The sequence below is a fragment of the Oryza brachyantha genome, chromosome 7, assembly GCF_000231095.2.
Source record: "Oryza brachyantha chromosome 7, ObraRS2, whole genome shotgun sequence".
Lineage (NCBI taxonomy): Eukaryota > Viridiplantae > Streptophyta > Magnoliopsida > Poales > Poaceae > Oryza > Oryza brachyantha.
Genome location: NC_023169.2, coordinates 19,066,582 through 19,180,639, shown reverse-complemented (window position 1 = coordinate 19,180,639; position 114,058 = coordinate 19,066,582). Strand labels below are relative to the sequence as shown.

Below are 114,058 nucleotides of genomic sequence, written 5' to 3'. Positions count from 1 at the left end.
ATTCATCTGCTGCCAGATTAACACTACTGATCAGTGATAACAGGGGGGATTGTAAAACTGTTTTTAACGCCATGACAGCACATGCATTAGCAGCTGACAACATGAGTGGCCATGGAGTGCTAATGAGGTGGAGCCAGCTGCGTGTTCGCTTGTTAATCAATGATGATTAATAAAAGGATGGATGCCTGATTGCCTGCCCCTGTCCTTCGCGTGCAGTCAAAATCATCAACCCATTCATGTTTTCAGACTAGACTTTCAGAAGTTTTCAGGTTGATGGACTGGATTGGACCATAAGGTCAACCATGTTGACATCCTCACCGTGTCTCCCCACTGCATGTGGAGTACTACTCTATAGTAGATACAAGTGTACTATATGTTCACGACTATACAATTGCACAATTGTTTGTCACAGCTTCTTTTGTTAGATAAAGAAAAGTTTTATTGAATTCAGACGATTACATTAATCTGAGTTTGTGACAGCTCTAAATTCTCGATTTACTCTGCATCTAGAATTTCTTAAAAAGGAATACTCAACTCCAAAAATTCTTAATTAATAAGATATGAACTTGTACTAAACTGGACCAAGTGTGTGCTTTATTCCATCCATGTCTATACGGTTATGTATTGCCCCTTTAATCATGGATAGATATCATTTTCTTAAAACTGTGCCATTTAATTTAGTTCAAATACAACTTTGACTACAATATATCTGTAAAACTTAATAAAACTCATGATAAGGAGTACTAGTCTTTTTTCGAGACAAATGACTCTATCAAATCAAATCTAGACACTGTTATTTACTACCTGCAACCTAAACCTAAATAGAACTTGGGCATCTTCTTTTCGCTTTTACTTAGATATATAAGCCAAAATTTAAATTTTTAATCTTAAATTTAGAAGCAATTTTGAGTTTAAATATTTTGGGGACAGCTGGGTACTTTTCAAATTATGGTTTAAACCACCACCCATCATCTGCCAATTTTCCATCATAACTAAACCAAAGCGCACATGGTTTCACAATATATCAAATCTAGACGTTTAAATATATATTGATATTTAAAATTTTCAAGCTTAAGACATATCCCAATCGACCTGTCGTTGTGAGCAGTTTAAATTACTGTCTGCTTCCATTTTCTTCAAACATTATTGGTTGCACCAGCTGATTGTCATATGATCATCCTCTTGCATATATGAGGCGATCATGACTTCACGAGTATCAGCATAAGCCATGAACGCCACCATTAGTTAGGGTGGTGGATTGGTACCACTGATTAATGATTGCCCCTCTTGCTAGCTCGCTCATCTTAATCTTAGTGGTTAATCCATTGGATGAGAGTTGGTGTTTATGGCTTTTGTGTGGTTGGTTTGCTTTCTGTTTTTGTGTATATATATAATATATTCAGTCGAAACGATAAGGAAATAATCTTCTCATGTTCGTAGGTAGGAGTATACATACGCTGAGCTGTGGAGAACTCGTTGATGGATAAACCGTTTTTTAGAGACGGCTGAAACCAATTCTAAATTAAATATGGTACTTTTTTTAAAAAAAATGTAGTATAGTACATGAGTATACGCGTACAGACAATGCAACTGTTATGTCAACATCACATATATAAACACTGATGATGCCTGAATATCTCTCATGCATGCTAACCACCAGCTACTAACTGTCTCCCAACTGCCACTGGGAATTAATGTACTACTATTAGCCAGCTGGGTGCCCTGTGTTTGCAGTGAATTTTAATTTGCACTAGTCATTAATGGTTAATCCATGGAATTAATTAAGATTTCCTGTAAAACTGAAGGCTGAATTGAACTTATTAAGCTGCTGTTTGGGAACAGAGACTGAAAATCTCATGTATATACAGGTCAAATTAACTCCAGAATTTAAACGTGGCAAACACAAGCTGGAAAAGAAGACATGAGTGGAGTACTTAGGCCTTGTTTAGTTTCCAAATTTTTTTTTCAAAAACATCACATCGAATTTTTGGACATCTAAATAAAGCATTAAACATAGATAAACCAAAAAACTAATTACACAGTTACGGAAGAAATCTTGAGACGAATCTTTTGAGCCTAATTAGTCCATGATTAGCCATAAGTGCTACAGTAACCAACATGTGCTAATGACGGATTAATTAGGCTCAAAAGATTCGTCTCGCGGTTTTCAGCTAGCCGTGAAATTCGTTTTTTCATTCGTGTCCGAAAACCCCTTCCGACATCTAGTCAAACATTTGACATAATACTTCTCTTAAAAATTTTCTTAATCTCAACCCCACCTTTAATCAGTTGATGGAAACCAAGCCACAAGGAACAGCAAGCATCTAGGCACATGGGGAATGGGGCAGTGAGGCAGGTCAGTCAGGTCAGAAGATATATAAGGTGATCAGTGATCCTCCAAAGCCATTGGAGCAGCCATATCTGCTCTACTCCAGCGGTAATTAATTACATACTCTTCCGTACCAAAATAAACCAATTTTTCACTTTTTATCTTCAATTTTTAACTCTTCATCTTATTCAATTTTTTTTTGCGATTGATATTTTTATTTTTATTAGATGATAAATTATAAATAGTACTTTACGTGTGACTAATTTTTTTAATTTTTTACAAAATTTTCAAATAAGATGAATGGTCAAACGTTGGATATAGAAACTAAAAAATTCGTTTTTTTAGGAGTACACCTCTGCCGTGCACTCAACTCAAGGACGACCCCTAGCCGGCAGTTGCTGCTACCTTCTTTGGATTCTCTCCACGTTGGTCTGCTCCATATTTCACTACTGTATCTGTACTCATTTTATTCTTATCTGCCCATCTGTTTAATCTTCTTATGAATATTTACCATACAGGAGTGTTCCTAGCTAGGCGCATTCTTCACAAGTTAAAAGTGATAGTTTACTTAAACTGAAAACTAGCTCAGAATTACTGCATATATATGCAACATTAGTCGCTGTCCATTTTCTTGTGGTGCCCCTGTATGTCTTGTCTGCATGTTCTGAATTTCCTCTCGTCCCCAGCAAACAAAGCACAGCTGCTGCTGCCAACACATGAAAGAGACTGATTAGTTCACTGTTCCAAGTACAGCATGCAAACATTGGGTGACATATATATGTCCATGAAAAACAAGTGAGTCGTTCCAATATGTAACTAATCGAATTAAGCTCGATCATGCAGGACAGGATCGAGTGCATAGGCAAACAACAAGCGCTACCAAACGACTCCCTCTGCTTTGCTATGCTATGCTAGCTGATCACTTGATTCCTGCCTGCCTGCCTGCCTCCCCTGCCCCGCCCTTAACGGAGGTCAGCACTGCATATATCCATGCATCGAGGAGGCGCAAGAACAATTGAGGCCAAAAAGATGAACAACTGGATGCATAGTGCTTGCTCCTCTTCTTCTTCTTCTTCTTCTTTGTGTCTGTGTGTGTGTCAGATAGATATGTATCTGTAGCCGAAACGATCCTATGTAGTGGCATCTTGGCTTGGCAGGATGGAAGAGATCGATCATCCTAGCTATACGTATATCTCAGTCAGTGTATACTACTACACATTACGCGTGTGCAGTAACAGTGTCGAAGAGACGTCGTTGATTTCATAATTTTGGATGGAATGGACCCTGGCCAGGTTAATTAATCATACAGGGTATATGTCAACGAGTCATAGCAACTGTTGCTGTTGCTCTTTGTCGTTGTTTGTGTTAGCTAGTAGCTCTAAAAATCCAGCTCATTCTCGCTGCTGTTGCTGCGTGGAGGACGACGTCGTCGCCGGCTAGCTGATCATATTATCGATCATGGCCGCAACTTTATTCGTCGTCTCTCTAGCTAACTTAACTATATATAAGTAACTAACTAAATTAATTATTGGTCTGCCACATGAAATGTCTGCATCTGATATATGCAGTGCTGATGCATCTTCTTCAGTCGATCCAGGCTAAAAGAATTAAAAGGAACAATCTTTATCTGGTGAGCACCTAGCGTACGTGAGCGGTGAGAGCCTACCAACGGGTAGGCTGAGGCTCTTCTCAACTTTTTTTTTTGGCAAAATTTGCTACGGAGGATCGAAAAAACGTGTAATTAGCCAGTGAATACCGTAAGATCACAAATTTACTGTAGGGCACCAAAAAATATGGTAATTAGCTGATAGACACTCTGCCCATTATTTTATTAATTTCGGAGTAAAAATGACGAGATTGCCTTTGGTGGCCAACCCGTTATGCCGACTGAGTCCAGCCGAACCAGACCCAGTCGGTCTCGGTACCGCACCACACCTGGACCCTAACCTACAGGGCGACTGAGCAGACGGCGGTAACAGCGACCTAGCTACGGCGAGGGTTACGGCGAACCGACCACCGAGGGTAATCTCGCCATTTTTAAAATCCGAAATTAATAAAATAATGGCCGGAGTGTCTATCAGCTAATTACCACATTTTTGTGGTGCTCTACAGCAAAATCGTGATTTTCCAGTGTTTACCGACTAATTACACGTTTTTTCGATGCCCTGTAGCAATTTTTGCCTTTTTTTTTACCCACACACGATTAAATTTTTGCAGTATTTTCATATGAATCTGTTCAACCCGCATGCATGTCCGGTCCACTGATATCGATGAAAATTCTAGCATATTGTGTAATTAAACCTTCGTGAGGAAAATGGAATATATGCAGATTCCGGTCTCCAGATCGATCATCGACAGAAACAATGTCACCATCAGATGAAATTAAAGAGGAAGGGCAAAACAACAACAATAAAGATATATATACCTATCCTTTTTTTTTTCTTTTTCCCTTTGCTTTTTCCTGCTTTTCAATCTCTTGTACTTAAGTGGATGTGGTATTGTGGTAAAAATGGACACAAACTTAGAATCATTTCTAAACTTTGAAACATACTATTCTCTCCGTCCCAAAATAAATTCATATTTTAAGTTCAAATTTAAACTGATATATGAACTTATTTTGGCTCGGAGGTAGTATTTTAGATAAGGGAAATGATCTTCATGATGCTTTATGTATTATATGCAAAAATGATGCCAAGGTCGGGTATGTAATTTTCTTTCCTTGTGACCTTGTCTAAAGATGTAAGAAAAACAATGAATTCATGATCTCTAATATGGACATTCTTATTTCAACTAGGTCAACAAAGGTGAAATGGATATGCAATTAAGGGGGTGACTGTTTGGTCTTTTATGAAAAAAAATAAAATCAAATGACATATTTTGGTTGGGACGACTGAAAGCAGCCATCCTGAATTCATTAAGATTTTGCCCAAGAGGTTTTACATGTGATTTACATCGACAAGAGTGCTGTCGAAACGGCGCAGGTTGACAAGCCGAACCGTGAGAGTAAAAAAGAAAACCGCAATGCGGATTACTCGCGGCACGTTTTGAACATTCCAAATCACCACTTCTTTGATCAATTCAGGGCATATATATATATATATATATATATATATATATATATATATATATATATATATATATATATATATATTCCCGCTTCCTTCCCCTTGCATTTATTTTAGAGCCATGCATGCATAGGTATGCAGTGATCGAATTGAATGAGCTATCTGTTAAATGTTGTGCAAGCAAAAATTAAGAGGGTCCATCGTTGGATCCTATACTAAAGCTAAAGCATGCAGCAGTGCATTGGAAGCAGAGAGTGAGAGTGAGAGCGAGAGTGAGAGCGAGGAGATGAAATTATATATTCATGCCCTGATCGACCGACCTGAGGAGCTAGAGATCAGCAAATTAAATAACCGGAGTGTAATTCCGGACACGCACTCTAGCTACATACATACATACATACATATATATATATATATATATATATATATATATATATATATATATATATATATATATATATATATATATATATATATATATATGCATGCATTGTGACCGGAGAGTGACTCTTTTCTTTTCTAGACAATGATAAAACGAAACGGTGGTAACTGGAGACTGGGTGTGAGCTATATATAGCGCTGATGGAGAGGCTACCATAGCTAGCTAGCTTTGTAGTGCTATCAATCAGAGAGTCTCTGCAGTTGCATCATGCACCAGATCGATTCCATGTAGTATTACCATGCAAATGTTGTCGATCCACAATGAGTAAAGGTTTTCATTCATTTTGATTTCGATGGATATATATAGATTGTTACTAAGTTGTTTGTTGAGAGGTCGATGGATGGAGGGCCCTGGGGGGAAAGAAGTGATGATGGGCAGCAAAAAGATGCATAGGATTCCCAAGGAGCATGTACTGTAGGAGTAGTGAGTGGAGGGAGTGATCAGGCTGCATTGCATATATACAGGCAGCACAGCAGCAGGTCTTTTTCTGCAAGATACTACTGCACAGGGCCCAGCCCTCTCCTCTCCTCTCCTGCTGCATCACTACTGATATTCAGATATCATACAGATCTCAGATCTGATATGTATGCAGGCAGGCTGCATATAATGTACGTACGTCTATATGATATATATGCACACGTACGCATGCGTTGCACTGCATTGCAGCCACACGTACGAGCTAGAGATGATCACGCTTCTGCATTAATATAGATATAGACACACACAGCTTGCATCAGGATATCTCTTCTCTACTAGTATGAATCTACTGTATAGATGATCGAGTATGTATATATATACTAAGTTGGATACTCCTAATTAATTGGTTTTAGCTTCAGCTGAAGCAAAGGGCGGGACAAGCCATTAATTATCTGAAAAAGAAGTAATTAAGTTGGATATCATAATATCCATCATGTAGGCATGGCCTGGGCGATTACTTTGGAGAGTCAAGTCAAGTCATCGTATCGGGATGAGCAGGACGAAGCTTTCAACGGCATAACCTACTATATAGTAATATACTTATGGGAAGCCCAAGCGAAGGCAGGTCAGGCCTTCCTTTTTATTTGCAGGCCCATACTCCGGTGTTTGGGCGGGCCGTCTGATGTGCGCATTGGCCCAACAACCTTAATACGTTCCCACGGCCCAAAATTAATGGAGTGAAGTGAACTACTCCGCCGTCTTAAAACAAAACTAACTTTATGACCTTAGCTAGTTACCTTTGTTCTCAAATATACTATTTGTTTCCCAACTTAAGTCCTCGTCTCAGTTAATCATTATCATTCTCAATTTAATTTCTACGTACGCTCTTCTTAGCCAATTGCAGCATTGCTTCAATTATTTCTGAACTATACTTCCTTAATATACACGTTCAATTCCACAATTAAGTACTCTGTTACTCTGGCAGTTACTGGCACACATTTCGAGCGATCAGAACAAATCATGATGGTTGCCCTACTTTTGATGCATGTTGCTCCTATTACTCTGGTGACTATCTGCCTGCTTAATTACAGAGTAAAGCTTTGCTAATTTACAACGTCTCCAAAAGTCGCTATAAATTTCATGTTCATTTCACAAACTCTCACAGTTTGAGAGTTGGATTTACTTTGCACTTCAAAGGGCCTTTATACCACACTCTCTGTATTCCAACAGCTAGACAAAGCCCTACCTGTCACTCTCTTCCCCATCATTCTCCATCCTTTGAGTGTGTTAGGGGGGGTGGGGTAGAGTGGCAACGGGGTGCCGATCTTCCGTAAGGTAACAATAACTATCGATTTAGTGGATAGTGAAAACTTGACACATGTGATCCGGCTTTCGACCACCATGATCTTGAACTCCTACGTCTTTTTTTTGTTATCAACTAAGCCAAAATCCAATTAATCTCATCGAGAAGTCTAGTCCCTACGTGGCTATGTAGGAATCGAAGAACACAAACAAGACCAAGAAGATCGTAACTCAATTGCAGATAAATAATTAATGAGGAACTCGAAGTTGGGGTTTCAAAAACTACAAAACTGTGATGGATATTGTTATTTCAACTAGGTCAACAAGGTGAAATGGATATGCAATTCAAAGTTAAATGAGAAGTGCTTGACATGATAAATAGTATTGCGAGCAGGTTAGAAATGATTACGTATAATTTCTAAATCGTTGATCGACATGTTTATATTATAAAACGGATGGTACATATTGTAGGAAATTAATCGCTCGTCATGAGAGAATCACGCATGCACCTTCCATATTTCGTGTATGCGCTTTCCATCCTTAGTCACGCGCTAAATCAGTGTGCTTTCCATCCTTAGTCGCGTGCTAAATCAGCGCGCTTTCCTTACGTGAACGCGCAATGATCGGCAGCGCTCATTTCTTTCCAACTATGGGCTGCTCCCGGTCTCCTCAGCGCCATATCAAAAGGGAGAGACCGTCTGTGAAGTCACCATCCCTGACTCTCACGTCTCCACCTTTCCCAAAACCCTAGAACACTACCGATCACTCAGGGCACTGGAGGAGCACCGAAGGGCTGTCCCAGGACAGTGTCGTTGGCGATCGGAAGGCCATCGCCATCTCCAACCTCAGTGCAAGAACACCTACGCCGACCGTACGACTACTTCGTCTACGGGAACATCTACGCCAATCGCTGTAGAGGAAATCGCCGTCATCGCTATGGCTTCAAACAACGGTCAGTAAACATTAACGCTTCTGCATTAGATGATCGATTAGGCTAAACATTTAGATTTAAGTAGATTAGAAATCTACACATATAATTTTTCCCATATAGCAATAACAAAGCCTCTATGCATATACTTATGTAAAAGAAACATCAACTTATTATGTGCTCCCTCCGATTATTAATTAATATTTGATACAATTGACATTTATATATTTATTTAACCACTTATTTTATTCCATTTCATGCAAATAGCAAGTTATGCTTAAAGTTTATTCAACAATAGAACAAATCATATCATATCAAAATAAATAAAAATTGCACATATTTTTAAATAAAAATGGAAGGTTAAACATAGAAAACAGGAGGTGTTATTACACTTGCAGAATAGTTAATTAATCGCTTCTTATAGTTAACTCCATTATTGTAATTGCTTGTCGATCAATCTCCATTGCTAAAGCTGGAGATCGATGGAGACACTGCGTACGTCAGATTATGCAGGCAATGCAATTACAGAAAAATATTAACCACTTACACTCGACATGATACGCAACAGAGACAATGATTGATTAAGGCAGTAACCACATATATATATATATGGCGGCGGCAGTTCGATGGCGACATATGGAGTATATTAATTTCTCTCCCTCATAATAAAAGAAAAGAAAAAAAAGATAGTGAAATATATGGCATGTATGGCTGGAAATTACTACCAAACATATTATTAATTACTACTAGTGGTAGATAATTATGGTAGGACTTGATTAATTAATTTGTTCTTAATGCATGGTAATTAATTAATTGATGGTAATAAGGTGAGCCTAGGAGGGCAGCTTCTCCATGGCGGCCATCTCCTCCATCTTCTGGTGCGCCCTCGCCTCCACCTCGCAGCACTGGCATGGGCGGCTCATTACCGCGCCATGCGAGTGCACGTGCGCGTCTCCTCCCTCCGGCGCCACGGCCGGCTTGCGCGCGATGATGACGGAGTTGATCACCTCGCCCTCCGGGTGGTGCACGGCGAGCACGTCGAAGCCGCCGCGCCGGATCTCCTCCGGGTCCACCACGGGGTACAGGAAGCCGCGGGCGCCGTGCGCGCTCCGCACCACCAGGGCGGCGCCGGGCGCCATGTGCCTCCCGAGGTGCTCCACCACGCGGGCCTTGTCCTCGGCGGCCATGCCCACCAGCGCCGCCAGGAAGACGACGTCGTAGGTGGCAAGGTCGCGCGTGACGTCGGCGACGTCGGACGTGTGGAAGGCCATGCGCGCGGCGAGGCGGTGGTCGGCGCGGACGAGGCGCCTGGCGCGGTCGTTGGCGTCGGCGCAGATGTCGTAGTTGTGGAAGGAGGCGGCGGGGAGGTGGCGCGCGGCGAGGACGAGGGAGGTGAGCGGGAGCGGGCCGGAGCCGAGGAAGGCGAGGCGGGAGGGCGGCGGGCCGGGGACGTGGCGGGCGAGGAGGCCGTACTCGAGCTGGCTGAGCTGGATGTAGTTGTTGAAGTAGGGGAAGAGGGCGAGATGGTCGAGCGGGTTGTCGTGGGCGGCGAGGAGGTCGGAGTAGTGCGCCTCCAGATGGCCCTCGGCGTCGGCGCAGAGGCGGATGAGGCCGGCGCGCATGTCCTGCGCCTCCGGGGAGAGCTGCTCGACGTCGACGCTGCTCGGCGGGATGCAGGTCACCACCAGCTCCGTGAAGAGCGCGTTCACCTCCGGCGACGGGCTCAGCGACGGCAGCTTGGCGATGGCCGTGGCCAGGCCGGTGATCTTCTTCACCAGCATCTCCACCTCCTCCTCCTCCTGCTGCTCACCCATCTCTCCTCTACTCTACTCTTCAACTGCTTAAATTAATTGTTTTGGATTTGCAGTGAAATGCTGTGGCGCGGGGGCTCGACTATTTATAGCCCAGTTTGAGTTTTGGTTTGGGGCCCACCTGTCAGTGGAAACCGAGCGCTGGAGATGCGGAGAACGGGTGACGCCTTAATTAATTAATTAACCCGGTCTATCTACTCCTATCGATAAGTACGTGTCGCCCTCCATCGTCTGTGCCTTGAACCCTTGATCGTTTCATTCCATTTCTTTTTCCTACAAAAAGTCAATATATTGAATATTTGTAAATTATATTATATATTACTGCCTCAGTCTCGTACTTTATTTTTCGAGTTATGTTTCCAAAGTTTGACCATTCATCTTATTTGAAAAAAATATACAAAAATTATATATTACTATCTCCGTCTCATAATAACTTTATTTTTCGAGTTCTGTTTGACCATTCGTCTTATTTGAAAAAATTTGTACAAAAGCTTAAAAAAAATTAGTCACACGTAAAGTAATATTCATGTTTTACCATCTAGTAACAATAAAAATATTAACCGCATTTTTTTAAATAAAACGAAAAGTTAAAATATTATATCTAAAAATTGAAAAATAAGCTTAATATGGAACAGATGTAGTAGAGTAGTACAAGAAAATAATATCACACATCGTACATATATGAGCAAGTAAGAGCTAGATTCGACAGCCAACAGATAGATAGAGCATTTTGATATACTCCCATATGATATGGTTTGGTTGACTTTTGTTGATGGACGAACGATTAAACTTGTGTCTAAAAAATCGATGATGTCATTAATTAGAAATTAAAAGGTGCATCTATAGTTAGTTAGATATATAGACTTGATATTGGTTTTTGGTGTGTAGCTTTGAGGTATTGATGTGAATGTTTCGAAAGTTTAATTGAATAAAATCAGCATAATCATGTATTTAAATATAGAGGGAGTATGCATTCGTTTGTTTTAATAACGTTTTTCAGTGTAACGTACATGTCGACTATCTTTTCTATTAATATACATTCAAAAAAATATAGAAAAAATGAAAATATATTTCATGATAAATCTACTAATTCCAATATGACATATCCAATCACATCTTTTTGTTTTGTTTATTGATGGATTAAGATAATGATATTTTAGTACACATATAACATGTATTTTTTTTTTACAGTGGAATTCCCTTAGCTAGATCGAACTAGGCACGCGTCACCTACATCCATCCACACATACGCCACACGCTCACGAATATTATCATTTAAAAATATAAGCATTTAACATTCATCAGATACTATGGTTATATCAATTTTTTTTCTTTTAATCACTCTAGTGATCAATTTTAAATTTTGAGAGCAGATTTTTTTTCCAAGCAACTGATTGACTAGGGATCATTGAAATGATGATAATCATAGAAATAATACCAGAAACATTTATATTGTGACACATAAGTTAAATGTTAGAAATAATTATATTTTAAAACAGATAAAGCACCTACCTAGCTTACAAGTACCTACCTTCCTTTTCTTGATATCCAATTTATTTTTCTCCCAAATGAGATCAGTCAATGACGATATGTCATATATAGCTAATTAACTTAAAGGGATTGATACATGAAGAAGACAAATTTATTTGTGAACAAGACAACGACGACAAAAAAAAAACCGCCAAATCCCAGCTGTGTGTTCGTCACTGAACCTATTCTTGCAATTAATTAATCTAAAATCATACCTAGCGCCCTATCCAAATTGATCTAACGATTGCGGCCGCCAAATTTAGTGATTTTAGTTTTTAGTATTACACCTTATCTGAATAGATAATGAAATATGTATATTGAAATTTTCTCCTAGCTATATTATATAATTTTGATTTGTCAAATAGAAAAGAACAACTTACATATATTATATGTATGGGGCAAATTAATTACCCGTTCTTACGATCGCGATGTTCAATTTATATATGCCAGCACGACAATTAATTCACAGATTATCTCTGAAAGGGACCGAAATTGTCAGCTACAGGTAATTAATATATATATCGGCCTATATATGGCCCCGTAGCATGACAACCATCCAACCTTAATTAGCATGCCTGCATTTATTTATAATGTAATGTACTTGCATGTTTGAGGCAAGAATTTATCCATTTAATATATATGTATTTTATAATTCGTTTCTTTCCGTCCACATGCCATTCTTTCCACGATGAAATTAAGAACTGACAATAATACTTGTTCAAAGTCTAAATTGCATGGCGCATGCCTTTGTTTTATATATTAAGTTTAATTAGGCATGACGAATATGACATGTTCACACACGCATCACTTAAAGTTTAATTTGTTAAGTAATTGTCCCAGGTTACAGGTCCCACATGAGATCCATATGAGTTAATACTTCAGTAATTTTGACCGTGAAACATTGACCATAAGTTTATATGGAAAAAAAGTAATTGTTATAGATAGCATAAAAATATGAAAATGCATCATTATGATTTATCTTTTACAGAACACTGCTGTAATATATAAAATATGTTTAGTTTCTCCCATCATTGGAGAAATATAATGTACCTCCTCATAATAATTAGCTAACATTAAAACTTCAAAGCTAATCTATTTGTCAGAACGTATGAATGAAATTGAAAATTTTGAACAAACACAATTATGTGGTTGAGCTAAGGGCTCTTTGGAACACAGTACTGCAAATAACACATGAACATGAAAACCATAGGAATAGAACGTTATGCCAATTGAATTTTCATAGAAACTAAAAACACACAAAAAAAAACGACTAAACTATAGTTTGGATGACAAACATAAAAGATGAAGAAACTAGGTCATACGAAGAAAAACTAAAGACCCACACTATGTATATATAAATTCATAATATCCATGATTTGTAATGTGGCAAACTGCCATGTTCATATGAGAATCCGAAGGAGCAACATAGTTTGTTGTGCGCCACCGCCACCACGATTGCAGGGAGCCGATGGGGCTAGCAGCTACCCTGGCCTTTTATGAATCCATAGTGCCGTCATCCATCGGGAACATATCCAGCTAGATATAGCTAGAGTTGGTGTCGCCATTGTTACAGTTATACACTTGCATCCTCGTATTTCCATTTCTGTTTATGTTTATAAACTAAAATTTAAATTTTTAACTTAAAAAAATATAGCAGATACTTGTATTGTTACTAGGTAATTTCATAGAAAATAAGCTATGTGTTGTTGCCACCAAAACATGTTAAGGCGCATTGCTCAACTAATGTCGAGTTGGGATTCAAATTTATTTGCACACGTATAAATGCCAACTTCGTAGGAGCGTAACAGAGGCTTGTCGCCGGAGGCTTGGGCCGGAGGATGGATCATTACCCCTTAGGGTTTCACTTTTATATATAGTTTCTGTAAGTTTTTGTTCGACGTTGTAACCTCATCCGATATAGTGAAGATATTTGTTGGCTAGCGTCCATGGTTTTTCTTATTAGTTTTAGGAGGATTTTTCACGTTAAGTCTCGTGTCTTCTGTGTTGATCTATCGTTTTTTATCATCTATTTGCCAATTTCCTAAAACTAAGAACAAATAAATAGAGAAAATTCTATTGAATATATTATGTAACACACATGTAATGTCATTATGTTGACATGAGAATCTCTTTTTGCCGACAAGACTAGTAAAGTGGTCCTAACCCTTTAGCATGCAAGTCTAACCAATAGAATGATCACCACAACCCTACACTCCAAAAGAGTGGCCAGCAACATATATATGATGCAGTGTCGCCTGTTTTTATTTAGTACTATGTAACTTATTTTGTCACCTATCATAGTGCAAATAATGAAAGAGAAGATTTGATGTTCCAGGTGAAAAGTTCAGTTGACTATGAATAATAATGCATGGGTTACTTGTCACAAGATATTTGTTTTCTCATGCACATCTGTTACGCTACCACTCTCAGCTAGATATCTGCAGAGATTGCATGAACAGCTGAATGGTGACACACTTGCCACCTGAAAGGATTGCATGGAGTGTGGTCATGCTACAAGGTTTGGGGTTGCTGGTCTACATCTATAGTGAGATGTTGGACTGTTGAAAATGTCATATACTGTATCCTGTAGTATCAGCTGGCTGGTGTTTGACATCACCTAATAATTCAGCATTGTGACATTCTTAATTTTCTTCTGATTCTTAAACATAAGCACCTAATTCAGCATTTTTACACTCTTTTATTCTTATTCTTAAACATAAATACTCTAGCGTCAAATATTTTTGATCGCAGAGAGTAGTCTCTAACACACGCCGACACGCTTGGCAAGAGATTTTCAGTGTATACAAATACTGATAAGGACTGATCATTTTTCAGTTCACCCCAAAAAAAAAACTGCGTTCAGAGTATCCAAATATCAGAAAATGCCGAAAGACTACGTACAGCAAAAAAAGAATAGTAGTCGAGAGATGAGGAGCGACAGCAACACGTCGAAGCGTTTCGGTTTCAGACAGTAAAAATACAGTGCAGTGAAGGCAACCGGGAACAGTACCCTGTGAGGCTACGATCGGTTAACCAAAAATGATCTCATATATACTGATCACAAAAGGAAACCAAATCGGACCAAATCAACTGCTTTTTTCAGGAAAACGCGACAGCTCGACTAAAATTTTGTGTGCCTTGGAGCTTTCTGAATTCCAACACCTATCGATTAGGAGCATCGATTTTATCATTGGGTTGCTTTCTCATTCCTGCTCGCTGCTGCGTTTCCTGTCTTCTCATCACCTCCTCTCCTTTTGCTTGCCACTGTGCATGCCAGACAATGAGATCCACTGAAACTTTCTTTTGAGCGTTTTCGAGCAATAGAAGAAAAAAAAGAGCCATTGAAACAGCAAGTGGATGGATGACCATCCTTGGTGGCCTTTGGAAGTCATCGGAGGGCACCAAAACAAGACAAAAGTGTTCTATACAGCACAGGGAACAAGATGAAGCGTGTGAACTGTCCACAAGAAAACTGAAAATCTAATCATTCTGGACTGCTTGACTTTGCACAGAAAGGAATTGCAAACATGGATGGTCCAACCATTCTCTTCTGAATTCCACTTGACTTCGTCTCAGCCGTTCGCTTGCACCCTGAGTCCCTGACTGACATGCACCTAGCTAGCCTTTCAATGAAAAGATTGAAACGGCGATAAATATTCTGTGCTGATCTGATCCGGTTGCTGCAACTTTCGGTGATCGATCAACAAGGAGCAGCACAGCGCATTGATCGGCAATTAAATCGATCTCGGAAATGGGTCTTAACCCATTAATCAATCACAAATGCACTTGTCTTTTTTCTTGCATATAATCTAAATGGCAAAGGGATATTATGCTAAAAGTAAATTAACAGAAAAAAAATTAAATACGGATAGAGTTTCTCATAATTATTTGGATGACACGAAAAAACCATTCTCTTGGTAGTATGATTTTTGGTGTGTGGAGTACTATGAAGGGCAACATGCATGGAGCCTGTGGTGGTTACTGCTCAGTTATTATCCTGATAGGTAGATAGAAAGAGATCTCCACTCATCAAGTTGCAAGAACGATTGGAGAAGAGACCTGAGCAAATTGAGATTCTGCGCGTGTGAAGTGCAGAGAGGCTTGTGCCATCCACACGTCTTGTAGTAAATATTAGAGCAGGTACAATAGCAGACTATAAGCCAGTTATAAATATATTTTTAAAAAATAAGAGAGCAGAGAAGGGAAGTGGGCTACAGATTTATAGCTAGCAACAGCACGTACTCGACGTAATGTGTGTATGACATGGTAGTATATGTTTTATAGGTTACTATTGTATAAATTAGTTATTAGCTTAACTATAAATAAATTAGAGCTAGCAGTTGGTTGCCTATTGAACTTGCTCTAACCAGCTGACACATCGTTGCAATGCTTCCAACTGACGCAACGAAATTCAGACCATTTTGGCTTCTCCTGCTAAAACCGATGAGGCAGTACAAAGGTCTAAAAATGTGTGCTTCAATTGATTCCTTGAAAACTACCTGCATTTGTACTGCACGCTCCTATTCTTGTTTTTCTTATGTTTATAAGTCAATTTAATTTTTTAATCTAAAAGTTAGAGTTGATTTGATGGGATTTTTCACCAGAATTTATTTCGTTCTTAATTTTAGATTGCTAAAAATACTTTATAAAAGTTTTATTTACGAAATATTTTTTTGGCATTCACCCCCTTAATCCTAGCACCGAATAATCTTTGCTTTTCTTTCCTTGACCTGAGTAGTGGTCTGGGTAGTAGCATGCACTGCTGCTGCAGACATAGTCTTCTTAGTCCGCTAGCACAATTATATTTTCGTTTATACTTATAAACAAAATTTAAATTTCTAGGGGATCAGAGAGGAAATTTCCATCTGGACGGCAGCTAACTTCTTCAGAGTGCCTGAGGGAATCGGTTAACCTTCTGGGTTAGCTTATCACCTCGGTCTAGTTGCTGTTCATAAACAGCTTTTGTTTCTTTTCTTTTTTCTGGTTTCGGGGTTCCCAAATCCATGTAAATTGTGAATTCTATCCTTAATGAAATTGGGCGGCCTCCTTCGGCCATCCTGGCAAAAAAAAATTAACCTTAAATTTAGAGTTTATTTTAGTATATTTTTATCGTAGTTTATTTTTCAGCATTGATTTTTAAATCGGTAAAAACATGTATAAAAACTTTATTCATAAATTATTATTTTTTATTTGTAAATATTTTGTTTCGCTTATTTGTGGAATAAGCGAAAACATAGGTACGTCCAAGTGGATACAGTTGACTACCCAAATCCTGTCAGATTTCTTCAGTTATAGGAACAAAAACACAAGGTTAGGATCTTGATACAACTCCATAAAAAAAAATTGGAAATTCTAGAAGAATCAACGCGCTTGTAACCATTTAAGCATGTAGCTTTTATCATTTTAAACATGGACATGCTGTAAGATTTGAAGCTAGCTTTGGTATATTTGACTTAACCATGCTGTCCTCTTCTGCTTACTGTTGTTGTCCAAATCATATCCATATCCTAGTGTGTGCATAGGATGGAGACAAATTAAAAGAGGGCGATGATGTTATCTAAGATGATCTTGTTTGGGCCTTGAGTACCTCGTAATTACAGAGGCAACCAATAACTAAAAGCAGGAGGCAGACATCATCCAAATAAACTCAAATGATAAAAAACAAGTTACGCTGTCGATATTATCTACAGGCGACAGAGACCAACCATATAACTAGCATTGCCTTGTCCTGCCATTTAACAGTACAGCAGATACAAATGTCAATGTAAATGGAGCGAAGAAAGCAGAATGGTAAATAAGAAAAAAAGATGCGATGCTTCAAGTTTCTCTGAGCCCAACAAATATGATACAAAATGAACTGGGATCAACTGAAAAGGTGCCAGATTGCTGTAAAATAGTGATTCATCCATCTATATGGAATCTGCAACAGAAAAACATATCATCAGTGGAAGCATAACGGAGAGATTCATGAGTGGAAGCATAAACGGAAACGGACAGCAGGCATCTGCCGAAAGCAAACAAGATGAACTGATGGTAAGGCCATTCTTTTTACACGTAACATCGGACAAAAATGAAATAAAAAAATTCTAAAGCTTTAGTTGCCTTTAACTGCTAGTAAAAGTTGTGCATGTATACCAATAAAATTCAGCTGGTGCCACATTTATTCATGTTAACATCGTGAGCACATTGCAGGATGAGATTCGGCACAAATGATAGGATGATGATATCCAGCATTGTAGAAGTGATATTACATTCAATATACTCATTTTTATATTACAATGGAATGATAATATTCTGACCACTGCATCCCGAGATGCGTAAATCCATAATTGTTTTTATTACAGGTTTTATACAACAAAATAAATCAGAAACATAACGCAGCACACTGCAGCAGTCGTGGAATACAGAATTTCAACACCAAGTAACACAACTTGATAGTACAACACTTTTTGTACATAAAAGGGTAGCAAGTTTGGCAGAGATGCTCCGAATAAGATATCCTATTGTGAGGTAGATGATACATACACAAATCATTTCTAGCACCTGTTTAAACAAGTATAACTACTGAATATGATTATCTTCATACAAATGAGAAAAATAATGGCTCGGCAAAAAAAAGAGAAAAAAAATGGATAAACACTTGAACCAAAGGATGTTTTGACGTTTGGATGGTAACCCATCAATACCACTTTACATTATCTCTGAATTTCTCAATGGAAAATTTTAGCAATGTCCACTTGAACCAGCTTGCGCTGCAAAAGAACATAACATCAAACTCATGAGTCATTAAATGGCACACCAAAAATTAGTAGTAAAGCACTCGATAAAATACACTCATTGTCTCATATAGATAAAAAAAGAAAAAAAAAGGTCTCTATTGCAACAGACAACATGCACTTCAAAAGGCATCGCAATCTTCTATCACATGAGTACTACAAGTCTACAGATCAATAAAAAAGAGAGAAATAAAAACAAAACTCCCCTGTCACACTCAAACAAGTAGTAGATTCAAAGTAAACACTAAAATGAAGGGAATTAGTAATTCAAACAAAAACAGGTTGAAATATAGCACAAAGAACCAACTGATGCTGTGCTTTTGAGGAGGCTAACTTCATGAGTCATAACACAAAAGGCCTTACCATAGTATATATCTCGGTGAAGTACAATGCTAAAGCTTGGCAAGCAGGTGGCTGTGCTGTATTAACAGTGGATTTTACAACTTGGATGTCCCTACTCCCTAGAGTTATTTGTACAATACATCTCCAGCCATCTATCAGTTTCCCGAATTACATGCATAATGCTCTCCCTTGAAGCATAGTGGTGCCTCTCAAATGGGAGAATCACCAGGCGGCATGGCACCCCATTACCTTTCAAGGCATCATAAAATTGACTTGACTACAAGCATATAAAGAAATATAGTTTTAGATAGTACCTGCATTTGTGAATAAACAAATTATTTAGAACTCATATATCTCTGAAGGTACTGCTGCTACCTGCATTGCAGTCGTTATTTTGCTGTCATCTTCTCCATGAATGAGTAAAATTGGTTTCTTGATTTTGTTAGCTGCCATAAAGGGACTCATCTTAATATAGGTATCAGTAGCCTCCCATAGCGTCCGTACCTCTTTCTTCAAACCAAAAACAGGGAAAACTCATATAGGCCATAAAGTGTATTAGCTATTAAGCAAAGAAGAAGGATATCTATTATACAGTATAGTGAACCTGAAACCCAAATGGAGTCAGTGTCCTGTTGTAAGCTCCAGAACGGGCAATTCCACAGCAGAAAAGATGAGCGGCGTGAGCTAAGAGATTAGCAGTCATAAATGCACCATATGAATGACTACCCACAGCTATTCTGTCAGGGTGAGCAACCTAAAGAAGAGGGAAAATTTTATATCATTAGGTACTGATTACAGAAACATAGTATCCACCGGGAGAGGAAACATGAAAAATCAACACAGACAGAAAAAACGTAAACATTTGGCAAAAAAACAAATTCAAGAGAAAATCTTACCCCTCTTCTTACAATCTCATTTACCGCTGCTTCTGCACTAGCAACTAGCTGCTCTATGTACCTAGAAAAATAGGAAATTACTCGTTTAAGAAGGAAGAAATAGCACCATATTTAGTTATTGCGTGCTTTTTAAGTAAAAGTAATAACAGAATTATGTTTCAACAGGGAAGTACAGGACTGACATATGAGAGCATGGAAACTGTGTACTTTGCATACTAGCAAGCCCAGAAGCTCAATATACAGGATGACATAATCATGTTTAGATGAATTAGTATAACACTACCTATCATTAGCCTCTTGATCTCCTTCACCAATAATAGGGATTGTAGGGTCAGCCAGAATAGCAAACCTGTAAGATGCAGCATAAGATAAAAAAAATTGCATTTTACATTGGTGGTTCATTAAATGGCAAATATTGCAAAAGCAATGTGTCAATGAAACGAAATATGGCGCAAAGTACCCTCTAGCTAACCAAAAAGAGGAAAGTTGCTGCTGATGCATGCAAATTTATTGGGTGAGCGACGAACTTGGCCAGCGGCCTCTCTGCTTTTAAATTCTCCAGGATATGACCAAATTAGACATGGAAGAGGCCCATCTTCTAATGGATTGTAGCTTGGAGGCAGATATAATGTAGCAGTGAGTTTAACACCATCCTCTCGCTGGTATCTGATAACTTCTTTTTGCAGCATTGCCAGTTGTGGACATGGATGGGGATACTTTGTGATCTGCACTTGACTCTTATCTGGCCAAATCTTGATATAATATTGGGTAGGTTCTCTTCTTGATTCTTTCGATGCAAGCAACTTTAGATGATTAAGCTGGATTTCACATTTGGGGTTATATGACATCAGAGCAAGAACAGATTCATAATACTTCTCCTTGCTACTCTCCCATATCCGCTCTTTTACTCCCGTATTTCTGAAAAGAAAAAAATACTCCATGGATTCAAACGGTCATAACAGAGTAGGTACTAAGGTGCAGCATAAATGTTTGATAGAGACTGGTGCAAAGCATACATATTCAAAAGATCAAGAAAAGGGATGCTTCCTTTTGGTGTGGCACCTCGTCCCTTCAATAAGATGTAGGTTCCATCATAGTTTGTCTTAATTTTTGCAATGACAAAGGTGCCTGCAGGGGTTCTGCACATCATTGGAGAACCTGGATTTGAATAGGCATCTTCTGAAGATCTTTCAAATAATACCCATGGACTAACATCGTTGCAGTCAGGGGAGATAACCCATGTTCTTGTTCTGCGTGTCTTGTACCAATGCTCATAGATCAGCGCATGTGATCCATTGCACCAAGAGGTCCTTCTGTAGATTTCAACACAGTAAGAATTTTCCAATAATATGGCAAACAGTTGAACAAAGTATATTGGTGTGTTTTAAATGCAATGACATACATTGTTAGCCTAAAAAACCATAAATTACATACTTGAAGTCGACATTCAAATTTTATCTCCAAACTAAACTAAATGTTCCCATTGTAAATTGTTTCTCTCTAAAAATCTATTCTCTCTGTAACATCACAAGGAGAAAATGTTAGACCTGTGGTAGTTTTATACCTATACTGAAGGTCAAGTTTAAGAAAAACTTGAGGTTTCTCGCATTTAAAGGATCTGCACGCTCCATGTAAACTATATCACGTGGTGAGACTTCCACATTTGCATCTCCTCCATCCTGTGCCTCCACCCTTTGAAAGCATCACATGTGATTTAAAAAAATAGAACTGAGTCTAACATCTAAGAATTATTGCTTAGCATGGTGATTGTATATCTAGCATTAGAAACTAATACAGTAGGGACTATTGTTAGTATGGTGATTGTTTATGAAACAGAAAACAAACTAAATCAAAATGCAACTACCTTATGGTTAAAAGTAGTGAAGGAAAAAAGGATCTCCATCCACCCTTTTCTAACTAATTTGAGGTCTAGGTCACCAAATATTTATCAAGTCGATCTTTCAGAAAAGTTGATAGTCAATTTAAAATGGATTGTGATCACATGGTAGAAAGGTAGTCAAAAGAACGGCTAATGGCATGCCTAGGGATCTGCCAACTAGCTATTTTGCATGCAAGCAACTAGCCACATTATCTATCAACAACCTGATTACCTTGCTGCAATATCATGAAAGCAGAAGGATATCAAATAGAACCACCTAACACAGCAGAAATGTACAAGTGCATTGGCATTGAAAATACTACAAGGTTGAGTTTACCTAGTATCAGAAGCTTCATAAGGAATTGAAAAGATACATTTTTTGTGACTCACCAATACAATGTTGAGGGCATGTCAGGTCTCCACCTGATTAAACATTTTCCCTTACGGACACTGCCAGATGTGATTGGAATATCTTCAGCTAGGGGCAGATCACACACTTCATGGATAAATGTACCATCAATTGTCCACAGCTCAACATTATTTGGGAACCTTTTATATGAGACAGTAGAAGAATATGGCCGGTGGACAGAAGTGAGCATCAAGTACTTCTCATCTGGTGAAGGATCAAGAGCAGTATATATTGCAGGTGGGGAAATTGACTTCACAGTACCATCCAGTGACACCAATATTAACTGTGATGTTGCATAGTAATCGAACAACTCTTCTTCATGCAAATCTTTCAACATTTCTTTTGTGGCTCTCATCTGAACAATATTTTTATTCTCATTAAAACGGATCCTAGGAACTAAAGGAACCAACGGTTTTGTTGGTGGATTGCCACGCAACGAAGGAATAGTGCAAACCAATATGGTAGAATCATTCACCCATACAAACCTGAAAAAATTGAACACGACAAAAATGATAATTTCTGCAGAAAAGGAGTACAAATATACTACATCCAGAAAACGCAGACACTCACAGCTCAAAAATAGCATTCAGCCTTATGTCTTCTGATATGCAAAGTGGCCAAGCCTTTCCAGATTCTGCACTGGCAACCCATAGTGACAAGTTGACACTGCTATCCACCTACTCAAATGAATCAATCAGACAATAGGATCATCAATAACCACCAAAAATGTTCTCCAATTTCATAGTCTAAAGCATCATCCAATCACCTTATCTTCATAGCGCACAGTGAATGCCATGTGCTGACCATCGGGTGACCTGAAATTCAATAATATCAAAAGAGGAAATATGGTTAGAAAACAGCATGCTATAATTTGGATGCATACTAAAAATTACAGTCAAGAATTTTTGAAAAAACAACCATGTTACAAAATTAATCTTTGCACCATCAGCGTATCCGTGGACCTCTTTTGCTGGACCCAAAGTTCCATTATCCATCAGCGTATGGATATTAAAAAATGACCTGCAAATAAGTCAACCATTGGATAAACGAATATGATCAGCAAACCCGCACTAACATTGAATGGTAACGCTTTGTTACTTACATTCTGCTTCTCATGTTAGACCCAGGATCAATACGTATGCCGGAAAGAACATTTTCTGGTTTTGCAAACTCTGCTAACAGAGGCATGGCTCTGCGTTTTAGGAACATGATCCAATCTCTGCGAGGGGAAATAAGGTAACCGGGATTCGGTGGAGCATCAACAATTTCTTGTATTTGCTTTGGAGGATGACGATATCCCAGCCCTGCACCTGCAGATTGATGCATCATGGACAAAATTGAAGTTTGAATACAAGTGTGCTTATCATGTATGATGTCCTTGACTGAACTTCTGAACAACAATCACCAAAGAAGGTTGCGCATCGATTCGGAAAGCAAGTAGTGACCGAAATCTAAATAGCCATCACCCTAAAACATAACTGTAGAAAACGAAAGCAGCAAAGCAACACACACTTGGTTTCTCAGATAAGCTACAGAGGATAGCATTCCTGCTGTTAGAAGCATATGAAGTTATAGCCGCTCGCCCAATTATCCAGAAACGAGTACTATGGCGGGGCCGCGACCATGGTGCCCCCATTTCAGCAAGTGAAATAGTAGTAACTTTAAACTCCAATCTCTACGGAGAACAAACCCTAGATGAGGGCCAAGGCACACCGATCAGCTAAAAGCTCTGCCATTGTTTCTGCAGAGTAGGTTCGTAGGGGACCTACCTACGTCGTCTTCCTCGGCGGAGGAAGAAGGAGAAGAACCGGCGGCGCACTTGGTGGAGAGGGAGATGGGGTTGGCATGAGGACTCCGGCGAGGGGAGAGGCGAAGATTCCGATGGGAGGGAGAAGGGTCGGCGAACGAGGCGGCATGGGCGAAGGAGCGTCCTAGGAGCTTCTTCTGCACGCAAGGCGATAATCCAAACATTTCTTCTTTTCCTTACATTTCCCTCTATCCTTCTTGCTTTCTGGCTTCTTACTGCTAAGCACTGAGTACCCAAAATAAACGAATTTATAAATTTTTGATAGAATTTTAAACTCTTCGATTTATTTGAATTTTTTATAATTAATTTTTTATTGTTATTATATAATAAAACATAAATAGTATTTTACATGTGACTATTTTTTAAATTTTTAATAAATTTTTAAATAAGACGGATTCTATCAAAAGCTCGTAAATTCGTTTATTTTGGGATTGAGTAGTAGTATTTTGCTTTTCCTTTTTTGTGTTTTGGTTCTCTAAAAATCTAAAGAATATCTAAATGTGTAGGCAGTACTCCATCTGATTTCGTTATGGTTTGGTTTTCTAAGGATCTAAAGAAAACACTAGTAAGACTATTGTTTTGTATCAGCCATTTGGTTCTGCTTGTTGATAAGTCATGGGAAAATCAATGAACCGGTCAAAACAATTTATAATAAAACTTTTATGTACATATTGTTAGCAATCTTAAAACACAGTAAAGCCATCAAAATTAATTATAAATTTAAGTTTTATAATTAAATTTTGGGTTGCTATTATATGGTATCCCGTGCTAGAACAAGATGATTTCTACGAGTATTAAAAATGATATCTTTCTGTTATTAAAACTGATACTTGGTTGATATTAACTATCATGAGCGAATAGTCTATCGATAACATCATTATCAATGATACTAACATAGCGGATGATACATTAAAATATCTCAATTCTATTGAGAAAAATATAAAAGATTGACTATTAACTTTCTATGTGTGCCTTGAGTACCGATAAATTGTTAACCTGCATTATTTTGCATATTACTAATTAACTGTCTTTATATCTTTCCACGCAGGCTACCGCGCCATACATGAGGAATACAGTTCTAATGATGAGAATAATATACCATTAGGCATTAGCTGTTGTTTATGCTATAAAACTTATATTAACGGTTTTAAAAAAACCTAGCAAAATATAAAACAACAATATCATGAGCTAGCTACTTTATAACGCATAAAAACATTAGAACAACTAGCTTTGAACCAAATTGAAATTTTATAGTTTATTGGTGATGAAACCCTAAACTACATAAATTAAACAACAATATCTACGTAAAGTTTATTATGTGTTATTGTTATAGGCTAAAAGTTTATAAAAGAGGGTTTATATTTTTACCCAAAAATTGTTCTGAAATAGTAGCAATATAGATTAAAAATGGTTAAAGGAGAGGAGGGTTTTGGTAGGGTTTCGTTCCTCCATTCCTTTCTTCTTCCCCAAACCAAAAAAAACCAACAACAGTCTCTTCACAGCCACAGGGCGCCGCGGCCGCCGCCGCGCCTCCACTCCCTCGCCGAAACCCTAGAAATCGCGCCGCGGAATCGTCCTAGCGCCTCATGCTGCGCGCCGCGGCGGCCGCCGCCGCCGTCTTCCCCTCGCGGTTCGCCGCCGCGCCGGCCGTGGCGGCGGCGGAGGAGGTGAGGTCGCCGCTGCTCAGGGTTTTGGGTTCGCTGAGAGGCGGGCGGGCCACGACGCTGGGGACGAGGGCGCGTTTCTGCTCCAACTCCGCCGGGAGCGACTCCGAGGCGCCGGCAGCGGCGGAAGCTAAGGCCGAGGATGCGGTTGCTGCGGAAGGGGAGGCCGACGGCAAGCCATCTTCCGCCATCGTGCCAACCACCCCCCGCCCCGAGGACTGCCTCTCGGTGCGCTCTCTCCTCGTTCGAATCATAACCATTTGTCTAGTTGCTTGCAGTAGCCAGTTCTCACCCAATGCATTTGTGTTCTAAGTTATCGGAGAATGTATAACTTGGTTGGATAATGGTTATTATCACAATTGCATGGCTCAATTTGAGCATGGAGACAGTGTGAGTTAAAATTTAGTGCATTCTTTTGTAATGGCAAGGCAGAACCAACTAGGTTAGTAGGTTTTGTTCCATGACTACCTTGAATGAGCTGCACAGGAGTTTCAGTGTGGTGTCTCCCTCCTTTGAGTGCTCAGATACGAACATTTCTATCTGATAGGGAAGAAAGAGATGATTGCTTACCGAGAGATTAAAATATTGCCATGAACTGTGGTTTAGTGCACTAGTGTTTTATAAGTTGAGAAAAGATACTGGTACAATGCCTGGTTATGCATTATGATAGCTGTCACCCATCTGGCAAGTACTGTTCAATTGAATAAACATTCCACTCAACACTAAATATAGCTTATCACATATCAGCGGTCACAAGATTGAAAGAAGACCATAGAATAATTGAGGGAGGCAATCGGGAAGTAGAGTTTATTTGTTAATTGGAGTGATACTCATGAGGGTATACTACGAACCATTGAGAAAAAGTGCCTCCAAACTATAGAATGGAGTACATATGACATTTTGATGACAAATTTGGATCACTCAAAAACTTATATTGGTGTGAAAGGAAGTGTACTTAATATGGGACTGACTTGAGCAATTTTCATTTGAGCTGTATAGTGAAGGATCAAAATAGACTATAACTTGATTCTACTTTTTGAGTAGCTCTTTGAATTCATGTCATGTTTAGAAAACTGGGTTTTCGCTCAAAAACTTGTATTGGTGTGGAAGGAAGTGTACTTAATATGGGACTAACATGAGCAATTTTCATTTGAGTTGCATAGTGAAGGATCAAAATACATTATGGCTCCCATCGTTTCGCAGTTGAAACTGCTTATAAGCCAAAATTTAAATTTTAGAACTTAATTTTGGACTTGATTTTGTGGTTTTTTCATTATGGTTTGCTTTACACATTTCACTTTTGAGTCGTTATGGACACGTATATAAAAGTTTTAACTGCAAATTATTTTTCGTTTGCAAAAACGTGTTTTCGCTTATTACTCTAAAATGCGAAACGATGGGAGCCTATAACTTGATTCTACTTTTTGAGTAGCTCTTTGAATTCATGCCATGTTTGGAAAACTGGGTTTTGTACTGATGGTCTTAATGTTCTACAAGGTTCTCTCTCTCCCCTCCTCTTATCAAGGGTTATGCTGTTTTCCTGTCTTGTTTAGATCTTCATGTCTCCCTTCAGAGTACTTTCTTTTTCATTTAACAGTTCATATTTACCATAACATGGTTCTGCTAGTTGTATCCTTATCTCACTTTATTATGCTTGTTCAAATAGGTCATAGCACTGCCTCTCCCACATCGTCCACTCTTTCCTGGATTTTATATGCCAATCTATGTAAAGGTATGTCACTGCTGAGAGTTTTGCAACGGTAAAATCATTTTCGCTTTTCCCTGTCATGCTATCTCTTTCTTTCCCTTGTTAATGATGTGTTTGTCCTGTTCTTTATAAACCCCTCAGGACCAAAAGCTATTGCAAGCCCTAGTAGAAAATCGCAAAAGATCCATCCCATATGCTGGTGCATTTCTTGTGAAGGATGAAGAAGGTACTGACCCAAATATTGTGACGAGCTCAGATTCAGAGAAAAGCATTGATGATCTCAAAGGGAAGGAATTACTACAGCGCCTTCATGAAGTTGGCACGCTTGCGCAGGTAATTGACTATTTTCTTGAGATGCTCTGGGCATGGCTTCTCCTTCCATTGTCTTTTCTCAAGGTGTGGTCTGCTGCTGTGTAATCAGCCTGTGTTGTTTCTGTAGATAACTAGCATTCAAGGGGATCAGGTTGTGCTACTTGGTCACCGTCGTTTAAGGATAACTGAAATGGTAAGATACACTAACTCGCTTGCTATTCAATTCTATGGGTTTAAGTTGGCAACTTTGTTTTCATCAAGATACAAAAAACTGCAGGTTCAGGAGGATCCACTTACAGTAAAAGTTGACCATCTGAAGGTAATTATACAATGGTACCACCAATTCTCATGTTTTATTTTGCGTTTCTTATTTGCCATTATGAACATCTGATTCCTATATCCCATACATAGAAAGTACATGCTCACCAAAAAAAACTGTGAGATGAAGTTTTGTTTTCAGAAACTGAAGAAAGTCAAACCTGCATTCTAGGTGCATCTGGAGGACAACTATATCACACAGGAGAATTCATAATATATGCTTCTTTCAGTTGTCATAACTAGTTCTCATATTTTCGCTCTTGTACCATTGTGAGTTTTTCGTAATGTAAAAGTTGTTTTGTTTTGCCTATTACATTTTTAGATGGCATAAACGAGATTAATTGAACTGAGTTATTATTTTGGGGCTTGTTTAGCCCTGATTTCACCATGAATTGAATATGCTATTGATATTCTGCTGGGAGATACCTTTGCAATTGGATCATTTAAGTTCTGCTTTACAGGAAAAACCCTACAATAAGGATGATGATGTTATAAAAGCAACTTCATTTGAAGTTATATCCACCTTAAGGGAGGTTCTCAAGATAAGTTCCCTTTGGAAGGATCATGTCCAAACCTACACGCAGGTATGACTGGATTCCAGCTTCCTTCATTTGTGATTTTCTATAACTTTTACTCCCCCAATTCCAAATATAGGTCAATAAAACAGAGGCTTTAACCAGTGACCGACTGGTCATGTAAGAACTGGCAAAGATTTGATTGGTTACTAGTCCAATATCTTTTCACGTGCCATGATAATTTACAGCTATAATTCCCTGGATGCCATTGGGTACACGCTAATATTCTGAATGTCTTACTCATTTCCCCTGGTTCAGCACATGGGTGATTTCAACTACCCGCGGTTAGCAGATTTTGGTGCTGCTATTTCTGGTGCCAACAAGTTGCTTTGCCAGGAGGTGCTTGAGGAGTTAGATGTAAGAAACTTTCTTAAACTTATATATTTTAGTTGCATGCTCTGGATTAACACTCCAAGCTTCTTGATACTTTTTCAATCCTATGGGCTACAGCGATCTATCCATCTTCATTCATTAAATGTTTGGACTTTGGAGACCATAGAAATTATGCATCACCATGTGTACTGCTTGTTGTCATTTATGCTTTGGTCTTACTCTACACTTTGAGGACTTCCCTCTCTCTCTCGTAGGCCGTGTTCTTCGGCAGGTTTAGTAACTGGCGTGGAAAATGTAGCAGCAGATTAGCATTTAATTAATTAATTATTAACTAAAAAAACTTGAAAAATATATTGATAAGATTTTATAAAGCAACTTTCCTATAAAAAATTTTCACAAAAAAATAAAAAGAGAGAATCTGGGTTAGCGAGAATGAACACGGCCTTAGTGAACATAATTTATTTTTATAAAGCTCAGCTGATAGGACATTGATTTTGAAATTTATTTTGCATGTAATGCAAATATGCAATGAAGCACAGCTATATTTCCACATGCACCAAGAGAACAACCATTATATGACTATGTTTTGGGAAAAAAATTCTATTAAACACATTAGTGCAGCTTCTCTTTACCAGCACTCTTCTAGAACTTCTCCAAGATCCCACATCATACCAGCTTATTGGTCTATTTCAGTCTAACTTATGCAATTTTTGGAACAGGTATATAAGCGTCTAAAGTTAACTCTTGAGTTAGTCAAGAAGGAGATGGAGATTAGTAAGTTGCAGGTAATTTGTTCTCTTACCTTGAGCCTTGTTTATCATTGCTTATTTGAGCTTTCTTGGTAACTAATATACTTATTTTCCAGCAATCCATTGCAAAAGCAATTGAAGAAAAAATAAGTGGGGATCAGCGACGTTATTTATTGAATGAGCAACTTAAAGCAATAAAAAAGGTACTCCATCATTTGATGAGTTTATTGTAGAAAGTTACTTTTGTTATTTACATTGCTCTTGTTGAATAATTACTATTATTGAATTTAGCACTCAGATGGTTCATGATGCCACTACTTTTCATAGTATAGTGGAACGGGCACTAATCCCTGCCTATGATAGAATTGAAAAATTAACAATGTTGATATCCGCTATTCTGCCATCTGCTTCTTGAACTGTATATTTCATGCAAAATGGGAAATATAATCATTGTTGCCTTCTGGGTTGATCTGATCTTATCTATGTTCATAATTACTCTCATTATCTGATGCTTTCAGGAGCTAGGTCTGGAGACCGATGACAAAACAGCATTGTCTGGTATGTGATTCAGCTCTTCTTATTGGCTATGGATTTTTATTGCACACATAGCTTCATATTTCTAATGTACCGTTCGGAATTGTCCTTAATTTATGTGTTGCAGCAAAATTCAGGGAGCGGATTGAAGCAAAGAAAGAGAAGTGTCCTCCTCATGTTTTGCAAGTCATTGAGGAAGAGCTTACAAAGCTTCAGCTGTTAGAAGCCAGTTCTAGCGAGTTCAATGTAACACGGAATTATTTGGACTGGCTGACAGTATTGCCATGGGGAAACTATAGGTTTGTATATATGTGCTTTCTTTGTGAGAATTTTATCAAATGCGGGATCTCTATGCTTTATTCAGTGTTTACCCTTGTGTTACAGTGACGAAAATTTTGATGTACATCATGCTCAACAAATCCTTGATGAAGATCATTATGGGCTGAGTGACGTTAAAGAGAGGATATTGGAATTTATAGCAGTTGGCAGGCTAAGGGGAACTTCACAAGGTTTTATTAAATCTAATAATTACCTTTTCTGTATGTGCTTGATTATGCCATTTATCTGCTGGTGTAGAGCATGTAGAGAAATAGAGGTGTTCTTGTTGCATCCTGTTGTATCATATTAATGGAAGTTGGCACCTAGTAGTTCTTTTCTTCTCAGTACCTGATAATGGTGGATCACAATTCACAAGGCTATTGCTGGGCAACAGTAGCAGTTGATTCCTTGCATGAGTGCTCGCTAAATTTAGTACCTCACTTGATGCCTTAGTCCATGCATTGTTATTCAACCAATAACTTTGTTTGATAATTTATGACAGGAAAGATTATCTGTCTTTCTGGGCCACCAGGAGTTGGTAAAACTAGTATTGGTCGATCAATTGCACGTGCACTGAACAGAAAGTTTTACAGATTTTCTGTTGGAGGTTTAGCTGATGTGGCAGAAATCAAGGTACAATACAAATATTCATAGCATGCCCTTATATTCTAAACTAGAATGAAGTGTTTATGTGAAAAACATCTCAACAACCTTAGGGGCATCGGCGAACGTATGTTGGTGCAATGCCAGGGAAGATGGTGCAATGCCTTAAATCAGTTGGAACAGCAAATCCTCTAGTATTGATAGATGAAATCGACAAGGTACTTCAATAATAATTATATCCAGTGGGTTTTATTTCATTTGAATTGCTAAATGTACCCTGTATGTCCTGCATAATATCTTGTAATGTATTTAGGCCAACAAATTTCCAGCAGTTATTTTTGTCAACCAATATGACTTTGTTCATTAATGTTCATGCTCTCTAATTATATTGTTTATCTTTATTGGCTGACAGCTTGGGAGAGGACATTCTGGTGATCCAGCCAGTGCATTGTTGGAACTTCTAGACCCTGAGCAGAATGTTAATTTTCTTGACCACTACCTTGATGTTCCAATTGATCTATCCAAGGTTAGGCAGTTTTTCCTCAAGGGTCCCTTTCTACCTATGTGCATGTGGTTGGCTTCATAGTTCAACATGGTTGTTGACTCTTCATTTAAAATCAGCGAAACAACATTTGATTACTATATTGTAAGTATGGGGCTTAACAAAAGTTGAATAACTATAATCATATATTCTAACTTTGCATATCTTGTACAATCCACACATCTACCTTTTATAATTAGGTATGCGACATGGATATTTAAACAGACCGGCGACACCATGTATGTACCAGTCTAACAGATTTTAGTATAGCAATGGGCCAACAAATATACAAGGCAATCATACAAAATAATATGCAGAAAACGCCTCTAGAGGATAGACAGACAGCTGTATAAAGCATGTAACAATTGCTGCTACTTTTTTTCGCGTCTTTCTTGTTTCTCTCAACTTCTCTATCATGGTATTTATATTTCTTTTATTCTTGTTCCAAAAAAATAGGGTGTTTAACTTGAGTATGAAAGGAATCCTCTGACATATTTTCTTATTGAAAATCAGGTACTTTTTGTTTGCACAGCAAATGTTATTGAGACGATACCAAATCCATTACTGGACAGGATGGAAATCATTGCAATAGCTGGTTATATAACTGATGAGAAGATGCATATTGCTAGGGACTATCTAGAGAAGAACACACGAGAGGCTTGTGGGATTAAACCTGAACAGGTACATATGGATTTTCAAGTAGTTTAATCATTCCTTCTACTTCCATTTTCTGGTTTTTTTGTCTCGAAAGTTCAGTTTGTCCACCATAAAATTCCTCAATTCCTGACTTGACATGAAGGAAACCTAGTAATTTTTGGAAACTTTGGGGTGGGAGCATTATTTAACAAAACATTGATAAATGCAGCAAATTTGTATATGTTGTGTTTAGGCCTGTACACTCAAACAAATAGCTCAAATGAATTTTTTTACCTTACATTTACAATACATTGGAAAACATGTTATTTATTTAGCAAGTTCCAGAACAACTTACATTTAGGAAAAGAAAAATTGAGAAGGCTAAACGCCTCCTAAAATGATCTATGTTTGGGATCAGAGTATTTAAGAATTTGAGATAATTCCCTGATTTTCACTATAATGAATGTTGAAAGAGCTTAACCTACAAGTTTTATGGTTTTGGACTCCAAAACTGCATTGTAAATAGTCTAAAACTGCATTTTGAGTAGTGCCATATGATTCAGAAATGCCATACTCTTGCCATGCACCACTTTATGCTGGGGGTATCATTGCACGGCTTGCACCTCTATCATTATATTGTTATACTTTATTTTATTTGTTATTAAGCATTCCGAGTAATTCGATGGGGATTGCGTATGTAACCTGGTATTCAGAAAATAGTACTATTTATTGTAATTGATATTCTATATAAGATAGAGGATTGTAAAATTCATAAAATAAAGAATAATTGTAGTACCTTCAAAGTTCGTACAATAGACACCACATTTACAATAATACAATTTTGTTGATATGTGGAATATGCCAACAAGCCTTGCTTCTAGGACCAAAATTTAGTAGTAGTTTCAACTTTAACTGCCTGACTACAAACATTTACAGGTTGAGGTTACAGATGCTGCTCTTCTTTCCCTTATTGAAAATTACTGCCGAGAAGCAGGAGTGCGAAACCTTCAAAAGCATATCGAGAAAATTTACCGCAAGGTACACAACAGAAGTACAGAACTTCTGCGTAATGATCTTTCAACTATTTTAGTTTTTTTTAAAGACAACTGTTCTATTCTGGAACAAGGATATGTCAATTTCTACTCAGACAAGGACATCAACTTTTCTTTCTTTCGTGTTACCAAATGTCAGTTCCTAGTATTTTTTCTTTAATTAATTAATTTGTAAATTCCCAAATCATAGATTGCTTTAGCTAGTTGCTTAGTCTGCTGAAAGTTGTATCTATCTACATTCCTAGCACATTGTGGCAGCAAGCAAATTATCTATGTATATTATGGTACATTGGTAAGTAATATATACGTTAGCTGACTGTTGACAGTGTTTAAGCAATTTCACATCATTTGTATGAAAGGCTATTGTGCATCCATTCATGTCCTTAGTTGTTCAGTATGAGCAAAACTTTGTCCTTTTACAAACTTTGCATTACCTACTTTGTCACCCTTTTTGCAGATTGCTCTGCAACTTGTTCGCCAAGGGGTATCAAATGAGCCAACCCAAGAAGCTGTCATTGTAACAGCAAGTGAAGAACCTAATGGTAACAGCAGTGAAAACAAGTTGAAAGAGGAGAATATGGAGAATCCTGCTACAGGGAATGCTTCGGAGGAAGCTAGTGAATTAGAGTTAATGAAGAAAACAACTGATCATGATGTGCATCCAGCTGAAGAACCCAAAGAAGCTGTTTTAACTGATCCAGCTTTATCAACAGACAAATTGTGCACACAAGAGGTAGTGTTAATGTTTATGAAATTAATGTGTTACTGTCACGATTTTTTGTGTTTCCTTTATTATGTTGACCCTGAACATAATGCTCGCTTTGAATATGGAAGGGAGTAAATTTCAGAAAAACACATATTTATATTTAAAGTTGTAGAAAACCGTGGATGTTATAGAGATAATACAATCTATGACTCGGTATAGTTGGGCATTAATTTATTATAAGGTTATAGCTCATGTTGAAATATACTTACTGCTTTGTTCTGTAGGTCAACAAGGATGTGGAAGGAGCTATGGAAGAGGCAGCTGGTAAGACAGTTGAGAAGGTGGTAATTGATTCATCAAACCTTGGTGATTATGTTGGGAAACCTGTTTTCCAAGCTGAGCGAATATATGAGCAGACTCCTGTTGGAGTTGTCATGGGTTTAGCTTGGACTGCTATGGGCGGTTCTACTTTATACATTGAAACAACAAAAGTGGAGGAAGGAGATGGGAAAGGCGCCCTTGTGCTGACTGGACAGCTTGGAGATGTCATGAAAGAAAGTGCTCAGATTGCACATACAGTTGGTAGAGCTATATTACTAGATAAAGAGCCAAACAATCTGTTCTTTGCAAACTCAAAGGTGCACCTGCATGTTCCAGCAGGGTCCACCCCTAAGGATGGACCGAGTGCTGGATGTACCATGATCACATCAATGTTGTCCTTAGCGATGGGAAAACCTGTCAAGAAGGACCTTGCAATGACCGGTGAAGTAACATTAACTGGCCGAATCCTTCCGATTGGTGGGGTATGTTTTCTTTGTGTTCCCTGCTTTACACAAATACAGCACATGCCTTCTCTGTCTATAAATTTTTTCGATGCCTTGTAGGTCTGAATAGTGAAACAACACAATATCTGATCTTAATTATGTGAACAACAAATGATTTGATTATTACAACCAGAATATTGTTTTTTATGTTTATGTATTAAGGAATTTCATCTTTGATTTCTCTGGTCAACATTTACAATTAGTTCTTGATCAACAAACCATACTACCCCAGGATGGCTAGTTGCTCCTAGTGGGTGGGGTGTTTTTGTTGTGTCCTTTTATTTATGATTTTTTTTTGGGTGGTTCTAGAGGGGTCTTTTGGTTCACTTTGCTGCATGTATTTCTTCTTTTTAATGAAATAAAGTACAAGCTTCCTGCATTTTCGAAAAATACTTACCATTTATGATCAATTTATAGTATGCTGACTTTATTCTTTAATCCCAAAATTATCATGGCTAGTCCCCAGAAAAAGGTTTATTCATGTTGAGATGATATTCTGGTTGTCCCCAAAAAATGATATTGATATAATCATTTATCTTTTTGTGCTGTTCCATGCATATGTATACACTGGGTTATCTCCCTCACCCTCTTGCACTTTTATAATCTTCCTAAAACAGGTGAAAGAGAAGACTATTGCTGCCAGGCGAAGTGCAGTAAAGACAATTGTATTCCCAGCAGCAAATAAAAGGGATTTTGATGAGCTTGCTCCCAATGTGAAGGAGGGTCTTGAAGTTCATTTTGTTGACACGTACGATGAAATTTTTGTTATAGCTTTCCAAAGTGATACCGAGACAGAAACAAGCTAGCAACTCAGGCTCAAATGTTTCAGATTATTCAGAGACATGGGCACAAACTGAATATCCGGAGAGTTTTGCAGCTACATCATTCTTTGTAACATCGAGAGTAACTTAATTGTTGATTAGTTGTTATTTCTTTTGGGTGGGGGGGTATGCTCCGTGCAATAGTAAATCTGAAGAAATTTTTTGGCAAGAATGTTAGTAGCAAGATTGCTGGGGAAGTAGCACAGAGAAAAGTTTATTTGTAAACTAATTCCGACATGCACAAGCTAGAAGCAGCAGACCAGAGTCAAGGTGTGTTATCTTTCCCGGCGTAGTGGGCTAGGGTTTTGGTCGTTCCTTATTGGTATGTAATGTAAGTGAACTCAGACATGTAAGAATAAAATTAAAGGAAAGACCTTGTAAGTTGTTAGCAAACGTTGAGAGCAGCAAGTTATCACAGTTTCTCTGAGCGCTCATAGCCTGGCAAGATGAGAGCGAGCTGACAGATGGGCCGGCCCACGGGAACGTTGGACCCACCACCCGGGTGTGGGACCGGGCGGTCACGAGCCTGCTTGGCATGGCATGGCAGTGGCTGTGCTCTATATATTACGTACGTACCACTCTCTCACTTTTGTGTATCCATCGCGTCTACTGCTTGCTACCATCTCTTTCCTTCCCCTTCTCTTCGAGGTTTTGCTTATGCCACTACCTACTGTTTCGATTTCTTTCGTTCGATGCTACCATCTCTTTCTTTCCTCTTCTCTTGGAGGTTTTGCTTATGCCACTACCTACTGTTTCGATTTCTTTATAGGGTTGGTCGGGTTGGTTTTGAACTGGGTGTGTTGGTGGTGGTGTTTCTCATCGAGGTTTTGCTTCCTACTGCTGTTTCTTTTTTCCCATGCTTCGTCTTTGTCTCAGATTATTTGGGTTGGTGGGTGTGTTGCTGTTTTTTTTGGCCGATGAAGGGCACCGGAAGAAATGGTGATCTCTCTGATGGTGTATCTCATCGAGGTTTTGCTTCCTAGTTCCTACTACTGTTTCTTTTTTCCCATGTTTCGTCTTTGTCTCGCAGATTATTTGGGTTGGTTTGTGTTGCTGTTTCTTTGGCCGATGAAGGGCACCGGAAGATAATGGTGATCTCTCTGTTGGTCCTATTTCATTTTTAATACTCTACTACTCTCTTCTACATCCCATCTTGCTTTCCTGTCGATGAGTTCTTCTCCATCGCTTACTTAATTTGCTAATATTTTTTCTCTCGTTAATTATGATTGCGTTTATGTGAGGAGTAAGGATGATCTCTGTCTGTACCGTAGCTATGCGCCTTTGAAGCGTGTTTTTTTCTCTCGGTTTTTTACTGTTTCTTTCTTTTCCGAAGCGTGGGTTTTTCATTTTTCTCAGCGTGTGTTTTTCTTTTTCTCAATTTTTCACAATTTCTTTCTTTTTTCCAAGTGTGGGTTGTCTTGTGTTTTCGGGAGGATCGAGTAAGGGCAGTAGGAAGATAAATATGTTTCGTTCTTTCTTTTTTTTGAATAATTAACTTTTTGCCACTTTTTTATTTGGTCATAACATATTTGCCACAGGACCCACATGTTATAGCCAACGAGTAGACCCTTTCATTCAAAGGAAATTCATAGGAATTTTAGAGGATTTTATTCCTATAGAAACTTTTCCTACAAAATCTCTTTGAATCAAAGGAATAAACCCTATAAAATCCTATGGAATTTCTATGGAATGCCTCTTCCCATATAAGTTTTGGAGAAAATTTAAAAAGAGGTTTAACCTCATGGAAAAAATCCTATAAGTCATTATCTCTCCTCCAATCAAATATTTTACAATCATCTGTTTTACACTTACATTCTTATCAGAATTTTATGTTTTTTCTATTTCTTTTTTTTTATTATTCAAAGGGGCTCTACGTGTCATTTATAAGAGTGACAAAAAGTTAAATGTCCCTTTTTTTTAACCCAAGCTTTTCGATTTTGTCTTTGATTGATTTTTTTTCAATATTTTGGTTTTGGATGTTGTTTTCTGTCGTCATGTTTCTGCAATAAAATAAAATAATAAATAAATGATCAGTCTGTTCCTCCTTCGTTTATGTCTTATGATGAATGTCCGTGAACTCGCAATAGTCATCGATGACGTTATTTACTCGGTGCTTACAGATGGCTGCTAGCAGCAACAAGAAGGAGAGGAAGAAGCGAGAAAAAGAGTCTGCCAAGAGAAGAGAGGAATCGCCATGCCCCAAGTGCGGCGAGCTGCTTAACGTCGCAGAACGAACCTTAACCCACACAGACAAGAAGTGCTTGAATCTCCAGAGGCAGAGTGCCAAGAAGGAGAGAGAGAAGGCGAGAAACAAGAATCAGAAGCAGACCGCCGCGTCCAAGAGGAAGTGACCCATGCACGCATCCAACCAGCAGAAACTAGGATAGATCGAGATGGAGGGCTAGTTTTATCTTACTCGCACAATTCAGCATGTTAATAAGATAAAATTTAGTTTGCATGCGCCGTTACAGTGTTACATAGCTAATTTCCACTGTGTCTGGACTACATAAATGATATCTCGTTGACTATTGCATGTTATTTAAATAGTTACTTTTTATATTTCATATTATAAAACTTTTCGGTCTTCATATGCATGACAATGAATCAAGACAAATATACAAAACATATATATTAATATACGTATGAATCTAAAAAAATCCAAAAATCCTTATAATATAAAATAAAGTGAGTAATAAAAGTTTAGGAAGATGAATGAATGTCTCGTGTATATATATATAAGATGTACCACTCTACTAACGTTCAAATATGACTAGCACGCATACAATTTTAGCTGCTGGCCTGCTGCCTCCTCGTTCTCTTGGAGTTGTGGTTGTGTACTTGTACTCACGTTCGTGTGGAGATTAATCGATGTTAGATAGATGTGCTTTTCTGTCTGTCTGCAGGTGCGTTCGAACTTGGATCCGGATTAGGATGATGACTATGGGCGCATTCCAGAGGAGGTCTCGTGGTTGGAATTAACTGTGCACGCAAAGCTAGAAATATTATTAACATATAATTAATTAAGCATTAGCTATTATAAACTAAAAATAGATTAATCTGATTTTTTAAAAATAACTTTTATACAAATATTTTTAACAAAATACGCACCGCTTAACAGTTTATTGCGCGTGAAAAAAAATAGTTATTAGACTGGATGTGCTCTCGGGAACGTGCCATAGGAGCTGAGCTGGATGACGCCTAGATTATTGGAGTAACTGCAACGGCCCACGAGAGCAGAGGCCCAGCGGCAAATTTCGTCCGTCCGGCCTGCTGCGGTCGTGGGCCTTCTTCGGCCGCCTTGCTGGCGTCCTCCTGGCCACGTCTGAGTAACCTATTCCTCGTGCCTTACTACATCTATTCCATAATAATTTTATTTTTGATTTTTATGTCTAACGTTTGACTATTTATTTTATTTAAAAAGTTTCTATAAAAACTTAAAAATTTAGTCACTTTTAATATTAATCGCAAAGAAAAATTAAATAAGACGAAGAGGCAGAACATTATATCCAAAAACCTAAAAATAAACTTATTTGGAGGCGTATATGGCAAAGCGAATTAGCTCATCAACCAATATACCACCCCTATATTTATAACCCCATGATATTGTCTCTATAAAGACTGTGCTACTTATCAGCCTCACACTTGCATGGAATAAATACCAACTAAATGAATTGACTTGCTCTTTTCTCGTACAGAGTCACAACCAGACTGGGCAAATAATAATACTTCCGAAAAGGCTATTTACCGTGCCAAGATACTTTCTTACTTTATATATGTATAAAGTTTACATATATAAATTTATGTGTATAAAGATTTCTATATATTAAATTTATACTTATAATGTGGTGCGTATATATAATACACATATATATATAATCGCCGCACGGGGATCCTGCGTGTTAGACCGACCTCAATACTTCTGTGGTCTTTATCTCTGCAAAAAAATGTTTCTTTTACGCATTATTTCTATGTATTTATTTACACAATTATTCTTATTTTCCTGTGTACAATTATTTTGTATCTTTTTTACACTTTCTTAATGTTTGTGTGTTTTCTACACAACCTCAAATTTATTTTATTTATGTTTTTATCTACACAGAATAATTTATGTAATTTTTTTTGTATTTTCTACACGTTCTTATATTTTTTCCATTTTTCTTTACGATATTGAGCACAATTTACTAGTTTCGATTATAACCTTTCCGATGCAACATGTGTTTTCTAAATCAATTATATATTCAATATAATTTACTATTTCTAAATCGATGCACAATTTCTTTTCAAACCTTATTTTAATTTGTAAATTAACTTAACACAGTAAAACACATGGATATATATATATATATATATATATATATATATATATATATATATATATATATATATATATATATATATTTGCTAAAATAAGCCGTGACTCACGGGCTGCTCCGTGAGTCGGGGTCCAAAAACATATTAAATTATCTCTAAATTTTGATTTATATGGCTCAATATATTCTTCATATCAAAATCTTGTAGCACGTAAATTTTTTTTTCATTTTTAAAGATTTTTAAGTATTTGTTTAAGATTTTTAAAAACGACCGTATAATATTAATAAATTAAAATTTTGCGTGTTCCGTGTCATTTAAAAAAATCTCAAACAAATACTTAAAGATCTTCAAAAATAGAAAAAAATTCGTGATATAATATTTTGATATAAAGAATCTATTGACGCTCAGGTAGCTAGACTCCCCCCCCCCCCCCCTCTCTCTCTCTCTACGTAACTCACGTAGCAGACGGCCTTACCGGGGCCCGCCTATTCACGTGTAATGTGATCGGACCCGGTCCGTACGTCCGCCTCACATCGATTCGATCTCTGTTCCGAATCCGACACGAACAAGATTTCTCTGCTTTGATCACCATAATAAATAGTAGTGAGATGAGATTTGGTTGTGAAAATATTTCGCCGGGGCCGGGCAAACAGAAGGAATATTGAGATGGAGCTGTGGAAAGGATCAAAGGAATAGTATATAGGATCAGATGATGGGTGGCAAGGATGAATTTGGTAGCAAGGCATGGGCTGTCCAGTTCAACGGAACCCATGAACGCTTCACTGATAACGCCGGCAATGTGCATGAGGCAAGCGTGCCGGCGGCGGCGCAGGGGAAGCGATGCATCGGCCGCCATGGAGAGTGGTCGCTCATGCTCGACGTGCTCACCAACGAATGCTTCTTGCTGGCCTCCACTTGGCAGACGCAGACGCAGATGATACCTCTCCCGCCGCTGCCTCATCCTCCAAGGCTGGATCTCATCTTCAATTGTGCAATCTCTTCTCAGGAGGATTCACGCACCGTGATGCTAGGCGTTTGCAGGGACAGGTCCCTCCTCTACTGCCACCCCAATGACACCCACTGGTCTCGCTTGCCGATCGACGACGATGAGCTTGACGGTGGAATCTTTGGCTACCAAGGAAAAATCTATGCTCTGGGCATAGAGTTTTTGCTAGTGGTTGATGCTGCATCATCACCACCGGTTGTTGAGAGAAGCAGCATCGAGCTCCCGACCCCAACCCCCAGTAACAGTGCCTACAGAGCCTATGTGGTGGAATCATGTGGTGACTTGTTTCTTGTGCGATCCTACCTCTTCGGCATTCTTTGCGATGTCGTCGGCTTGGAAGTTTACCGCTGGAATCCATCTCAAGATGCTTGGCACCCTGTTCACAGTATTGGGGACAGAACGTTCTTTCTAGGCAGAAACTGCTCGGTAATTTCGTCAGCAACTCGTGCAGGAACTCAACCCAATTGCATCCATCTTCTGCGTCCATTTTGTGACGGCATTGGACTCTACACTGTCTCCTTGGATGATATGACAATTAGTCTAAATAGACTAGAGGAATTTGACGATGATGAAGAAGAAGAAGAAGACCAGAATGCCGTGTTCTGGGCCATCCCCAGTAGGCAAGTGTACAATATTCTTTCCCTCCCTCAGCTTGTTTATGTCGATAAGGAATTAATACAGTAACAGCTTTGCGTTTATGTCTAGTTTCACAAACATGATTTCTGATGCTTTGATCTGTCTGTTTGCAGTTTGGAGCATGCATCAGCAAGAAGCAGTACAGATGCCATTGTCTCCACACAGGTTAGCTAGTCCATATACTAGTTTTTTTTTTTTTGGAAGCTTAATACATTTGGCCGGCCGGCTTCCCGCTTGCAAATTATTTTTTTTCCTGGAAAACAGCAAACCTACTAGTACTGTATGGTGCTGACATATTTTGAAAGCTAACATCAAACAACAGTTTTCTTCAGAAAAAATCAAACAGTATTTCACAGATAAATTCCCTTCCACAGGTCAACAAAAAGAAGGAACAGTTAAAAAACGAGGAAGGACATGATAAGAACATTGTTTGTTTATCAAAAGAATTGGCGCAGTGGTCTGATCTTTGCACCGACCTGCTAGAGCTGCTGGTGTCCAAGATCTCTTTCATTGATTTTCTGCACTTGAAAGCTGTCTGCAAGCAGTGGAGGTCCCTCTCCAGCCGTATCATCCAGGACTCAAAGATATTGCCCTTGCTACTAACTACTCAACCTGGAAGAAATGATACTCTTGAAGTTTTCGATATGGTGAGCAAGAGCAAGTACAGTATCAATGTAAGCATCCCTCCTCCGGCATCCGAAGATGATACAGGGGCATCACAGATACTGCATTTCGCAAAGAATGGATGGCTAGTCCTCTCCAGAGGCAACCGTTCCTTCTTCCTAGTAAACCCATTGAAGAACTCGTCGGATGATAACGTCATAGTTCTTCCACCGATGGATAGCTTGGATTTCAAAGGAATAACATTCTCCTCTGTTCCAGAATCTCCTGATTTTGTAGTCCTTGCTGTGGAATCTGTCCCAAATGGCACACTTACTACCGTAAAGACATGGCGGATTGGCGACAAAGATTGGCAGGAGGTGTGCTTCGAAAATGATGTTCCATTCTACATGGCATCTCATAACCCCGTCTTTTTCCAAGGAGAGTTCTATTGCTTAGATGTAAATGCAAGACTGGGAGCTATCAACGCTGACACGATGGATTGGAGTGATCTTGATGAGCTTCACCCAATAGGTGATGATGGCGAGCTACTGTCGTATGAATATAGGTACAGCCATCTTATGGAGTGGAAGGGTGAGTTGGTCCTGCTTTTCATGGATTGCGGCGCACAAGACGTATCCATGTCAATGTTTAAACTTGATCAATCACAGATGACTTGGTCGGTGTTGGATGATCTCAAAGACGGGGTCGTGTTCTCGGATAGGAAGAATGTTGTTGCAAGGTCACCACCTCCTGGAGAAGATCATCTCTGCAACAAGATATTCGTACCAAACTTCACTGAAACTGGTAGAAGAGACCATGCGTTCTATTGTCTGGAGAAGAAACAATATGTTCCTTGCCTCTATGGTTTGAAAGAGCCCATAAACGCCTTATGGTTCGAGCCTAACTTAGACTACTTGCACTAGCTTGTTAACTTTGATGTAATAACCAATCTCTTTCGTTGTATCATCATGTGAAACCAAAGGTCACCGCCCTACTGGTTAATTTCATTTGAAAGCACTGCCGACTTGCCGTGAGCCCGTGACTGTTCTTGTTGTTATTGGTTCATGCACATGAAATTGAGGAGTAAAAAAATTGCATATCTGATTGAATGTTTCCTTTCAGTTTTGCTGGGCTAAATATTCCAGTATAATATACGGCAGTGCCTCCTCCGAATTTAAATACGACACTTTAATGCGCAACTTTGACAAGTATTTTTCTATTAGAATATAACAATAATATCTAACAAAATTATAATGTTGTAAAAGTAATTCTAAAGCAAGAAACTACCATATATCTATATTCAAATTATTATTGAGATAAGAGTTCATATAGGGTACAATTTACAATATAATAAAATGGACAAATAAATAAATAGTATGAAAAGAAGAAGACATGTCTATACTTGTATTATATGAAGGCTTTTCTCGGACCCCATGTTAAACAGACGATGTAAAAATAGCTTGAAGTTTTTATTGTAATTAAAAATATTTAGATCACGTGTGAAAGAAAAAAATAGTTTAACCATGCAATATGCATAAACAATACACATAGCAGATAAAATTGGATCCTCAAATCTATCCTCGATTTTGCATGAATATACGCTACGCTAGGGAAAAGAGAATTGCAGAAATATATGTGTCCTGGCGCAGGGATACAACACCGGCGTGCTGTTGTGTGTGTGGTAGCTGATGTCATGGGCCATTGCTGCATCCGCACAGTGCGGCACCACGGCGATGCCACATCTCTTGTCACGACATATGTATATTTCCGTAATTTTTTTCTATAGGCATATTCCTATAAAACGGAAGAAAAATATTATTTATTTTTAGGTATATTATATAAAAAAATACTTATAAATAAAGAAAAAGGTTAGAGATGGTGTAAAGCTAATACATCTTACGTTCTCAAACTTACAAACAGAGTGAGGGTAAATTTTAGGATTTTTCTAAAAAAATAGATAGAATAATACAATATTTTACTAGAACAGTAATATATTAAAACAAGCCCTCTAATTTAAATATATAAACCCATAAGCGATAAGGCCATTATCAACCACCCGCGAGTTATACTAGGCAGTCTAGCAGTAGTAATATACGGCGGAGGACACGAGACGATACCACTGGTAGCAGTAGAAAATAGGAAACGGAAAGGCATCACGACTCACTACACTCCACGAATAAAGCTAGCTTTCTCTTGTGTCTGTCTTCCCCTCGATCCGATTCCCCTTCCCTCAAATTTTATTTGTTTGTTTTTTCTTTTTCAATCTTGATGATTTTCTCCCTCCCCCCACCCTCTATTTGTTTAAGTTTGGAGGATGGCATCGCCGCATTTCGTCGTGGACTCCCTTCCCTTCCCTTCCCTTTCGTTTCACAGCTGCTGCTGCTAGCCTAGCCTAGGGTAGGGGTAGGATTGGGCCATGGTGGCGTTGTGGTGGCCGCTCCTGGTGCTCGCCGCCGCCTACGCGCTCTGCCGCCTCCTCCTCCTCCTCATCCCGCCCACCGTCCCTTCCATCGACGTCGACGCTTCCGACGGTTACTCCTCCACTCCACCCTTTTCATTTTGTTTTGATCCCCCTCCGCTTCCCCTAATCAAGGTGAGATCGATTTTGCTTCTGCTTCTGTGCAGTGCTCGAAGACGCCAACCACAACAAGGAAGACAGCTACATCTACGTACGCCTCCCAAATCCCATTTCTTACTTGCTCCCTCTTCTTATTCTCATCTGTACTAGGACGTCCTAGTATAATATGTAGATAGGGGATGCAACTTTACTTCATCTCGTGCCCATTCTGCTGTTTTTGATTCTCCACAACAATTTACCTAGCCTACGATTGCACATCGCATGTTTTCAGTTATGGCATTTCACTTGTTCACCTTCACCTCATCAATAATATTAGCACTAACATTAGTGGACAGATTATAAACAGTGCCTGTCTTAAGCTTCCACTTTGATTCAGCTCTAGCGATTTATTCCAATGCTGTACCACGATGTTGCTATTATATTCACAGGTTGTTATTAACTTTTTGAGAATGCAACATGTAACAGTCTGGTCATCAACTGCATGTAATAAAACATAGATGGATCTCAACTGTTGTTACCTAATCCGACTTCCATTTGCCAAACTCCCAGGCTCAAAATGGCCAAACTGCTTTTGGAATTCTTTGAATTGGTGCGATGAGTCAACTCTGATTTCTGTTCATATAGGTTTCAGAAAAATCACTAGGCACCTTTTTTTTTTTAAAAAAAAGAAGAAGTCAGATTGATTCATTCCAGCTGAGCAAGCTTCACAATGACATGTTATGAGAGCAGAGCCACATGGTTGCTTTCATGTTACAAGCTTACAACACATCCAGTTTATGCTCGGTTGCAGATACCACCAAGGAAGGGGAAAGGAGCTCAGACTGACAAGGTCCAATGCTATGAACCAGCAACGATGAAATACTTGGGATACTTCCCAGCATTGATGCCTGATGAGGTACACTGTTGGCTTGCTTTTGTTAGGTCCTTCAAATACAACATGTACCATAGGTCTAGTTGTCCGCTTCATTATCTTTTTTTTATTAACTGAGACCTGGTTCATCGTTCCTAATTAATTTTGATTTTCTGAAGTAGTGATCTATGAACAAATAAATCTTGTTTTTGTTGTTACTTGTTACTGCAGTTTTTTTCGAACTTCATTAGTGTGACTTCCTATCTTGTTTTGGTTGCCGCTGATTCTTTGACTGATCAGGTTAAGGAGCATGTTTTGCAAGCCAGGAAAGCCCAAAAGATATGGGCAAAAAGCAGCTTCAAGCAAAGACGCCAGTTCCTTCGAATCCTTCTGAAATATATACTTGAACATCAGGATCTGATATGCGAGTAAGGAAATAATTTGAAATGGCATCTTATCTTTAGATTAGTCTAGATGCTATTGGTTGTGCTTTCTACTTTTAAATATCTTCAATTTGTTCACGAAAGCCTTGTCCTGATCAATTGCTTCTTTTGTTCCACTTGATAACGCTTCCCACACATGGAATATCTGAGGGGAAATACTGTTTATGCTGTGCAGGATATCATCCCGGGACACTGGAAAGACTATGGTTGATGCTTCATTAGGTGAGATAATGACCACCTGTGAGAAGATTACCTGGCTTTTGGATGAGGGTGAGAAGTGGCTAAAACCTGAATACAGGTTAGACTCTAAGAAATATTCCAATTTGAAAGACAAAGTAGATTAGGGCCTTGTATACTCTGTCAATGATTATATCAACTTTTTTATGTTAGTTTAATTTTGCTTTCACCACTTTATCTCTGCAATGTATGGGATTCTTTAGTAGCCCACCAGGTGTGGGCATGGGAAATTTACAGCAAACAAACTCTGGTCTTGAATACAAAATGAACTACATACGAAAAGTCTAAAGCCTCAATAGTTGGTATTCTACAGATATTGACTTACAACTTTTGTTTGTTTCTTTCATGGGAGAGAGAGGCATTTTCATTTATACATGCAGCCATGCAGTAATATTCTGTAACATAGGAAGTTGGCAGAATAGATACTGATGCGCTATTGCTGAAGTCTTCCCTTTCTTTACACCTGAGGTCATACCTTAGGGTGTTTGGATGATGTGAGGTACTCAAGGAATTATAGAATTTTGATTTGGATCCAAGTCACCAAATCCACACAGACACTGGAGCTTGTTTTCTCCCAATGAACTCGTGCTTTCTTCAATTATTACCTCCATCTGAATTACAGACAAATATTTCCCCTACCTGCTTTTAGTTTTAATTCTGCTCAGGTCCTGTGGGAGATCGATGCTTCACAAGAAAGCAAAAGTTGAGTTCTATCCACTTGGAGTGATTGGTGCGATTGTGTCTTGGAATTACCCCTTCCACAATGTATTCAATCCAATGCTGGCTGCAATATTCTCTGGTAATGCAGCAGTTATAAAGGTAAGCCATCAAATTGTTGCTCTCCCTCAGTTCATGTGCATGACATTTAGAATTTGAATGGTCAAATTTCCTCAGATTTGAACACTGATAGAGATATTTAGATTAACAGTTTTGACCTAACTTTTCCTTGGTTGATTCTACTTTGTTGTTAATAGTATATTGACATAACTATACTGTACTGTAATTATATCATTAACATTTTTTCTGTGCTAAGCCAAACATATGCATCACTGCTCTGCCATATGAATACTGTCTTTTTCCTGCAAATAAGAACTACTTTTCATTTTAACCATCAAAATTCATTTTTTTTTCTGATTTCTTGATCTAAGCTAAATACTACTCCCTCCATCCCAAATTGATCATCATATAAGAGAAAAAGAGAAATTTCAAATTGATCATTATATAAGAGAAGATAGCCTATTATGCATTAATTATAGTGTGAAAACTCATTTGGTTCACATGCACATTAAATGCTTACATGCAACTATCCAATCAGCTTTGGTGTGATTTGCAAATTCCAATTTTACATGTATACATGTAGCTTGGGATGTGTGACTTTAGCTTTTTCAATGCTAATTAAATAGATTCTTGGTTTTTGTACCCACTTATATGATGATCAATTTAGGATGGATGGAGTATTCAACTCTATTTTGTATATCTGATTAGTAGAATGTCTTTTTGTAGATTTCGGAGCATGCGACTTGGTCAGGCTGCTTTTATTTTCGTATCATACAAGCAGCTCTTGCAGCCGTTGGTGCACCAGATAATCTGGTGCACGTAATAACTGGGTATGAATATCACTGTGTTTTTCTTAGCGTTGAGGATAATTTCTACCATGGCTTACTTGTTTTTTTTTTTGGCTTGTTTAAAGTTTTGCGGAAACAGGTCAAGCTCTTGTATCTTCAGTCGACAAAATAATATTTGTTGGATCACCTGGTGTTGGGAGGATGGTATAGCTTTTCTATGAACTAGTAGTTTCTTAATCTCATGCTAAGGCTGATTTTATGCTGCTGTAGATGTGCTGAGAAGTATTTTGTTTGTATTAAACTTTTCTTGGCTCGCTTTGGGACACTAAATCAATTAGTCGTTTTCAGTTATGCATTTTAAAGCTAAATTCTGTAAAACTGATGTGCTTATATTTTGTATAGGGAGTAAATCTGTCTTCTAAACATATAACTTTTAGCTAAAGCAAATTCAGAGAGCATTGTAAAAATTTAGTCCTTATGTCTTATTTGAACTTCTTGTCCTCGTTTACTTTCCTCTGTTCTAATGTTCAGTTTAATGCTTGCCACAGATCATGAAAAGAGCATCGGAGACATTAATACCTGTAACTCTTGAACTTGGTGGCAAAGATGCGTTTATTGTATGTGAAGATGTAGATTTACCCAGTGTAAGTGTAATTCAATGTTTCTTTGTCATGAACAGCATGTTTCTTCAACAATGTACTAGTTATTGTGATCAGCATGTTTTCTGAAAGAGCACTACAACTAAACCATGGCACTTAATCATTTGAAGGTTGTTCAAGTTGCTGTAAGAGCTGCCCTGCAATCTAGTGGACAAAATTGTGCTGGCGCTGAAAGGTTTTATGTTCACAAGGATATATACTCCAGATTTGTTTCCCAAGTGGTCAAGATAGTCAAATCTATATCTGTCGTAAGTACAAAAAGTTGTGCTCTTAACTCAGTAGCGGTGTGCAATTTGTACTGCCTTCCTTTTGATTTTGATCACAAGATTACAGACCTTCTGTGGCAAATTATATTCGTATGTGTTCTAGTTATTCTTTTATACTGTTATTGCACTAATCTTGCAAGTGCAAAATTGCACATTAAGGGCTAACCCTGGCAGTGTGGTTTTGCATTTCTAACCTTCTATTTAGCTTCATATTGTGTATAGACAGCACTAAATCTTCTGAAGTTTTTCAATTTAGAGTTATCTGAAATATTTAAACTAACCTCTTAGTTTTATAGATTTTTCAGATATTAGTTCCCACTGGATTTTTATTTCATGCTGGTAATCTTCCTTCACACTTATCTTATGGTTTGCTCCACTGCTCTTTTGTGTTTTCCTAGGGTCCTCCGTTATCTGGCAGATATGATATGGGTGCCATCTGTATGATAGAGCATTCTGAGAAACTTCAGAATCTTGTTAATGATGCCATTGATAAAGGCGCTGAGATTGCTGGCAGAGGGAGTTTTGGTAATCTGGGTGAAGATGCAGTAGACCAATTCTTCCCTCCAACTGTCCTGGTGAATGTTAATCACACAATGCAAATTATGCAAGAAGAGGTAAACGTGAAAGAATGCATGATATAGTTTTGAATTAATGCTATTAGTATTACCTATGCTCTTTGCTGATTTACAGGCATTTGGACCAATTCTGCCAATCATGAAATTCAGTTCCGATGAAGAAGTTGTTAAATTTGCCAATGACTCCAAGTATGGTCTTGGTTGTGCTGTTTTTTCTGGCAACCAGAAGCGTGCCATCAAAATAGCATCCCAGCTACACTGTGGTGTTGCAGCAATCAATGATTTTGCTTCAAGCTATATGTGTCAGGTAGGTAATTAGACGTTTCTAGCTCATGTCATATTCTTTGAAATAGTCGACAGAAAACACCAGTGTCATAAGCTTTAGATATTGAAAGATCTCTTGCAGCTCACATGTTTATATAGTAGTGTTTGACACTATGTTCATAGTATTGCTGAAGGCCTGCTTTTCTTCATTGCTCAGTGTTATAAGAATGCTTCTCTTTCTCGTTGCAGTCTTTGCCATTTGGTGGTGTCAAAGATAGTGGATTTGGGAGATTTGCTGGTGTGGAAGGTTTGCGGGCTTGCTGCCTTGTCAAGGCAGTTGTGGAAGATAGATGGTGGCCATATGTTAAAACCATGATCCCAAAACCTATTCAGGTATGTTACATCCTCAGATAAATAATCTGAAAATTTGCATCGCTTGTTTCTTGTAGTTCTGATACTCAGTTAATAAACTTTTTTCAGTATCCTGTCTCCGAGAACGGGTTTGAATTCCAGGAGTTGCTCGTTGAAACTCTCTACGGCCTTAGTGTGTGGGACAGGTTGCGGTCACTTGTCAATCTGTTAAAGATGATTTCGGAGCAGAACTCTCCTGCCAACACCAGGAAGAAAAGCCGATGAGCAGATACGGAGTTTAAGCTCAGAGTTCTGGTGATTTGCTCTTATGATGTTCCCATCGGCGACGGGTTCTTTTAGAAAGCTATCCCCACGCCATGCATCGTGGGGATTAGGACAAGTGCATGGTAGCATTTGTGCGGATGTAAACGCCCTTCAGAATTACTCCGTAGCTTGTTTGCTGAAAAGATGAGACTGTAATTGGAAATGTAAGCCGCCAGCGTTTAGATATTTTTAGAACTTTTGGAAGAATGCCATCATCTGGTTTCAGCTGCAACCTGTAATTCTGTATGTCTTGTGTGAACATTACTGGGTTCAGTGGCGCGTTGATAAAGTATCTTCTGCCATGCCCTGCTGGCGAGCTTGAGGATGTGCTGCACCAGCATCACCATGTGCTGATGATTAAATGCTATGATCCTGTGCCGAACGCTTGCTTTCGCGCAATTACGTGACATGCAGCCTTTTTATCGTGTATGCCTTTGTCTCAGCATTGTTGTTATCATCAATTGATTAGATTCATCCTTGTTCCGTTACTTGATGAGATAATTGCGTTCCGGCAGTGTCGGTGCAAGCGGAAAGTTGGATCGAACTGCTGCCTCCGTCCAGCACTCCAGCTTTGACTGAAATTGAATTGAAATCGTTTTCATGTAGCATTCTAAATGCTTGTATATATCACTGGTACAGTGATATTTCTATGTTTAAAGAAAAAAAATTAAACATAGTTGTACATTGCAGATTAGTTTGCAGCGAAAACCACCGGTTGTATTTCTGCTGCAAATCCAAGTTTACCACAGATCGACTCGTCACGGTCACAGGCTAGTGCAGAAAACCAGAAACACAAAATGATGAGCTAAAGTATTTATGAATGGTGAACAGTGGAGTGGAATCCTTGTCAACCCAAGAAGCGATCCAAAATTTAATGCCAAAGCTAGTCCAATAAATACTACTATTACTAGATGACTAGCAACAGTCCGCTACAGCTCAGCGCTGGAGACATACTAGCTACTGTAGTATATACGTACCGTACGTATTTGCATTCTTTTCTTTGCATATATATACTACTAGTAGGAGTAATATTTTAGCTGGAGTCTGGAGAGTAGTTGCAAGGCGTATGTTCCAGCTGGAAGGGAGCACATGAATTAATAGCGATGCGTATTATTTCACACGCACGTACCTATGTACGTACGTTATGCATTGATATATAGGAATAGGATATGCACGAATGGGCGCGCGTCTGATGAATGAGATTTATGCATACCATTGAAATGTGCTCTCCATGTTTTAATTAGCTTAGAAAAGTATTTTAGTATTCACTCTTTTCTTACTTGTCATCAAGTAGTTATTAAAATTATATTTTTTTTTGTTAAAATAGATTAATATCACTCTATCAACCTACAATTTTAAATCTGATCGACTTCTAGAAGTTCAACAAAAATAATAAATTTATATGTAAATATATGCATTACTAATTTCAGTTTAATTTTTTATACAGCTTGTAAAATTCAATTATAAACCTGCATATTTGTGGAGTGATATATCTAGATAAATCCTTATTGTTGGTTTATTTTTCAATTTTTTTATGACTATTTAGGTGAATATGAAAAAGAAGTGGATGTCCACTAGTGGGATGAAAATTCATCTCCAGCATGTTTAGGTAGATTGTTCTGCGTACAATATAGGGATGGGTCTTGGGTTAATCTATGGGGAATTTAAGACCGATAATAGTTTAACTAAATGATGGAACTTTATATTAAAATAAAAATTAGTTTATTTGTACGCATTCCTGCAGGAGTATATAAAACTGTGAAATGATAGAGATTACACTGAGAGATGCCTTTTTATTTCACATAACAAAATTAAAACGCTAACGTGTTACACAAGGGCGTCCGGGGGCTCGTGCGAGGTGGGTGACTGTATAGGGCCTCAAAAATTATAGGCCCCAAGATTTATAAAGTATACTAATTTTGGGTTTTTAATTAGAAATCAGTATAAGTTGTCTTGTATATATCAACAGTTTAGTTCTTCAAGATTTTATTCTACAAGAAAATAAATGTCCGGTCTAAATTCTAAATTTCTTGAAGCGACATGAGTGTTTTTTCAATACAACAATTGTATAAGCGTCATTAGTTTTTTATTTTATAACTCGATATTAGGCCTCTACTCAGTGTTCTGAACGGGACCTCATATTTTACGGGACACCGCTGGTGTTACACTTATAAACTTATAAACTGTGAAATGAAATGAGTCATTGAGAACGGGTTAATGGACTCACTGGATGAACGGGTCAATGGACTCACTGGATGAATGGATGATGCATGTAGTCGAACCGCGGGCGGCGGCGCAGCTGGTTCGTTGGTTGGCCCAGCGCCCCAGCCAGCCAGACGAGAGATTTCCTCCGGCTGCAGTCAGTCTAGCTAGCTCGTAGGAGTAGCAGCGAGAGCGCGTGGGCGTTAAATGCGCGCGGGCCGGGGCCGGCGACCACCGGCAGCGGCTTCACCAACCAACGCCGCCGCACGTCCATCCACGTCGATCGCCGCGTCTCAGCTGTCACGCACTGCATGCTCTGCTCGATCCCCAATCCTCCTCCAAGCTCCAAAGGCAGCCATAGCCCACAGCTCCGACGATCCCCAACCAACTGCATTTACGCCAGCTAGCTGCACATGGATGGCACTATACTGCACTAGCTAGCTTAATTGCTTCCTCTTCAATTTCCTATATAAACCCATGGATTCTCACTTCAGCTTCACACACCATCACTTAATTCACTACTACTACTAGCTAGGAGTACGTACGTGAGTGAGTGTGAGACTGATCCATCGATAGGTACGTACGTAGCAAATGGGAAGGCTCGTTGTGGGGCTCGCGGCTTTGGCCGTTGTGCTGGCTCTCGGAGCGGCTGCCGAGGCGCGTCGCTTGGACTTGGAGAAGGATGGCTTAGGCGGCGGCGGCTTTGGTGGCGGAGGTGGTTTCGGTGGGGGTCTTGGCCATGGCGGCGGCGTTGGCATCGGCTTTGGAGGTGGTAAGGGTGGTGGTCTCGGAGGAGGTGGAGGTGGCGGCTTTGGAGGAGGAGGGGGCGCTGGTGGTGGTCTTGGAGGTGGTGTCGGCCATGGAGGCGGCTTTGGAGGTGGTTTTGGTGGTGGGAAAGGTGGCGGCTTAGGTGGTGGTGGCGGTGGCGGCCTCGGAGGTGGAGGAGGCGCCGGTGGTGGTGCTGGTGGAGGGATCGGACATGGCGGTGGGTTTGGTGGTGGTAAAGGTGGAGGCGGCGGCATCGGTGGTGGCGCGGGAGGCGGCGCTGGTGGAGGCGGTGGTCTTGGAGGAGGTGCCGGTGGAGGTGGAGGCATCGGTGGTGGCGCGGGAGGCGGCGCTGGCGGAGGCGGTGGTTTGGGAGGAGGTGCCGGTGGTGGCGCCGGTGCAGGGGGTGGCCTCGGTGGTGGTGCAGGTGGAGGAGTCGGAGGAGGCGGTGGTGCAGGAGCTGGTGGAGGCGGCGGAGCAGGCGGTGGTTTCGGAGGAGGAAAGGGTGGCGGTGCAGGAGCCGGCGTCGGTGGTGGCGCGGGTGGAGGAGGCGGAGTAGGCGGCGGTGCAGGAGGTAGTGCTGGAGCAGGAGGTGGTTTCGGAGGAGGCAAGGGTGGCGGTGCAGGAGCCGGAGTCGGCGGCGGAGTAGGCGGCGGTGCAGGAGGTGGTTTCGGAGGAGGCAAGGGTGGCGGTGCAGGAGCCGGAGTCGGCGGCGGAGTAGGCGGCGGTGCAGGAGGTGGTTTCGGAGGAGGCAAGGGTGGCGGTGCAGGAGCCGGCGTCGGCGGCGGCGTAGGTGGAGGAGGCGGAGTAGGCGGCGGTGCAGGAGGTGGTGCTGGAGCAGGAGGCGGAGTAGGCGGCGGAGCAGGAGGTGGTTTCGGAGGAGGCAAGGGTGGCGGTTTCGGCGGCGGTGCAGGCGGAGGCTTTGGTGGAGGAGCCGGTGGCGGTGCTGGCGGAGGATTTGGTGGTGGCGGTGGTGCAGGAGGCGGTTTCGGCGGCGGCAAAGGTGGTGGTTTTGGTGGAGGCGTCGGCGGCGGGCATGGTGCAGGCGGCGGCTTTGGCGGTGGAGGTGGAGGTGGTATCGGCGGCGGACGCTGATCGATCGGGCTCCGATCCATGCATGCGCATGCACGTACATGGCGTGTACGTGTTTGCTTTGAACCGGCAAAAAGCTAGTTAGTGAAGTGCACGTACTAGTTCATTTGTGTTTATAATCTTAATGTATACTCTAAATGGGAATAAGGTGATGGACGGCCCAGATCAATCGGAGACGCGATGATGTCGTAGTATGAGCATGTATGTATGCAAACAAGCCACTAGTATATTGGCAATCCAAATATATAATGTTAGTATTAATTTACTTATGGTCATATTTGACATCTTGATATACAATATATATGTAAGCCATGAAATACGGTAAATTCTACTACTCGCCTGGTGACCGAAAGCAAGTGGCACTGACACGGTACAATGAGTCAATTACAGGTCTGACAAGGTGACAATGAGTCAACGACACTGACGGTGATTTCCCGAGGGTGACGACGATCGACATGAAAAGATTTTTTGTCTTGTAAAAAAAAGAAAAAGAAAAAATATGCAAATAAAAAAAAATATATATATGTTTTTAGTGATTTTAAATTAAATGCTAAAGATAAACTTCAATAAAACCACCACAATTGACTCTAGATTTAAAGTAAAAAAAATTAAATTTTAACATACAAGCGCAGGCATAAGCATAATCATAAAAAAAACGAGGGTTTTAAAGAAAAAGATAAAAATGAGAGAGCTAAGGGGAAGAGTCAAAGCTAGGTCGTTGTTGTCTGACTTTAATTTTTAATTTTTAATTTTAAGTTGACTTTAGATTTTTTAATCATATTTTCGGACTTTAATTTTAGATTGTCAAAAACACATATATTAAATTTTTACCGATAAATTATTTTTCTTTGTAAATATACTTTTGCTTTAAAAAAGCCAAACGATTACACCCATGCTGTATCGTGCAAGCTTGATGTAATTTTAGCCGTTCGACCAAAGTTTTAGATTATTTTCATGTGATTGAAAACAAGAAAGCAACGCAGCTACAGCACCCTATCTTTTTGCTTCCGTTTACGCCTATAAGCTAAATTTAAAATTTTAACATTAAATTAGAGTTGATTTTATGATTTTTTTTACTGAACTTTATTTTTTAGCATTACCTTAATATCGCTAAGAAAACGTATATAAACGTTTTATTTATAAATTATTTTTTATTTATAAATAAGTGATTAAACACCTTTGGTTATACAGCCGCATCTATCGCCTACTCCCTTCGATTTTCTTTTATATTTGATAAATTTAACTTTCAGACTAATGTTCTATTATTCGTGTTATTCAAAAATATTAGATCACTATTAACTTATTTTGTTGTTATTTGGTTAGTTTTAAATATGGTATTTAATTTTACATATTTATAAACATAATTAAATAAAATAAAAGATAAAAAATATATATTTCAAATATAAAAAAATATTAAACATAAAAAACTGATGAAGTATGGAAGAACGTTGTGTTCGTAAGATCATCGCCCCATCTTCTCCGACCGAAGCTCATGGCCAGCTGAACGCCAAGATCGCTGGGCTCCGATTATTACAGGTCCGTTCAGCATTTCATCTCAGCCCACTAAAGGCCCATTTAGTGCCGATACAGAATAATAATGGGCCGTACTGATGATGTGTTTCCCTGGGAGTTGGATTTTCTCGCCGGCGCAAATGCAGACCATCTTCATCTTCATCGTCGTTGCTGCTGATCAATCTAAGAAACGGAACGTAAGATGTTTAATTTTTTTTACTTTAATCATTTGTCTTATTCAAAATATTATGGAATATCATTTATTTATTTTGCTTGTGACTAAGTTAAGCACAACTTGTTATTTTTGTTTTTATATTTGTACTAATTTTTTGAGAATAAGACGAATGGTAACATGTTAGATAGTATTTGTGTACGCCGGCGACCTCATCTATATCTATATGCATTGCGGCGGTGCGCCATGCTCCTGATCGTGTAGTTAAGGATAGGCTAGAGTTCAGTTTCCTCTGACCTGTTCTTCGGCCATGCTCAGTCCACGATCCATTTTATCAGGATTCCGCTTGAGCTGCACCGGCGTGTATCTATGTATACTGGATATGATCAAAATACTGCGCGTTGCATCTCAACTCAAACTCTTTCACTCCATGCATCATGCATATAAATATATGCCATCAGCTGGTTGCCTCATGCATTGCAGTTCAGTCAGGAAGGATACAATGTGATGCCTCCACGGATGGAGACTACTGTGACGCCGGCAACGCAATCCAAACTTGCTACAACTCGTCTCTGCTGCTTGCCTCCTCCCTGCATATGATGGTTGCTCAGAGCCATCCAATCGTCAAGCTTCTACATGAACGGGATGATACATCACACAGTTCAGTGACAGGAGAACATGGAACATGTAGCAGCAGCAGTAGTAAAATTCAGTTTGGTTGGGTTGGATGATCCAACACAAATCAACAGATACTATTACATATCTTATTTCTACTGTCACATTAGGTAGCATACGTTCAGTAATACTACTTCTGGCTGGATTACTGATCACCAGATGAAACCGGGCACATCGATCAACCTCTCTAATAATAATCCTGTTCTAGCTGCCAACGTCTTCTAATCTGACACCCCCAAAAGAGACTCCTATTGAAATGGGGCCGCATCATCATATCTTAGAACGTTGATTACTATTAGATGCACATAATGGACACTGGTAGTTGACATGAAATGTGCTAGTCTAATCTTAATCAGTCCATGCATGATGATGAACTTACCGTTATTTCTGGGACCTAACATTGCAAATAGTGGCCTGCATGTGTACCACATCCCTCTACATATATGCATGCTTGACTTTGCGCGCCAAATGTCATACCCGGATTTAATATAACCCTCTCTAATCAGCCCTGCACATGCATGCATATGCCTTTACCAAGAACCTAAATTGGAGCAATCATTTGATTACTTCTCCAATTATTGGGGGCTGACATGCGTCAGTTAACATATTTCAATCACCTCCTTAGTCGTCAACAGGATTTAAGTCAAAAGGAAGTACTTCTTATCTCATCACATGCATCAGCCATATCAGGAATTTTTTGCAAGGTTTCTTCTTATGCATATATAGTTGTGGATGATTTGTGCTGGATTTTGAGTATGCTTGCAGGTAAAATGCATAGTCCAAGCAGTACACTGTACATGCATTTATCGATAGGGAACGTTAATTTTTCCCAAACTGAAATTTCAAACCTCACCAGGTAGGGGCTGGATTATGGATCAGTGAATGATGAATTGTCCATATCCAGCCTTTAGAAACAGTGTTCTGCACTCCTGCTCCTGCAATGTAGCAGGCCAGCAGAGCAATTACTGTGCGATCCATTGCTAGGAAACAGTTTGCCACTCATTCAATCTGTTCAGCTGCTGCAGCAGCAGCTATACTTACCGACTATTTGTGGGTAATTGTTTCGCTAGAGTTAAAAAATGACTATTAACGATTAAAAATAATTTATGAATAATTTTTTAATTTATGTGCAGTTCTTAGTATTCTAAAAGCAAAAGATAGAAAAATAAATTATGATGATAATACTCAAACTCCAAATTTAAATCGTAAAATTCAAATCTTTTGCTTATAAGTATAAGCATTTGAAAAAAAATATCGGGTTGAAATGACGTTAGATGTCAATAAACAAGTCGAAGAAGAAACATGCTAAACTTGTGAGTTCTGACGATGGTATCTTTAAGAGGGATCGATAAAGAGATTACGCTGTCTGAAGTTTTGCAACATTTACTCTGTTTACTGGTAGGCAGCATTGACCAAAGGAAAAGAAACTTACTGCTATTACTGTCAGTTTATTATCAGTGGGTCTCATGACAGCCATAACCAGGCGCAATCAAAGATAGATTGTCATGTCGTGTCATGGCCAGGATCCATATGTTTATTATGCTGAATGAACAAGGCCAGGCATGTGCCTGAATAGCGAGCACTTTTAAAAAGTTTGGAATTGCACATTATTACAGGCTTTCTTGATCAGTTCAGTTCACCCCCATGCATCATCATCATCATCTCTCTCTCTCTCTCTCTGCGTTGAGAGATGTATGATGATGATTCATGCGCTGGACTGGAGAACGTGCGTCGTGAGGCTGTCAAGCGTCAGCGTGTCTAATGGATTCCTGCTGGTATTGTTTATGGATGAATGGCAAGCAATCGAGCTGAGTTTTTTTTTTTCTTTTTTTCAGGGAACTGGCAGCAGCTACTGTCTCTGCTGGCTGATCCACATGGCCGGCCCTCTGCATTGTCGAAACGATAATTAACCAGATCTTGTTTTGTTTAGCTTGTCCTGTGATTCTGGCATCCGGATAAGGCCTCATGGAGCAAACAGTGTGGTTGGGTTAATTAATTAATTACAATCTCCCTGCCCTGATGAACTGCTGATTAAACTACTCGATCAGAGATTCAGAGGTATCTATAGCTCGCTAGCTGGGGAAACATTACATTAAGAGGAGATACTGTGAGAAGTATGGGGTGCAGTAAATTTAATCTGGGAGGTGAATTGGCATGGCAGGATATATAGATTCTTTGGAATTAAGCTTTGTGAAGTGTGAAGTGAAACAGTCTGGAGTTCTGAAACATGTGTAAATGCCCGTAGGTAGAGCGTTCACCTGGCGTGGCATCGCTGGCATCCACAAAGGTTAACAAAGAGGAGGAGCTTTGCTTCAGCGTTGCAGTGCAGCTTAGTCTCAGAGCATCAGCAGCAGCAGCAGCAGCATGCCTGCCTGCCTGCGTGTTTGCTGCCATCTTCCAGCTGAACCTGCATCTGCATGCACTGCAGCTCAGCTCAAGCAGTCGACGGAGCCATGCATTGCACGCATATAGTGTTACTAACTAGTATTATATCTTCGGTTTGGTAATCCATATGCTGCAGCTGCATGCATCAATTAATAATTAATAATAATCAGCTTCTTCTCTTGATTTGCTTGGTGAGGCTGTGTTCTTTCATGTCGCTGTTTAATTGATCTTCAGGGTGACAAAATGTGTGCGTCGCCGATCATCTATCAACAACAATCGCGTACGTGTCCTTGTTCCTGCTTCATGCGTGCGTCGGCGCTCATGCTTATCTTAAGATGCATCAATCAATGGGTGTTAGCTAAGTAGGTTTAATTAGTTAATAGTAGCATACTCATTGCAAGGCTGCCTAAGCAAACTACTCCTATTAAGCAACCTACCTACTACCAGTTAAGTTTAGTGACCAGGGCAGGCTTTAAGTTCAACTCAAACGTGCCCGAATATAATTGTACAAATTAAACAAAGCAGCATTTCAACATGGCACTAGTTGATTAGTAGTATGGCATTGGTATGGACCAAGCCTTTCTCAAGCTAGTTATAATTAAAGAGGAGGCCCATTCGTTTTTAGATCACATTTGACCTCAGACAAGTCCTGCAGCCGCCAAGGATGAAACTCACTTGGATGTGAATTATGATGATGAATAAGAAGAAGAAAAAAAAAAGAAGGTACTACTTATATCCGTAGCTAGAGAACAAGAAGCAGTACCGCTGTATATATGTACGATCTAACTGTACTACTTGCGTACGACTGATATTATAACTATTAATTAGACAAATAAGATTAAATAGCTGATACAACAACCATTGATTAATTGGACCGTACGAAAATCGGATGGGCATAGCAATTTCCAACTAGTGCAAGAATAATGGTTCTTCCTATGATCAGGAAGTAGGTGGTGGCCTTTGCTTAAGCTTGATTAATAACTGACATGATGATTGTGCTTTGTGCGGACCAAAAATTTGGATACATGCAGACATATGCTTGCATGCCTACTGCTACAGCAGAGCAGCTAGCTTGTACTCTCTCCGGTCCATCTCCATGTGAGCTCCTAGCATGCAGCTAAGCTAGCTTGGCATGGCCATGGCCATGGTTGCTCATCATCAGATGAGGGAGACCAGGGCCCTCCCCTACAGCGAACGCCTAATCATGGATGGCCATTGTTGCGCTGGATCACCAAACACCTACCTATCTTACAACAAGCTGCATGTGCCAACACCAGGGTTCGCGTTACCGCCGCGTCCTCTGCCGAGGCACGGCTTCGGTAAGCCGTGGTAACCGAGTTTAAATTTAAGAAGAATTTAAAAAATTTGAGGAAATTTAATGAAAAAATATATGTTGTATATGTTGATATACAGCGTAGTTTTGTCAAAGAAATTAATGAAAAAAATATATTCCCGGCGTAATTAAAAATCATAAACGAGTATTTCAGGAAACAAAATTAAAAAATAGCCTATTGCAAGTAATATTTTATAGGAAGATGGTCAAGAATATATTGTGTTGAGTCATTATTAATTTACTAGACACTTGGGTACATAATGTTGAAATACAAATATACAACGATGGATATATGAAAAAACGATGGATATATGAAAAATATATATAGAGAAAAATTATACGTGCACCTTAGTACATACATAATAGTTTTATTTGTAATAATGAGTAGTAGGTATAGTTGTGACGCAGTAATTAAAATGAAGTTGTCGTTACTTGTTATTGGAGTGAATTATTTGGTGAAGGGTGATATGCCGGTGTATGTTTGTGTGTTGCAATATCAAGAATTTAGAAAATGTCATGTAAAATTTTCTTATTTTCCCTATAACATGTCCTATTGTCATAAATATAGTCACAAAATATTTTCCTATTTTTCATGTATTTTTTTAGATTTTTTAAAGTTTTTTTTGCATTTGACATCACATCCGTGGTCTCCTCGCGGTAACCGCGGTTTTGGCTACAAAAACCGTGCGGTAAGCCGTAGTAACCGTTGTTCTCTTGTGTTATTCCAGCAAGTAGTTACCGCGGTTTTCGCGGCTTACCATGCGGTAACCGCAGCAAACCGCGCGGTAAGCCGCGGAAACCGCACGAGTTTAAATTCAATTTTTTCGGATTCAAATTCATCACGGTTTTTACGGTTACCGTGCGGGATCCGCGGGAGCGTGGTACCGTGGTTTTGGCGGCTTGCGCAGTAAGGAGAACCCTGGCCAACACTGCCAAGTATTTATGTTGTACTAACCTTTTTCTTTTCTAAATTGTTATATGCATGGAAGGCATACATGGGCATATAGTCACTTTTTAACAAGCACTTACAAATTAACCTAGTAAATTTCTTTATTGGTAGGACAAATTATAGTACGGCAATATTCAATATGTATTTAAATAGATGATGTCACTGATTTTTCGACGCGTGTTGGATTATTCGTCTTAATAGGAAAACCTAAGTAAATATTTTTTAGCTCTTGTTTTAATAAAACGAATGGTGGAAAAACATATAAAAAAAGTTCACTAACACATACTCCGCTAACTAGGGATCCTCAACCCCATATTTTTCGATTTGCCTATGCTTATAAGCTAAAACTAGCAGAGTGTCCCTGTGCAGATTGTGCAGCTAGCTTCGTTATAAAATTTCTTATATATTATAAAATATAAATATTAAAGTGCCAATATAGTTTTAAACTCGGACCTAACTTAGACCTAAAATTTTAGATCTTTCTAAATATAAATTATATTTATAGATAGACTCGTCTCTCGTTATCAATTTTTTAAAAATTTTAATTCAACATTTAGATTTTTCTAAATTTTATTATACATGTACTCTTTTTGTCATTTTTTTTCTTATTTTTAATCAATCTATCAAATTAATAATATCTTTTTTCTCTTGTTTTCCTTCGATTTTCCTTGTCCGACTAAAAACCCGTTATTTTCTCTTTTCAGTCTAATTCCTATTAACGTGGACGTCGTTTCTGATTTTGACCAAAATTTTATATCTTTGTAAATTGTATTCATAGATAGACTCTTCCCTGAATATCAATTACTTTAAAATTTTTAATTCAAGATTTGTATTTTTCTAAACTTTATTACACATACTTTTTATTATTTTTTCCTTATTTTTAATCGATCTGTCAATTTAAAAAATATATCTTTTCTTTTTTTTCTCTTATTCTCCTTTGATTTTCCTTGTCTGATTAAAAAAACGTTATTTTCTTTTTTTTCCTATTAACGTGGATATCGTTTCCTATAGTTTCTATCTTTACCAAGTCTGATCCAATTAACGTGGGATTTGCTGAGGCTTGCAAGTGGGCTCCACCTCCGAGAGCCCACTTAACGATCTCAGCGCACGCACCTACCAATCTCCGGTCGGAGAGTACTGATTTTCTTTGATTCTTTCCAAATATTTTTTATCTGTTTGCTTTCTATTTTTCTTATTATTTTCTCTCGATTAACGTGGGTTTTCTAGCTCATGAGAGCGAACGTGAAGTCTTTTTTTCCTATTACTTTATATATATAATAGATAGATTTAAAATTTTAACTTTAAAATTTAGAAATATAGTTGATCTAGGGATTTTATTATCAAAATTTATTTTTAGTGTTAACTTTTAGATCACTGCGAATTCTATATATATAAATTTATTTATAAATTATTTTATATACAATATTCGATGTTTCTAAAAAGCCACCCAATAAGTCAAGTATACCTCGACCGTTTCCCATAAATAAGGCAACTCTGCCCATGCCAAAGACATTGTAAACAGAGAGTGATTAGAGCATGGAAATGACAAGGGTGATTAGATTAGGCTAAATGGCGGTGTTAATCATGTTCCCTTTAAATTAGAGGCGCTGGCATCACCCACCTCCCTCCCTCCACTGACTCCACAACCTCCTCCGCTCGCCTCGCCATCTTAACCAAACCAACTCCCAACACACCACAGCCTGCGTCGCCCGCCATGGCGTTCACGACGCCGCCTGCTCACGAGAGCCACCGCAGCCGTAAGGCCGCCGTCGACCCTGCGGCCTCCCCGGCGACCAGGTGGCGGACGCGCCGGGAGCAGGAGAGCTACTCCTCCAAGCTGCTCGACGCGCTGCGCCTGGTCAGCGCGGGTGGGGGCAGCGCCGCCGCCCCGCCGCGGTCGGGGCGGGAGGTGCGCGACGTGGCCGACCGCGCCCTCGCCGTCGCGGCGCGCGGCCGGTCACTGTGGAGCCGCGCCATCCTCGCCTCCCGCGCGCGCGCGTGCCGCCGCCGCGCGCTCCGCCGGGCGCGCTTCGGCGCGGCGCCGCCCCCCGCCGTGACCCTGCGTTCGGCGGCGGCGCCCCTGGCGAGCAAGGCGAAGGTGCTGGGGCGGCTGGTGCCCGGGTGCCGGAAGCTGGCGTTCCCGGCGCTCCTCGCGGAGGCGTCGGACTACATTGCGGCGCTGGAGATGCAGGTGCGCGCCATGGCGGCGCTCGCGCAGGTGCTCCAGGCCGTGGCGCCTCCGCCGCCGCCGCCGTGATCTCCACCACCACCTTCATCGTCGTCTCCAAACAAGGATTTGGTCTGTGTCTGTACATGCCTTCTTTTTGTCTTTTTGGAGGGCTAGCTCGGCCATTGTCGTTAGTGAATTGAAGGTGAAAAATCATCAACAACTCACTCACAGTGCTAGTGGTTTGTTTAGTGCTCCAATTTTTGGGTTAGCAGCAAAGCTCGTGCCATCTGCAGTAGTAAAAGCAAGCACTAAATAGTAGTGTGTGTAGCGTAGCACGAGATTTCTTCTTATTTTTCCATACGCGTTTTTGAGTATGCATGGTGAATCCATCAAGAGAGTGATTGCGAAAATGAATGGGATTTTGCATCATCACATCTCATCTCCATGGCTGCCTGTGATCGACTCTGATGCTTTGGGGGAGACCGAAGCCGTCGGCGGCGGGGGGCACGTGGCTGATGGACCAGCTCTCCTCCGCTACGCGACGGCGGAGGCAGCAGCACATGGCGCCGGGGCCGGGGTGTCGTGCGCGAGGGAGGGGGGGCCCATCTGGCAGCCAGTGGCCGCATCTCTTTCGCATTTATATGTGGTACGGTGTTTTGGCGCCTACCCGTCGCGCGGGCTGGGTTCGCATCGCACCGCACCGCACGGCCCAGAAGAGATCTGTGCTGACGTGTGACGCACCAAAGCAACGTGACAAGGGAAAGAGAGAAAAGGAACGTGGAGGGTGTGGTGTTTGGCGCGAGATGGATGGGTGAGAGTGAGAGCCGCATGCAGAGCACACGTGTCGTGGCGTGGCGTCTCACCCTCGACCAACTGAACTGGAGTACTCCAATGGAAAGTTTTGTCATTGATTAAGCTGATGGTGCTGCTAGTAATTTAGAACTGCAGTTACATGCCGCATGCAGTGCATCTACTCCAAGTTATGGGAGTAGTGGTCGATGTATCCATCGCAAGAGAGAAACCGTGGGGCCCACAAAAGCCAGCCTAATCTTCTTTTATCTCCTCGTGCGTGCGAGTGCGACTATGGTTGTGGTCATGGTATCCTATCCCTCCCTTCCTCACTTGTTGTGGTCATAGTTCCGTTCCATTTCCATATGTCAAATGAAATGTCAGGCTCGTTGATGCTCAGTCTGGTCTCACTGACCTCCTCCGATCTTTTCGTTCATGCCAATCGTATCTGTATCGGACTTTGGAGAGACTTCTAAATAAAAAAAGTTATAATTGTAACTTGTTTAGAAAAACATCTCAATGGTCAAAGAGAAACATGGGGGTGGTCCTTTGGTTAGTATCACGCGCTACAAAGCCTTTGATCGCATGTCTGAATCCCGCTCTGCCCGCACGCGGAAAATTTTTCTCCGCTGTTGGCACGAATAAAAGCACATCCGATGCCCCGGAAAATGAAGGCTTTCCCTTAGAACAAACTGTATGCTGAATTACCACAGCTGACGGTAAGTACAGTTATCACGAGGCATGCATGTGCATTGCATTACCCCAAAAACAATCATCTCAGAACCTAGTTTAGCACTTCATTAAAAGTTACAAATGACAGCACGAGATGTATTCTGCTTCCATCATCTCAGAACCACAAATGATGCTAATTAGAATTAACTATCCCTTCAGATTTCAGACCTTGTGGGCTGGCATGAAAAATCAACAGTACATTCACCAATGGATGGCCTGCACCCAGCAGCAGTCTGCAGCTATCAGTACAAATGTAACTCACACTTGGATGTTCAGCGTACAATACCCACGACCAGTTTACATGCCACCGCTATAACTGCATTTTCGTAGCCGGCCTCACGCGACCATATGTGCACTTGCGCCAGTCGGTAACTTCAGTTTCATGAGTTTACTACATACTCTGCAAGCTCAAAGGGAGCAGACTCTGATCACCAGATCTACTCTGAGAGTGTGATGTGGGGGCAACAGAGAGCAGAAATATACCCCAGTTCAGTATATACGATCATGGATGAAACGTCAGGTAAGACCCAATGGTCTCAGAAGAAGTCCCAGGTAACGATGATCCACACAAGTCTTAGCCAGCTGTGCCACTGTAGTTGGTCGGAGTCTGGTAGCCCAGCATGTATTGAGGAAGGTATGGTGTATACACACGGTGGCTGTGCAAGCTTTTCGGAAGCTGTGACGACCTAACAATGGACATTGTCAGCTTTGAATGCGTACATTTGACCTTGCCATATACATCAGTGATTACATCCTTCATGAAATCGTCCCCAAGTGAGTTGATATCAACATGGGTGCTTGTTTTATAGATGAGGCCCCAGTGATATACGGTGTTTGGCTCGATGACTCTATGATCAACTTCCTCTGTGGAATGTGGGTCACACTCAACACCAATACTTTCCAGCTGCAGAACAAAACGGGAAGTTACACAGCATGTGAATTCATGTTCAATATTCCCGACCATAAAGACTACTTAAAGAACGACAATTAAGGAGCGAAAGTGTGAAGAAAAAGGGAACATGACAAGAGCCAGGGAAAAACCTTGAGAATAAGGTTACGGAAGCGGGACTTCACCCATCCAGCCCAGTCACGTAGCTCTTCCGATGTTGGGGCACATAGAGCAATTCGAAGGAACTCTTCATATTTTGTAGTATACGGAAAGGGAGTGAAAAGCCAGACCCACTCAAAATCATGCCTCCATATCTCCTGCATTGGAAATATAGAAATCAAGAAGCTGTGAAATGATCAAATAGCATCCAAGTGGTCAAGCACTCATATATGCATTAACCTAGTAGTAATGCAGAGGAGAGCAATCACTGCTGTTAGTGCACACTGTATACAAAAGATTTAAATGTGAGTTACAGAATTGAACATCCTTTCACATAAATTCTTTTTTTTTGCCGGTAAGGCCCCGGATTGGCCCTCCAATTTCATTAAGAGCAAATCCTTTGACAGATAATTGGAAGAAAACATAAAGTCACTTCTATGCTTATCAATGAGCTCTGCCTATCACAAATACGAGAAGGAAAATGAGATAGGTTCCATCTGTCAAGGTTGCAGAGGCTAAATGGCTAATATAGCAAGTCATGACAGTAATGTAAGCATGGAAGAGTGCATCCTTTGTGATTCAACGAAGAAATTAGAACAGGAATAAGCACATCAGCAAAATGGCATGCACAAACAGATTAGGAGTATGGCATAGGAACATTGGGATGTGTTAGGTTATATAAGCAAGTCGTCAATTCTTTATGAATCACAGACGTCACCGAGGCATAAATGGATCCAAACTGACCTTGGTCAAAGCATAACCTCGCATAAGCTCTTCTCTAATTTTCCTGAAGGTGCCTTTTGTCATGTTGGATGCACAAAACTCTGGTGGAGTACAAGGCATCACTATGGGCATGAAAGACCCATCTGAATGTCTGCAATTAGTGGGCTGACCATGCAAGCTTACTGGAATTTGGCATGGCCAGTGAGCAAACATATCAAAGAACATGATGAATAGACCATTGATGGTGCCATATGGATATCTCTGACAAACATAAGCTGCAAGAATCGCTAAATGTATCCCAGCAAAGAATCCGAGCAACTGAAAAAATGACATCAGAGGCGAAAATGTCACAGTTAGACCGAAAAGAATATGTAGTCATAAAGTTGAACTGCGACCATCAAAGCATATCAAACCACATACATGGCAATGAATTCCTCGCCTCTTAGCCCATAGTTTGATGCATCGCAACAGGATTTGGAACTTCTGCCTCATAATTTTCAACAGATAAAATGTTAAAAGCAGAAGATGACAAAAGGAAACAAAAGATTTTGAAGTATTCTTTGGGAAAAATGATCAAATCTGCATAGTAACACATCAATCTAAGACAAGATTAAGTACATGGAAGGTATCCAGGGGAAAAAAAGGGGGGAAAAGAAGAAGAGTATCTGAACACGACTCAATGTACAAACGAGAATATAAGGGGTTGCTGCTAGGTTAAATTAGATTAGCCATTGACCTCTGCATTTGGTACTAATTGGACAATTTGTTCGTTAACACGAACTCCAGACAGACTTCTCCAGCTTCGTGAATCAAGTTTCTGGAGTAAGTGAGGATCAGATGTATTTATAGCCTGCAGGAGAAATTCAGACTATCAAGTAGATTAACTCAGTACTCTTCTAACTACATATGGATAACTTAAAATGAACTAAACTTGCCTCTGATGCATTAATAACTGGAAGCTGAGCATATGTAAAATCAACTGAAATACCGCTGAACCTAAATCGCATCAATGGAACCTTAGCAGTTTCGACAGTCTGCAGTTCTGAGACTTCTGGCCTCTCCTCAAGAATTTGTCTCAGAACAACGAAAAAATGGTACTGCAAAATCAACATCAAGTTAACACCCTGCCGTTATCTCAGGTTGAAGGAGAAAACTTAAAACAACAATAACAACACCCACCTGTAGTGTTGCAATGCAAGGACCAACACATAGTGCATCAATGTCAGATTCAGGTCCATGAGCCTTTAGAAACAGAAAACTGTTAGGCAAATTTTCTCAATGAAGTCAACACCAGGTGAAATTGTGCCATCTTATTCTACAACAAGTTGCCTCTTGTTCTACAGGATTAAATTTGTAAACATACACATCATAAATGTACAGCTTGTAATATATACACACATGAAGAAAAAACAGCCTTGGCAAGATAGGTTTACTCAAAGCTCTAATTTAGAATATTGTTTTGGTAACTTGAGATGCTCTGCGTTGAATCTACATGCATATATATTATTAACCCTCAGGACTTGGAAAAGGAGATTAAACACATAATTGGCTACATGTTGCACATATTTTTTTGCAAGACTAAAGGATGAGCATTTGGGTTTTCTGACAATGTCCATGAGCTATGCCAATTACTATCTGACCTCAACCAGTTTCCATGTGTCATCCTGCCAAATGCTTCTATAGTCTCCCTTAAAAATGAAAAGAGCCAACTTTTAATGCACATAAGCACATTGAATTCCTGTTTGCACCACCTGATGCTCCACTACCAACAGGAGTTCTCTTAAAATATGCGCAATTTGGTTCCTAGATGAGAAGAGGGGGCAATTCAGTCCTTGTCATGGATATGTTTTCCATCATAAGGGAAAACTAGATTATAATATAAGGTACTATGTAAATTTTGTTTTGAAGGGAAACGGCAGGAGCTCTGCCTATTCATTTAGAAGAAGAGTTTATTACAACAATCTATGTGGGGTGTGACAGCCCCACTGGGTAGTTACATGACAAAGGCTTGCTGTGTTTCTCGCATTAGTTGTGACACCTTGACCGCCTGATAGGGTGGGGAGGGGGGTGGGGGAGTTGTAGTAGTAGTTGTTGTTGAAGACGCGATCGTTCCTGTGGAGCCAAACAACCCACACCGTACATATAACCGCCCCATCAAAGGTCTTCCGGTCTTCCTTTTGTGGTACGTTCCGACAAATTTTCCACCATTGGAAAATAAATGTGACAAGGTAATGCAAAAACAGCAGCGCCACACAGTTGACAATGCAGCAAAGTTGGTCAGCCATAGATTCCTCAAAACCTCCTGTATTATCCCAGTAATAACTATTCCCTCCGTTCCACGTAATAAGACTTTTTAGTCTTGCCTAGATTCATATGTATGCTAATGAATCTAGACACATTTGATACATGAATGAATTTAGACAAACCCAAAAGGTCTTATAATATGGAACTAAGGGAGTAGTAACAACTTAAAGCACCTCTCGGTGGAATACAGTTGGGCTTAATTGGTAATGCGTGTGATCGCGTAGATCATTTAACCCAGATAACACACAGAAACAATTGTACTAATCTGGAACACCATCGCGTGTAATCACACAACACCATGGCAACAGTTTGGAGAAAAATCATTGGCGGACAGGTAGAGCCTTTTGTGTTGGTTGCTTACCCCTAAGGTGTATGATCCATAGATCAAAACGGTAGCCGTGGCTCGCCTTGGGGGCACCCTCTGCTCGTACGCCACCACCTTGGCCCAGTCCATCACAATCTGTGAAGAAAGCATTGCAGACGAGCGACTCGATCAGCGATCGAGGCCGTACACTGCAATATCGAACCTTTAGGTTAAAACCCCGAGCGAGCCCCATTACCTTGTTAAGCTTACGGATGACCTGCTCCCTCTTCCTGTCCGCCTCCGGCGACGGGATGGCTCCCTCGTCGTTCAAAAACTGGAGTAGAAAGTAGAACGAATCCAACAAGCGCGCATGCATGGCAATAATCAAGGCGCAAAGCCCAAAATCGGTGGGGGGAGAGAAACAAAGCAAGGGAAGAGAAGCACGAGCGATTAATATACCTTGACGAGGGAAGTGGTCCGGCAGGAGTCCATTTCGGCGAGGAAGGCGGGGTGGAGGCGGAGGACGATGGGAGGAGGGCGGAGAAGACGGAGGGACGAGGGCAGAGGAGGAGGAGGAGGAGGAGGAGGAGGAAGGAAGAAGGGCATGGCGGGTGGGGGATCGCGCGAGGCGGCGACCGGGTCGGTGGCCCTTACCAGAGGCATCGGCGATGAGGTGAGGGGCGGTCGGCGACGAGATGGTGGTCGCCGGCGAGCGATGCCCGCGGCGCGGGGGGTTTTTTCTTCCTTGCACTTGCGCCGCGGGCGGGGTTTTTGATGCGGGAGAGACGAGACGCGACGCGGTGTGGTTGTGAAGTTTTTGTGAGTGGTACACGCAGGGTGCGTGCGTGGGTGGTTTGGTTTTGGCTGCGGTGCGCCGTGGTGCGCCGCAGGCACGACGGAGTCGGACAGCCCTTCCAGAAGGTTCCATCATCATCATCCTGTGAGGGCACGTTGTCTCTAAGCCGTCGTATATTACGAAATTTGTAAAAAAAAAATCCGTCCCATCTAACACACTACCACAGCGTCTATTCGCAAAGAGATAGCAGCGATACGTGCTCCAATGCTAAACCGACACCGCTAGCACTATATACGTCGTGTCTCGTCTATTCGCTACCACCATTGATTACCTTAATTTATGTATCAAATGATAAATTAAATATTTTATAGACAAACAAATAGACAAACCATTATACAAGCTGTCTATTTAGCTTTCTGTGTGTGTCAAATAGACAATAACTGTACTTGTCCTAATTACGTTGCTCGGCCATATAGTATGTTGAGCCATATAAGCATCTTGAAATATTGGTTTAACCGTACTCTTTTTTTCCATACTATAACTCTTTTAGGATTTGTTTAAATTTATTAATATATTAATGTAAATGTTTTGTACATGTGTTTAGATTTATTAGTACAGGAATCTAGACAGTTTAAAAAGTCTTATAATATAAAACAGATGAAATAGATTTAAGATAATGAAATTAATATAATCGCGTCACTGTGGTATGTTGCCTACCACCGAAACAAAAATTAGTTATTTATATGAACACACATGCAAATCTAAAACTTAAATCCACGTAGATTGGTTCTACCATAAATAATCTATCTAACCGGTTGAGCTATAAGCCTACTTCACGAGACCTTCAGTTTTTGTTACTTATGATGCGTTTAGATTGTCATCAAAATAAGGGGAAATTTAACTATTTGTAATTTTTATAGGGGGAGTGGTAAATCTTTTGCCACTCTCCTGTCATTGTGAGAGGGATTAAGTGGTCGTGGCAATTAGTAGCAAAAAATTAAAAGCCCCCAAAATAAGACATTATTCACTGTATCCCAAACTAAACTAGCAACTTATAATTAGAACCATTTATCGGTAATACTGAAATCTGATTATGCTAAAATTGGCATGGTTAAATTAAGAACATGTTGTTTGTTTGACACTTGCTAAATTTTGGTGTGGTTGAATGAGCATAAGCTTGGTTAGTTTTACGTGGGTATGTTTAACGGTAAAGTCAGATATAAACTCTTTCCTTATTTAGAAACTATTCTCTTATAATAATTAAGACGACGAAAGATCTAATCATTAATGCATCGGAATAAGAGTTTTTATTGCTATTCTTTTCCTTTGCCTCGCTTACATAAAACACAATTTTCTTTTATATCTAAAATGAGACAATGCCAAGCGTTGTTACGCCTAACACCTATTTTTCTTTCGTCTTTTCCCTATCTCTTCCATGTCAATAATTTCAACACGTTAACAACTGTGAGAGTTTACTATTGATAGACCACAATGCTTTTATTATTCACAAGGAACTTGTCGGGTAGCAGTACTTGCAACTTATTGGTTGACAGATTATTTGCATTTGACTTTGATCTTTAGTCATGTCACAATTCCATATTGATATTATAAGATTTTTGAGTTAAAAATACATGAGGAAAATAATACAATCCAGTAACTTAATAGAATACTCTACCAATCAGGATGAATAAACCACCTCTGCAGGCAGCAACCAGAAGGAGAAAACTAGTTTCTGTAGCAAAAGAAAAAAAAAACAAAGAATGGTATGGGCCGACGCGACAAAAAAAGTAAGGCCCAAGAAACCCAAAATGCGTTTGCCGGGAGTCGAACCCGGGTCTATTGCTTGGAAGGCAATTATCCTAACCGTTGGACTACAAACGCTTTTCGTTTGTTTCAATCAACGGTCTAAATTTACTCTCCATTACAACCGCACCAAGCCAAGCTCCTGGCTCGACCCGACGAACCGACCCAACCGAACCTCTCCTGCCGCCGCCGCCGCCATGCCGCGCGCCCCACGGCGGCCGTCCGAGGAGGCGCGCCTCGCCGCCTACAAGCCTAGCGTCGACGTTGCCCGCTCGCGCCGCCGCCGCGAGGACCGCCTCCTCGCCGTCCGCCGACGCAACCGCGACGCCGGCCTCTTCAAGCGCCGCCGCGACGAGCCCACGCCTCCTCAAGCGCCGCCCGCGAGGGACGCGCCCCCATGTCAAGCGGATGTGCCCGACGACGCTACCTCCCAGCCTTCCTCCGGGCCCTCTTCGCCTCCGTCCTCCCCGCCCGCCGAAGCCGTTCCCCCGACTTCCAATGAATCTGAGGTGCCTGCTTACTTAGGGTTTTTATTCTGCCTACTTCTTTTTCAGTGTTGTCACTTTAATTCTGACACCAATAAAATCTACTCAACTTTCTCCTTTCCTATGTGCAAACTATGATTCTTTGCACCGTTTATTTTGAGTTCCGGTGAGGACTCAGTAGTTCGTGTGCCCAAGCTGATTGATCTGTAGTATTAGTATCTGAAGCCTCCCGTAAATTGCAAAGCAACGTTGCAATATTATACCCCCCAAAAAAAGAAGCTGTGCACTACTGCAGTTTTATACAAGAAAAGGCCTCTCGTTACCGTCATTGGGTGGATAAACTCACGACAATTACAGACTAGATGATGGCAATGTTATGCACTGCTGCCTTTTTTCAAAACACAGAGAACAATGCCGTGTTCCTCTTATCATGTTCACCCGGCCATTGCATTTCAATGGTTTATCCATCATTCATCTGCGGTTCACGAAGCTTTCAAGAAAAGAAAAGAATCTTTGGTTTGTGCCATTACAAGGAAAATGGAATGCTTCAGTCGATTCATGAACTTATTGTGCTGTGCTCTTCTTCTGTTTCCTTTCAAATTCCCTTAGTTTATCTTTTGTATCCAGCTAGCTTGAAGGCCTATCGGAAATGGAGGAGAAGGTCTGGTCAGATGACAACACTATTCAATTGGAAGGCACAGTCCAATTCAGGAAACTTCTTTCAGATGGTATTTTGCCATGTTTAATGTGTGATGTTGCTCTTTTTATTTGTTAATATTTTTCTTATCATTGTTCTATCTGTAGAGAAGAACTCAACTGTCATAAAAATCATCAGAGCAGATGTCCTGCCAAGATTTTCTGACTTTCTCTCAAGACATGACCATCCTCAGCTCCAAGTATGTTTAATCTCTCTCTCTCTCCCCTCCTGGATTTTCCATTTGTAGATGTTTTTATTCTGTGTATACTCTTTTGCAGATGGAGGCGGCATGGGTTCTTACCAACATAGCCGCATCTGACTATACATTGCTCGTTGCAGAATGTGGTGCCGTCCCAAGGTTGGTCGAGCTCTTAGGATCTGGAGATGCTAATACCAGGCATCAGGTAAGGCGTGATATCAACTCTATGCTACTGTACCACTTGTTTTTGTAGGGTCCCTTTGAAACAAAGGATTGTGAAAATGCGGGAATAGGAAAAACGTAGGAACGGAATGCCATGTGTACTGGATTTCTGTAGGAATTGAAAACACATGAAAGTTCAAAAATCATTGATTCATAAACAGGAGAAACACATGAATTTAGAGTCATGACAAGAAGAAAACATGAGGTAGGACCTAATGTTTATTTTCCTCCAAAATCTCTACAGGATTTCCCAATCCATAGGAATTTTAATGGAAAGGGTAGGCTGCAATCCTTTGTTTCAAAGGTTCTCATAGGAGATTTTCCATAGGATTGAAATACTCTAAACTTCCTAAGTTTTTTCTACAATTCAAAGGGGCTCATAAATGGTTTGGTTTCTGATACTGTTGGTTCTGCCTTCTAATTCGTTAAACAGGCTACTTGGGCTCTTGGAAATATAGCTGCGGATATACCTAGCTGCAGAGATATCGTTCTTGATCATGGTGCTATGATGCCTTTACTCGCCCTATTCAGAGAAGACATGAAAGTTTCAGTTCTGAGGACTGCCACTTGGGCGTTGTCAAACCTTTGTTTTGGAAAGTTACCACCTGAAGTGCAAGTAGGTGTTGATTGACTGCTGTGTATGCCTTGTTAAATTTCTGTAGGAATACAATTCGGAGATCTGTCTTGGCTGATTGTTGCAGGTGAAACCGATACTGGAAATAATATGTCAGCTTATTCATTCGATCGATGAAAAGATACTGGGTGATGCATGCTGGGCTCTTTGTTATATATGTGATGGTGTGTCTGATGGCATCCAACATGTGTTGAGTGCTGGTGCCTGCCCTCGACTTGTAAATCTTTTGACGTAAGTTGCTGGGTTCTTTTCTAATGCAGTTGCATGTGTAGAAAATTACCAGATATTCTTTGTTATAACACTTATGTTTTTGTGATTTTAGGCATGCATCGGCTAATATCCTTCTTCCTGCCATTATGGCACTTGCGAGAATCTCTTCTGGAGATGATGCTCAAGTGCAGGTCCTTACTGCTTATGTTGTTTTTCTGTCACTGTTCTTTTTTTATCAATATATGGATTTACCACAATGTGTAACAGTAAGACTAGAAAACATATTGCGGAGTTGCTGGAAGTTTGCAGTATAGCATCGAATCTTTTCGTTGCCTGAACTCGTGAAGTTCATATTGTGGTCACCTTGTGTGTCTCCTTCCTGAGATGTGCATTTCTCCAACATAGAAAGGTCCATGTGTTGATGTGGTCTGCATGTGTTCCCCATTTTTACCAGGATATGTGTATACTTTGTATACTTCTGTACTTGTCCTTATACTTGGATGATAGTTTTATATTCTGCTATATTTTTCTCCTTATCTTCTGGAATCAATTTCAAACCTATGCAACATTTTTTTTGCAGGTCTTAGTAGAAAATGACATTCTTAATTATTTGATCTTATTGCTGACACGAAATTACCCAACCAGCGTCAAGAAGCAAGCTTGTCTAATTGTTTCTAATATCGCTGCTGGCAGCAAGGATAATATTCAGGTAGGAGCAGTATATTCTGGCCCTTGTGCTTTCGTCAAAATGAGCTCCTATGCCATTCAAGGGATGGAACCTATCAATCTGGTGTAACATATTCATGTATATATTTTCTGTATCACCTTTGATGCCCTATATCAACGATTGTAGTGCTATGTTTTGACCATAATTCTTCCAACAGGCGGTAATTGATGCAGATGTTATTAGCCCTCTTATTTTCCTATTGAAGTCCTCCGAGCAGGATATCAAGGAGGAGGCTGCTTGGGCTATATCAAATGCTGCGTCTGGTGGTTCAAATGATCAAATTCAGTAAGTTCTAGCCTGGGATCATCTTGATATGCTTTTATGTTGACACACACATTCAATGTGTTCTCTTTTTTTTTTCTGTGTTGATGAAATTGAACATATCACTATCTGGCCACAGATATTTGGTGAGCCGAGGATGTTTGGAGCCACTCTGCAGTATTCTCACTTACCAAGATGCTGACCTGGTATATACATGTTTGCGTGGCCTTCAAAACATACTCCAGGCGGGTGAGGTGGGGAAGCAGGGGCAGGATTCCGCGGTGAACCCGTATGCACAGTTTATTCTAGAATGTGGGGGATTGGATAAACTGGAAGATCTGCAGGAAGTCGACAATGATGCCATTTACAAGCTAGTCATGAAGTTGCTGGAGGGTTATTGGGATGAGGAAGTAAGTGATGATGACCCAAATGTACCGACGTCAAACGACTCTGCAGAGACCGTGGAGACAGCATCTGAAGATGCTGCGCAACCAACAGAGTCATCGGCGACCCAGAATGAAACCGAATGACTTGTCATGTAAGATGTGACAATCTGGTCAGTGCCATGCCAAACCTTAACACTGCAGAATTTAGGCCTTGTTTAGTTCCTAAATTTTTTTTTCTAAAAACATTACATCGAATTTTTAAACACCTAAATAAAGCATTAAACATAGATGAACCAAAAAACTAATTGCACAGGTATGAAAGAAATCTTGGGACAAATCTTTTGAGCCTAATTAGTACATGATTAACCATAAGTACTATAGTAACCAACATGTGCTAATGATGGATTAATTAGGCTCAAAAAATTCGTCTCGTGGTTTCTAGGCTAGCCGTGAAATTTGTTTTTTCATACCTATCCGAAAACCCCTTCCGACATCTGGTCAAACGTTCGATGTGATGTTTTTGCCAAAAAATTTTGGCAACTAAACACCACCTTAGAAGTTACTACTATAACGTTACATTCCTGCAGTATATACTATTGAAATTTTGTGAATGGATGAGCAGGAATTTGATCTTCAACTTTCCTTGTCCGGTGAAAAGAGAGTGAAGACATGACTGTTTAAGAGCAATACTTCCTCGATGTAAACAGTGTCAGCCTAAACAGTCGATGATAGGACCTGGGATGCTCATATCTACGAGCACGAGTCCAAGACCAACACAACCATATCAGGGTACTGTATATACCTGTACAATTGTCATCGGTAGAGGCTAGTGGTTGGTGTTGTATGTATCATGGCAAGTTGCCAACCTCATAGCCTAGCAAAGATATGATCAAACTTATGACTTGTTAGGAGAGATACATTTATCTCGAAAACCATCAATTCCGTTCATACATTACGTGTTGGTTTCCATCAATCACTATCCAAGATATCTGAGTTTGTACGGCCGTAATTAGTAAACCTGCATGCCTTCTTTCGACCAAAGTCAATTGAGGCAAAAGGATTAGTAGGCACACAAATAAATATATACAATCTCAATCATGTTAATTTGCATCTGAATTGTTCAAGTGTGTATGTGAATTTTTCAAGTGTCACCTTCAACAACACTGAGTTGATGGAAGCTAACCAAACCGATCGAAAGCCAGCTCGTTCGTTCACCTCGTGCTTGAATTCGATCTTAGCTTCAATTCAAGGGCATGCCATTTTGACATTGGCTAGAACTGGTGAGTTGCAAAGGAGACTTTCACGAATGGCACGGGCATGCAGCTAGCTATAGATGTAACAGTGTGCAAGTTGCATGCCATTATATTCTCAAACGACACGTTCCTGTATATTGATCGACAACTACTTGTTCCAACATAGTTAGGCTCAGGCTGCAAGTTTATTTATTTGGTTTCTTTTGTTCGTTTTGGATAAGATGTGTACAGGCATTATACATCTGTGTGGTTCTCAGGAGAACCATGCATGCATATATTGGCTGAGATACACACGTCTCCTGTCCATACATATCTTCTCAATTTCTGAATGAAAAGATACAGTGATGTAGTGTAACTGAAGATAGATATGCAGGCAGCAACGTACTGATGGGTGAACTTCTCCCTGACTGACGATATGATATACAAGCCATATATATTTTCCATCATCTTAATTGTATAGCATATGCTGTAATATATATAAATATATATGTGCAAAGAATCTGGATGCAATATGCATCAATCATGCAGCTAGGTACTTGATCGAGGAAGACAATTTCAGGTAAGCACGACACAAGTATGCATGCATGCATGCTCGAATGGTCGATCGAAATGTAACATGCACATATGCATGCGCGTTGAGGATTAATTAATATTTAGTTGATTGATTGAAAAGCTAGCCAAGCAAGCCAGTGTGTGTTCCGTGCAAGATCCAAGCAGCGCAGAACCACAACTTGTGTCTCTCGATTAGAGGATGCGATATATATGCGATGAGAATGAGATGAGATGCATTGGACTTTTGCTCGATCTCTTTCGCCTTTCATGCATGCTCCTGCACTTTTCAAGTCGTCTCCTTGCTTTTGCTTGACTTGCAGGTGCACTTTTGTCACTCACATGCTTGCAATTCGTGGCCAATATATTCTTGATCCATATGGGGCAGGCAACAAGCCGGCCGGTTACACTCAGAAAGTCTGAAACGAGGACATGAATGATGACGAAGGTTTATAGCTCAATTTCAGAGATAACTAGGGGATATTGTTTGGATTTTTTTCCTGAGAAAGCCAAACAACATACTCCTATATAGTTATAAACAAAAAATAATTTATAAATAAAACATTTATATGTATTTTTAGCGATCTAAAAGTTAAGATAAACTCCGATGAAAAAACCGCCTAAAATCAACTCTAAATTAAGTTCTAAAAATTTAAATTTTAGATTATAAACGAAAAGTTGGACAGTATATATTCATAAATGTATGGCAGGGAAACACTAGCTAGTCAAGTAGTCAGTAGTCAGCAGCCACAAGGCCGAAAAAGGGTAGTTGAATTGTGCGTTTTGATCAGCCTGGGATCGATATATTTGCCTGCAATCCAGCTACAATTAAGATGCATGCATATATGATCGACTGCCTGCTTAATTAATCACGCTTCCAAAATTGTACGTTACTGTTAATCCCACTAGCTAGCTCCCTAGCTACCTAGGGAGTAACAGACTAACAATCTCTTAATTATATAGCTAAAAAGCGAGTAGATCGATTGAGCAGGCGATAAGGATGAGGAGCAGCAGCAGCAGAATGGACGGGGTTTTTATTCTTCCTCTTCCTTGCTAATTTAGCCTTGCTCGACCGACTCTTATTGGTATATTTATCAGATTAAGTTGATCACTCGGATGCGCAAATGCCGTGGCTACATATATATGTGTAGGCAGTAGCGAGCTAGCTAGTTAGCTACTACGTGTTCTGCTCGATCGATTAATTCGAAGGTCGAGGCCACTAAGAGCACTCACGATACAGACTATACTTAGTTTCCAAGTCTATTTATTACTCGTATATTTATTGTATTTTGCTGATGTGGCACTATAGTTATTGAAGAGAGAGGAAGAAAAACCAAGAAATCGTTTCTTGATAAGAAATGGAGTCTACGTTTCGTTGGGGGAAGGCAGCGTCGTTTCTATCAGATTAATTAGGTAGAATTATGAATTTATCTATCCAAATATGTACTAGCTCTAATGTTCAAGAACCATTGAGATTTTGTTAATTCAACTTCCTGTATAGTTTTGTTAATTTACTGATCATTCTCAGTTTTAACAGTTCTGCTTGAAGGATGATGGGCATGGAGTTCTGCGTGGAGGATGATGATGGATGACTTCATATTATCTAAATATTATCATGTATTTAGTTTACAATTTATATCTAGGTTTCTATTGCTGCTGTAATGGATGACTCATGTCCAATTTTAAAACTTTCGTTAAAGTTCTATGCTACTGTAATGGATGAGTCATGTCTATTTTTATAACTTTTGTCAAAGTTCTATGTGGAGTATGTTTTTTAAACACCATTTGGATGCTTCTGGTGGTATATTGCTCATCATTTATATTTTTTGATGCTTCTTGTGATATATTGTTGTGCTGTTTAATTTCCAGTTCACTTGTGACTTGCAACGATCGGCTCTTGATGATGTATGGCTGTTGATGCGTACAGTGGATCACATAGTGATATGTCATAGCTAATCAGCTAGCTTTGTGCTACACTTTATCTATAGAAACTACTACTAAACTTTGCATTGGGAGCATGGTTTCTTATTGTGGATAGAGTCTGCATTGAGAGTGCTCTCAGAACGATGATATGTACTCGATCAGTCTCGATCATGCACATGCATGTTCATGTACTGGAGTATACTGTAGCAGTATATGATTATAACTGCATTGCATAGCATATCGTGCCTGCCGCTGTTGCTTCCAACAAAGCCACCTAGCTTAGCTTAACTAAAAATTAAACTGCATGCAATGCAATGAGATCAGAATACGATCGATCGATATATTATCAGAGCACGAGACATGCATGCATGCAATTCGATAGGTCTTAACTACACGCACGTACGTGTGCTAATAATAAGCAGCTTAATACGTACTGCATAGGACAGAACAGCTGGTGGCAGCTGCTTGATATTTGTAGATCTATCAGTTGGCTAATGCACTTCTCCATCAGCTGCTAGCTAGCAAGTCCACTAGCAGCTGCTTAATTGCTGTAAATTAACTCCATCTGATTGGACATTTTGAATGCATGCGCCGACTGTCTCTCTCTCTCTCCGTCAGAAAAGGAAGAACCAAGTTAGCTTGCCGCCGCCATGGCCGCCGGTGTAATGATTGGCCGGCCGGCGGCCGGAGAGATGAGAATTTTCGGTTTAATTCGGCCCAGCTGAGCTATATATCCACGCAAACCGCGAGGGAATGAATGGAATCATTCGAATCAATAGGATCGATTCGATTCGATTCGATTCAATTCGTTGTGTGGCGGCAAGCAAGCTTTCCCATATACATATATAGATCTCTCTTTCCTCAGGTGACACCTGATCGATCGATATATCGATCGGTAGGAGTTCTCCCAGCACTAGCAACTAGCATGCTTAATTAGCTCTTGCAGCTAGATTACTCCCATCCAAAACGTACAAGCTAATCATAGTTTCATTTCTGATTCGAGAATACATATATTTATCGTCATAAAAATGTTCTTATTCGTGAATCGATCGATCTGCTGATAGATTCCCCAGCTAGCTAGCTGACAGAGAAATTTGTTAACAAAGAAACCACTCAAAAAAAAAAAAAGCAGCAATATATGCAGGCATGCATCCTTTTCTTGTCCCCTTTTCCCATGCTAACTAGCTTAGCTAAAAGCGACCCATGCTAGCTCTTGCACAGTTAACCCCACTTACGTACACTAATTTCCTTATTGTTGCTGCTAGTAAATGTTAATCATACGCGTGCGTGCCCTGTCCTGTTCTTGTTGTTAGTGCTTCTCCTGCTGATCTATGATCAGATATGCAATTGCATCACTTGACAGTTAATGGCTTGTGTTATTACCAAGTGCTAAAGCTAGCTACCTGAGGTTGATGCAACTAGCCACTCAAAAGTGTAACGTCATCTGTCGGACTCTTTAGACTTTAGTTAATGCACCAGTCCTTGTTTAAAACGAAAAACAAAATGTTCATACATATAACTCGGTTGTAATTTTTAAGCAACCCTAGGATATACTCCAACTTATTTAACTAAATAGATTACATTATTAATTTTTGGGGCTGACTTCGGTGCATTTTACTGGTAGTAAAATTTAATCCATACTATTGATCTATTTTTATCGGATGATCGTGATTAAATTATATTCCCAATAATATTAGGTGTTGTAGAAATCTGAAGGGGTAATATCGCCCTTTTTATTGTGGTCTTTATTGAAAAAAATACAAAAATACAAAATACTGCTAATCAAGTAATCAACAAAGTAAAATAATACTTTTTTCTACCAGTAGTATAATAATACCAGTAAAATGCACAGGAGAGTTGCCCTTAAATTATATGCACATATTTGATCATTCAACCTATTTAAAAACTTAACATAATTACTAATAATTTTGTATTTGATTTATTAGTAAAATATTTTAAATATAACTTATACTTTTTATATTTATGTAAAATATTTAAATAAGACCAATAATCAGACGCATACAAAATTCTCTGCGTATTAAAAGCCGGAGAGAGTATGCATCACTGTCAGCACGCGTCACGAGGAAAAACAATTTTGCATATATCACTGCTAAACTGGTGTATAATGGACTAATATTATATTGTACGTACTACACGATGGTGAAGGAATTGTTGGTGATCGATGAGAGCATGGCCCATCCATGATCACTTATTAGCAAGATTAATTGTACTAGTACTACATGCATTCATAGATAGATAGATACAGATTTCTTAATCAGTCCCACACCTCGCCATCATATCAGAAGCTGGAGTTCCAAAGTTTTATTGTGTTAATTGTGGCTTCCAGATCATCATCATCATCGTCATCAAATGAAGCTACTTACATCAACGAGCTAGCTCCTTAAGCTAGCCTGCTATACATTATCACAAACAAATTAAACCAATCCGAGTAATTAATTACTTCATCCGCCGGCGAGTATATATTTGTAATTTGCAAGAATGTTGAAATAAATTCTTCAAGGAGTATAATCTAGCAAGTGAAAGAGAACCAACCAATTTACTAACCACATCCGTACACTAATTTTTGTTGAGTAGCTCTGTAATTTACTTAATTTACCCCACCAATCCATGATCCATATCTGATCGTCATGGAGGAGTAAATTAAACTGGCAAACTACTGTAGCCTAATTAATTACTGCATGCATGCGAAGAAATTGGCAATCTAGATTGTATGTAGTACACTGTACTGTTGTTGAGACAAAGGATGATCGATGGGCAAGAACTGGAGATGAAATTATTGGGAGGTTAATTAATCTATCTGGATTGATTCATTAAGCCTCCCAATAATTAATTGATAGGCATCTCCTTCTTCTAGCCCAGTGAAGTCCACGTAGCTGGAGTGGAGGTTGGTCAATGGTGGTTTCAGCTGATCACAAGACTCCTCCCTGCAGCATCTGCGTGTACCATGGGTCGTCTTCGCCGTAGCTGGCGCTGGCGCCCCACATGGCGTCAAAGTCCGGCAGCGCCACCTCGTCGTACAGCCCCGCGAGACCCGGCAGCAGCGACGACGACTCGGACCAGAGCTGATGATCAAGCTGCGACGACGCGGCGGCCGGCAGCGGCGGCGGCGGCGGCATGCTCATGAGTGGTGGTGGTGGTGGTTGCTGCTGTTGGTGCCACGACATGGCGGCAGCGTTGGCGGCCAGCTGCGGCAGGGGCGCGTCGTCGACGACGGGGGAGGAGACGGCGGAGTTGGAATTGGAATCGGAAGTGGAATCGGAGTTGGAGTTGGAGCGGTGGATGCGCTCGAGGAGGCGGGGCATCCAGAGGTAGCGCATGAGGTCCTTGAACTGCTGGGAGTTGACGTCGCAGTTGAGGTGCTTGGCGTGCTTCTGGACGCGGGTCCGCCAGTAGTTCTTGATCTCGTTGTCGGTGCGGCCGGGGAGGTGCTGCGCGATCTTGCTCCACCTGTTCCCCCACCTCCCGTGCAGCTCCAGGATCAGCAGCTGCTCCTCCGCCGTCATGTTCCCCCGCCGCACGTCCGGCCGGAGGTAGTTCAGCCACCGCAGCCGGCAGCTCTTCCCCGTCCGCTTCAGCCCTGCACGCACACCATATTCATTCATTCCATCCATCCATCCATGATCCACCGGAGAAGAAGATGAGCTTAATTAATTTGCGAGATGCTGCTGCTGCTTACCGGCGCAGCGCGCGAGCGCGTTCCAGCGTCCCTCGCCGTGCAGGGCGATGTAGTTGGCCAGCAGCAGGTCCTCCTCCACCGTCCACGGCCCTCGCCGGAGGTCCGCCGTCTCCTCCTCGCTGCTCAGCTCTCGCGCCATCATCGATCGATCTCCACCACTCCTACCTAATCGCCCTTGGATCGGTGATACAAATTAAGACACACAAGCAGACGCGCAGATCAGGTGTGGTTGAGCAGCAAGGTGTTTGATCTCAAGAAATGCAGAGAAAATGGCGGGAGTGCTCAGCTCGGCCTGTGGGCTTATATAGAGGACGGCATGACTCACCCTACTCAAGAGAGAGGAGAGAGGAGACCACGACGATGATGAATACAGATATAAAAGATAGAAAGATGTGTGGATCTTTGGAAGTGAGATACATTTTTTTTTCTCGAACATGCAAAAAAATTACACGTCACTATATTAACATTTTTATCCTCAGTTATATGTTATCTAAATATAAAATATTTAAAAGCATTAACTATGAGATATATCACTTTACAAGTTTAAATTCGATTTATATAGGTTATAAGAAAATAACAAATTAAATTGAAATTAGCATGTGTATGATCATATTTAAATTTGTTATTTTTGTTACAGTTTACAGGGGTGAATTTGAACTTGCATATTTATAGAACGATATATCTCAATTTATCTTGTTAATTATTTTTGTTAGAATTTTAGAGACTATTTAGGTGATATGTAAGAAATAAATGGATATTCGACCGAGTGATGAAAATACTTTTATACTCCCTTGGCTTTTTATTATGACAATATTGATTCTTGAGTCTACGATCGTTCATCTTATTTAAATTAATTGTTAAGTATTTTATCGTGATTGATTTAATACTAAAGAAACTTTAAACATAATTTAAAATTTTATATATTAAATTTTTTTTTAAATAAGATGAAAGTTAAACTTAAACCTAAAAGTCTAACGATGTCAAGTAAAATAACTAAAGGGAGTAACATGGAAGCAAATTAGTGGTAGCAAGCTTAATTAGCTTAGCTTAATGGATCGCTGCTCTGCTCTGATGCATTCAAAAGCCTAAAGCAACGGGGGAGCTGGCTAACTGATTAGTTTATCTTTTGGAATTAGAGCACTACATCCACATTAACGATGCGATGCTAATCCACCACCACACGTCAACTTTGACGCCTCCTCTGACTTCTCCTACCACAACTTCTTCCCTTCCTTACTTACTCTCTCTGTTTCTCTCTATCCACTTTAAACCAATTTTGATCTGCTTTTATATGGATTCAATTTTTTTTTTCAGATTTCTCTGAAGCACAAGCACACCCTTTTTTGTTCTCTTTTGTTTTGGCATGATCAGGAGTTCAGATATGGATTTCTTCCTTAGGCTTGATTAGGATTTTTGTGGATGAGGAGGATTAATTGTTGCTGTTATTTTAGCTTAGATTTATCAGATTTATGAGCAGTTCAGAGTTGAAACATGAAACCAACACACACAGGCATCTACCAGGTTTGTTAACATGCTACTGAAAAATACCCAGTACTATATACAACCAGGACACATTTTGTCACTCAATTATGAGCAATCAGTCAACTGGTTGAGCTAATCTCAGAATCTTTTTGCCACCAAATTATCAACTTGTTGGTTCTATAGAAAGAAAACAATCACTTGTACAAATATAGTACAGCAGGGTATGGTCAGGTTCCACACCGTGCGTTGAAATTTGTGCTTTGGATTGAATTGTTTTAAGCTAGGGGTGCCCATTTTTGTCAAACTCTCAGACTCTGGTCTCCTCTGCTCTGTGACACAGATTTCTCTCCAGTCCAAGCCAAGTGCTGTCCTTTAGAATTTCGTCTACTAGCTGCTTAATCACACTGTGACCTGGATTAGTCCCTGGTATTGGATCCAACGGATCGACTGCCGTGGTCTCATGATCCCTCCATTGCCAGATTGTCCCAGCTGGCTGCCATTGTTTTTTCTTTTTTCTATCCATTGCCATATGCCAAGCTAGGTAGCTAGATTAATAGAGACGGTCCTGTTCATGCATATGCAATCTGTTTGCTTGCTTGCAAAGGTCAAACTTTCTCTGAATTCATGTTTTTAAAATGAATTACTACCATACCTGTATATTCGAGTTGACTCACATATGCAGGCCACTGTACGTAGTACTGTTCAATCCATGTATGCAGATGCGTTTGCATTTCGAGGTTGTGGATGGGAATATAAGATAAAATAATATTCAGTATGGAGAGACATGTTTGTATGATCACAGTATGGTAACACAACCAAAAAAAAAAAAGTTCCAGAAAAGAAAATGGAGCTGCAGCACGGCTTTCAATTCATTCGGTTTTAGCACAATGTTCACGACTCCTAATTAAGATGGGTGAGATTAATGAACGTGATTAACGAAAGCAAGAGTACTACTCATGTTCCACTGAAAAGATCGATGACAAGATTAGACACGAAAGTGCATGTCCTTGAGGCTTAGGATAGTCTACAGGGTTTCTCCTTCCTTTTCAGATTTATGCATGCAGCACGTTGTCTAAATCCGCGTACGCGTGCTGATCTGCATCGGCGATGAGCAGGTAAACTGATAGATAGATAGATAGATTTAACTAATCTCTGCAAGTGCCCGTACTATCATGAACTTTTTGTTCGCCGCTGCAATGCATAACAATATTGTATATGCTACTACACGTCTGATCTTGGAGAAGTGGGGAACACATCACGAGATTAGCGAGTGGGAAAGCGGGTTTTGCTTGTGCAAAGCCAAAAAGCTCCAGTTGATCTCTTTTTTTCAGTGTTTGATGTATAGTTGATCAAGCACACCTGCAACTAGCTTGTGGGTCAGTATTTGTAGGCTCCAAAGGGTTCAGCTCAATTTTCCATTCAAGAAAAGGAGGAAAGATGGCTGCGACACAGATCAAAGCTAGCGAGGTGACTTGTTTCAGATGAACTCCGGCGCCGCTTTTACGTGTTCCAATTCTGGAGGCTGATGTGCTGATCGATCTGCTAGATGGATCAAGACTGTAAAAGGTAGAGAATTCAGATGAGTTGTGTTTGATCGATCTTTGCATAGTTATCTGGTTTTTGTTCAGCACATAGGAGCAATTTAGATAGGCAAACAAACATTGGGAGACCAGCAGCAATTAACGGCGGTGCAACTATTTATTGTTAAAAGGATATGTATTTATAGCAATAGAAGATCTAAACCTATTTGGACACTAATGTGGATACAGAAAGGACAAGGTCTGATACACGAGGAAAGATTAACAAAACTTGCTGATGAAAGGAGCTTGTCCCGAGTTTCAGGACATGCCTAAGAATATGTCCCTTAAAGCAGCAGCAAACATGTTCAGACATGATTAGCACTAACCATGACATTGTGTTCTCCTGTGCCTACATTTTATCATTTATGCTAGCTTAGTATCTATATAATAACAATAAAGTTGCTGTCTTTCCCCCGTTCCATTCTTTCCTTTCTCTTCTTGTTTCGTTTTGAGTGAAAGTAAAGAAGACTTTTCTCTTGATTGATCCCAGTTTGTTTGTTTATATTACTACTTCAATCGTTGAAGTGGAAGGAACGTGCAGAAACATGACATTTGTTGGAAACAAAGGTGAAGATTATTCTGTAGGATCGTAAATGTTTTTTTACCGTAAAAACTAGCCAATGGGATAGGGGCTCTCCACTTACATATTATTTTCTAGGGTCGTTTTAGGTGCATTCTATTGGCAGTAAAATTTAATCGACACGTTGATATATTTTTATTAGACGACTGTAATTAAATTATATTATCAATAATATTAGATGTAGTAGAAATTTGAAGGGGTAATATCATCCTTTTTATTGTGATCTTTATTGAAAAAACAAAATTACAAAATACCACTCATCAATTAATTAATAAAATATAAAAATATCATTTTTAATTAATGACTAAGATTAGTTCTACAATACCATTATCGAAAAATCATGAAACATTTCAGTGGAAAAGCATAAGGAGGAGAGATTGCTACAATACCATTATCGATATGTTAGTCCATCAAGTTTGAGGGTTATTTTATTTCCGCTAAAAGATTTAATTGCTTAATTTTTCAACCATTCACCTCATCTGATAGGTTTGGTTTTATGTTTTATCCTAAATATTCTGCTAACTTGGATAAACCTACTAGAAGCTTCCACGCTCCAAAATTTAACTAGCCGAACGTGCTTAGGTCGCATCAGAGTTAAAATAAATAATCACATAATTACCATTTCAAATGTTAATAGGGAAATTCACACACCTGCTGGGAATTTGATATCTTATGTCATAAATACTTTGTATATAAATCTCTTTATTATTGTTTTAATATGTAACACAGGTGTTATGCTACTCTGGTTAAAATAAAGTACTCAATGGCTTACTGGTCTCACGTGTCAGCAGATAGTGGTGCTAAATGAAGGTAAATGCACCCATTCACCGTTAGTATTAAAGAAGGATAGATGCTTGTGGGATGCAGTGCTGAAGTTGTCTTGTTTGGTCTCTCCAAAAAGAGAACTGAATATGTCCTGTTCTTTGTGCAGTAGTGTGCCAGAATCATAAAAGTGCAGAAACCCAGCTAAAAGGACTTATGGAATGGAAGCCTGGAACTGCAGAGAATAGGAATTTGGTTCTTGCCCCTTTTCTTCTCCTACTTTGTCCTTGTCACAGTAGCTTTACAAAATTTTGCAGGCAACTTCATGTTCCTCCTTTTCACTTCACCACCAATTATCAACGCACCTTCATGTTCTGGAGAATTATCACTTCACCACCAACTTCATGTTCTGGAGAATTTCAATGCACCTTTTATCAGAAGGTTAGCTTCCGCATCTTTTATCTTTTGCTTACGGTTATAAGATAAAATATAAATTTAGAAAATATAAATTTAGAGTTGATTTGGGTTTTTAATCATGGTTTATTTTTTAGCCATTGCTTTTAGATCGCTAAGAACACGTATATAAAAGTTTTATTCGTAAATTCTATTTCGTTTGCACATGTACCGTTTGACCTTTTCACTGCACAAGCCAAACCATGACCCCCTAGGATTTATATAAACAAAAGTTTTGCGACATGTGACCATATATCAATCAACTTTGTATCTAAGCATCTCAGTGACTCTTCTTGCAAGAAACGAAGAACTTAGGACTATAAGCGGATGATTGTGATTCCATATCCTGTTAAATCAAAAACATGCTAATTGATATTCTTTGATAGAAAGTTTATGCATTACCTGGCAAGCATAAACTATATGCTGATTATTATAGTGGCTTGCACTGTCTGAACTCCGAAAAGACATGCTAATTGCGGCGTAAATTAACAAGTACTAAAGAAATCATCTAGTAGTACATGCCATTCGTTACATAATGAAATGAAAGTTAAAGCAGATGTAACACGTATAATACTGCTAATTCTTGGGTGAGCTCCCTAGTTTATATTATTACCAACTCACAAATGACCCAAGGTTGCATTTTTCGCATCTACTTAGCCTTCGCTGATTAGCATGCATAGTTCTTACTTAACACTTTTAGATAGCAATTAATATTTGAATCAGCGCACTTCAAATTATTCCAGTTTTTAGCCATCTGCTGAAAATATCTATTCTCCAATTGGCGTGTTCTTCAAAGTGAAATGACGACATAAAGAAGCCCAGCCATGGCGTTGATTGTTCAGTTCACCCAGGTGAAAAGTACCTACGCAAATATATGTATACCACCGTTCTGTTGCTTAGTGGTGAAAGCTACTACAAAATTATCTTCATGTGGAATTTCACCATCATCCTGTCTGCACGATTGGTGATTACACGAAGAACAGCAAAGTTAGAAGGGGATAACAGAGTGTGGCCACCAATGATGGTTCTGAAGTTGATAGGGCACCAACAACCAGTAGCATGTAGCAGTAGTTTCTTAGCATGCTACTCCATTACCTATCATTGTATGTTAGTGGTTTCCACGCCATCCATGGTCATTACAAACAGGGATTCCCCCCTGAAGAACAAGTGGCACAATCCTGAAGCCTGTCCTGGATAGTATGGTTCAGATTGAGAATGGAATTAGCAACAGAAACAAATCAGGATCACTGCTTTCTCTGTGAAGAAAAAGAAGCTCCTTTTTTGTGCCAATAGTAATGTTCAGTTTGCATCATGGTTTCACTGAAACAGTGGACTGTATCATCCCAGGAACCAAGATTAGAGAGCATTGTAGAACACCTAAAGATTGTATTGTATTATTGGTCAGCATATGAAGACGCTAGTCAATTCGGTTGCAGTTTGTATCGTTGATCAGACACCAAATTTCAATGGCAGTGAACTAGCAACTTGCTGCTCCAAATATCTGAGTAGCGCCATTACCGCGGCATGAAAATGATGGGCGATGGAAGTTTAGTGACACCGTGGTCTGCTTCCAAGTTGAAGCGTGTTTGACTGAAACTGCTTTTTAAAAAAATCTTTAGACCCTTCAATGTTCAAATGGCGTAGATAAGAGTCATGTCCTTCGTCCAGTATAATACAAGGCCACAAGCGCATCACTCCGACGCAAACGCTATGGTGACTAGGCTGAGGACAAACTGAAACTGAATTCAGAGAAAAAGAAGGTAGCCAACAAAGTGCAGTCCAATGCATTGCAAAGCTATTGCAGTATTCAAACTTTCTTTTTCTCTGAGTCAAAATTTAAGTGATGGTGATGCAATCCAGGAGGACATCTATTTCCCCCCCTTTTTTTCAGAATGACAATTGCTACTGGTTGCAGATATGAGGCTAGTATATGGCAGATAAATGGTTTACATGGCGCTTTCTTGAATTTAGTACACAAATTCTGGACAAGAGCTTGACTTTGTGTGATGAGCGAGTTAGGTGAGTGATGGCATAAAAACGACACTGCCGAGTTCGTTTCAGAGGATGTGTTTGTTTATTGGTATGCCAAGAAATGAGTTGTTGCCGGAGGGAGTGCTCTGGTTTCAATGCGAGGTCCTTGCAGACAAGGACGTATTAGGAGCATCATCTTCTAGAAGAAACTTATTGACTTTGAGATCGACGATAATTTAACAGCATAATCAGTGGAGTGTTAGTTAGCTAACACCAGACTTCTACTTGTGCAGATCAATGAGCAAGAGTGCAGAAGAAATTAAGGGTTTCCATGGACAATTTTTCTAATGGTGGTGAGGGTTTGAGAATTGAGACCGTGGGTTGAAACAAGTCATGGGATGCACATATAGAACATTCCACTTTGAACAGGTCTTAACGAAGAAGATATAATTAGTTTTGATTAAGAAAAGAAAGTTTGACAGCATGCACTCACTAGGAACTAATTTCTCAGTACATCCACAGGCAGTGGCAGTAAACGAACCAGTTGTCACTGCAAGACCAGTAGAACAATTGCTGGCTAGAGGCAGATGAATCAAGTCGTCGTGTTAGTGGGTTGGAGAGGAACAAACTAAGAGACAAGAATATATCGAAGAACTAAACGGGAGGATGCTCTGACCAGATTATCCCGGTCGATCGCTGCTGTACATTGTTGTGGTCAAGTCCGACAAACAAGAAGTAGCTGCAAGAGCTGACAATTAAAACCAACAAAACATATCGATCAATCGATAATGGAGTGGTACATCAGGTGCAGAATGCGTGAGTAAACTTGCTTTTTAATTAGTCGTAATAAAGACCCAGGCAGATTGACAACATGAACATCATCATAGATTCAGACAAGCATGTGCGCACTTTGCCCAGTTGCTGGGGAGCGTCTAGAAGCTGTGTGTATGCCGCAAACGTTGTCTGTTCCTACTAGCTAGCTAGTCAAATTCAGTCTTTGATCCTCTCTTAATCATACAGTATTGATCCTCTGTATGGCTGTTTATATGCAGGATTTGTACAAAAAGGGGCTACTATGTTCTTCCTCGGTAAACAGTACATCACTACATCCTCTGTAGTAAAAAGATTTCATTTTTAATCTATCTCATACAATCCTATTCAAAACCCCAAAAAAAAAAACTATGATGTCATATTTGTTTCCTACTTATGTTTAAGATTTTAGTGCACTTGTTTCTTGCGTTATCAAACTCTAATGTATAATTACTTAAAAATAAAATCTTTATAAGGGAAAAAAAGAAAGCTAAAAATATGATCTTTGTTAGATGGATGCAGTAGATAATAGACTGACTACTAATAATCTCGGGGTAAAAGTAAAACACTACATGTGAGGAGCACTGGTTAATGGGCAAAGGAATCGAATTAGACAAGCATAGCGTGCTTTGCTGCTGTCTCTGCATCAGCCAACAACAACGCGCGAATCCTGCCTGCCCTACTGTTTTGCTGAATCATGCACCATACATGCATATCCACGATAATCTTGAAGGATATATATATATATAGTACTTATAATTTTTTTTGTCTGAATCTCTTGACTGAATTTTCTTTTCTGGATCCCATGATTGACAGTTATCTTACCTCATCGGTGGTAAGATCTCAAAATAACGAAACATTTACATGTCATTAAATATTATTTTGGATATGAATGTTAACTATTAATATAATATATATATATATATATATATCATATACTATATTTTCAAATTTAAATTATGATCTGCAAAAAATTATTTATAAAGAAATTTTTGTGCACTATCTTTCCGATTCATAATTACAAACTATCATGAAATTTCATGCTAAAATATTAAAATTTTACATTTGACAACAACTCAATTTGTAGGTCATGCAAAAATAAATAACTTGTAATAAAAAACAAAGTAGAGCAATAAAAATATTTTTATAGTATTAATAAAGAAATCATACTTGACTTTACCTTTGTAATACTATTATAAAACAAGTTTTTGTTGCTGACGTGTAGCAGATAAGAGTTTATAGTAGGCTTTATATTTGAACATACCCTAATGTGTATTATTGGAGGCACAAACATCGGATAGATAACGTTAAATTTTATGTCTTAATCTCGTCTGAAAAAAAATCAGTCATAAAAATATTGATTCATATAGTAAGACATTTTGAATTTATTTAAGTCAAACAAACTTCTTGACTAAATTAGTTACACTTAAACCCAACACTGAATGTATTTTGATATCACATTGTTTTATATTGAAAAGGTTGTTATGTTTTTCTATAAACTTTATATGTCTCAACTAAGAGAGAGAGAAAACAAGAACCTATGGGTCGGAGTTTAAATGCTAATTCGTTGGGCTCTTTGCGAGATGCTGTAATCTTTATATGGGCCAACATTAGGCCCAGTACTCCAGATAGGCCCAGAACATTATTAGGCTTAAGTTGGTTGGGTTGGGTGGCATCTCGACTCCCCCCTCCACCCTCCCTCGTCGCCCGCCGCCGGCGACCTCGTCGGACTTCCTCACCATCTCCCCCACTCCATCCCATCCCTCCTCATGCTTCTGCACTCGCCACTCTCTATCTAGCCTAGCTCCTCGTTTCGCCCCCTTCTCCGCGCGCCCACCTGCTGCCTCGCATCCGCCTTCCACCTCGCCTGCTGCCTCAGTCCGGGGGCTTCCGCCTGTCTGCCTCGTCGTCTCCAGCTCCGGCCAGCGGTTCAACTGCGCTACTTGAATCTCGTGCGCACTTTGGCTCTGCCTGCAGCCAACGCCTGACTGTCGGCAAGGTGTTCGACGGAACTCCCCCGAGGCCTGAGGTAAATCTGTTATGTTCTTGGCCACACGACCATCTGGATCGTCTCTCATTGTTACCAGGCTGTGCGTGCTCCACACCGTTTCCTGGATCGTTTCATCGAGGCAGGCAAGGTTCACCACCGGCGGCGACAATGCCACTCCGGGGTCTCACTGCCGGCTGTCTGAGCTCTTCCGCCCAGTGCGCACTGACACCAGTGGCGTCATTGGGCGAGCGCTGGAGTGTGGGAGGTGGTCAGAGTCGGTGGAGCTGGAGCTGGAGGGGCTCCATGTCGACTTGGATCCTTTCGTCGTCAACAGGGTGCTCCGGGGCTTGTCCGACTCAGAGATGGCAGTTCGGTTTTACTGGTGGGCAGAGTCACGCCCTGGATTTTATCATAACAATTTTGCGATAGCATACATCATAAGCTTGCTGTTTGTAGATGACAATTTTGCCCTGCTTTCGGAGTTCCTGGGAAGTGTAAGGAGTCAAGGGGTGGCATTACATCGATCTCTCTATAGGGTACTTTTGGGTGGCTATGCTCGAGCTGGAAAATTTTATTCTGTCATAGAAACATTCGATGACATGGTCACGTCAGGTTGCCGTGAGTTCGGTGTTGATTACAACAGGTTCATAGGTGTTATGATTAAGAATTGTTGCTTTGATTTGGTGGAGAAGTATTACAGCATGGCACTTGCAAAAGGATTTTGTTTAACTCCATTCACTTACTCAAGGTGGATTACTGCATTGTGTCAATCAAACAGGATTGAACTTGTAGAGGAGCTTCTGGCTGACATGGATAAATTTGGATGTTTCCCAGATATTTGGGCATGTAACATATACATTTATTATTTGTGTAGTCACAATAGGTTATATGATGCTTTGCAAATAGTGGAGAAGATGGACATGAAAGGAACCACCAGCCCAGATGTTGTCACCTACACAACAATTGTTGGTTGTTTATGTGACCACAGGAGGTTCTCTGAAGCAGTTGGGCTTTGGGAGGAAATGGTGAGGAGGGGACTTAAACCTGATATTGTAGCTTGTGGTGCATTGATCTTTGGTTTATGCAAGAATCAAAAGGTTGATGAGGCTTTTGAATTAGCATCAAGGATGTTAAGTCTGGATATCGAACTTAATGTTTCGATTTACAACGTCCTGATAAGTGGTTTCTGGAGAGCTGGTAGCATTGACAAAGCCTACAAGATTGTGTCCTTCATGCAGAGAAATGGTTGTGGACCAGATGTAGTGACATACAATATCCTTCTAAACCATTACTGCAATATAGGTATGACAGATAAAGCTGAAAAAATGGTAAGAACAATGGAGATGAGTGGGGTGAATCCTGACAGGTACAGCTACAATATATTGTTAAAAGGGCTGTGCAAAGCTCATCAACTAGATAAAGCATTTGCTTTTGTTTCTGACCATATGGAGGTTGGTGGATTCTGCGATGTTGTATCCTGCAACATACTCATTGATGCATTTTGCAAGGCAAAAAAGGTAAATTCTGCATTGAACCTATTTAAGGAAATGGGCTACAAGGGAATTCAAGCTGATGCTGTGACTTATGGAATTCTGATTAATGGTCTTTTCGGCGTTGGATACTCCAATCTAGCTGAAGAGCTTTTTGACCAGATGCTAAACACTAAAATTGTTCCTAATGTTAATGTGTACAATATTATGCTCCATAACTTATGTAAGATTGGTCATTTCAAACATGCACAGAAAATATTCTGGCAGATGACTCAGAAAGAAGTATCACCAGATACAGTTACTTTTAACACACTAATATACTGGCTTGGAAAAAGCTTAAGAGCAATTGAGGCCCTGGACCTTTTTAAGGAAATGAGAACAAGAGGGGTAGAGCCCGATAACTTGACATTCAGGTATATGGTCAGTAGTCTTCTGGATGAAGGCAAATCTACACTGGCTTATGAGGTATGGGAGTATATGATGGAGAATGGTATCATTCTCGACAGGGATGTTTCTGAAAGGCTCATAAGTGTTCTTAAATTGAAGAACAACTAAGTCTTTGGAGAACTTCAACCTCTAGATGCTTTCCTGCTTCTGTTGCTTACATGCATCGACCAACAAGCTTGAAGGTCTGATCTTAATCGATTCAAGGCAATATGCTGGTGCATAGTTGAACATGGATGTGCTAAACATCTCAGTTTGATGCATGCAGCAGTTGCACCTTCTGTTACACACCAAGGTATCAAGGGACAAGGTAATAATCGTCTTAACCTTCTGAAATATTGACATTGCGCTGCTTTTCTTGTTTAGACATCATGCATCTAATCGTGATTCTAAGGCATTGTACTTTAGCTTCTGCAGCAAACGAAACTATGACAGATTTATCAGAGTTCAGGGCTTTTGGAACTAGATGATCCTGGTTATAGCTCATGCAAATCATGTCCGGTACTAACTGAAAACATATGACCTAATATCTGGGCACCAAATGAATATTGTTGCAGGTCATCTCCTATATATATTATGGCAGAAACCATTGTTGTGGACCCATATATTGCAATAATTAATAGCTATGGCGGTTGGCTCCTGAAACTTTTAATCACAAACTAACACCCTTCTCTAGGTTTTGACGTGCAAACAAAGACAACTTATGGAACAGACATATACAGTTTTTATCAATGCTATCAATCGTTGTAATGTCTGGTTTATCCATTTGCAGATTCAATTTAACATAGTTGGCTCCTTTGTGTTTTAACAAAATGTGGAGCGGAGACATTAGCAAAGGTTGGCTGCAAGACAGCTGGTGACAATGCAATCTTTTTTTTTTTTTATCAGGTAACAGTATATTGGTTGTGCTGTTTTTTTCCCTGGCGATCAGAAGCATGTCACAAGAATAGCGTCCAAACCACACTGGTGTTGCAGTAATGGATAACGATTTTGCTTCAAGTTATATGTACTATCAGGTAGGTAATTACCACTCTCTAGTTTTGTGTTATGTACTTTAAAATGTCGAGTGAAAACACCAGTGCCATAAGCTTCAATTACCGAAAGATCTCTGGCAGCAGCTCAACATTCTTATCTATCTATACTCCTATAAAAAAAGGAGTAGTGATTACCCTCACTACATTTTTACATTTAGCTCTTAAATTTTTTGACATTAAAAACCAGATAAATATAGATTGATATCTACATATAAATTTAAATTAAGGTGACTATTTCATATAAAAAAATTGATAACACGTCATAAAATTCATAGCAAAACATGGGTATTTAACTAATACTACTATGAAAGCCAATAGAAACGGTAGTAACTGAGTATATCTGCTCTTTGTACTTATGTAGCTCTACAAGTTAATTTTGTAAGCTTGGTATCTTTGGTTTTGTTTTTTTAGATGAAAGATTTTACGTGTATTTTTTTAAACACAGTATAACATAGATGTGATCTTGTGTCAACAAGAGTTAATTTTGCTATTTTTAATAGTCTGTTGCAATGCACAGACATTTAGCTAGCATCTTGTAATGCTTGGAATTATGTTCATAGGATTTGCTGAAGACCTTTTTTTAATTCATATATCTCGGTTTTGTCCTGTCAACATAAGCACGCTTCTCTTTCTTGATGCAGTCTTTGCCATTCGATGGTGTCAAAGACAGCATGGTGCCTCGTTAATGCAGTTGTCGAAGATAGATGGTGGGCATATGTTAAAACCATGATCCTAAAACAAATTCAGGTCTGTTACTTCCCCGGAATAAAATAGTCTGAAAATTTGCATGGTTTACTTCTTTACTACTATGTTTTTGGTAATATACAGGGCCAAATCTTGTGAAGTTTTTAGCTGTTCAGTCTATCAGTACAGTGCTGTGCTCTGAAGCCCATCGTGATGCTGATAAGTAATGCATTGGGAAGGGCGACCCAGAAAGGTGGCGGCCCATCTCATAAGATGGGCTAGGCCTGCCGGTAAGGGCCCAGCCTCTTTCTTCTTGTGTGTTCTTGTTGATTTGTATGTACTACTGTATGTATACGACGGATAATAACTCTGTATGATGGGTCGGTGTTGAAGGTGAAGCGATGTTTAATGTATATTAATTAATTGGTGAGAGGGACAAATAAAGAATGGTCGGTGACATATTATCGTATGGACACGCAGGAATGCAGGATCACCGAACCAAGAACACCAACACCGACCGGATGATGCAGATATCCATCGTCGATCGTGACTTTCCTAGTTTGTCGCGGCACGGAAACGGGAGATCCCTGAGACCGTCGACCCAACAAGAACATGGTAGACGTGTTGCAGCGTGCAGGATCCATCGTTTCTCATGCAACCACGTACAGTACAAGTAGAGCCGACAGTAAAGACAGGCTCAGATGCTTCTGCAGATATCGTGCTTGCACGTTAGTTAGTACCAGAAAAAGAAAATACCCTCCCCTTTTTGTCGGAACAAAGCACACGTCAGAAAGAACATTTCATCAGGTTTCTTCAGTTGAGTCGTCGAGCGACACGTCCATGTCTTCTGTAATTTGGGCTCTGGGTTGCCCACGTAGTACAACTACCGACTCACTTTTTACTCCATAATAAAATAATGCTATTATCCGGATTGTTCAAATAAATGGCGTAATCGTCTCTTGACCGTCCAACTTCTCCGCACTGCAGAGCAGAGATAAACATTTCTTAATTTCCGGCGGAATGTAATGGATTCCCAATCCTCAAATCACTACACATCAATTTCCCATTTCACCTTCTCTTTCTTTCTCTCTGAGAATCCATTTTGGTTCTTTCACCAAGAATTTAACACTGCCAAAATATTAGTAGTAGGGTAGCTAACAAACACGCCTAAAAAGACCATTCGAATATTCGAAAAACTTATCTACCACATTCAAACCGCCTTAACTTTCTTATTACAAGCTGTTCCGTAATTTCTCTTTCTTTTTTTTAACTCCACTTTATCAATTTGGATGGTACCATTACGACGAATATTCATCGGGCCCCACCTCATAAATCCAGAAAGAAATATCGCTCCAACCCCTCCCCGAGATCTCTCCAGAGCCCCGCCCTTTCCAGCACGGCCGTCCGATCTCCCGTCCCGGACACGTGTACGTCCCAGATCAGCCAGACCAGCCGACCCCAACCGAAAAACCGCCACGGGTAGCGGCGACCAGTCTCGCCGCCGCTCTCTATATAAGCTCACGAAGCATCTGCAGCTGCGAGCAACACGCACCAATCCATCCACGCATTTCTCGTCTTCTTGCAATCCAAGTGTTCGATCGATTGTTCGTCGGATCACTGTCCATGATGGGGCCGAACTTGTCGACGGCGACGGAGAAGAAGAAGGCGGCGGCGAAGAGGAGGGCGTACGTGACGTTCCTGGCCGGCAACGGCGACTACTGGAAGGGCGTGGTGGGGCTCGCCAAGGGCCTGCGGCGCGTGCGGGCGGCGTACCCGCTGGTGGTGGCCGTGCTGCCGGATGTCCCCGTCGAGCACCGCCGCAAGCTGCTCGACCAGGGCTGCGTCGTCCGGGAGATCCAGCCGGTGTACCCGCCGGAGAGCCAGACGCAGTTCGCCATGGCGTACTACGTGATCAACTACTCCAAGCTCCGCATCTGGGAGTTCGTCGAGTACGAGCGGATGGTCTACCTCGACGCCGACATCCAGGTGTTCGACAACATCGACCACCTGTTCGACCTCGACAAGGGCAGCTTCTACGCCGTCAAGGACTGCTTCTGCGAGAAGACGTGGAGCCACACGCCGCAGTACAAGATCGGCTACTGCCAGCAGTGCCCCGACAGGGTGGCGTGGCCGGAGCAGCAGCAGGAGCTCGGCCCGCCGCCGCCGCTCTACTTCAACGCCGGCATGTTCGTCCACGAGCCCAGCCTCGGCACCGCCAAGGACCTGCTCGACACGCTCGTCGTCACGCCGCCGACGCCCTTCGCCGAGCAGGACTTCCTCAACATGTTCTTCCGCGACACCTACAAGCCCATCCCGCCGGCGTACAACCTCGTGCTCGCCATGCTCTGGAGGCACCCCGAGAACGTCGACCTCGACCAGGTCAAGGTCGTCCACTACTGCGCAGCGGTACGCACGCTACCTTAATCAATCTGTCTCCTCCTTCCAGCTCCATGGACATGGTATCTGATGCAGTTAATTTGCAGGGGTCGAAGCCATGGAGGTTCACCGGGAAAGAGGAGAACATGGAGAGAGAGGACATAAAGATGCTGGTGAACAAGTGGTGGGACATCTACAACGACGAGAGCCTCGACTACAAGGAGGTGGTAGAGGAGGAGGACGCCGGCCAGCCGATGCGGGCGGCTCTCGCCGAGGCCGGCGCCGTCAAGTACTTCCCGGCGCCCTCCGCCGCGTAGGCTCGCCTCGCGATCGCCACCGTCAATGTCGTCTCTTGATAGCTACAGCCACTTCACCAGCTTTAATAAGGAGTACTGCTACAATACACACATATATGATTAATTACTTTTGAGTGTTTTTTTTTGCTTTGTTTTAAACGGTTAAAAATCCCCAAATTAAAGTATGTATTCGGTTTGTAAATACGTACGTAGGTTGGTCTGACTATATATAAATAGATCTTCCTAGAATATATGTACGTTACCTGCTGAAACATTTTGGAAGCTAATATATAAAGCTTTTCTATACCTATGTTGTGTCACGCTCAGAAATTTACACTAAATTTCTTTTTACGATTTTAGGTTTGGGATAAAACTCCGGGCGTGACATGTTGTATATAACAGCACCACTTTGTATGCGTGTTTCTGTGACGACGGAGTATTTTTGAGGCTTTTCTTTTTTTTTTAAAGACGTAAAAGAACGAGAGGAGAAGATATATAAACAAAAAAAAGGTTAGAAGAATTGAGAGGAGATCGATACGGTACTGATCCATATAATGAAGCGGCAATTTCGGGCGGCGGTCATGTCATTGGGATCATAATCAAGACGTTAATTGGCATGGGGTATGGGTTTGAGAGAACGATCAGCGTCAACACAGAAAAGGCAGGGTTGTTTGGTCGGTGGTGAAACGGCCAACTCCCAGATGCCACCTTAGCCAAAACAAAACTAAACTAAACTATAGTGTATTTAAGCAAGACCATGACTTGGTCTCAGGCCCCAACAAGGACGACTCCTGAATCTGTGTACGTGGCGATACCCTGTGCAAACCGCACCGGCTACTGTACTACAGGCCGTGACAAACTGTGCTTACATGTTTTTTATTTAAAAATTTGATGTAAATATTTAAATCACATAAAAAATATTTTAATAACAAGTCAAATTATAAAATAATTAATAATTATATAAAATTTTCAAATAAAAGAAATATTCAAACATATATCTAAGATTTAACAGCGTCGAATAAAAATAAAATAAAAGTAAAGAGAGTATACATGAAAACTTTATAGTTGTTGGGAAAATACTAGAGGTATATATGTACATATCTACTACATGTAATCAATTTTTGGTATATAATTGGTACACAGCATCTACATGCATTGCATCGGTGATCCTGGCATTTTTTTAAGGATAGAACACGAGACATACACGAACACACCACGACACACGCATGCGCGTTTCCATGTGTGTAAGAGAAAAATACCCGGTGAGTGACGCGAGTTCGATCCCCGGCAGCTCGACCACCCGAGCACTGCTCGGTCCTCGTGATCCTGGCATTTAATTCATGATGATGCATAACCAGTAGAAACGGTTCCTGCATTACAATTAGCATGTAACCGTCCGAATGCATGTTCATTCGTGAGGCAGTTCGATGGCCGCCTAACCCACAAAACAAGAGGAAAACAAAGAAAAACTATGGATGTCAAAACTGGCCTTCTCCCTGCAAACCATGGCATGCATTGCACGTACCCTAGGATCGAGTAGCTCCTTTATTGTTCATGCCTGCACCCCGACCCCTCGCCGTCGCCGTCGCCCTCGCTGCGCCGGCGACGACAAGTTACTAAACCGGTGTCTTTGATTCGTGAAGCGAACACTGTTCCTGCCTTAATCTCCCTGTCTCTCTGTGTTGGACCACGGATATCATTCGAGTCGAGGCACCTGGACTGGACGTCGAAGTACTGCACATGCTACACGCAGTTGCCATCGTCTTGCCGTCAACTTCAGTATTCCTATCAAGAGAAAGAGAGATTGATTTTGGCTGGCAGGCCGGCCATTAGTCCATTTTTCGAGAGTAGATCGTCTGACGACGGTTTCTTTGTAGGATTATCACACGCATACGGTCTTCCAATTACTCCACTGTTACATGTAATGACTTCTTAACAATGAATGTGTCCATCATTGTTTTTCATTTACCATGCAGTCTTTTGTACCTGTGCTTGCCAGGTTGCAGTTTCAGCTTCACAAAGGAGTGCTAATCGCTACCTTAGCTGATTGGAGTATTACACAATATCATGCAAAGTGAACAGTATTTCTGTTTCTGTAGTTACATTCAACAATGCATTTCCAGCCACTAGGTACAGTTCTACTACAACAAAACAGCTCAGGACCCATCCTGATTTACCCCTAACTTTTATTGCTAACACAATAATGCAATCATTATAACTTACTTAGAGGCTTCACCTACTTGCATACACCAGTTTAATTTAGGTACAGCTTTAACAATTGTACAGGGAAAACCCCAATTATCTGCAGTCCATCATAATGAGTGTTCTCCAAACCTCGTCACAGGAACTCGACCATTTGTTACTCCCGTGGCCTAGCAAGCCACAGGGAACTCAATGCACGCAAGCGTGAAAAGTAATCGTGTATGGCAAGAAGAGCACGCGAGGCTTGTCGGATCGTCAGAATTCGTTGCATTTGATGCAAGGTCTGCTGCCGCAGGTTGTCCGCCTGACAAGAATGGAACCAAAAGAATCATAAAAAATCTAACCCTCTAACCCTCATACCTTTTCTCTTATGCTTTTTCTCTTATGCTTATACTTATAAGCCAAAATTTGATTTTTCATAAATTTTGAGTTGATTTTGATTTTTTTGCTGAAGTTTATTTCCCAACATTGGCTTTTAGATCGCTAAGAATACGCGTATAAAATTTTTATTCATAAATTATTTTTCATTTGCAGTCGTTTGGCTTTTTCCATAAAACGCCTAAACAATCACCAGACTAAACATCTGACACAAGTCATCAGCTAAATATATGTTGTCCCCGACTAAAAATCCATGTTGCCAGGCAGAAAAAATGACGAGACTTAGATAAGGAGGAGATGCTTGCCTGGCAAAGGAAATTCTCGAGCGTTCCTAGTTTACCCATGGCCATTGCCATCTGACCCATGTAGTTCGCCACATTCCCAGAAGACCCTGATGAACCAAGAGATCCAGCCAAAGTATCTGCCAAAGATTGCTGCAGTGCTTCCATACCCTGTGATAGTGCATCCTCCGCCTGCTGAGAAGATTCCTGTAGGTTGTTTAATCCCAGTAACTGCTGCTCAGTTAAAGGCTCGAGGTGATTAGCTAGGAGCTGAAATTTTGCACCATATGAAGAAATTAGTACGAGTTACAGGACCAATAAGAGCATCAAACAAACAAGAAACCTTGAGAATTAATCTATGCTTACCTTTAGAAGTTCAGATGGACGGAAACCACCGAGCCACAGGAAGCACCTTTCTGCAGGTGTCTTCCACATGCCTGAAAGTATATGAAACACGTCAGCCTTTGCAGCTGTACCCTTGACCTTGAATATTTCATCGTAATGTGCCATTATGCCATCGACGATAAGACGGAGGTCACTGTCACTTGCATGAGCATTCACCGCTGTCCTCAGCTCATTTATCTGCTTATTTTGCTCCTCAAGCCATCTTGTGTATTCCAAGTCAAAGGTTAATGCCCCTGCAAAAGACAACCTTACTATTTGAGAAACACTTCTAGAAAGCAAGCAGCAAACAGTTAATATAAACTGTTAAAAGAAGGATAAAACCATCTAAGCAACACAAGACACAAAATGTTGATGGGTACCATGAGATGAAAATATGAAAAATTACCATTTCCACTCATGGCATGGGTTTGGTCTCCAGAGCTAGAGATGAAGATTCCCTGAAATTATATATCCAAAAATTCTCTGAGTACAGAAAGAAGTGGTGTTTGTTAACTATTTCATGGACCCAACAAACAACAAAGAAAAATTTACCTGCTGGCGAGCTTTCTGGAGCTCTTGCTCTAGCTGTGCAAGCTTCAGCTTACTGCTCTCTAGTTGTTGTACATATGCCTTCAAAGTTCAAATTAAAAAAACATGTTACAGTAGTTCAAAACAACTGTCAATAGAAACTGCAAATAAGCAATTAAACTCCTTGGTTCATATTTCACTTGCTGCCAACCCTTAAACGACAACAACTATGGCAATTCAAATTAGACAGATAATAGTTTGAATACACGAGTTCATAGAATTAATCTTATGCTTTTCCAAACAAGGCATTTTTGTTCAGAGCAAAAGCAAGCATAAGAGCAAAACTGCAGTAGTACCTTTTTCCTAAGCCGGCTTTTTCTTGCCGCCTCACGATTTTGAGCAAGCCGCCGCATTGTCTATTGCATACCAATTACAATATGAAATTAACAATACAATATACAAGATTAAGTGATGTATAAGCAAAGAAACTGACTAAAATGTCACCTTTTGGTCCATAGGTTTGTCGGATCTGTCAGATCTATCTGAAGAGTTAGAAGCCATGACTGCACCACTCTGTCCGTTTTCTAACTGTATTTTCAGCAGTCGAACATATTTAGAGCGCCGTTTGGCAGTGGATTCATAGAATCAATATGTTATCAGGGTGCAACAGCAAGACATGACTGTGAGTCAGTAAATAAAATAGCTTAAAAGAGTGTTTTGGCGTCAATAGATGAAATAGCACAAGAATTGCAAGGTTTAAATGATTAATTACATATTACTGTCATAGAATGCAGTGGCATCTCCACTCTAGAGCAGATTATTGGTCAAGTATCTCTCAATTATCCAATTCGTAGCAAGTAGCAGACAAGAAAATGATTACTACCTTCACATCACCAGCTATATTCTTAAGCTCAAGCAGTCAATTCCATGGCATGTTAGTGTGGATAGGAAAAACCTGAAAAAGTATTACCTGGTGGTTTTTGTCGTCGTTGTCTACAACAATCGATGTGTCAGTCCTTGAACTAGCATCTGCCATCACTGGGCCTCAACAGGCCACAATCAACAGGAGACAGCAAATCACTTTGCTCTCTCCTTTCTGGCACCAAAGTTGTAAGTGCAGAACTATGAACCGCCAGATTGATGGATGGTCAGAATCTACACATCACAGTAAAACGGAAATCATTAACGACTTCAAAAACAGCAACCTCAAACAGCTGACGGTGCTGTACAGTACATGACTGTGGTTAATCCTTCCCAATCGAAGTTGGTAACTGCTCAAGGCTTACTCCATTCGTCCATAGCACAAAACATAATAGAGCTCAAATGATAAGCACGTAGAGACAAGAATACGCACACTGACGTACTTATGTCGATTTGAAACCCCACAGGTTGGCCAATCTCCCTTGACGGACCACAACAGCTTTGCACAGTGCTACTCCCCTTTGTGCCACTGTCCCAAATATAAATTGGAGCAATTAGGTAGAGCACCATTACTAGGCAGGTTTATTCATCACTAGCTTAACCATGGGCCATTTCAAATTTCCAATACAACAGGTACAGTAGACGTTTAGGCCAAAACTACTACTAGTAACATCTTGTAAAACTATAGCAGTAGTTCATCCCAGAATAGGAGATTTTTTTTTTTTGGGGGGAAAGATCCTGATACGTACATCGCCACATGATGCTAATCCAAAGCAACTCAAACTAAAGGGGAAAACAAACCGAAGAGGAGCGAGCTGCGAGCGAGAGCATACAGTGAAGGATCGTCGGTGGCGGTTGGGGGAAATCTCTGCAAGACGGCGGCGGCACACGACCATGATCAGCCCCTCTGGCCCCCCACCGCCGGAGAAACGGGAAGGGGGGAAAAAAAACTGAATAAAATCAACCGCACCTCCTCCTTCTACCCTTCCGTGAGGCTGTGGGAGGAGCTGTACCTCCTGGGAGCTAGGGAATCTGCGGCGGCGGCGGCGGATTTGGAAGAGGAGCAAGGGGAAGGGATTTGGGGGGAGGAGGGAGGAAGCTTCGAGAAGGTCTGGTGGTGGTGGTGGTGGAGGAGGAGGCGGAGGGGAAGGCGGCAAAGTGGTGGAGGGGGCGGGTGGACTCGGTGCATGGAGTGGAGTGAGGATGACAGGTGGGCCCAGGAGCCGTTTGGGTCGTCGCGTGACGCAACTTTCTGGATAGGCAGGCGGCGCTGGCGCTGGTGCGGGTGGGCCCTTGGCTCCGCTCACCAACTCCTCCTCCTCCTCCTCCGTCTTTGACTTGCCCACTTCAAACTCTCAAATCAAATTGCAAGGCTCAAACGGGAGTATCGAACAAGTCGTTTCTAGTTCAGAATTGACACAAAATGGGGGTGTAGCTCATATGGTAGAGCGCTCGCTTCGCATGCGAGAGGCACGGGGTTCGATTCCCCGCACCTCCATTCATCAATTTTTCATAATCAAGTATACATACAGAATTTCAGGCCATGGCCTAGATCACTTTATTTTTTTTCAGAGTTTCAGACTGATAAAATGATATAGCATGTTTGATCAGAATTTCATGATCAAACTTTCAGAATTTCAGAATCAAACTTTAACCATGGGCCATGGCCTATATCACTTTAGCTATGGCCGTATCTCTCATACCACATTCAGATGGCCACACTCTTCCTGGATGGAAGAGATAGGGCCGGCTAGGTCGATCCAAATGCACCCTAAGTTACTCCCCCAGCCCCAGGTATTTCTCTTATATTCAGACTGATAAAAATGTATCCCCCGTATAATTTTTCAAAAGGAGAACTCCTAGCACATGACAAATAACAATGGCGTGAGGAAAAAATAAAACCTTAGCTCTGAGTTTCTGGTAACAATATTCCGTACAAAACCATTGTGGAAAGTGCTATCATTCTATACTTAACATGCTTTCCGTTTGGCCTGAAAAAGGAACACGTACGAAAGGCTGTGATGTTGTATTGGTGATCATGGAGATGTCTAGTAAGTCGGGATGGAAGAATCGGCTTGAACGGAGTAAGCGTGAATTCCACCCGCAACATTGTAAACTTTTCTGAACCCCTGAAAAACAATGGAACTTCATGTGAGGATGTCGTTCCACTACCCAGTTGCTTTGCATTGCACATTTACCATAGAGCGGGACTACATTTTGCAAGATCTAAGTGAGTGATTCAATTACCTGTGACTGCAACCATTTAGCTACCTGCATTGAGCGCATACCATGGTGGCACTGGGGGGAAAATGTGAAAGGGTAAGTGTTTCAATGTATCTTACATTCTTACTGAAAAATGTGGAAGGGTAATTTTACTTCCGCAACCATTGAATCAACTGAAAATCAAAACATGCAGGAAGTACAAGTACTCTTTCTTTATCTAACCGGTACTTGGCCATTGGCCTTATGTATGCACACTAGCAGCAAGTTTGGTAAGAGAGGTAACCAACTTACCAGAACATAAGTGTCCTTCTGAGGATTAAATTCATCTGTCATAACTGGTCCCCAAGTTCCAAACTGGCGAAGAGGTAGAACTTTAAAGGCTGGAAGAGAAGCTTTCTCTCTGCCATGCAAGAAGCTCAACATCAACTCCATGGTGTAGCCGTATAGGTGAATATTAACAATAAGTAACTACAGTGAACTGAGTAACCATAATAAGCAAATGAAGCCAAACACTTCATGTTTGAACATCATGACAGTTTTTTTCCTTGACAACGTGTATTATGAGAAATCACATAAAGATGTGGTATCAGGTGACTGGTGAACATTATTCACTGAAATGATTTAGAAAGGACAAAATGAAGTTCATTTTCTGTGAGAGCATGGCAATTTAAGTTTGTTAAAGAAATGAACAAACATTTTTGTTAAACACAAAAGTTCTACAATTTCCCTGATGCAAAGTTTTGATAATATTCTATCAGGACATATAAAAATCTTACACTTCATCAGGCTCCCGAACATCAATCAACTGAGCTTCCTCAAGAAAGATTGGATCTTGCAATTTTGCATGCAGCTCTTCTGGTGTAATGTCTTGCAGTACACATTGGTCTCTGAAATTAGGTGGAAAAGAAATCAATAGATGATTTTGTTTACATAGTACAAAATTATTTTTTAGGGCCATCTACCTCTCAGCAAGCACTTGCAACAAGTGCCATCCAAATTTTGTCTTACACCGTACAACCTTGTTCAAAGGAGCACCAAATGCTGCTTCCTCAAATTCTGGAACCTGCTCGGTTCAAGTAAGAATGTTCAAACTCCATTAAAGACAATGTTCATTCCTTTATGGTGCTTACAAAAAAAAAGCATATAATGGGTGGGAATAGATGAATGGATGGGAGCTTCACGTAATAAGCACACAAGTAATTGTCACACTTGAATTTAATGGTTGTGACTTGGCAGAAGCAAGCAAGCATACAGTAGAATAAGTGGCAAGTGGCTTTAGGTTTGTATGTCTTAAAGGCTTGAGCTTAACTGGACAGATAAAGCACATACATCAAACTATAAATGGCTAAATAAGACAAAACAAACTTGTACCATGAATTGGGAACACTTAATTTCCAAGCAACCAACAAGCAAGTACCAAAACAATTAATTCTACATTTTCTAGTTTTTCAATTGGTGACGTTGGTAGCTCCTAAAAAAATTGAAAACCACAGAAAGAAGTATACTAACCAAGAAAAGCCAAACCATATTTGGTGCTAAAGTAGAAATTATATCCATAAGGATAAGGTTTCCAACAGAATCTTCTATGGATTGTGGACCTTATGAACACCACAAAGCAGGTCAAACTAACAGGATGGTTCCATAGTCCACTTTAGGCATATGATTAGCAGCTCATTTGAAGTTTTGATCAATCCTATATTCCTGTATAATTGGAATCAAAAGTTCAACATGCATTGAGCCACACACCTAGAAAACATTAGCCATTGAATCTCTCCTGAGTTTAATCTCACCGTGTTTCATGTCTTCAATTACATTTATTTCATTTATTGACGGCACTAGTCCTATGAAGCTATAGATGACACTTCTTTTCCTCAGAATTGTTAGTAACATGGTGCCAAACTTGCATCACTATTTGTTTAGCAAAAAGTTGTCTCCTTTCAAAAAAAAAAGTAATATACTATGAAGACTTTCTAGCTTAGTGTTGCATTGCGAGGGGAATCATCTAGCTAACAATATGAAAAGTCCTAGACAAAAAGCTGTTACTAGCATGCAGTTTTCTTTTCATGGAGTACCATCTGTCCTCTTCGAACCCACCCCAGCATTCCACCATTTTCTTTTGATGGACATAAAGAGTACTCCACAGCTAAATCGCTCAAGTCCGCACCTGAAACATAAGGGGGAAAACAAACTCACTGAAACATGCAATGATTTTCTCAAGACCATAACCTGCAGTGTTATCCTTACTCGCATTCTCCATATTTATATGTGCTAGTATATATATATCAGCATCCACACGATGATGTATGTAAAGAACTTGTAAATTGCAACATAGATCAGAGTTCAGGATTGATGCATTCAGGTAAAAAGGTCTGCAGGATACTGGATGACATGGTTGCCTAGTGTAGTTGAGTTGAGTACATCATTATCTTAAAAAAAGTTTAAGTACATAAAACAAAGTAATAAGAGCATAAAAAAGAAACAGTTGGTACCTCCTGTAATGATGGATTTCTCGAGATCGACCAAAAGCCTAACATCCTGTTCGCCAACGAGCAAATGCTGGACTAGCAACTCCCTTCCCTCCCTGGGAGCAGTAGTAGCTCCAGTGCAGAAAACTAAATAGAGAGAGTAGTGTCAACAATTGCTCCAGCAATAACCGAGAGAGAGAGAGAGAGAGAGAGAGAACCCCTGGTGGTGGGCCTGGAGAGGCCGGCGGAGGCGGAGGCGGAGCGCAAGGGAGGGTGTCGGGTGGAGGAGAAGGTCGGGCGGGCGGAAGGCGCAGGCGAGAGGGGCGCAGAGGCGAGGAGCGGCGGGAGGCGGCGCGCGAAGCGGGAAAGCGAGGGCGTGGGAGTAGCGGCTCTGAGACCAAGCATGGCTGCGGAGGAGGGAGGGGAGGAAGGATCTTCTCTTCTCTTCTCTTCTCCGTCGTGTGACCGACCTCACCTCCACCCTATTCTCTCTCTCTCAAACCAAAAAAGATCTTCGTCGCTAGCAGCCATCTCGCCTTGGGCATTCTCTAACATCGGCCTCTTTCATGTTATGTTACGGGCCTCCATCTCCTCCTTACCTACCCGCTTCCAAAACAGGATGAGGTCCGTTTCCAAGCGGGGGCATATTTATAAGTGGTCCGTTCTATAGGTGGACGTTTTGAGCCCGAGCAGGGGGCGTCGGTAAAATCACCCCGAGAGACTGAAAAACCATGATTTAAATGTTGAAACGATAATAACTTTCTCATGCGAAATTAAAATTGGATAAAATTTATATCCACGGACAAATATATCCACCGAGTCATAGGAGCGTGTAGATGGTGAAGTATAAACACCCCTTCCGATGCCTAGTGCAGCGTGAGACAATTTATCAAACTCAAGGTATCAATTGTTAGATCAAAACGAATAGATGAAGGGAGATTGTCTCTATCGATAGTCGTCGCTGATGATGTACGATGGTTACTAGTGATTTTTCTTCCAAAACTCCAAAATAATACTACACCAATACACTTCAAAACCATTACTTGTATTAGTTGGACAAACAACAGATATTTCCTTATTTACTTTAACCAAAACTTATGGATATAGAAATTGATTTTACTTTGACACGGTTAATGTGGATATGGATAACATAAATATCATCCATAAATATGGAAAAGATCATTGTGCCATGTTATGGCTTGCATCTGGTGTTTATCGTTATAGATTCATCATTGATGGAAAAATAATATTTTAGCATGATCGTCCATTTGAACTAACATTATGGATAACATTTCAAATCTTGTTGATGTTCATGTGAGTGTTTTCTTACTTTACTATTTTTCCCATTCCATGATTGGTAGTGCGAACTTGCTCAGCAAATATAGTCGCCCTTGACCATGATTATTACAATCCAAGAAAGTTTCTAAAAAGATTGCCACTTCAGTACCTTCCTGTCACGTCCTGAGTTTTCCCAAGCCTAAAATTAATTAAATAATGCATTAAAAATAATTTATTAATTAAAGTTCAGGAGAAAAACAGTGTATAAATTAATTAAATTTAATTAGAAGTTTTTCGTAATGTTTTAAAATGTCCCGAAAGCATTTTAAATTATTAACAGGATTTATATTTGAATTTCAAAGAATAAAATTTACTCTAATAAACTTAATAAAAATCGGCAAAATTGGAGACAATTTCTTTTTTTTCCTTCTTCCTTTTTCCTTTTTTTCCCTTTCTTTCTCCCTTTCTCCCTTTTCTTTTTCTCTTTTCTTTTTTTCTCTCCTCCAGCCCGAACTCCTCCCCTGTACGCACCTCCCCTCCTCTTCCTCTCCCCTGTTGTGCGATCTCCTCTCCCCCTCCAAGCCGTGAGTCAGCCCAATCCCTCCCCCACGGCCAAACAACCAGCCCCATCTCTATCTCCACCTAAAAAATCAATTTCAATTAATTATAACTCTATTTCTTATCCCTTTAAAACCTTATCTATTCCTTGATAGATAACTAGATTTATCTCTAGCTCTCCTCCTATAAATACCCCCTAGAGCCTCACCTCTTTTCCCCGTCTCCCTCTCCCGTGCTCCTTGAGCCGCCTCTTGCACCTCCGCCATAGCTGTGCCGCCCCCTATCTAGCCGCTGCGCAGCAAGCCGCTAGCAGCCTTGCTGTATCCCTATTCACAGTAGCGAAAGCCGATCTAATCCATCGCCGATCTTCAGGTTCGCATATATTTTATTCTTGCGAATCAATCTAAATTCATCTACCGTTTAATTGTTTAGGTTTTCTAGCCGAACGGCGAGGAGTAGCAGCAATCCGTCGCTAATCTGTCCACCAAATATCAGGTTCGCATACATTTTACTCATGTGAATCAATCTATTATTGATCTACCATGTAATTGCTTAGATTTTCTAATCTAATTAGCTAGCGTGAGATTGATCTACAATACGGAGTTCAATTTCGTACACGTAGATTGGTTTAACGTTAAAGTCGTTTAGTTTCTAGTTTAGCGAGTCGTTAGATCTCGATTTAATAGGTCGTTCAATCCTGTCGTACAAATCTCCAATTCGTGCGCGTTTTGGTTCTGTCATGTGAATGCACGTTCTGTTTGCAACTTCTCGAGTCGCGGCCCAACCATGCACGAAGTCCCCATGACCTCCCTCCGCTTGGCCGGTGTCCTCCCGCTCCCTCCTTTTTCTCCGGGCCGGCCCAGCTCTTCTCCCAGCCTAGCTCGGCCCGCTCTCCCCTTCCTCTCTCTCCCCCGCACCGGGTCGTCCAAAGGCCGCAGCCCAACTCCCTCGCGCCTAGGTCCCCTTCGCCTCCCTCTTGGTCGCCGACAGGTGGACCCCACCTGTTAGCCCCGTCGTCTCCCTCCAGCCGCCCACGCCAGAGCCGCGTCTCGCCGCCGTCGTGTGCAACGCCGCGCCATCGGCCGCCGTGCGCCGCTGCCGCCGCGACGTCCACTGTCGCGTCATCGCCGCGTCGCGCTCATCCCGCTAATCCGACGCCCGTGATTACCGCGTCACGTCGCCGTACAACCGCCAGCTGCAGCTGCTGCCACCTCATCTGCGTGCACTATGCGCGCGCTCGCCACTAACTACCTCCCCGCCTCCTTCACCTCCGCAGCCTTCCGCTGTCGTCGCCGTCGCATCCCGGCTGCCCCTCCGCCTCCTCTCAGCCGTACCACGCCACGCCACCGGTTTCCCTCCGCCGCCACCGCCGCGTCACGCCGCGTTCCCGCACCCGTGCCGCCACATCGAGTCGACCATGCCCGCCTGCACGCGCGCCGTATTCGCTCCGCCCAACCGACTTGCGCACCGGTCGCCGCTCCGCCCGCGCCAGCCCAACGGCTGCGCCGCAATTGCCGCCCCGCAACCGCCGGCCGCGTCCCAAGCGCCGCCGCCAACTGCCGCCCGCCCTAGCCGGCCGCCCCTCCCCCTATAAGTCCCGCCTCCCCTTGCACCGCCGCCACCTTTTCCCCTCTCCGCTCGAGCCACCGCCGCGCCTAGCCGCCTCGCCCTCCTCCTCCCTCACCACCGCTTTGCGTCACCGTGCGCCATCGGACGCCGATCTCCGCCGAGCGCCGCTCCTCTCTACACCGCCAACCGTACGCGGTACGCCGTCACTGCCTCGGGACATAGCCGACCGCCGCAGCTCGCCCTCGTCAGTCCCCACCGGCGTCGTCGTCCTCCACCGCCGGTGAGCACCTCCCTCTCCCTTCTCCTTCTTCCTTCCCTGTCACCGCGCCCGCGTCGGTTGTCCGCCGTCGCGCCGCTCGGCCGAAGCCGCCGCTACCCGATGTCGACCCTCGCCGCTGCTCCGAGCTACCCAAGCATGTCACCACCTCTGCCTCCTCCATGTCGATTCGCCGCCGTCATTCTCATCGCTGGTGAGGTCCAGCTCTCCTTCCCCTTCCTCCTCCCTCTCTCTCTCCCTCGGCTCGCCGTCGTGAGCCGCCCCCTTGAGCGCCCATCACCCGCCGCGCCGACCATCGCGAATGCACGTCGTCACCGTTGTCGAGCTCCCTCCGCCCACGCCCGAGTGCGCCCACGCCACCGGTCAACTCGTCGCTGCTTTGCCCACTCCGCCCGTGCTCCGTCGTCAAGGCCACCGCCTTTCCTCTCCTCTACCGCCGCCACTTCGCCGCTCCGCTCGCCTCCGTCGCCGCTGGTCACCAGCCATCGCCGGGCGTCCGCCGCCGCTGGTCGTCGGACCCCGCCGCTGTCGCTGGTCACCGACCACCACAGCTCGATCGCCTCCTCCCTCTGCCTCGACCAAGCCGATCTCCCCTCTCTCCCCTGTTTTGTGTCACTGCCCGGTGGGGACTGGCCGTCATTCTCTCTCCCCCACCATGGGCCCCACTTGTCTGTCCCTTGCTTCACTGACATGTGGGCCTCACGTGTCATCCCCTCCACTTCTCTCTCTGTCACTGCCGGTGGGCCCATCCTGTCAGCACACCCTCTCTCTCCTGTGCTGGCGTCATGCCTCCAGTTAATTGTGCAATAATTCAATAAAGAATTTCTGTTTAGTTTCAAAACATAGTTAAACTTCTAAAATTTATAGCTAATTCATCTAGTCTCCGTTTAGGCCCATTCAAGTTTCAGTAAGTCCAGAAAAATGCCAAGAATCCATTAAAAATAGTTTCTTTCTCTGTTTCAGTAGTTTTATAGTCTGTTTTTGCTTGTTTTGCGTTGTTTGTCGTAGGTTTTGACCCCGTCACAGCGCCGTTCGTTCCCGAAGTCGTCACCGAAGTTTCTCGTGGGTCTAAGCAAGGCAAGTGGCACCCTCCTTTGAACATATTGATCCCATGATTATAAAATCCCTGTGTTACGTTCAAATATGCATTGTTTTATGCAAACCTATTTATTTTATTTACCTATTGGGCATTTACCTTTATCTACCAGTTGTTTCCCATTTATTATTATTGTCATCCTAGGGTTAGTTTGACTAGAAATAGGATTAGGCAATGCTTAGCCATGCTTAGCTCAACTAGCTCACCAATTATCATTTAATTATTTGTTAGACTTCGATAGACCTTTAATGTTTGGGATCATGATAAGTTTCCCCAATGTGGATTAATATAACTAAAACATTGCTTATGGTGGGCTGTGGGTGCATGGTTTTGAGAGTCGTCCCCATGGCAATTAAGGACCGGTTCTCAGAAAACCCTGAAAGTCTTACACGTACTAACCACAAGCCAGAATGGGCAACGGTGAGACTCGTAATCTAGCTTGTCCTTATTCGACGTACCAAGGCAAGGGTGAGGGTGATGGAGTATGGACGGGCAATCGTGGTGTAACGAAAGCCTCTGCTGCTTCCGGATTCACCAAGGCACAAGAGGGGACTGCCCGACTTGGTGTAAAGGAGGGGGTGAAAACTGAAGTGCGGTGCGATTGTCTAGGGAGGGTTAGGTGAAAGGTCTTATCATGGTTTCCGTACTGAGGTA

The 114,058-nt window shown here is 40.8% G+C and overlaps 12 protein-coding genes, 2 non-coding genes and 1 pseudogene across 21 annotated transcripts; 7 read left to right on the top strand and 8 right to left on the bottom strand.

Annotated features, from left to right (window-relative positions):
- Window positions 1-8,871: 8,871 nt before the first annotated feature.
- LOC102715132 (nicotianamine synthase 3) lies at window positions 8,872-10,329 on the bottom strand. The gene has a single exon (XM_006658925.2). The coding sequence runs from the start codon at window positions 10,295-10,297 to the stop codon at window positions 9,317-9,319; it is 981 nt and encodes a 326-aa protein (XP_006658988.2). The 5' UTR covers window positions 10,298-10,329; the 3' UTR covers window positions 8,872-9,316.
- A 7,704-nt stretch (window positions 10,330-18,033) lies between these two features.
- LOC102714849 lies at window positions 18,034-24,097 on the bottom strand (annotated as a pseudogene).
- Window positions 24,098-25,415: 1,318 nt separating this feature from the next.
- LOC102699880 (lon protease homolog, mitochondrial) lies at window positions 25,416-36,050 on the top strand. Its single transcript, XM_006658105.3, has 20 exons — window positions 25,416-25,825; window positions 27,264-27,329; window positions 27,447-27,638; window positions 27,745-27,810; window positions 27,895-27,936; window positions 28,397-28,519; window positions 28,769-28,867; window positions 29,563-29,628; window positions 29,709-29,795; window positions 30,111-30,150; window positions 30,254-30,425; window positions 30,511-30,635; window positions 30,947-31,077; window positions 31,161-31,265; window positions 31,460-31,573; window positions 32,102-32,269; window positions 33,161-33,262; window positions 33,734-34,009; window positions 34,267-34,785; window positions 35,424-36,050. The coding sequence occupies exons 1-20, from the start codon at window positions 25,520-25,522 to the stop codon at window positions 35,610-35,612; spliced, it is 2,988 nt and encodes a 995-aa protein (XP_006658168.2). The 5' UTR covers window positions 25,416-25,519; the 3' UTR covers window positions 35,613-36,050.
- An 8,279-nt stretch (window positions 36,051-44,329) lies between these two features.
- LOC102714575 (aldehyde dehydrogenase 22A1) lies at window positions 44,330-50,662 on the top strand. Its single transcript, XM_006658924.3, has 14 exons — window positions 44,330-44,714; window positions 44,809-44,852; window positions 45,552-45,656; window positions 45,912-46,039; window positions 46,230-46,352; window positions 46,957-47,110; window positions 47,795-47,898; window positions 47,982-48,060; window positions 48,405-48,500; window positions 48,626-48,763; window positions 49,180-49,395; window positions 49,472-49,663; window positions 49,870-50,013; window positions 50,101-50,662. Exons 1-14 carry the CDS (start codon window positions 44,600-44,602, stop codon window positions 50,254-50,256), a joined length of 1,794 nt encoding a protein of 597 aa, XP_006658987.1. The 5' UTR covers window positions 44,330-44,599; the 3' UTR covers window positions 50,257-50,662.
- Window positions 50,663-50,986: 324 nt separating this feature from the next.
- LOC121055015 (flocculation protein FLO11-like) lies at window positions 50,987-54,300 on the bottom strand. The gene is made up of 2 exons (XM_040526349.1): window positions 53,646-54,300; window positions 50,987-51,066 (listed from the first exon to the last, which is right to left on the bottom strand). The coding sequence occupies exons 1-2, from the start codon at window positions 54,298-54,300 to the stop codon at window positions 50,987-50,989; spliced, it is 735 nt and encodes a 244-aa protein (XP_040382283.1).
- An 8,626-nt stretch (window positions 54,301-62,926) lies between these two features.
- LOC121055024 (transcription factor bHLH148) lies at window positions 62,927-63,970 on the top strand. The gene is given in 1 exon segment (XM_040526380.1): window positions 62,927-63,970. A coding segment is annotated over 1 exon segment (630 nt). The 5' UTR covers window positions 62,927-63,094; the 3' UTR covers window positions 63,725-63,970.
- Window positions 63,971-65,168: 1,198 nt separating this feature from the next.
- Window positions 65,169-70,242, bottom strand: LOC102699605 (nuclear poly(A) polymerase 3). Its single transcript, XM_015839362.2, has 10 exons — window positions 69,910-70,242; window positions 69,707-69,784; window positions 69,508-69,606; window positions 68,022-68,084; window positions 67,778-67,939; window positions 67,579-67,692; window positions 67,263-67,325; window positions 66,864-67,160; window positions 66,113-66,277; window positions 65,169-65,975 (listed from the first exon to the last, which is right to left on the bottom strand). Exons 1-10 carry the CDS (start codon window positions 70,111-70,113, stop codon window positions 65,646-65,648), a joined length of 1,575 nt encoding a protein of 524 aa, XP_015694848.1. The 5' UTR covers window positions 70,114-70,242; the 3' UTR covers window positions 65,169-65,645.
- Window positions 70,243-72,055: 1,813 nt separating this feature from the next.
- TRNAG-UCC lies at window positions 72,056-72,127 on the bottom strand. The gene has a single exon. It is a non-coding gene; the product is annotated as a tRNA-Gly (tRNA).
- A 116-nt stretch (window positions 72,128-72,243) lies between these two features.
- Window positions 72,244-76,984, top strand: LOC102722784 (importin subunit alpha-4). 3 transcript variants are annotated; one of them, XM_040526478.1, is made up of 11 exons: window positions 72,244-72,558; window positions 73,166-73,262; window positions 73,339-73,430; window positions 73,510-73,635; window positions 74,086-74,268; window positions 74,354-74,517; window positions 74,609-74,687; window positions 75,077-75,205; window positions 75,381-75,508; window positions 75,624-76,022; window positions 76,493-76,984. In XM_040526478.1, the coding sequence occupies exons 1-10, from the start codon at window positions 72,247-72,249 to the stop codon at window positions 76,012-76,014; spliced, it is 1,701 nt and encodes a 566-aa protein (XP_040382412.1). In that variant the 5' UTR covers window positions 72,244-72,246; the 3' UTR covers window positions 76,015-76,022; window positions 76,493-76,984. The 3 variants fall into 3 exon arrangements, with proteins under 3 accessions (XP_040382412.1, XP_015694806.2, XP_015694804.1); XM_015839320.2 differs by having other exon boundaries at window positions 75,624-76,040; XM_015839318.2 differs by lacking the exon at window positions 76,493-76,984 and having other exon boundaries at window positions 72,488-72,558; window positions 73,162-73,262; window positions 75,624-76,148.
- Window positions 76,985-81,942: 4,958 nt separating this feature from the next.
- Window positions 81,943-83,546, bottom strand: LOC102714308 (transcription factor MYB2-like). Its single transcript, XM_015839554.2, has 2 exons — window positions 83,293-83,546; window positions 81,943-83,193 (listed from the first exon to the last, which is right to left on the bottom strand). Exons 1-2 carry the CDS (start codon window positions 83,432-83,434, stop codon window positions 82,526-82,528), a joined length of 810 nt encoding a protein of 269 aa, XP_015695040.1. The 5' UTR covers window positions 83,435-83,546; the 3' UTR covers window positions 81,943-82,525.
- A 9,083-nt stretch (window positions 83,547-92,629) lies between these two features.
- On the top strand, window positions 92,630-97,497 carry LOC102722509 (pentatricopeptide repeat-containing protein At1g13040, mitochondrial). Of its 4 annotated transcripts, none has more exons than XM_040525649.1 (6): window positions 92,630-95,164; window positions 95,272-95,355; window positions 95,743-95,870; window positions 96,530-96,635; window positions 96,717-96,862; window positions 97,053-97,497. In XM_040525649.1, exon 1 carries the CDS (start codon window positions 92,971-92,973, stop codon window positions 94,963-94,965), a length of 1,995 nt encoding a protein of 664 aa, XP_040381583.1. In that variant the 5' UTR covers window positions 92,630-92,970; the 3' UTR covers window positions 94,966-95,164; window positions 95,272-95,355; window positions 95,743-95,870; window positions 96,530-96,635; window positions 96,717-96,862; window positions 97,053-97,497. The 4 variants fall into 4 exon arrangements, with proteins under 4 accessions (XP_040381583.1, XP_040381584.1, XP_006658163.1 ...); XM_040525650.1 differs by having other exon boundaries at window positions 95,263-95,355; XM_006658100.2 differs by lacking the exon at window positions 95,272-95,355.
- A 634-nt stretch (window positions 97,498-98,131) lies between these two features.
- LOC102722231 (galactinol synthase 2-like) lies at window positions 98,132-99,580 on the top strand. Its single transcript, XM_006658099.3, has 2 exons — window positions 98,132-98,978; window positions 99,056-99,580. The coding sequence occupies exons 1-2, from the start codon at window positions 98,196-98,198 to the stop codon at window positions 99,263-99,265; spliced, it is 993 nt and encodes a 330-aa protein (XP_006658162.1). The 5' UTR covers window positions 98,132-98,195; the 3' UTR covers window positions 99,266-99,580.
- A 1,579-nt stretch (window positions 99,581-101,159) lies between these two features.
- LOC102721752 (transcription factor TGA2.1) lies at window positions 101,160-105,052 on the bottom strand. Of its 3 annotated transcripts, none has more exons than XM_006658098.3 (10): window positions 104,772-105,052; window positions 104,372-104,467; window positions 103,988-104,172; window positions 103,522-103,605; window positions 103,374-103,433; window positions 103,042-103,119; window positions 102,896-102,947; window positions 102,472-102,743; window positions 102,130-102,375; window positions 101,160-101,750 (listed from the first exon to the last, which is right to left on the bottom strand). In XM_006658098.3, exons 3-10 carry the CDS (start codon window positions 104,051-104,053, stop codon window positions 101,604-101,606), a joined length of 1,005 nt encoding a protein of 334 aa, XP_006658161.1. In that variant the 5' UTR covers window positions 104,054-104,172; window positions 104,372-104,467; window positions 104,772-105,052; the 3' UTR covers window positions 101,160-101,603. The 3 variants fall into 3 exon arrangements, with proteins under 3 accessions (XP_006658161.1, XP_006658160.1, XP_015695229.1); XM_006658097.3 differs by having other exon boundaries at window positions 104,382-104,467; XM_015839743.2 differs by lacking the exon at window positions 104,372-104,467.
- Window positions 105,053-105,363: 311 nt separating this feature from the next.
- On the top strand, window positions 105,364-105,436 carry TRNAA-CGC. The gene has a single exon. It is a non-coding gene; the product is annotated as a tRNA-Ala (tRNA).
- Window positions 105,437-105,805: 369 nt separating this feature from the next.
- Window positions 105,806-109,226, bottom strand: LOC102714030 (rhodanese-like/PpiC domain-containing protein 12, chloroplastic). Its single transcript, XM_006658922.2, has 8 exons — window positions 108,845-109,226; window positions 108,651-108,773; window positions 108,234-108,325; window positions 107,124-107,224; window positions 106,938-107,048; window positions 106,453-106,561; window positions 106,186-106,236; window positions 105,806-106,067 (listed from the first exon to the last, which is right to left on the bottom strand). Exons 1-8 carry the CDS (start codon window positions 109,029-109,031, stop codon window positions 105,987-105,989), a joined length of 855 nt encoding a protein of 284 aa, XP_006658985.1. The 5' UTR covers window positions 109,032-109,226; the 3' UTR covers window positions 105,806-105,986.
- Between the last annotated feature and the right edge of the window lie 4,832 nt (window positions 109,227-114,058).

Bases quoted from the DNA above. Each gene is read 5' to 3' on its own strand.
- LOC102714030 (XM_006658922.2), bottom strand. From the start codon at position 109,031: ATGCTTGGTCTCAGAGCCGCTACTCCCACGCCCTCGCTTTCCCGCTTC. The intron at 107,225-108,233 runs GTACTCCATGAA...TGAACCGAGCAG, and splicing joins GGGTTCGAAGAGGACAGATG to GTTCCAGAATTTGAGGAAGC. The intron at 107,049-107,123 runs GTAGATGGCCCT...ACCTAATTTCAG, and splicing joins TTGCAAGTGCTTGCTGAGAG to AGACCAATGTGTACTGCAAG.
- LOC102722509 (XM_006658100.2), top strand. From the start codon at position 92,971: ATGTTCTTGGCCACACGACCATCTGGATCGTCTCTCATTGTTACCAGG.
- LOC102699605 (XM_015839362.2), bottom strand. From the start codon at position 70,113: ATGCCTCTGGTAAGGGCCACCGACCCGGTCGCCGCCTCGCGCGATCCC. The intron at 67,326-67,578 runs GTCAATGGCTAA...ATTATGAGGCAG, and splicing joins AATTAGTACCAAATGCAGAG to AAGTTCCAAATCCTGTTGCG. The intron at 67,161-67,262 runs GTATGTGGTTTG...TCATTTTTTCAG, and splicing joins GGCGAGGAATTCATTGCCAT to TTGCTCGGATTCTTTGCTGG.
- LOC121055015 (XM_040526349.1), bottom strand. From the start codon at position 54,300: ATGCCCGCCGCCGACGCCTCCACCAAAACCACCACCTTTGCCGCCGCC. The intron at 51,067-53,645 runs GCACCTCCTCCC...TTTCTGCACTAG, and splicing joins CTGCACCGGCGCCACCACCG to CCTGTGACCGTGACGAGTCG.
- LOC102722784 (XM_040526478.1), top strand. From the start codon at position 72,247: ATGCCGCGCGCCCCACGGCGGCCGTCCGAGGAGGCGCGCCTCGCCGCC. The intron at 73,636-74,085 runs GTAAGGCGTGAT...TTCGTTAAACAG, and splicing joins ATGCTAATACCAGGCATCAG to GCTACTTGGGCTCTTGGAAA. The intron at 75,509-75,623 runs GTAAGTTCTAGC...ATCTGGCCACAG, and splicing joins GGTTCAAATGATCAAATTCA to ATATTTGGTGAGCCGAGGAT.
- LOC102714575 (XM_006658924.3), top strand. From the start codon at position 44,600: ATGGTGGCGTTGTGGTGGCCGCTCCTGGTGCTCGCCGCCGCCTACGCG. The intron at 44,853-45,551 runs GTACGCCTCCCA...GCTCGGTTGCAG, and splicing joins AGGAAGACAGCTACATCTAC to ATACCACCAAGGAAGGGGAA. The intron at 46,353-46,956 runs GTTAGACTCTAA...AATTCTGCTCAG, and splicing joins TGGCTAAAACCTGAATACAG to GTCCTGTGGGAGATCGATGC.
- LOC102715132 (XM_006658925.2), bottom strand. From the start codon at position 10,297: ATGGGTGAGCAGCAGGAGGAGGAGGAGGTGGAGATGCTGGTGAAGAAG.
- LOC102699880 (XM_006658105.3), top strand. From the start codon at position 25,520: ATGCTGCGCGCCGCGGCGGCCGCCGCCGCCGTCTTCCCCTCGCGGTTC. The intron at 27,937-28,396 runs GTAATTATACAA...TCTGCTTTACAG, and splicing joins TAAAAGTTGACCATCTGAAG to GAAAAACCCTACAATAAGGA. The intron at 34,010-34,266 runs GTAGTGTTAATG...TTTGTTCTGTAG, and splicing joins ACAAATTGTGCACACAAGAG to GTCAACAAGGATGTGGAAGG.
- LOC102721752 (XM_006658098.3), bottom strand. From the start codon at position 104,053: ATGGCAGATGCTAGTTCAAGGACTGACACATCGATTGTTGTAGACAAC. The intron at 103,606-103,987 runs GTAATACTTTTT...CTGAAAATACAG, and splicing joins ACGACGACAAAAACCACCAG to TTAGAAAACGGACAGAGTGG. The intron at 103,434-103,521 runs GTGACATTTTAG...GGTATGCAATAG, and splicing joins ACAAACCTATGGACCAAAAG to ACAATGCGGCGGCTTGCTCA.
- LOC102714308 (XM_015839554.2), bottom strand. From the start codon at position 83,434: ATGATGGCGCGAGAGCTGAGCAGCGAGGAGGAGACGGCGGACCTCCGG. The intron at 83,194-83,292 runs GTAAGCAGCAGC...GTGTGCGTGCAG, and splicing joins CGCGCTCGCGCGCTGCGCCG to GGCTGAAGCGGACGGGGAAG.
- LOC102722231 (XM_006658099.3), top strand. From the start codon at position 98,196: ATGATGGGGCCGAACTTGTCGACGGCGACGGAGAAGAAGAAGGCGGCG. The intron at 98,979-99,055 runs GTACGCACGCTA...GTTAATTTGCAG, and splicing joins TCGTCCACTACTGCGCAGCG to GGGTCGAAGCCATGGAGGTT.